Source organism: Daldinia loculata (genome assembly GCF_022478755.1).
Source record: "Daldinia loculata strain CBS 113971 unplaced genomic scaffold F4817scaffold_23, whole genome shotgun sequence".
Taxonomy (NCBI): domain Eukaryota; kingdom Fungi; phylum Ascomycota; class Sordariomycetes; order Xylariales; family Hypoxylaceae; genus Daldinia; species Daldinia loculata.
The window spans coordinates 238,191-371,928 of record NW_026054877.1 but is presented as its reverse complement, the minus strand read 5'-3'; the positions used below and the strand labels follow the sequence as shown (position 1 = coordinate 371,928).

Genomic DNA, 133,738 nt, shown 5'->3' with positions numbered 1-133,738 from the left:
TACCATGAATTATCGGGCCCAAGTCCTTCCTAATTCAGTCAACAAGACATTTAGACCGACTAAACTCCAGCAACAACAGCAAGCACCGGAATCTCACACAAATTCTTAACAATCTACCAATTAGCGATACTCAAACAGCACCACGTATAAAACATAACCATTCCCAATCCCAACCCTCGTATTCCCAAGCCCAGACTCACGGCAAATCCCTTCCATCCAGGACGTTTCAGGTCGCTAATACCATCCCACCTCGTCTCCAAGTCCCACCCAATATATATACAAACCCAAAACAAGTAGCCCAACCTAGTCCATTCCTAACTCACCAGCTTCCAGAACAAGCCATTCCCTCAGCTTCCCATGGTCTCGGATAACCCGCGCCGCAGGAATGGATCTAGACGCTAATTCGTCATCGCCAAGCCATCGCGAAGTGTACATACCTCTTAACCTATATATAGCCCTCGTCGTAAACAAAAGACCCGCACAAGGAATTCTGCCAGCATGGGTACCCAGGGGAAGTTCGGCCGGGATTATCTACAGTAAGTTAGGTAGTTAATCAATGTTTCTAGAACATAGAAGCCTTACCTCACCTAATGTTTCCGAGAAGCGCCGAGATGACTAACCGGGTTACTCATCTTGCCGATTTACGGCGTTGATGACTGTGTCTAAGACTTTGATGTTGAATACCAACTGACATACCTTATCTACATTATCTAATTCCGTGAACCAATCCAAGTAACACTACACTATCATAACAGATCACTACAACTAGCAAAAGCCTTTTCATAAACATGCGTGTCGGAAATGATTTCTCGCTCTAGTAGACACCAAATCAGGATACAGACGTGACAGTAAACAGTAACGTAGTAACAAACACATTAGAAGACAAAAGATTCACAGCACAATTATCCAAGTCACCTAGAAAGTCAACAGTTTGCGAAGCTATATACGTATGATCTATTACTATTACAATAATATATACTAGTTAATACTAACACTAATCGTACAAACCTTCCAACGTCCCCAGGTACCCAAGGACGAAGTATCACACCTAGATAGTCACTAAGACAAATCACCAAGACCAAGCCGGCCAAATAATTGAGTGGGTAACTTCTGGTATTCTTCAATAATCTGGAGATATCTAATACCTAGAGAGCGAGTTGACGCTAGATCAATCCACCGGGAAGCTCTGCTGCGTGAATAGGGGAGTGCGTGTGTCTAAGTCGTTGCTTGCTTGCTGCTGCCGAACATGAAATTTTGTTGTTGCCAAACTGCGAAAAATAATCATGATTGATTCCATGATCCCAACCAAGAACCAAAACAAAAAAGCCAACATATTTTTTTTTTCTCGTCCTCCCCTCCCGTACCTTGTCTGTTGGGAGGGAAAAAGCAAAAGCCGTCGTCCTTTTCAACCTCCTCGTCTCCTCTGCTCGGAGGCGACCACCAAACTTAATTATCAAGAACAACACGCGGCGGGCAGAGAATACAACGAAAGAAAACAGCAAGCAGGGCGACATCCCGAGTCAGACAAGAAAACATCCCGTGTGGTGGTGGAAAGATGAGCACAACTACAAGTGGCGACACCGGCTAGGAGTTTAAAAAGAAGAAAAATGCTCTAATGAGCCTCCTGCCAGTGGCCAACCCACTCGACGTCACCGAAATCGTGGCGTCTCTCCTTACGCCAGTTCCAGTCTCGACCCTTGTTCCATGGGCATTCGCGTGATGCCGAGCGATGATCTCGATTCCATTTGTGGTTTTGCTGATTGGCCTGGTCCCAAATTCCTATTCCTCCTCCTGGTAAAGTATTAAATCCGATACCGAACTGGCGTCGGGATTTCGTTGAAAAATCCGGCGACTTGGGCTCCGGTGCTCCTGCGTATGCTCGGCGGCGTTCCCCTAGGACCGCCCACTTGTCGACGCCGCTACGCTTCGACGGAGGCGAGTACCGAATAGAGAAGTGCTCAGGCTGTACAACAGCAACAGGCTCGTGAAAGAAAAATCCATCCGCAACTAGGTCCCCATCAATGTCATTTGAAATGGTATCGTTCACAGGCGAAGCCTCTGGCTTCTCATTATCAGACGCTGGCGCCTGGCGCAAGGATACCTGATCCTGCCGCGGAGTCCTAGTAGCCTCCTTGCTCTCCTGACTCCAGGTCCTAGAGTTTAGCTCCTTGAGCGCTTGTAGTTGACGGGCGCGCTCCTCTTCGTCCTCCTCTACATCCTCATCCCACATGTCGCTCCAGCTCTTAGACACGGCATCCTTCTGGCGACCAAACACCATCGACATGGCACTAAGAGTAGGCCTGGGCCTCGACATGGTAATGGGCAATGAGCTAGTCATCGGAGACGCCCTGGCAACAGTGCGGGCGGGCATATCCATAGGTCGCGACACGTTGAGCGAGTTCATGGATGCCGCAAGATTGGAGGTAAGCACAGACGAGATCGAAGGCGTCAGAGCAGAACCGGACATCCAATCCGTAGTAGCCGCGGACTTGGAGAACAGATCCTCCGTGTAACTCTCGTCGTCGGGGATAGCACTGAGTTGACGGATAGCCTGAGGCTGGGTGGCGTGCAGGGCCTTGGCCCACGGGAAGACACCTTGGTCCAGCTGGGGGCTCTGGATCGAAGGAGTCCGGAGCGGCTCGCGGTTGGCGGTGGCGACAGTCGAACGCTCAGTCGTGCAGAAGTCATCCAGTGCCTCCTCGAGGGTAGTGAAGCTGACAACGCGGCGGAGGGCGCTCTTAGCACCGACCAAGGATCGCTTCTTAGGATCTAGATTCATGCACTGGACGATGACTTCGTACGTATCTTGGGACATGGTAGGGAAGACATCGAAAAGAGATTGCTTGTCACGCGAGAAGTCCAGAAACAAGGGATCAGCCTCGGTTGGAGTAGTGAAGGGGTTTCGAGAAAAGAGAATGTTCAGGAGGCAGATACCGATCGCCCAGATGTCAGCCTGGGCCGGCGAGTATCCAGCCCCGGCCGAATCGTATTGCTCAGGTGACATGTATCTGTCGCTCCCGACCGTATTCTCGTAGCTCCATCGGTCCGTGGTAGCCAACCCAAAATCGCCAAGCTTCATCGAACCCGACTCGGTGAGGAAGATGTTCTCGGGCTTGATGTCTCGGTGGTAAATCCCTTTCGAGTGCATGTACGAAACAGCGTCGACTAGCTCGATCATGAACTGGCGGACGTGTTCCGTCTCCAGGGGGCCAAGTCCAGTGCGAATGGCCTCGTAGAGATCACCACGCGAGCAGTATTCGAGGACAAGGTACATGTGGGAATCGGTCTCGAACGAGTGGATTAGGTTAACGATGTTGGGATGGGCACCTAGTAGGCGGTGGGAAAGTAGCTCCTCGGAGTTCTCGTCGACCGCAAATTCGATCCCGGCTCCGTCGGCAGCTGCCTTCTTAGTTAAGCACTTGATGGCAACGAGCTCATTGGTTTGCAAGTCCCTTGCCATAAAGACCATTCCAAAAGATCCATGATTAAGAGGGGAGAGTGTTTGAAATCTCCCGTCGAGCAAAACGCCATTTTGAAACTTGTTTCTCAAGCATTCCATGACCGTTGTCTCGACGTGAGACAAATAATCGAGGTGAGATGAAGTAAACCAGATGTAACCACGAATGATCGTACAAGCTGTATAATATTCTTTCCCCCCTTACCTGATGTCTATTTGGAAAGGGAGAAAAGGGGTATCGGAATGCTTCTTGAAGAAATTGATGAGAAACCTTTTGAGTGCTTGTACAGAGAGCTAGAGCTGCCAGGAGCGAGGAAGGTAGTAGTAGTTGATAAAGTAAATGTTGCCAATCCAAGAAGAGTTGGGTAAGTCGAGATAGTAGGAAGCGATATACAAGATGCCGGTTATGGGAAAAAGAAAGCAAAGAACTCCAGGTCGTCAACAGGTCAGAGGCTCATCCAGGGTATGTGAAAATTTGTCGGACAAATGAAAGCAATCGAAATAATCGTGAATAGTAGTTGGACCTTTGGTCCTGAAAGAGTGAAAGGAAAAGTTCGTTATAAGGACATCGATACGATGGTCTCAATCTGAAAGAGTGTGGTTTGAGTTTGTTGTCACAAGCCTCGGGTTGGAGGAGCTTAGGAAGGATTTATTTATCTTGCGTTGCTGTTCGCTACTGTTGATGTTCTCGTTGTTGTAAGTGGTAGAGCCAATGAGTCAACAATCGATCGATGCAACTTGTGTCCGAAGGCAGCGTGCGTCCTAGGGATTTATTGAGCAGTTGAACTACTCCTCGGCTCTAAATATCATCTAAGCTGGATGGTAATTCGAGATGAGAGACTCGTGAGAAGGATACGGCGGGATGATAGATATTTACGAAAGTGGCTCTTGATGACCAAGCCTTTCGATGACTGGTCGGCCACGAGATCGGAGCTGGCAGAACGGGACGTTGGTGGTTATGTAGGGCGTACCAAAATATGAGCTTCACGGCAGTCGACTCCCGCTAACTCGGCTCGATAGTTTGCTAATTAGGGAGCGAAGTTATGACTCCTCGTGACCTTGTTTAACAAATGTGGATTGGCAATGGTCGTTGTTCCAAGGTGGACCTGGTTCGGTGCGGATCCAGGCAATCAAATTACGAGTCAAGACGGGTGTGACGTGGTGAAGGCGCTATGAAGTCTAGTATCCGGACTTGATGGTTGGGATAGTAGTTGAGAAGAGCGCGGCGCTGGGTTATTGTTCGTCGGGGTTTTTTGTCAGTGGTTTTTATTAACTGGCTCGACTGGACAAAGACCGCTGGCCGGGTTTGAATGGATCAGATCAGGTATGCGGAGAGAGATGTCGTGACCGATTTTAGGGGGGTCAAGTGGAAAGGAGGAGCAGGAGTTGTTAAAAGAGACCAATGGTCACCCTCAAAGGAAGGAGAGCTTTCTATTAATTAGGATAATGGGGATAGGAAGCTAAGATCCAGATCCCTTTCTCTCGTTACGTTGGTTGGCACTTTTTGGGAAAACGGAAGCAGGGAATCAACAGCTAGGTGGATAAGAGAGAAGGGGACAGAGAGCGACGGAACGAAGATTAAGATAGAGAGATGAGTAAGTAAGATGTTGAGGACGATCGGTAAAAGAAGAAGCGGTAGGAAATGGACGGATGAATTGGGAGAGAATAGTGAGAAAGAGAATGATAGCAAAAGCCTTGGTATGACCCGAAGGGGGAGATTGAACAACGAACTTGGCTGTGTGGAGGTGGATTTGGCTCGACCTCACTGGGTCCACTAGAACCAATTGTGGCTCTACTGGCTACTGGGCTACTGGGCTACTGGGCTGCTGGGCTACTGGGCTGCTGGGCTGGGACATTTTGGGTGGTGGGACGACCATGGAGCGATGCAGGCAGTCAATGGATGGCGTGAATGGATAGTGGAAGGAGAGAACTTGGTGCTGCGCCTAAGTGGAGCTTCATGTACGTATGTACGTAGTTCGTGACCGGGGGAAGAGGAAGGAACAAGGAAAGGACAAGGGGGACTAAAAGGGACCCAAGGGGAACACAAGGACAGAAACAGCAGCAAGGAACAACAACTGCTGCTGGGGTCTTTGTTCTAGTACCGTTGTGTACCTATGTAGTTAGCTCTGGACCTCTACTAGTATGTACATATATGAGGTATATATGTATAGGTATCTACATGTAAGTAGCTTGAGTAACAGTGTTTATACGGTAGATAGAGTAATCAATAGAAGGCGATGACGATAGAAGGACTAGATTAATTTTAACAGAATGCCACGCCATCTGATAGCAAGGTACGTTCCTGAATGAGACCTGAATGGTGGAACTCCCGTGTAAACGCTTGGGGTGCATAAGGTACCGAGATAGCTGTTTCGTCAGACGCGACGTTGAAATTTGGCTCGGCCGTAAACTGATTCACAGTATAAACAGTACGGGTTAAACACTGAGTAGGAACCGAAGAGATTCGATCGGGATTGTCATGTAATCTCCCAATGCTCCCCAATCAATCTCCCAAGCTCTGTATGTACATTAGGTACATACATAGTAGCGGCAGGCCAACTGGAAGCTTATCGAATCATGGACCACGCGGACAAGCACGGACTCCAGTAGGAATGTCGCTAGGGGATGCACCGTATACAATAGTTCTAATAAGACTACTACCTTGAGGCACAAGCTAGTCCAGGATCGCCACACCGCCATCTACCTAATGAGAGAGTACCCCGATAACAGATTCTCACTGCAGAAAAGCTGACAGCAAGGGGTTGAGAGACCAGAGATTCATGTATTCCTCCTTCCCAGTTAGAGGGATCTACATGTACACTCTATATCCTCGACAAGGTATTACATTAACAAGCCATTGAACAGCATTGAACGTCTGCTGGTGATTTCCAGGCAGGCATACATAAAAGTACATAGAAAAGGGAGACTTGGACACGTTGCTACAAGACCCCACGATCATCTCTTGATGACAGCCAATGATTCGCGTCTCGATTCTTCCAGCATATTCGGTTTCACTTAGAAGACAGGCTGCTTACTTATTGGTTTAAAGGTTATGCACTCCTTTTTACCTGCATCAGTACATTTATCAGTACATCTTTACGTACATCATGTCTTTACATAACATTTTAACTTCTAAACTTTGCCTAGCTAGACTTGTAGCTTGACTTATACATACATAGTTGAATGCTTTTTTGCTCCAAGTTGACCGCCTTTGTGTATAATTTCAATTGCTGCAGGACACCGGACACCATCTTTCATAGTCGGGTCAGCGCATTTACATAGGAAGGCCAACGAGTTTAAACATGTACCCGATACTTGCCAACTTTCAAGTCGGCCAAAGCGTCACACATAGGAGATTATTATGTAAAAGAAGTCGATTCATATTAAAAGGGTGAATCACAGCTAGCTTAAGGTTGGACGAGCGCGAAAACTCGAGCACCTGTAAACAATATGTAGAACAACATTGAACGACAGAGAATTGCGAATTGAAAGTTACCCGACATTGGATGGCACCCTACGGCGTATCGCGACCCCTGAATTGTTGGGTCCTCTTGGTCCCTCTTGGTCTTGGTATTTGCCGGCTGAGTCTGGGGCAATCCTAGTCGGACTCTAATTGATACGTCTGATGCGAGTTGGCATCATCTTTCCTTAAAAGGCGACAATGTGCATACATAGTAGTGTAAATTCAATCCTACGCGAAGCAGATCTCACGATGGGGAAGCGGAAGACTACCGAGTTACATACAAGCTTCAATTGAGCATGATGCAATAACGAGGACAAGATGACTGATCGTTTCGCCCCCTTTTCGGCAAGCATGGAAGAAGACATTCCACAGTAGTGTGTGCTCCGTAGAACAGTAGAACAGTAGAACAGTAGAACAGTAGAACAGTAGAACAGTAGAACAGTAGAACAGTAGAACAGTAGAACAGTAGAACAGTAGAACAAATGGACACAGTTGTGTCCCAAGACTTGGGACGGATCTCTGTCGTGTGACCTAAAAACGGCAGTGTCTTAGTATTTCCCCCACCGCATTCCAGTAGGAGCAATACTTTTTCGTACACGTTCGTACACTTTAGTGTAAATCCGATAAGCTCATAATAGACCGGAAACAGTAGCGTCTTCCTACCCTTTCCGACACGGCCGAGATGCCGTCGTCATACATAACTGACAACGCAAAGAAACGCGTTCGACGGTTTCAAGCCCAAAATATTTTGGATCTCGTCCGAAAAAGCAATCCCCCCAAACAACACGCGAGCGAGTCAGACTCTTGCCGCAAACGGCTTCAAAGGTAATGCGTTACGGAACCCACTTATTGAATCGAACGCTTTGGAGATCGATGGATTGCGTGAGGGGGAACGACCCCACGCGGGCTCGGGCAACGTCGAAATAACTAGCGACACGCTGCCCGAAACACATTTGATCTGTTACAGCAAGCGAGACGTGGTTCATTAACAGAACACAGATATAGAGCCGATCCGGCGGTGAAGACGGAGATGGACAGACGATGGGCAGATTCGCAGCGCTATATCGCTAGGCCGAAGACTTATCAAGTTTCTAATCATTTATGATTGCGCTAAGTTGACGGAACTTGGCGTTGAATGACACGATATCATCATATTAGATATCGTATTGTAGTGTAGTGTAGTGTAGTGTAGCTGTCCGCAGTTAGAGGTGGACCGTAACTACAAACGCCGTGGCTGATAGCTGAGGATGGCTGAGATGCATCGTGCAGTTAGCCTCTCGGCGTTGTCTAGAAGTAAGTGCCCTTCGTGCTCCAAGCATGAATAATAAGGCGCCAATACTAGTAAGTCAGCATATAGGTACTGGCCGGATAATACCAAATTGGCGATAGACTTTCCTAGCTAGACGATAGTCATCCCGTTAACGAAGACACATGATAGCTAAAAAGAGTCGAGTCGACTTACTGTCTTAGACTTGTTTATTGATATTACTACACTACGACACCATACATTGCCGTGGAACCAACCGTACCAGTTATCCAGTTGGATGGACACACGTCGTACCACAGCCTTCCCATAATACCAATCAAGTGATTTGTTTACTTGGTTTATTTGGTTTATTTGGAGGTTAGCAAGTTGGAAAGGTGGGTTGGCCGGGACTCCAATGTTTTCCGGCTAAGTAGCCGATATGCAGAAACGATGCAAAGAGGATGCAAGAAGACGCAACCACGCAAACCCACGATGTACAAGATGCACAAGATGCAGTAGTCTCTTCGATCTTGAGTGGTCTATTCTGTTTTTAGCCTTATCGATTTAGTCCACTGACCCACTAAGTCGTTTAAGACCCGCTAAGTACGTATCTGTACCCGCTTAGCACGTTGTCCTTTCCGGTTTCTTAAGATCTTAAGATTTGTTATCGAAGTTTATCGTTATCTGCCCTGTCAGCCTACCCCCCCTCCCCCTCCATCTTGATATTTCCCTTGTCTCTACTTTTCCCATCTTGGAGTTCGTCAATCATCTATCCTCCGCTTGGAACACTTGGGGGCTGCTACTACTAACTTTGGTGCATCAAACTCTACCAAGACCTTGTTGGTGCAGTAGCGCGATACAGAGTGCGTTCCTGGGGGACAAGGCTAGGGATCCATTTGACTTTTACTACCTTACCATTCGAGCATTTTTATTTCTTGACCGCCTTCTCGACGACACGCATCAAGACGCAGTGTGCCGTACGGCTGTTTTTCCTTCCCTTAAACATTACTATCCTATTCGGTGTTATCCTCGGTCGGAGCTGAACCGCAGAAGCAAGAAGGAAGAGAGAAAAATTTTCCTCCTGCACGTCAAATTATTATTTCATGCTCTCATCACCACGTTTTTTTTTTTACCTTCGCCTTCACCGCTCTGCACCGACGGGTAGACTAGTGTTGGTTTCCGCCCCCAGCCCGATAGAAATTTTCGCTGAGATCTTAAGATCTTGAAGACGCGATATTCCAAGAGAACGGAAGACCCACGGTCCCAGTTGCCGTCATGACCCCATCCAGCCCTGTGAAAGTGGTGCTTTTAGACATTGGTAAGGACAGCTTCTGAGCCTGACCTTGCTTGCCCTTGCTTCATATCATTATCATCGTCTAGTAGTTTAGACCTCTGGACGCATTAGCCTGGGCGTGCTGGCTAATACGTATCCTTCTAGAGGGCACAGTTTGTCCAATCTCCTTTGTCAAAGATGTCCTGGTAAGACATTCCGTTGGAAACCTCGTGTCTCCAACTCTCAAATCCCCCAACCCTACCACCCTTGTAGTATAACCCTGTATACCAGTACGTATGGCGATCGACCGCTCAGATAGTGGATGTAATGCGCCGTCCGTCTACAGCAGTTTCGGACCACTAGACTGTTATGTAACCTGGGGTTAAGTTGTCCAGGATAGTTATATCCCGGCTATGACGAATTACGTCGCTTGGTATCTCAGCATCTAGCAACGTTGCTATGCTGGATTACTTTCGTTGGCTTATTGGAATGTCGATAAAGGAGTCCACGTTGACTAATACGTGGTTCTAGTTCCCCTACGCACTAAGTGTTCTACCGGAGACATTGAAAACCCAATGGGATAGTCCAGACTTTGCAAAGTATAGAGACGCGTTTCCATCAGAATATTCCTCGTCTAAGGATGCGCTAGAAGCACATGCCAGGGACCTTATGGAAAAGGATGTAAAAATCTCCTATCTCAAAAACCTCCAGGGCTACCTATGGGCGGAGGGCTACGCTTCAGGTGACTTGAAAGCCCCCCTATTCCCGGATGTTGCCGCAAAGCTATCAGAATGGCAACGCAAGGGCCTAAAGATAATGATCTATTCGTCTGGATCTGTGGCGGCACAGAAGCTGTTCTTCGGACATACAGACGCCTCCCCGTCCGATCTGACACCGCAGATCTCAGACTGGTTTGACACCGTCAACGCCGGGCTCAAGACGGAGACAGATAGCTACAAGAAAATTGCCAATCAACACCCCGAGTTTTCGTCCGGGGAGTGGCTATTCCTAAGTGATAACGTTAAGGAGGTGGAGGCTGCTATCCAAGCTGGCATGCAGAGCGTGGTCGTTCAGCGTCCTGGAAATGCACCTTTATCGTCCGAGGTATCACAGCGGTTACGAGTCATAGAGACCTTTAATTCCCTCGACGATGATCTAAACGTGCGCACGAAGTAACTGGCCGCCCGGGAAGGGCCACCAAGGCTAGCCAACGAGCAGAATACCGCCCCCGTATCGGGGGCGCTTACTATAAGTCGAGAGGATGACAAGCAAATCGGACTAAAAGGAAATGGTTGAGTGCAACTTGGCTAGCCCGGCGGGCCAATCCGAGCTGGTCGCTCCGGTTGATAGTATCTAAAGGACTTGCAAATCGGCCGGCACTCAACTCGACGTGGGGGAGCTCACGGTTTGTAGGCTAGTTAGCAGACCGATCGTTTCCTAGAGGATCCAAGTGTTCCCTATATCCCGAGCGTGATGATTAAAGGCCAGCCACCCGTAGCTTCGTGCAGAACGGGCCTAGATAGTCAAGCGACTATTGCTCTAGTAGGCTGAGAAACTGTGCCCTTTTAGAATCATCCATTGTTCCAGTATGAGAGCCGAAACAGAGGAATTGGTGTCTCTTCGAATCGATCAGAGACAGGTACACTTGCGTAGCATCTCGTTTCACCGGTTGTTGATGTCTCGGAATCGTCGACGGGTTTCTCCAACGATAGGTATCGCTGGTGACCCCTTACAGCTGGCAATTATCCTCATCCTCCAAGCAATTTTCCGCATCACTCGGGAGGCGAGTAACGCTCGACGTAAACTAGCATCTAGCCCATCAAAAAGTCCCGGCAATAACGCATGATTACACTACACGCATTGATTCCGCGAAGCTGAGGTAGCTAGCCTGTTTCTAACGGGTCTATTCAGTCTCCGACCCCGCAGCGCCCCCCGGCGATCTCCAACGCAGGCGCACGCGTGATGATAAACTAGTGGATAGTTTCACGACGGCCCCCGGCTACCTAGGTCTATGTAATTAAAAAGAAGGTCGGCGATCGTGGCTGGGACATCGTTTCCGTGCTACAGGATGGATGAAATCCGGGGTAAACGAACTACGTAGGTATGGACATAGTGTACTGCATGCATGACTCGTAAGTAAGGAGTATCCGCCAAGGGAGTTGTCTATCAGTCTATACATGTACATTTATGTTAGGTAACGAACTGCGTAGTTGATTTGATTGCTTGATCGTCCGTCCGTCATCTGACCAAAGCGGGGGGTCTGGTCTTCATCAACTGGAGCCAAGCCCCCATCTTCATATGTGCCGTGTGTAGGTATGCATGTACGTCTTTGTGTGCATAGGCAAGTAAAGAAAGGCACCAGCTTTCGCCGTTGCCGCTGGCAACTCTAGTTCTTGAAACGTAATATCGTGGCATCGTGACTAGATTCCCGGTTGGAGTGACGCCGCCTCAACGTACGCAGGGCCTACTCCCTCCCACGAGGGCTTGTCGTCAACCTAGGGGTCTAGAACACATTCCAGGAACGCCATCTTGACAAATAGGAGGCGTGACTAGCCAATTAGGCGTCTAGCAGATGTCGATATTATGTAGCTAAGGAAGTAATGACACTCAGACGCCCTTGAACTCATTATCGTTTCGAATCGCATTGGTCCATTGCTGGTTAACAACTTGCCCCTGGTTGGAGCTGGCCTGACTAAGGCGAGTCGGGAGATAGCCTTATCTATGCCCAAGGAACAGACACGCGCTCGTCCGGCCTAATATCGTCGTCGCTATGGCATTCCCATAAACAATAGTCCCAGTAACGAAGCGTGGCCGCAACGAATACCCCGGGTAAAGTTGCCGCGTAGAACGCTAGCAACTACAGGAGAAACAGTAGTATACGTTTCAAGTAGGATCGCCAATATATTCCCCAATATCACACTAGCTCAGGTAATCACATACGACCGAGGGAGTTGCTGCATATTTGTGAACTTTAGCAATTGATCCTTGCGGTGGGTGAGATATACGTCTCCATCACCAATCATCAGATAAATATATCGTCAGATATTTCGACTGTTCCCCTTAGACGGGAACCCGGAGTGCCCCAAAAGCCGTTTAATCGGTTCCCATACAAATGGCTCGGACGTCGCCTGACCCGAATTTCGATCCAAGCCTATCGGGTAGATAGACGATTGACTGCGGGGTAGACCTAGCACCACACGAGTCCACTGACTGGCGATCTCGATAGATAGATGGAAAGGTGCCCTCCCTACTAACCCAGCTGTCAGAAGCGCATCCAGTGGGATACACACCGGGCAGAATAAAGTAAGGGGTAGGGCGGAAAGATGACTGACACTAACCTGAGGTGGTAGCGCACGCAGACTGCAACCCCTTCCCAAGAATAAGCGACGAGAGCGTTATCAGATTAGCGCGGCGACGGTACCCACCATCGCAAGTTCTGTCGACATGTTCGAATCGATTAGGTGGCTATGCGTCTCATTTGCTCGCCTTGTGGGTGTGAACGGCACTTAGAGTTAGTTAATTGAAAAACCGGCTGTCACCCTGATGAGCCGCGAATCACGATGGCGAAGTTGTTTCTCGAGTGGCCAGATCGAAGTTCCAACTTCTTGAACGTCGTAAGAGGCGATTGGAGCGGCGATTTCCTGACCCAAAGGTAGTAGACAAGCTTCTGAGTGGTCTTGCTCTGGGCTTTTACGTAACCCAATGCTCTCATGATAGATTCTATATGAGCCTCGTTCATGTATCTTGAGTTGGTGATGCACTATAATAATATTCATTGGTTAGCAATATCTGTTGTAGTAGTAGTAAGTAAACGTATAGGAAATTACTTGCATGTATCACATGCAGATACTAATAACTACGCGCCTAGAAGACGGCGAGACCCGAAAAGATAGGAGACAGATGTGATACTGAGAAGCGACTTACTGGAGCTGGTAGAACCATGAACAAACTTGGAAATATATCACGTAGCTGAGATGAGCTGTCTGCATCAGGCTCCTTTAGAAATTCCAAAGTTCTGAGAAGCATTTCACCTCGTCCCATAGCATCAGGGACGAAATTCAGGACCAATGAAAGACTAATTATGTCGAACCGTTCAGAATCATCTTTAGGTAGCGGTCTTTTCATAAAGTCCTGTTGTAAAATGCCATCGCTTTGACTGTTTAAGTCTATCCTTTCCATATCGAAGACACCACTCTTCGAGCATACATTCGTAGTACTCAACGCACCCACCTCAAGCATCCTCAGTCGAGTTCCCGTAGAAGAAGTGAGGCTCGGGTCCATCGACTTAAGCCATTCCATAAGTACACGGGAGCTGTCTCCCCCGCGGTCAAGGCGCTGACCTTGAAGGCTGGCTTGCTGGTACTTCTCGAGGCCGCCCAGGACAGCAATCTCGGCCTCAACTGCAGCCTGCGTAGCTATATCGCCTTTAGCTACGGCTTGAGCTTTCTTCTTCTCTAAGACATGGTGAGAATTAATTAATGTCCTAGTGGCTTTTCTTGATATCGACTTCGGTTTCAAGACGGTTGGAGGCCGCCCTGCAGTCAAGTTCTTCACCCGGCCTCTCTTATTTACCCCCATCACGCCGGCCACTCTCAAGTTAGATGATGTAGTGGCCTAGTCGCTGTTGTGTCGTATAAATCGTAGTAGTTATGTTTAAAGGTTGTGGTAAGGAAGGTTCTGGTTGCCTGGTATTGGAAAAGGATAAAGACAGTGTTGAATGTCTACGAAGCACTGTATTACCAAGTACAAATTAATAGACAAACACAGTGTATGAAGTTCCAGGAAGTCCATATATGTCACGTGCTAAACGCATGAATTTTTGGCACTGGCTAACTAGTTCAAATCTTCCGAAGTTTTACAGAAGTTTACCCAGAGACTTCGCAGTGGGTCCACAACGCAAAAATACCCTAAGCGAATTTTGCAAAATCTACCTCCAGCTAATTTTCGGCCACTCGAACTTCGCTCGAACTTTTCAACCTCCTCGAGACGACAATCGCGAAGTCATACTAACAGCCAACATCCGCCAGCACAATCACAATGGGTCCCAAGGTTCCTGCGAAGAAAGGTACATCATCATCACCACCACTACCACCATAAATAAAGTCTCCAGTCGTCTTCGACAAAAATTTCCCACACGATGATTATTCGTCGGAATTGGCGCTGCTTCCGCGCGCGTCTTCCTGGCCGATGCATCGAGCAGAGCAGATTTTGCGAGTTCTGATTCAAGAGCGATTGCTGATGCGTTTTTTTCTCTACACAGGCGGTGCCTCCAAGGCGCCGAAGGGTCTGAAGCAAGCCAATGCTGCTGCTAAGGCTGCCCTCCGAGGCGTAAGTTAACAATGAAAATGTCGATATCGATATGTGATGATCGACTCCCATAAAAACTTCCACCTCTCGGAATTCTAATGGTCGGCGCAGGACAACTCGCACAAGAAGCGCAAGGTTCGCACCTCGACGACCTTCCACCGCCCCAAGACCCTCCGGCTCTCGCGCTCGCCCAAGTACCTCCGCAAGTCGGTTCCCCATGAGCCCCGTCTGGATGAGCACAAGATCATCATCCACCCGCTCAACACCGAGAGCGCCATGAAGAAGATCGAGGAGAACAACACCCTCGTCTTCATCGTCGATGTCAAGTCCAACAAGGCCCAGATCAAGCAGTCCCTCAAGAAGCTCTACGACATCGACACCGTCAAGATCAACACTCTTATCCGGTAGGTTTCCGGCCACTATCAAATTATGGTCTTGGTGGTATTTTGGTTTGGTACGGTTTTACTGACTACGTGATACAGACCTAATGGCTCCAAGAAGGCTTACTGCCGTCTGACCGCTGACGTGGACGCCCTCGACATTGCGGCTACCAAGCTCGCCCTTGTTTAAATTAGCAGCTACGAGAGGGGGATACCTGATTCGCGCGGTGGTTCGGCAATGATTTGGCAAGTGATGACATGGCAGATTGTGCTGATTAGATGCACATTCTCGAGTCCGGGTGGACTATATGCATAAAGGCCGGCGTTGCGTTGCCTATGGATGGCTAGGCTTATGAGATCAACGGAAAAGAATTGATTTCTCAGACACGAATTATTGAACTTTTTAAATGTGATTTGATTGTTTATGTGTTTTTGCTTCCCAAGTGATCTATTAGTGGTGGTGATTTTATGGCTACAAGTTTTATACGTCCATCTGGCGCCTTTAACCCGGTCCCCGGATACCGCGTTTAAGACAGTTCGTTCCACGCTGTGCGCTTCTAACCCCCCAGCCCTTAATTCTCGTAGCTATTCGTACAATTCCTCATCGTACCTAACGTATTCTCTCATGGCCGGCGCATGTCGATCGTAAAATCTCATACCATCGATTTACATCTCTCTAAGTTTCCAGGCAATATCTAACCCTGGCGCAAACTCTGCAGGTGCTTGACGGTCAACTGGCTCACGTCAATAAAGCGGTTCGCGCAGTTGACCATGCAGCCCTCCTCGCTCTTGTCCAGCTTGCCGCTGCGGATCGTGCTCGTCATGCACTTCCGGAAGCACATGTCGGTTAGGGAGTGAACGGCTACAGGGGGGATATGTGTTAGTACCTAGTTAAGCGATACTTCCAATTTTCCAATTTTGTGGCTTTTGCGCGCGCGGAGGCGGGGTGAGATGATGGGTGGGTGGATTGGGCAGATAGGTAGGTATGTAGTAATTTGTACAAGGACGAAGGGTCAGGGTTCGGGAGAGAAACTACGTTGACGTACTGGTCTGGATACGAGCCTTCTGGCCCTCGTTCGCGAAGAACTGGCGCAGCTCGGCCTTGTCGTTCTCGTTCAGCTTGCTGAGGTCGAAGTCGTTGAGGTTGATGTTGCCGTCGGCCATTTTTGCGGTGTGGATCTTGCGTACCTAGGTATGCCACCTAACTTTGAGAGGACAAGGGTCGCGGCGTTTATGTAAGGGCGAGTCTGGGGCGGGGGGTGGGGTGGTCTTGTACTGCGAGGTTGGTGAGGGCAATGACGATGTCTAGGTATGTACTCGAGGACGAAGTAAATTTCCTGGAGGAGCTCTTTTTTGTCTTGTCAAATTCGAAGTGTATTGCTTATCGATAAGACTTATACCCACTCATATACCTACCATATGGCATACTCTACTTCTGAATATTGAGATTTCATAAAGATTTGAGACTTTTTACATGGGATACACTAAAGGAAGTAGGCGTATATATTCGTAAATTCTTTTTATATTTTTATATATATAGCATTACAAGTTTCCATGTAGAGCTAGGCGTGTTCTTTACCCTATGTAACTATAGAAGAACCTTAGGTAGTTAGTTTACCTATATGCCTTTACAAGTTGCTCACGGGATATCCTTTTCATTTCCAACCTCCTTTTGAGCCCAAATTTACAATGACCGGCCGTAAAATAACCTGAATTCATCTGTTGAAGAAGCTATACGTTATACAAGGGTATAATTCATCTCTATATGTACTTGTAGGGATTCATAATGCCATTCTAGAAGTTATGTTAGTATAGTCTAAAGACACAAAGAATTGGAGTGAGGGGATACTAACCGGATCGTAGAGGTTCTTAATTTGCTTCATCAACCCTATCGTCGTCTCGTTTCGACTATACCCGATGTACTTCTTTTTGGCAATACCTAAGCCGTGCTCGGCACTGATGCTGCCGTTCCTCTTGCTGATCCACTCGTAAACAAACGGCTCGAGAGCCTCCTCTACCTTCTTGTCGTATCTTCGCACTGCAATATTTAGGTGCAAGTTGCAGTCTCCCATATGACCGTAACCAACGACGTCGACGACAGGAGACTCTTCGGTGCCATCCTTTAGCCCTGCGTCTTCTAGCCTCTTCCTGGTATCTTCCACAAGCTGGTACATTTCTTTTATGGGAATCGACACGTCGTATTTGTATACTCCACCCCAGTGCCCTAGGGTCTCCGTGATGCCTTCTCTTTGGCTCCATAGCGACCTGAATTGGGTCTCATCTTGTGCCATAACACCATCGCTAACAATCTCCTTGGTCATGAGATCTTCGAGGAAGCTTTCCAACTTCTCGCTATCGTGTTCCGAGTTTGAACCGCTTGTCTCTATTAGACAGTAGAAAGGGTGTTCGCCATCGAGCGGCCGCTTGTTCCCCTTGACCTTGTGGAAAATGTTCTGACTCTGGGAATCCATCAACTCGAAGGCAGATAAGATTTCACCAAGTTGCGTCTTAGCTTCCCTGAAAGCTTGCAGGAGCTTATCGTAAGATTCAACACCGAGGAACGCAACATTGACAGCCTTAGATCGTTGGGGGCAGTGTATCGATACCGCAGTAATCATTCCAATAGTTCCTTCTGCGCCGATGAAGAGCTGCTTCAAGTCGTAGCCCGTGTTGTTCTTCCGCAGCCTGCTCAAGTCATTCAAGATTGTCCCGTCGGGAAGAACAGCCTCGACGCCTAGGACAGTTCCGTGTAAACTTCCGTAACGCAACAACCGCAGTCCGCCAGCGTTGGTCGAGACATTGCCGCCGATGTGGCAGGAACCCTTAGCACCAAGATCTAAGGGGAAGATATAACCCTTCTCGGCAAGGAACTGGTCGGCTACTTCTAGTACGACACCTGAATCCGCAACTAGGACACCGGTTACTTCATCAAAGAATCGGATCTGGTTCATTCGGCTAGTGCTGACGACGATCTCATCGAATACAGGTACGGAGCCGCCGACAAGACCGGTATTACCTCCTTGAGGGACGACAGCCAACATGTTTTCATTACAATACTTCAGGATCTTACTGACTTCCTCGGTAGATGCCGGTTTCAGCACCAATTTGCAATGGCCCTTGTACTTCCGCATCCAGTCCATATTGAATGGCTCCATCTCATCTTCCCCAGCATTGCCGGTTACACCGTCGACGATAGCCGATTCCTTGCCGAGAAGATTCTTGAAATAATCCACGTGCTCATTTGTTATCTGAGCAAAACGGCCATCCCGCTTGATTTCGGGGTAGGAATCGGTTGTGAATCCGGCGCATCTTACACTAGATTCTCGGAGCCTCTTCGGAGCGGTGCTTGAGATACATCGCACAGCAGATATGGCCGGGTTGATAACCGCTACGGATCTTCTCAAACTCGGTATCGCTACCCGGTTCAAAGCGGGAGCGAGTCTTGACCTGCAAGCCATGTTCTAAGATGATCAAACCGCTGTCACGGACGACGGTTATAAAAGTAAAAACATTCAATTGAGTTTTAAGCTTATTAAACTACTGGGATGACGCAGCAAAAATAATTAATTCTATGGAATTAGCCGATTCTATTATGACGGCGAAACTCTATTCCCGGGCAGCCGCTTTTTGTGTACGCAGCAGGCCGGTGGAGAGATACATTATGTACGTACCTCTTTATGTACCGTAGATCTTACGAGGGACCTCAGCCCACAGGTCCACTTCCAATTTAGGTTAGGAGTCACTCTAAAGCCGAGACCCTGTGTTTATCTCCTTATCGATAATTATTAAGACCCCGTACTGCCCGTAGCGGGGCTGGGAGAATAAGGGGGATCCCCTTAGCAACCAATTATGGACGTTGAAAGAGGCAGGAAGAAGTACACAAAAGTACAAAGTACACAATCACCAAAGCAAAGCAAAGCATTCCCAACTCGGCAGCTCAATGCAACGTTAGCAACACCACGAGAAGAGAAGAGAAACACGGATTATGCAGAGTTAATCTGTATTTACTATTATATCTCCAGCCTCTTAATTGTTCCACAACTTTTAAGCCACTAGTATTTCAACCCGATCCCGCGCCGCGCCTTGTATCCCGCTACAACATTTCAACAAAGCCGAGATCCCGCAATAAAGGAGCAAAGGAGACCTTCAACCGAATAAATTCTACCCAACCGATCGCAGCCCGAATTTCAAGTGTTCGCGATCCCACGCTCACCCGCGTCCCTCGCCGCATCCCAATATCTAGTCTTCGACTTCTTCGGAAAGCGATAAATAGTCGAAGGCGAAAAAGGTCGCAGAAATACGACTTCGAATTGCATCGCGACCGCTCGTTCTACCTAAGCTGCCCCTGAGCGGCCGGGGGGCCTCGCCTCATCCAAGATGGCTCACCAATGGATCAACGTCCAACAGAAGACGTTTACAAAATGGTTAGCCAGCAAATCTCGATACTTCCTTTATTTATGACGAGAGATATTGTTTCTCTATTACTAGTAGCAGGAACTGACATGACTGGAATGTTAGGATGAATAACAAGATTTTGCCGAGGGGTTTAGTGGTTAAGGATCTCGTTACCGACCTCAGCGATGCTGTAGGTATATCCGCTGCCAGACCAATAGATCTTTTAACTGACTATCTTGATTTGTAGGTACTTCTAATACACTTGCTCGAATGCTTGTCTAGCGAATCGTTGGGGCGATATGCGGCGAAACCGAAGTTGCGAGTACAAAAGTTCGAGAATGCCAACACGGCGCTCAACTTTATTAAGTCGAGGGGGATTCAGATGACCAATATCGGTGCAGAAGATGTAGTCGACGGAAATCGCAAAATTATTTTAGGTCTTATTTGGACTCTTATTCTGCGATTTACCATTAGCGATATTAACGAGGAGGGTATGACAGCCAAGGAGGGTCTTCTCTTGTGGTGTCAACGTAAAACAGCCTGTTATGACGAAGTCGACGTTCGGGATTTCAGTAGTAGCTGGAATGATGGACTCGCCTTCTGCGCGCTGTTAGACATCCATCGACCCGATCTTATCGACTACGACGCTTTAGACAAATCCGACCACCGAGGTAATATGCAACTAGCATTCGATATCGCTAGTAAGGAGATCGGTATCCCCGACTTGCTAGATGTCGAAGATGTTTGCGATGTTGCTAAGCCCGATGAGAGGAGTTTGATGACATATATCGCCTACTGGTTCCACGCGTTTTCGCAGATGGAGAAGGTTGAGAATGCTGGCCGACGAGTAGAGAAGTTCGTTAACAACATGCAAGGAGCATGGGAGATGCAGAGTGCCTACGAGAAGCGGATGACAGAGTTGTTGAGACAGATGAGGGAGCAAATAGAACAATGGCAGCAAGCAACTTTCGAAGGAACGTACGTCGACGCGAAGAGGCAAGCAACCGAGTTCGCATCTTATAAGAGGGGCAAGAAGAGAGAATGGGTCGCCGAGAAGAGTGACCTAGCTACGTTATTAGGAAACATTAAGACTAAGCTTGGCACCTACCGACTTAGAGCCTATGAGCCCCCTCCGGAGCTGTCGTTGGAGACAACGGATAGGGAATGGGCTAAACTAACCGAGGCTGAGATGATGCGCGCCCAACTGATTAACGAGACTATTAGAGAGTAAGTTATTCAGGTATAGTTGATTATCATTCGCTGACCATTATCGTAGTATCAAGAACGCTCTACGTAAATCGTTTGCCGACAAGGCCAACGACTTTGCGCTGGCTCTTAATACGATGCAAATCGCCATCTCGGGTCTCGAAGGAGACGTGGAAGATCAACTTCTGCACGTGCGAAAATTAAGTGATAATCTGCCGCCGCTGGATGCTTACCTAGAGAAGATCGCAGCCGTCGACGCCAAGTGTCAGGAAGCTAACATCGAAGAAAACGACTTCACAACTTACACGTACGACGAGCTGCTATACGAATTAGGACTCATCAAGTCGTCGGTGCAGAAGAAGCTCGCCTTCCTAGAGAACCAGATGGTGGCGCGCAGCATGACGAACCTGACGCCGATCCAACTAGAGGAGTTCGAATCCGTGTTCCGATACTTCGACCGGGACGACACAAACTCGCTGGCGGAGCTGGAGTTCTCGGCGGCACTGGCGTCCTTGGGTCTGGTGTTTAGCGAGGACGAGATGCACGACTACTTCGTGGAGACGTCGCGGGGTCGTGACAGAGTCACATTTGAGCAGTTCATCCGATTCATGGTGGACGTGACGGAGGACCAGAATACCGCCGAGCAGGTGTTCCAGAGCTTCCGCGAGGTGGCCGACGGAAAACCGTACGTCACCGAGATGGACCTGCGCCACTCCCTCGTCCCCGACGATGTTATCGAGAAGCTCTGCGAGATCGTGCCTCACCACAACGGCCCCGACATGGCGCAGGACCGCGGCGTCGCCCAGTTCGATTATATCAGCTTCATGGAGAAGCTGATTTCCGGCCCTGAGCGCCGCGGTAGCGATAGCGGCGGTACTGCTCCTAGTGCTGCGGGGGCGGGGGCGGCGCTTCAGGATATTACGAATGGCAGGGCTAGTCCGACGAAGAAGGCTAATGGGTATCATTAATCTCCCAGTCGAGTCGAGGCGAGTCGAGGCAAGTCGAGCGTGGCCGGACTTATAAGAGTGCCAGGGCTACTACAAACACACACACACATACAGACATACGTAGGTATTTAATAACAAGTAAGGCGGGCAAGGGAGCTCTGGGCTCGAAAGCAATCAGCTGCGTTAGACTGCATTTATACTTTTTTTCATGTTGCAGACTACCCCCCCTTGTATGCGCTGGGAGGCCGGAGGAGAAGGAGGAGAAGGTGGAATTGTGGTCGGATTAAAAAAAAAGAACCTTCGCAGGGACGAGACAGTGGCTATCTAGGCGAGGCTATCTATGTCGCTACGGAAGCAAGTTAATACAGAGAAGGGAAGACGTGAGAGGCATGCATGGAGGGGAAATATGAGGATGAGGAGGAAAAAGCTGACATGACTCGCTAGCTGCGGCTATGAGATACCTGTGCTATGCTATGCTATGCTATGCTATGCTATGCTATGCTAGGAGGTCTGAGCTTGAAGAGAGAGAGAGAGAGATTAGGTTAGGCTACTTTTTAGGGAACCGCATCGATTGGGCTGCGATGTGTGCGTGTGTGTAGCCAGCCAGCCCGTTTCACTACTTACTAACTAGGTAACTAACTAGTGTTTCCGTTTCTCGAAAGTTGGCGTTTTGCTTTGCTTTACGAGTTCGAGTTCGAGTCAAGTCAAGTTGAAGAAGTCAGGGTCCTGTTGATAGTTTATATATCTCATCCCCCTTGATTAATACAATACGAAGATAATAGTTGCACATCATCATCCTTGTTTTGTTTGTTTTCTTTTAAGTATCTGTCTGTTTGTTATTTGATTTCATTTTATTGGATGATTTGTAGTTGAGACGTGAGTGCGGTGTGAGTGTGTGAGTTACCATCAGCGTCTCACTTAGATTCTCTCCCGGTCAACTCCCATTGCCTTCCTCTATATAAGACCAACAAACCAAAAACCCTCCTCCATCTTAATTGCGACGTCCCGTCGAAAGAAAAAACTCCAAAGCCATGCAAAATGCGCTATAGATAGGATCTCACGAACCGCACGCGTGTGTACGTTTCCAGCAATCGCTGTTAGCAAAGTTTACCTATATAAAGAACGAACCAGTCGCCTATTCCTTGAAAGCATCCATATCCTTAAGAGCACCAGCCAGCCGGCGGTAGTCTCGCAGCAGCTCTAAGACATCGCCAATCCTTAGGTCAGTAGGGTTCTGCAGTTCCATAAACTTCTTCTTGGGCGGATCGATTTTCGGGATATCTTTCGGCGGTAGCGCCGTGGCGATATCTGGAAATGCCTAGGCGAATATGTCAGTATGATATACTCCGTGTGAACATTCGTAAAATTCTCACCGTAGCCAAGTCTCCTCCGTCTGTCGTCTTAGCCGTACCATCCTTCGTAGGTGTCACGGGAATCGTCGCCGCGCGTCCAAACCCACGCATCATGCTCATTCCTGAGAAGCGGTTCATGGGGTTTAGAGAATTGCCTAGATTCCGCATCGATTCGACCAAAGCCGGGTTGGAGGATGCAGGCGACGATGTTGCGGTTGGAGTAGGAGTTCTCTCCTTATTATCCTCCGTGAACAGTACCTTTTTAGAGCTGGTTGCACTCTGGGCACTCCTTGTACTGTCCGTGCTTCGATCCCTTGCCGGCTTTTTACCACCAACAAGGGATAGTAATTTATCATCCTTTCTAGGTGTCGGCCGATCGGGATCCTCGGGTCCCTGTGCAGAATTCCCATCAACGGAAGTATCATCTTCTGGAGGTGGGGTGCCTATGAGTTTCCGTGCCTCGTCTAGGGTTCGCGGGACAACTAGTTCCCGTCCGCTAGCGGAACTGTCTCGAAGTTTACCAAGTAAGAACTTATAGCTATCGCCTAGACTGGTTCCGATGTTCTTGAAACCTTGGTCGGCTGTGCTAAACAGCGAGTCGCTTGCATTCCCAAAAGCCTGGGCTGGACTTTGAATAAGGTCGCTCAACCTGCGGCGTTGGATAGCAGCCCGCAAGCTGTCGGATGACGGTGAAGGTTTTGCACTCTTAATATTGTCAGGAGTTGCGGCAACCGGACTTGGTGTGGTTGCGGATAGGCCTGCCGTGTAAGCAGGCGGGAAGGTCTCCGTCCTTTGCATCTCAGGCCGGCTCTCCGATTTTAAGGGGCCCGACGACGCCTCATCCGCTCTAAGACTAGCAAGATCTACTGTTTGTAGGAAGGTGATTGCGGCCTCGAGGTTTGTTAAGCAATATGCGGCTTCTCCCTCTAGTTTCTCTTCCCATCGGAATCTTTGTATGAAATTGGAATCGCTAATTACACCGAGCTTTTCAGGCGGCATAGTTATCAGCGTATAGATGAGCATCGGCATAATCTCGTCGGCTGACGAAGAAGGGTGAAAGTGAGACAACGTGTCAACGATGCTCTTATGAGCAGCCTTGAGATGATTGAGCTTGCCTAAGGGGTACCTCTTCTCATGCATCAACATCAAGTCTTTCCGGGCTTGGTCTAAGTATTCTCGAATCTGCTCTTGCTTCTTCATGCGGGCTTCAGGAGTGTCCTCGGAAACTTCTCCGAGGTCGACGCCTAAATCTGCAGGCCCAATACCAACAAGAGCCAATGCAGCTGTCTTGGATCTAAGCTTGTCGTCCTGCGCCTCATCTTGGGTAGTGCGATGCCGATATATGCGGTCATAAATCCCTTCGCAAAGCCGTCTTTCAACCGCCTCCTCCAGTAGGATCCTCTTCTGCTCCAGCGCCTTTTTAGCTCGCTTTCTATCAGCAAACTCCTCGGCCGTGAGCATTTGTTGCTCTCCCTTGACTAGCGTTTCTTTAGCTTTCTCCTTGTTGGTAAAGGAAGCCGCTTTGGCTCTTAATAAGCTGGCTGGTGAGCTTTTGGAATAACTCGACGGAGTTGGCGAAGTTTCTCGCATCTGTCGTGTAGCAAGGCTATCTATATGGGTTCGGATATGCGAGGCAGCAACGTGATAGAAATCCTGAAATAGCCTAGACAGATGATCGATATTCGGTGGTGAGGGGTGAACCTTAGCGGAAAGCGAGTCGATGAAGCTGAGGTAAAGGTATTAGTCGTGTCCAGGCCAGACCAAGATTCGTCTGAACTCAACTTGTCCGCCTTGCTAATCAGCTCAATCGGTATATCGTCCATGTCCACCGAAGCGCGGGGGGCTTCAACTACATCATCAGTAGTCTCTGACTCAAATGTATCGATCCTCTCTTTCTGCCTCTCTGGTGGAGTTTCCTGGGTAATTGTAACGGGCGGGATGGCACCATTCTCTGTGGTATTTGCGCGTTGAGGGGTGGGTCGAGGTTCTTTCGTTTGCGAAGGAGAGTGACGAGGGAAAGTACTCGAGGTTGCAAGCGACCCGGGTTTCGGCTCGGGGCCTTTGGAGGGGGTAGTAGGCGCCATGAAGAAGTGTGAGAAGCTGGATGTAATGTTAGTTAAAGAGCCAATAGAGCAATGTGGAAGAGCATGAAGTATTTAACAAAGGTATGAAACATGTTGCAGGGACATCATACCTCTCCACTATAGACACGGAAGACGCGAGTTGGCTCGGGGTATATCAAGACGACTATTATATGTAGTATTATCTCTATCCGATTATGATAGATAAAAGGAGAGCCATTAAGGCTAGGCAGGACAAATCATGGATATAGTGTGCATCAAGGCCAGACACAATGAGTAATAGCAAAGATTATGAGAGACGGGAACGAATGTGTTATGTTTAGTAGTTGTGTAGTTGTGTAGGTGTGCAGGTGTGCAGATGTGTAAGAGGGAGTTTGGCTATTCCGGGAAGCTCTCTGCATTTGCATGTACAAGTTACCACCCACTTAGAAGCTACCTAAGCTCCACATCGATACATGATAAATGATAACGGTCTAATAATGGAAGTACCTATAGAAGTTAGTCTAGTTAATTAGTGTAAGTACCTACATAGCTTAACCTTGCGTCAGGGGTAGAACTTAAATTATCTCAGTTTCTCAGACCAGTGACGCGAACTTCGTTGTACCCCTCCCGCCACACCTTTTTTTAACCAATCACATCCCCAACCTACCCCCCCCACGAACTTCGCATCTCTGGTCTGAGGCAACTCGGGCGATTTTTACCACAACTAATTGTTTAATATTAAGATTACAATATTAAAATAACATCAAAAATAATAGTATTGATGCGTTTAAAGTAAGTTTTAATTAATTTGAAACATTTACTAACTTTATTAATAGTAAATATACGCGTTTTAAGCCTTTCGGGGTGATGATTAGCCGCAATATCGGTTACAATACCGGTCGCAACACCGGTCGCAACACCGGTCGCAACGTTTTTGGGAATATACCATGTTAAAGCTTATAACATTATAACGCAATGCCGTATGGGCATGCAAAAAAGATAGAAAAATAGAGAAAAAATAATACTTGCCTTAAGTTATAAAAATAAAAGCTATTTTGTACGTGGTTATAGGTGCAAGCGCGTAAATGTAAATGTTGGTATAACATTTTTGGTATTATTACGTATTTTTAAACGTTAAAGCTTACAATATTATAACGCAATGCCGTATAAGTATGCAAAAAAGATAAAAAAGTAAAAAAAGCAAAATATTAACCTTAAGTCATAAAAATAAAAACTATTTCGTACATTATTATTAAATATTAAATTATTATAAATATAAGGTTTAATTTTTAAAAAGACTATTTTAATTGTGGCTAAATACGCCAGATATATTTTAAATTAAAATTCGTTAAAACTCTAGCTTTATGTTACCCTTTTGGGCCTTGGACCCACAGATACAATAACATGGACCAGGCGTTTTATAGCGCTTGTGGCGCAATCGGGCGTAAGCCCGATTTCAACGAATTCTAGTCTGAGTTTACTGAGATAAAACTTAAACTCAAATACTTTTATAACAAATACATATATTTTACATATGTACCTACCTAACTTAGACATGTTATTTGTTTGTCTTGGATGCCATTCTGGGTTCTATCATCCTACTATGTCTATCTCATTGATTTCGGACACTTCACCTTGGACGTAAACCTTCTTACTGTTCCTAATTAGCACATGATAAGGAGCCACCAACTTATCCTTGTAAGCCTCGCATGTAAGCTGGTAGGTACCTGCTTATGTACATAGGACCAACGTTCATGCAAGCATTAAGATACGGTTACAATAGATTGTGTAGGATAGATGTCTACATGTGTACAGCCTGCGAGGTAGATCAGCGTAACAGACGATAATATTAGATGACACCTATGTAAAATCCCCCTATGTATTTAGACTTTTGCGACGGGATATTTTTGTACCAAGTATAGATGTTGGTATGATAAGGTATAGGTGGTGGTGTACACCAAATAAAGAAATAAAACATAATACGAAATGAGGTTATTATAATAATTGTTATTAACTTAATGATAAATTGTATATGTAAGTATTACCTAGAAAAAATTGCCTTTTATATGCAAATAAATTACGTATTACCACATAATTATTTTTACGTAATAATATTTTAATATAATAATTAATTAATATTTAATATTGGTAATTTTTTTTTTTTTTTTTTTTTTTTATATAATATAATTATAAATTTAATATTAATAATTTTTTTTTTTGTTTTTAATCCGTTTTTTTTATATTATAACGTAATTATTAATAAATTTTATAATAATATATAATAAATTTAAATTAATTTAAACAAATTAAATTAAATTAAAACGGTTAAAATAAAAGTAGTTAAATTTTTTATATATAATTAAATTTTTTATTAAATTTTTTATTAAATTAATTAAAATAAATTAAAGTTAATTAATTAAAACGGTTAAAGTAAAAGTTTTATTTAATTGAAAATAAAGTTATTTTCGTATTATAAATTATTTGGTTAAAAATAAAGTTATTTTAATTAAATTATTTAATTTTATATAATTGTTTTAAATTAATTATTTTTTTTAAATATAAATTGTTTTACGAAATAAACGTGTTTAATAATTTTAAAGCTTTTTTAAAAGTTATTTTATTAAAAAAATAAAATTATTTTAAATTATTTAAAATTTTAATTAAAATGTTAATATAAATATAACTTTTAAAATATAATTTATAATTATATAAATATTAAATTATAAATTAATAAAATAATTTTATTAATAAAATAAAATATTTAATTATTTAATTATTAAAATTATATTTAAATTAATTTTATAATTTTTTATTATATATATAAATGTTTTTGTTTAAATTTAAATCTTTAATAAAATTTATATTTTTATATATATTAAAATTTTTAATAACGTATATATTTAAGAAATTTTAATTTTACAATTTATTTAATAAGTTATAATTTTAATTTAAAAAAATCGGGTTAATAAAATCGTTTTATGTTTTTATTTTTTTTATTATAAAAATTATTAAAATTTATAATAATTATAAAAATTATTAATTTATTTAAGTAAATAAAAATAATTATACGTAATAAAATATAAATATATTATTATTAAATTATATAATAAATATTATTTTATTAACGCATGTTAAAATTTATTTATTTTAAATTATCCCGAAAATATTAAATTAATATAAGATTTTATTATATTTATAATATTATAAAAAACGTATAAATTATAAAAAATTTATCTTTTTTTATTAAAAAATTTAAAATATTATAATAATAATAATTATTTAAATTTATTATATTTTTTTTAACAATATTTTATCAATTTATAATATTATTAATTAATATTAATATAATAAAATATAAGTAATAATATATATTAAATAAAAAAATAAAATATAATATAAAATGAAATTATTACAATGATTATTATTAATTTAATGATAAATTATATATATAAATGTTATTTAAAAAAAATTACTTTTTATATACGGATAAATTACATATTATTATGTAATTATTTTTATGTAATAATATTTTAATATAATGATTAATTAATATTTAATATTAATAATTTTTTATTTTTCTTTTTTTTTTATATAATGTAATTATAAATTTAATATTAATAATTTTTTTTTTTTTTTTTAATCTGTTTTTTTTATATTATAATATAATTATTAATAAATTTTATAATAATATATAATAATGTTGGTAAATATGTATGTATGGTAAAGTAATAAATAAAGTAATTGAAATAATAATGGTGTTAAAATTGGTGTATTAATGATATTTAAAAAAAAAAATTTATTTATAAAGTTATGTTAAAAGTATGGTTTATTTATATATATATGTTTTTTTTTTATTATAAAAAAAAGGCTTTTTTTTTTAGTTATTATGTAATTATTATTTATTTTATTTTCTTTTTGTAATTAATTAATTGTAAATTTTTTTATTAATTAATTTGTTTTATTATTTTGTAATTTTTTTTTTATTTATTTTTTTAATTTTAAGTTAATTTAATTATTTTTTATTAATGTTTGTATAGTTTTATTTAATAAAGTTTTTGTTATTATATTAATTAAATTATATTTGTTATAAATTTAATAAATATTATTAATTTTTTGATTTTTATATAATTGTTATAAAGTTATAAAATTAATTATTAATTTTTTTTTATTAATGTTATTTATTTAAATAAAGTATTAATATAATAAAAAAAAGTTGGTATATAAAACGAAAAAAATTTTAAGAAAATTTATTTAGTTAAAAATTATGTTAATTATATTATAAATAATATAATTTATATTAAACTTTTATATTATATTATAAATTTTATTTATAAATATGTTACAAATAATTTATTTATATTTAATAAATAATTAATAAACGATATTATTTGTAACGCGTATTTTATTGTTATAATTTATAAGTTTTTTATTATTAAATATAATAATATAATTAATTTAAAAATTTATATTTTAATTATTAATAAATAATTTATTTATGAAAATATATAAGCGTAAATTTTATAAGTTTAATTTAATAAAGTTAAGATTTTGGTTTTTATATTTTATTTATTATTTAATTTACGTGTTTAATATTTTTGTTTTTTTTAAATTAAATTTTATATGTTATATTGTTATAAAATAATTAAAGGTTATTTTAAATTAATAAATGGATGTAATATAAACATTTTTTACTTATTATTTTATATAACGTTTTATTATATTAAATATTTTTAAATTTAATAGTTTTAACTTTTTGGCTTATTTTTTTTAAATAATAATAATTATTTTTTTATAAATTATAATATATAATTTATTAAAATTTTTAATTATTTCCAATTTTAATATTTTTTATAATTTTATTTTAATATTTACTTTTACAAAAGTTTTATTTTTTTTGGTTAAAAAATTTATAATATTAACGTTTAATATATTATTTATTTAAAAATTTATAATATTAAACGGTTAATTAAAATTTATAATTAATAAATATAAGTTAAAAATTAATAAAATTATATTTAACTTTTTTTAATAATGTTTAAAATAAATTTTAAATTAATATATATTTAATTTTATTAATTTATATAAAAATTTAACTATTTATAATAGTATTTTTTTAAGGTATTTTTTTTTAATTTTTAAAAAAAATATATATATATTATTTTTTACATAAAAGTTTTAAATTATATATATATTATAATAATATTTTAAATTATTATTTTTATATTTTATTATTTTAAAATAAATATTAATGTAAATATTAAATATTAATTAATGCATTAAATTATAAAAGTGTATGTTATAATAGATTTTTTATTAAAATTTTTATATTTTTATATTATAAATTAAGATTTTTCGTATAATATTAATATATTTTTATTTTTAATTTTTTAAATTATATGAAATTTAAAAATGGTTACGTTTTAATAAATTATTTTATTATATATTTTAGGTTATAAAATGTTATTAATAAATAAAATATTTAATTTTTTTATATTAAAAGTTTTATATGGTTTTTTTAAAGTAATTATTTTTTTATTTAATTTTAATTTTAAAGTAAAAATATAATTATTTTTTTTTATGTTAATATATATTATATTTATAAAAAATATATTTAAGTTTTTATTAAAAATAATTTTATAATTAACCGGATTAAATTATGGTAATAATAATAATAATTTAATTTTAAAGTTTACTTTTATTTATATATATAGTTTAACGTGCGTGTTATAAAATATAAAAGTATTAAATAAAAGGTAAAAACTTTTGTAAAATATGGTTTATTATTTTAATAACTTAATTTTTGTAAAAGGCTTTAAGCTGTTAATAATGGCATTATATTTTAATTTATAAATATAAATTTAATTAATTAATAATCAAAAAATAAAAGGTAATAAAATAAAATCAATATAAATTAAAAGTTAAAATAATTATTAATTAAAAAATAATTTAAAATAAAGATATATATATTTTTAATTAAAGAAATAAAATAATTTTAAAACTTTTATATAATTTATAAAGTTAAAATTACATAATAAAATATCTTATAACCGGGTTTAATAATATTATATTTGTTTAATATTTTTTAAAATTAATAATATTAATAATAACAAGATAATTTTAATAAAAAAATAAATAAACGCAAAAATTTTTAATTAAATTACTTTAATAATAATGTAATAGTTAATAATCGAAATTATCTATATTTTTATTTTTTAATTTAATAACTTTTACCCGTTTTTTAACTTTAACTTTAACCCGTTTTATACAGTTTTTTACTTAATTAATAACCTTTTTAAACTTTAATTTTATTTATTTAAACTATAATTTAAATTTATTTTAACCTAACCATTTTATCAGAAAATTAAATTGTGGTTAATTAATAGCAGTTTTGTATATATCGGTGGTTTATTAGTATAATATAAATTTTTTATATTTATATTAATTAACTTTATATAAACCAAGGTTATAAAAATGACGTTTATTTAAATTTATTATAAATAAAAAATTTTCAATAAAAATATTACTATTATTAGCAGCGGTTTCGATTAAACGTTTTAAAATTTTAAATGCGTTTAAAAATTTAATTATTTATTTTTTAAATATAAAAAGTTTAAAAAGTTTAATTTAAATAACAAAGGTTTTAAATCAAAACTTATTTTTAATTATTAAACTTTTACTTTTTTAAAAAAATATTAATAATAATAAATTAACAAATAAACTATTAATTACCTTAATATTAATATACGTTAAAATAAAAACGATATATTTATTTAATAATATATACAAATTTATTTTATATTTAATTATATTAAAAAAAACTTTTAAACATTACATAATTAAATATAAAATAAATTTATACCAATATTTACATAACCATCCGTTTCGTTAATCAATTATATTAAACGTAATTATTTTTTTAAATTTAAAAATAAGATTTTAATTTTTTAAAATTAATATTAATTATTTTTTAATATAATTAATTTATTATTTTAATTTATTATTAATCGTATTAAAAATATAAATACATTATTATTTAAATATATAAATTATAAAAAAATAATAATATAAATTACTAGTTATTTTTTTTGTTTTTTTAAAGTTGGTTAAATTAATATATATTAAAAATATTATTATTTTAAATTATTTTTTAAAAACCGTTTTTATTTTAATATTAAATTTTTTAATAATATTATAATTAAACGTTTAACTTAACGTTTATTTATAATTCTTTATATAATTAAAAGTATTTATTATCGTTAATTTTTATAAAGTTATAACTTATTTAATATAAAATAACTTTTTTTTTTTATATAATTAAAAAATATAAATAAATTTAAAAAATAATTTATACTTTTATTTAATTTTATCGATTTTTAAAGGTAATATTTATATATTAAATAAATTAATAAATTTAATATTTAAAAATATAATTTTATTAATTATAATTGTATAAAAAAAATTAATATTAATATAATTTTTTTAATTTAGTATAATAATACCATAAATAATATTTTTAAATATATAAATTATATTATATACATTTTATTACTTGCCAGTTATTTTAACTTTAATAAAAAAAAAACTAAATATTTTAATAATTAAATAAAAAAAAATATTATTAATAATAATATAATATAATAATATATTATAATAAAAAAGATTTAAATTAATTTTAAAATAAAAAATAATTTAATTAAAATAATAAAATATTTTAAATAATATTAAAAGAAAAAAAATTAAATAAATAAAAAATAATATAATAATTAATCTTTTTATATTATATTTTAAAAAATTGTTATTAAAAATTAAATTATTATAATTGGCTAAAAAAATCAATTAAAAAATAATATATATATTTACACATATTAATAATTTTTTAATATAAAGTAACCACTTTAATACGTATGACTTATATAAATTGCCTTTTTTTTTTTTTTTTTTTTATATAATTTTTTTTCTTTTTTTTTTTAATAATTTAATTTTAATTTTTATAATTATTTTAATTTAAATTAATATTATTTAACTAATTTATTTTATTTTTTTATTAATATATTAATAATATTATATTATTTTACAATAATATAATATATATTATAATTATTTAAAATTTCCGTATTTACTTATATTATAATATTATCCTTTTTTATTCCCATTAATAATGTAATATTTAAAAAACTTATTATTATTTTATTATTTTATTGGATTTTTTTTTTAAATTTTAACACTTTTATTAACTTAACTAATAATAATAATAATAATAATAATAACATTAATAATCTTATTTTTAAATCTTTTTTCTATTTTAAAACTTTTAAACAATTTAATTAAAAATTTAATAAATTTTAAATAATAAAATATTAATAAATAATTAATATAATAAAAAAATCGCATTTTTCACTTTATTAACTTATAAATAGTTTAAATATTAATATTATATTATATTTTTAATAATTAAAACTTATAACTATTTAAACAATTTATTATCCACTTTTTTAACAATATAACGTTTAATTAATATATTCGTTAAATAATTATTAATAAAAAGTTTTAAATATTATTTAAACCAATAATACCATATGTCAATTATATTTAAAATTAAAATAAAAATAATTCGTTTTTTATTTATATAAATATTTATTAAAATAATCCGATTAAACAAATCATATTTTATTTATAAAATCTTTAACATATTAAAAAATTAATTATTAAACTTTTTGGTTACTTAAATAAAATTTTATATTATATTTACAAAAAATATTTTAAATTTTTAAAATCTTTATTTTACGTTAATATATAACCGTTTTTTAATTATTAATTAATTTTAAGTTAATTTGGTAATAATTATAACAATTATTTATTTGCAGTAAAATAATATTTATTCCAAAAGCTTTATTTTTATTATTTAAAAATTAAAAATAATAAAAAACCTCCAATTATTAAAAACGTTAAACCAAAAAATTTGCTATATTTAAAAAAATATAATGGTAAAATTTTACTAAAAAAAATCTTAAAAATATAAAATAAATAATAATAATTAATAAATAAATATTAATAATATAAATAAATAAGCATAATTTTTTAATTAAATTTTGTTTTATATATATAATATCTTTTAAAAACAATTTAATTAAATAATAATTATAAAAAATTAATTAAACTACGTTTTTTTATATATTAAATAATAATATAATTTTTTTCTTATTTTTTTTAGTTTAATTTTATTAAATTTAATATTAAAATAATTTTTATATTTTTTTTTTATTTTTATTAAAATATTAACTTTAATTTAGATTTTTAATTGTTAAATCTTTTTATAATTATTTTTTTTAAGTTTAAAAATAATTATTTTTACTAATATTAAGCTTTTTTAATTAATATTTTTTATAATTAATCCAATAGTTTATTTATTATTTTTAAGGTTTATAAATTTTTAATAATTTTGGTAATTTTATATAAATAATTTTAATTTATTTCCAATTATACTCTTTTATATTTTATTTTTTTTAAAATATTTTATAATATATTTGTTAATATTAAAAATTTTATTAATTAAATAAAATCTTTACCAACTATATTATAATTAGCGTTTTTGAAATATATTAATATATTTGGGAATATTATATAAAAATATAAAATCATTAATTTTTAAAAGCTTTTTTTTTATTTTATATATATTTTGTTAATTATTTTTTTATATTATTATTTAATATTTTTTGGCAATAATTTATATAATATAATTTATATTAATTAATTGGCGTTTAATTATTTAAATATATATAATAAACAAATCTTTTTTTATATTAACTTTTTTTTAATTTAATATTTTTTATAATAAAATAACTATTTTAATTAAAAAAATAAAGTAACAATTATAAATAATTTTATAAAAATTAAATTTATTAAATTTAATCGTAATTTTATTGGCTTATATTATTATATTTAAATATTAAATCCACTTTTTATTAATATTATTAGTTATTTTTATAAATTTAAATTTAATCGGTTTATAATTAACTTCCATTTATCTTTAAACTTGTAAAAAATAAAATAATTTAATAATTTTTTTAATTTTAAATTTAATATAAACCTTTGTAATTTAATTTTTAAATTTTAAACTTTTGTTTATTTTAATCTTTAACGGTTAATTATATTATAAAATTATCCTTTTTTTTATAAATTTAATTATATTAACTAAATTTATTATTTTTAAAAATATTACTTTTAAATAATTTAATAATTATTTTTGTATTTTAATAATTGTTTTATATTTATAATTATTAAGTATATATTATATATTAAAAATTTAATAAATTAAAACAATATTAAAGTTAAAATAATTTATTTTATTAAACGGTATTTTTTAATTAACTTTTTAATATTAAATATAAATTTTTATTACGTTTACCATATATTTATATATCTTTTTTTAATAATATATATTAAAAATACGTTAATAAATTAAATTTTAACCTTTATATTTATATTAAATATATAAATTAACAATAAATCTTCGTTTTATAAGTTTATAATTAATAATTTAACGATTTAATTGGTTTTTTTTATTTTTTTTCTAAAGGATTCTTTTAAATATAATATATTTTATAACCTTATTTTTAAATTTGGTTTAAGTTTTTTAACCTTTTTTTATTTAATTAATTAATAGTTGTTTTAGCAATTTTAATATTATAAAATATTAAATAATTTTTTAAAATTTAACATTTTATTTATTTATTAAAAATAATATAGTTAATTATAGTTTATTTTATAAATTATTATTATTTAATTAAGTTTTAAAATTAATTGGAAATAATGTGATTATATTAAACTAAATATTAATAAAATTATTAAAATTTTTTTCTTATTTTTTATTTTTTTAATTAAATAAACTGTTTAATTTTCTTAATAAAGTATTTACTATTATATTACGTTTTTTTAAAATATATTTTATTTTAAAATCGAATATCTTAATATAAATAATTTATTATAATAATATAACACCAAGTAAATTAAAGAAATTATTATTTAATTAAAAAATTAAGATTTTTATATTAATTTTAAATAAAAATTAAATTTTATAAAAATAATTTTTAAATTATTTTAATATTTTTATAATTATAAAATATTTTTATTTTATAATATTATATTTTAATTTGGTTTTTTTCTATATTTTTAATTTATAATAAAAAGGTTTAAAATTTTTTTAATTATTAAATTATCTTATTATTATTTTTTATTTTTAACCAAATATATTTATTTTAAATATTATTTAACGATTAAATTTATAGTTAATTATAATAAAACAAAGTAAATTTATAAATGCTTTTTTTAATTTAATTATAACTTAAATTTAAAGTTTATTTTATATAAATGGTTTTTTTTTACATAATAATTTTATTAAAGGTAACGTTTTAATGGCATAATTTTCGATCCATATATAAAAATATACAGTTAACTTTAAAAATAATTGGATTTTTAATATATTTTTATACATGTTTTATTTAAAAATCTTTAAAATTTTAACTTTTTTAAATAAATAACCATTTAATTTATAAATATAACTTATAATTTTAATTATAAATTTATAAAATTTTAACTTTTCCAGATTTACAATAATTTTAATTAACTTAAAATTTAATAATATTTTTACTAAATTTTTAATATATTTAAATATAAATTATTAAATTTTTAAATAAATTTTTTAATTATTATATTTAATATTTAACCCTTTAATATTAATATTATTAAAAAACGGTTTATAAATATATAAAATTAAATTAAATAATATACAGTTTATAATCTTTAAAAAATATGTAATTAAATTTATTATTTTTATTAAAATTGTTATAAATTTAAGCAGTTTAAATAAAATAATAAATATTATTATATTTTAACTATAAATAAATAAATTTAAATAATTATATCTTAAAAATAAGTTTACGTATAAAAATATTATATAAATAATAAATTCTTTGGTAAATGTATTATAATTTTTAAATAAAAACGCGTTTTTAATTATTTAAACGTTTAATTTAATAATTAAATTAATTAATTATAATTTACCATTTTTTTTTAATAATAAACCAAATGTTTTAATAAAAATTATAACTTTTTTTAAAAATTTTTACTTTAATTTTATTTTATAAAATCTTAATTATATAATTTTTTAATGGTGTTAAAATTAGAATATTTTTAATTTACCAAGCTTTATATTATTATGTTTTAATAATATAAAAAAGTGCAATTTTTTTTTTAATTTTCCCGAATTTATTAAATTTCCATACTAATATTTTTTCTTAATAAAATAAAATTTCGATAAATATTTCTTTTTTTTAATTAATAAACTTTATATTTTTTAATTTAATATTTAAAGTTTTAAATTGTTTAAATATTAAATATATTTTTTAAAGTTTTTTAGTAAATTTAAAAGTAATATTTTGGTATAAATCGTTTATTTTAAATAAATTAAAACTTTCGATATTTTTTAAAACTTTTTTTAATATATTTTCCTTTTAATTTAATGATCCAGATAAAATTAATCCATTAAATAAAATATTATTTATAAATTAAACCTTTTAAGATTTATTTTTATATATCGTATTAATTTAAATTATTTAATCTTTTTTATAACGTTAAACTTTTTATTTTTCTTTTTTATAATATTTAAAAACGTTCCGTAAAACTTTTATTATAAATATAAAAAATTTATCGTTTAATAATATAGCTTTAATTTTTTCGTTTTTTTTTAAATTAAATAAATAACCGTCTTTTATATTTTAATTTTTTTAATTAATATTTATAAATTTTATATTAAAAATAATAAATATATTAAATTAATTATAAAAATTTAAATCGTATTTTTTAATATTAATAACTTTTAAATTAAATTAATTTAAGTTTATTTCTTTATTTATATTTATTAAAGTTAAACCGATTTTAATAAATATTTTATAAGAAAAATTATTAATTAATTATTAATTATATAAATTAAGTTTTATTACGCCATTAATTAAACTTTAATTATTAACAATTTTTATTTTTTTTATATATAATATAAATTAATAAAGTTTTTAAAAAATTAATTATTTAAATTTTTTAATAATAATAAAATTTTAATTTATATTAATTTAAACGTTATAATTTTTATTAATATTTTATTATTTTTAATTAATAATTTAATTTATAATTAAAAAATAAAATTTAAGTTTATAATAAATTTATTTATACAATATTTATCTTTAATAATATAAATTAATAACGGTAAATTTTAATTTATTAACCACATTAATCCTTTAATATATTTTAATATTAAGATTTAAATCAAGTTATTAAACCTTTTATAAATAAGATTATTTTATTATATAAATAAATTATAATTTTAAATATATAACTATATTATAATTAATAATTTAATTTTAATATTAATTATTTTAATAATTAAACTTTTATTTTTATATAATTTAACTTTAATAATCAATTTAAAATATAATTTAAAATATATTTTTAAATTATTTAACAATAAAAGTCTTAATTTTTTTTTTTATTATTTATTTATAAAACGTTTAATTTTTTTAAATAAAAGCGCATATAATTTAATTTAAAGTTTAAAAATATTAACATAATTAACGTTAATATTTATATCTTTTTAAACTTATTTTCTTAAAATTTTAATAATTAAAATTGGTATAATTTTCCGATTTAAAGATTTTTTAACTAATTTTTAACAAACTAAATTATTAAATTTAAATATAAATTTAATTATCTTATCCCATATTATATTAAATCGTTTTTTAACGTTTTTAATAATTTTTTTTTTTTAAAATTTAACAGCTTTATTAATATACATATTTAAGATTTTTATTAAAATAAATTTATTAAATTTAAATTAATTAATATTTTTATCCTTTTTAAACTTAATTATATTTAAATATTCGATTTTAATTATTTTATTATTTAAACCTTTTTTTTATTTAATTGCATTAATATTAAACGTTATTTTATTAAATTAATTATTAATTTCCTTTTTAATAATTCCTTTAATCCATATAATATTATCCTTACTTATTACTTTAAAAAACCAACCATATTTAATTAAAAATATATTATTAATAACGTCTTTTAATTTATTTTTAATTATAATAACGTTAACATTTATTACGTTAACTATATTAAATTAAATTAAATTTATAACAGTTTAATTTATAACAAAAATATTTATAACAATTACCATATTTTTATATTATTATATTACATTTTAAGTTTTAATATTATATTATAAAATTATAAGGTTTTTTATTTTTAAAATAATTGTTTTTAAATAATATTTAGCTTTTTTTTTTACAAAAAAAACTATTAATATTTTAATTAATAATATACTTATAAATAATAATATTAATAAATTAACCGTTTCGTTTAACTATTTATTATATTTAGTTTAAAATATTTAAATTTTAAATTAATTTTTATTTATTTAATTAATTTATAATATAAATATTGCAATTTTTATTATAATATAAAAAATTATTTATATATATAACATAAAATATAAAACATTTAAATATTATATATTTTATATATACGTTTTTTTAAATACTATAAAATTAATAAATATTAAATAAATAATTAAATATAAATGGTAATAATAATTTAATTAAATTATAATTTTTTATATAAAGATTAAAAAGTTAAAGTTATTTATAAAATATAATTTAATTAATTTTTAAAAGATAATTTAAAAATTAAATACGGTTATTTTATAATATAACGTAAAATAATACCATTAATATGTTTTTTATAATAGTTAATTTTTATTTAATTTAATCCAAAATAATCTTTTATATATTAATTTATATATTATTAAAATATTTTATTAAACTATTAATTGTTAATAATTTAAGTTTATTAAAAATTTTTAAATATAAAAAACTATTAAAACTACCTTTTTAAATATGTTTAAATTATATTTATGGTAAAATATTATTATTATTTTAATCTTTAAACTTAAATAACTTTTTTTAACTATAATAGTAATAAAATAGTTTAATTTTTTAATTAACTTAATTATAAATTATATCTTTAATTTAAACAAAAAAAGTAATTTAAATATTTATAAAAAATATATTAATATAATAAATAATATTTTTTAAAATATTATCTTAAATTTAATTTAAAATTGCTTTAATATAATCGTTTAAAATAATAACTTAAGTTATATTCGTTTTAATATTTTAAAAAATAATTAAATAATTTTTAATTAAATTTATTAATTTAACTAAATTTTTAATTGAATATTTTTTATTAAAATCTTTAAACTTAAACTTATATAATTTATATTAATTTAAATTATATATAACAAACTCCGTTTTTAATAAAACTTAAACTTTATTTTAAATAATAATATTAAAAATAGTTATTTTAACCTTTTTACACATATTTTTATCCATAATTTATAATAAAATTTCTTTAATACAATTTTAATTAATTATTTTATATTAATAAAAAATTTTATTAATATTTTTTAACCATTATATAACTTTTATACCATTAAATAATTTATCCTTATAATTTTAAAAATTAAATAATACAATTTAATAAAAATAAACTAACAATTTAAAATTAATTAATAATATTTAAAAAACTAATTAAATTTAATTAATAAAATTTATTATCAAATTATTATTTAAACTATTTTTAAAATTAAATAGTTAAATTTATTAAATAATAAATTAAACATTAATTAATTTTTTTTATAATTAAAATATAACTTTAATAACTTTTTAATTAATAAATTAACAAAATTAAACAATAAATCTAATTATTTTAACTTATTTTAAACTTAAAAATTATTTAAAAAATAAATTTTTTCGATTATTTTCGTTTTTAAATAATATATTTAAAATATTCTTATATTTAATAAATTTGAATTAATTAATACAAATAAAACTAATAACCAATAATATTTATAATAAAATAAACAATATTAATATAGTTTTTTTAAAAAATATTAAACTTAATTATATTTTAAATTAAATTACTTTTTTTTAATATAATAATTATAATTTAAATTTATTATTATTAATTTATTTTTAATTAAAGTTAATTTTTACAATTTAATTAATACTTTAATAAACTAAAAATATAAATAATATTTGGTTTATTAAATAATATCGGTAATACTTTTGCCTTTTATTTTTAATATAAAAGAAAAAATAATATTTATTTTTATTTATTAAAATTTAATCAAATATTTAACCATTTTTTAATATTTTTATTTTATAAAATTTATTTTAAAAATAAGTAACTATTAATTTAACCTTTAATTAAATCGTTTTAAAATATAATAAAATAAATAATAACAAAATTACCATAATAACTTTAATAATTTTTTATTTTTCTTATATTAATAATTTAATTAATAATTCTTTTAATATAATAATAATAATAAATAAATAAATTTTTTAATTATAAATCTTATCATTAACTATTATTAAACTATTTATTATAATAATATAACTATAAAGTTAAACTTAAATTTAATTTTTTTTTATATTAATATTTAATTATATTATATTTATCGTTTTTAACAACCGTTTTATTATATTTTATACGTTATTTTTTATATTATATTTTTAATTATAATTTATCTTTTATATTACTAATCTTTATAATATTTTAATAATCTTAATAATCCATATTACATAATATTAATTATTTTATTTATTTTATAATTTCGTTAATATCATTTTATTATATAAATATTTTAATAATATTTTAATATATTTAATTATATTATTAATATATTAATAAAAAATTTTCTAATTAAATAATATTAATTAATAAAAAAATCTAAATAAGATTTTAATATTTAACTTATTATTAATATTTAATAATTTCAAGGTTTTTTATAATTTTTTTATTTTTTTTTAAATTATAACTATAAGTATTTAAAATTAAATCTATGGTTATAAAACCATTTTTATTAATTAACTTTTAACAATCCTTTTAAAATTAAAGTTACAAATTTAAATCCCGTAATAATTACTATTAAATAAAAAGTAAAGATTTTTATAAAATATAACTTATTATTTTAATAACTTAATCTTTATAAAAAACTTTAAACTATTAATAATAACGTTATATTTTAATTTATAAATATAAATTTAATTAATTAATAATTAAAAAATAAAAAGTAATAAAATAAAATTAATATAAACTAAAAACTAAAATAATTATTAATTAAAAAATAATTTAAAATAAAGATATATATATCTTTAATTAAAGAAATAAAATAATTTTAAAACTTTTATATAATTTATAAAACTAAAATTATGTAATAAAATACTTTATAACCGGGTTTAATAACATTATACTTGTTTAATATTTTTTAATATATTTAAAGTAATTGTTATGTTTTTGTTTATAATTATAATAATTTTATATAGTTTTTTTTATTTGTTTTTTTTACGGTAAATTAATATGTTATTGTTAATTAATAATGATATAAGTAACGTTTTTAACGTGTTAAGTTTGTTTTATGTATTTAAAGCGTTACAAATAATTTTTTACATTTTAACCTTTTTTATTTTAATTATAACTTTTTATATTGTTTAAATTTTTTGTAATTATAATAATGTAAAAGGTAAATTTATGTTAATTTTAAAGTAAGTGTTAAATATTAATAATATAAGTATAAAATTATTAAAATTTATTATATTGTTAATAACTTTAATTATTATTTAAAAACGGGTTTTTTTTAATTTTTATACTTTTTTAAAAATAATTTTATATATCTTTTAAATTAAATTATAGTATTTTTTAACTTTATTAATAAATTAATGTATTTTAATTAATATTTAATTATAAATAATGTTTATAAAACGGGTTTTATTATAAAACTTAACGTTATTAAAATTAATGTTTATATTATAATTAATAATATTAAATGGATTAAAATAAATATTAATTTAATATTATTTTAACATTTTTTAAATTTTTTTTATAAAAATGTTATACATAAATTAAACCGTTTAAAATCTTATTATTACGTTAATTACATAAAAAATTAGTTTTTTATTTAAATATATAATATTAATAATTATTTTATAATTAAAGTTTATATTAAAGTTTTTTAAATTAAATTTAAAATATTATAATATTTTATTTTTAATTTAATAATAATGGTAAAATTTATTAATTTTTTTAAAGTTTTTAAAGTTTATTTTATATTTTATTTTATTAAAAAAATTATAAAACTTATTAACAAATAAATGATTAAAACACATATATAAATAATATAGTTTTATTTTTATAAAATAAATAATATTATTAAATTAAAACTATAAATATTTTTATTTTTATATAATTTAAATTATTATACCATTTTTATTAATTAATTGGTTAATAATATTATTAAAGTATATTTTCAAACGGTTTATATTTTTAATAAAAAAAAAAAAAATATTAATTTTTATTATATAAAAGTTTATTTTATTAAATGGAATATTAATAATTATAATTTTTAATAATTTAATAAATAAGTTATTTTTAAAGTATATATTTATTTTATTAACGCAGTTAATGTTTAAGTTATTATAATATTTTAAGTTTTTATTAATAAAAACTTAATATTATTTTTTATTTATTATTAATATATACGTTGTTTTTATGTTTAATATAATTTTTTAAAATATATTTTTTACGTATTAATTAAAAATAAAAATAATATTAATATTAAAGTTTTTATTACGTTTTTTATTAAATAATAATTATAAATTAAATTAATATTGAAATAATTAATTGTAAAAATAAACTATAATTATATATTATTTATTTAACTTTTTTTTTTTTTAATAAATTTTTTAAATTTTTCTAAGTTAAATTTATTAATATTTTTATAACCGGTTAAAAATATTAAATAATTTTCTTTTGCTTAACTTTTTTTAATTTTTTATTATATTTTAACCTTTTTACGTTTTTTTAAAAAATATTTAATAAATTAATATTTTTCTTTTTTATATATTTAATAATAACGTTTTTAATATTTAATCAATTTTTAATAAAAATTATATTTATTTTTTTTATTATTATAATAATATTTACGATTAATATAATATTAATTAATATTATATTTATTATTGTTATTATTTTTGTTATCAATATTAATTATATATTAACACGTTTTTTTAAAATTTTCGAAAATATTAATTAATATTTAAAGTTTATTTATTAAATTTTTAAATTGGTATAATAAAATAAATAAAATATATTATAATTGCAAAATATTGTAATATATTTTATAAATAATTGTAATAAATTATTATTTTTTTTTAAAATTTGGTTTAAAGATGCGTTAATATAATAATAATTTATTAAATATAATTTCTAATATTTTTAAATTTAATTTACTTTTATTTTATTTTTTTTTTTAATATTAAAAAAAATAATAATTATTTAATTTTAATAATATTATATTTTGTTTTATTTTATATTAAAATGTTACTTTATAGTTATATATATATTTATAAAATATTAATATTAAAATATATTATAAAAGAAATAAATTACTATTTTCTTTTTAAAAATAATAAAAAATATAACATAGAATTAAATTTATTAGATTTTCATTGTATAATATACGTTTAAAAAAAATCGAAACTTATTTTTTAAAATATTATATATTTTATTTATATAATTATTTTTATTATTTTAAACTTTTTTAAAATAATTTATAATAATTAAAAAATATATTTTATTAAAGATTTATATTAAAGAAATATTATAATAAATTTAACTATTTTAATTAATAATAAATATAAAAACTTATTTTAATAAATTATTTACCAATAAAAATAATAAAATTATTTAAAAAAAAAACCGTAACCTTTTATTAATTAATTTTTTTTATTTGATTTAATATTTAATAAAACTGTTAATATTATATATAAATTATCCGGTAATAATTTAAAAAGTTTATATATATTTTTTAAAACTGATTAATTAAATTATCTTTTTTATATTAAACCATTATTATATTTAAAATTATATTTTAAATTATACCTTTATTAACTTACACTTAAAAAAATATAAAAATAAACATTATTTAAAATAACTTAAAAAAGTATAATTATCTTTTATAAAATTAAAGGAAAAGAAAAATTAATTAATATTTAAAAGTTATTTTAATTATTTTATTAAAAAGGAAAAAAGGAAATTTGGTAAAATTTAAACGTTTATTAAAAAAAAAATTATATAATAAATTTTTATAATTAAATAAATAATAAAATATAAAATATTAATAATAAATTATTAAAAATAAAAGAAAAAAATAATATTATTTATAAAATAAATAACATATATTATAAATAAAATAATAATACTTTAATAAAAATAATAAATAAAAATAAGTTTTATTTTATATATGTTATTATATATATTAACGTTTATAAATTAAAAATTACCAATTATTATTATTATAACATAATATATATATGCGTAAATATTTATACATTAAAATAAATTAATCTTTTTTTAATATTATATATTAACATTTTTTATATTAATATATTAAACTATTTTTTTATAATAATTTTTAATTTATTAAAATTTTATATTAATAATTTACTTAATATTATAAAATTAATAAATATTTTTAAATAATTAACGTTATATTTTCTTATATAAATATCTTTTTATATTAACACATTTTATAATATTAATTATAATTATTTTAATATAATTTTAAAATTATTTACCGTAAAATTTTTAAAACGTTTTTAATATTTATTTATTACCTTTTTAATTATATAAATATGTAATTTATTTTTATTAATAATTTTAAAGTTTATTAATATTATTAATACTTAAATTATTTTTTATTTAAAAATAATTATTTAAAAGTTAATTAATTTTTATTTTATAATTATATAATTAAATTATTATATAAAAAATATGTATTAATTAAAAATAAAAAATAATAAATTTTTTAACTTATTTATATTTTTTACTTTAATTAAATTAATTATTATAACGTAAATTTACGTTTATATTAAACTTTTTAATTATAATATTATAAAATATATAAGTTATATAAAGGATAAAAATATAAAAAATAATAAATTTAAATTGTAATATAATAATAAAAATTTAAAAAAGTTATATAATAGTATAAAATAATAATTTATTATAAATAAAACGAAAATATTTTAATAAAAAATTAAATATTATTATTATATATATTATTATAATAAAATCTTTTAAATTATTATAATAATAATTTTTTTAACTTTATTAATTTATATTATTATTATTTAATAATATTAATTAATATTAATAAGTATATACGTATAATAAAACAATAAATAAAATAATTAAAATAATAATAATATTAAAACTAATATATTAATAATATTTAAAAAAAAAAATTATTTATAAAATTATATTAAAAATATAACTTATTTATATACGTATGCTTTTTTTTTATTGTAAAAAAAAGGCTTTTTTTTTAATTATTATATAATTATTAAATAAATTTAAATTAATTTAAATAAATTAAATTAAATTAAAACGGTTAAAATAAAAATGGTTAAATCTTTTATATATAATTAAATTTTTTATTAAATTTTTTGTTAAATTAATTAAAATAAGTTAAAATTAATTGGTTAAAACGGTTAAAGTAAAAGTTTTATTTAATTAAAAATAAAATTATTTTTATATTATAAATTATTTAATTAAAAATAAAATTATTTTAATTAAATTATTTAATTTTATATAATTGTTTTAAATTAATTATTTTTTTTAAATATAAATTATTTTATAAAATAAATATATTTAATAATTTTAAAACTTTTTTAAAAATTATTTTATTAAAGAAATAAAGTTATTTTAAATTATTTAAAATTTTAATTAAAATATTAATATAAATATAATTTTTAAAATATAATTTATAATTATATAAATATTAAATTATAAATTAATAAAATAGTTTTATTAATAAAGTAAAATATTTAATTATTTAATTATTAAAATTATATTTAAATTAATTTTATAATTTTTTATTATATATGTAAATATTTTTATTTAAGTTTAAATTTTTAATAAAATTTATATTTTTATATATGTTAAAATTTTTAACGGCGTATATATTTAAAAAGCTTTAATTTTACGGTTTATTTAATAAATTATAATTTTAGCTTAAAAAAATTAAGTTAATAAAATTATTTTATATTTTTATTTTTTTTATTATAAAAATTATTAAAATTTATAATAATTGTAAAAATTATTGGTTTATTTAAGTAAATAAAAACGATTATATGTAATAAAATGTAAATATATTATTATTAAATTATATAATAAACGTTGTTTTATTAATATATATTAAAATTTATTTATTTTAAATTGTTTTAAAAACGTTAAATTAATATAAAATTTTATTATATTTATAATATTATAAAAAATGTATAAATTATAAAAGGTTTATTTTTTTTTATTAAAAAATTTAAAATATTATAATAATAACGGTTATTTAAATTTATTGTATTTTTTTTTAATAATATTTTATTAATTTATAATATTATTAATTAATATTAATATAATAAAATATAAATAATGATATATATTAAATAAAAAAATAAAATATAATATAAAATAAAGTTATTATAATAATTATTATTAATTTAATAATAAATTATATATGTAAATGTTATTTAAAAAAAATTACTTTTTATATATAAATAAATTATATATTATTATGTAATTATTTTTATATAATAACATTTTAATATAATAATTAATTAACATTTAATAATAAAAAAATCGTAAAAATGTTAACAAATTTAAACATGTTGTTAAAAGATTTTATTCTTTTACATAAATTTATAAACCATCATTAATACATATATATATCCGTATATATACAATAATCGAACTTTACTTGTGACAGATTAAGTAAATATTAAATTTCAAGGTTACCTTGTACTCTTAATCGAGGACTGGGTACCGAGTACATGTCCAACCTAAATAGCAAGGTTAAGGTAAGGCTCGGTGGTCGGAACTTTCATAGCCAGCAGCCTATGTATATAGGTTATGCAACTGATATACGCTAGGCTGCCAGGCTGGACCAATGTTGTCATAGGGAGATAACCCGATAGGCAGCACCACTGTCCACGCGATAACGGCCCCAGGTTCGTGTGGGGACTCCAGGTGCCGTGACCACTGGACATACACCTACCTTACCTTTATCCCATCATTCAACCTTTTGATCCTCACCTCCTATCGAGACTTCTTTTCTTTTTTTCATCTACTTGTTATCTAATCTATCCATCAATAACCTTCTTCCAAAACTTTACACATTCCTTTCTCCTATTGCCCTAACTCCGGTATAAAAGCAGCCATGGGTTCGAGGCGGAAACGCCAGGCTTCAACTTGTCACTCCGCTGGCAGAGTGACAGCTCAACTGCTCTTGTCGTTCCTCGCAATATCCGCCTCTCCAACGGCTGCTAGCCTCCAGAACCAGGAGGCGACATTCCCAGACACACCGTTACTTACGCCTTTAATACCAGAACCGCCGCAACCGGCCGAGCATACCTTCACACTACGTCACATATACCATCACGGGACGTACCGCCATCCTGGGCTTCACCGAAGGAAAGACATTCTTGAGCCAGAGGCCGAGGTATGGTTGGCCGGAGAAGATGGACATGCTGCGGAACGGATAATGCCTTTGAAGGCAAAGAGTCAACCTCGGAAGATTGAGCGTCTAGTTGATCGACGGCCGAGCACTATAGATCCGTTGGTCGCTGAGGCCCGCCAACGCGGTTATGTCATCGCGAGCAGCCCATCCGCATGGGCTGTCGAAGACGTCTTGGGCCCCGATGTCACCGATAAAGAGACCGTCTTGACCATGGCGTTGGTCGCGTCCGATGCATATGTAGAGAAACCCGGTATGCCGGACTGGGAAGAAGTTGGAGAGCCGTTCAACAGGAGTGCTGATTTCGGCTGGGAGACCGATGGACTCAGGGGGCATATCTGGGGCGACGAAAATAATTCCACCATCATTATCGGTCTCAAGGGAACGTCACCGGCTGTTTTTGATGGAGAGGGTACAACCACCAATGACAAGATCAACGATAACCTCTTCTTCAGCTGCTGCTGTGCCCAGCAAGGCCAATGGTCATGGCACCAAGTCTGCGACTGTGCAACTAGCACTTACAGCTGCAACAACACGTGCGTGAAGACCGCTCTACGTGATGAAAATCGATACTATCAGGCAGTAAGGGAATTGTACGCAAATGTTACCGAGATTTATCCAGAATCAGATATCTGGGTTGCCGGACATTCACTGGGTGGAGCAGTTAGCTCTCTACTTGGTTTGACATACGGACTTCCTGTTGTGACCTTCGAGGCCGTCCCTGAGGCGTTGGCAGCCGGAAGATTGGGTCTTCCCGTTCCACCACACGCAGACCCCAACTTTCCTCAGACGCGGCAGTACACTGGAACGTACCACTTTGGACATACGGCCGATCCTATTTACATAGGAACATGCAATGGCGCAACCGCCTCGTGTTCTTTCGCAGGATACGCGATGGAGTCGGCATGCCATACCGGCTACGAGTGCACTTACGACACGGTTGCCGATCATGGCTGGCGAGTGGGTATCGGAACTCACAAGATACGATCTGTGATCAACGATGTCATTCGAAAGTATGACGATGTTCCAGAGTGCAAGTTTACCCCAGACTGCAGAGACTGCGCGAACTGGAAAATGTACGAGAGCAATAGTACGGATGAGACAACAACTTCGAGTAGCTCCACCACGACTAAGACGCGCACTCGAACGGCTACCTGCCAGACGCCCGGATGGTAAGTAGATTTAACGGCCCTTTCTAAGATTAGCATAACTAACGACTTATAGGTGGGGTTGTCTTGACGAAACTACAACGACGGGAACTCCTAGCATTACTACTACAAGCAGCTCGACTTCGACCTGCAAGACCCCAGGATGGTTCGGTTGCAAAGACGAGACTACTACTACTACTACTACTACCACGAGTACTACGTCTACCTCTACCCCTGTCACCACAACCTCGACTACCACCTGCTTAACACCAGGCTGGTGGGGATGTAAAGATAAGACGACTTCAACCGTCAATACCACCACCACAACCTCCCCGGCCCATGTAATCACCTCGCCCCCGCCCACGCCAACTCCTACATCCGCCGCCCCTAAGCCGGAACCCACGACATCTCACTGCGTCAAGAGGAATTGGGTCGGTATGTGCCAGGAATGGGAGAAATGCGCAAAAGACGCCGCCGGCGCCGTCGTGTGCGAGGAGTGGGTCAACGACGAGATATAGGTGTATGCATATGTAAGTTGAGGCATTCGCAGCCTAAATTGTGTTGATAAGCAGCATAGATCGAATTACTTCATTGTTTATTCAGTTGGACTAGATTGGGATACATTGCTCACGAGCTTGTTGGCGCTTACTTGTTTGTTTACTTGGATCGCATTGTTCGAGTTTTCTTTCTTTTCTTTTTCCAACTCGAACTACGACTACGGTTACGGTTACGGTTGAGGCGCAGATGTGGATTTATTTATTATCATCATCGTTATTATTATTATTATTGTCGTCATGGTTGATATGACCGACCGACTGACATGAGCATGAGCATATCATATCATCATATCATATCATATCGTTTTATACATATACACAAATATACAAATATACACACACATATACATACATCGTCTTATTGGTTTTGTTGTCACCAGCGTGGTATATAAAGTAGCTAGCTACAGGGCTAGGCTATATGTCTTTTTATATAGGTGTGTATGAAGTCTAGTTAATCGGCGAGATGCAACTGAATCAAAGACGTTCGCGAATTTTAGTATAAATCCCTGCCTACCTCCCTCCTTACCGACCATATCCCATCAGCTCATCTTCCTTGAGCTAGACCTTACCCCTTTTTTCGTTTTTAGTTGCCCCAGCCTAACCTAACTCCAAGAATCCAGATTCTTCAGCACACAACCCGGCGCTCCCTCCGCTCTAGCCGTTAACTTGCCAATAGTATACACCGTCTCCCCGTTCTCCCGGAACTTCTGCGCAACAGCCTCCGCGTCGCCGGGACTAACCACAGCAACCATACCCACGCCGGTATTAAACGTCCGAGCCATCTCTGTAGGCGCGACGTTGCCCGCGGCGCGCAGCCAGCGGAATACGGGAGGGAGCTGCCACGTGCTTACGTCGATCTCGGCAGCGAGACGGGAGGGTAGCATGCGCGGCACGTTTTCGGTGAGGCCGCCGCCGGTGATGTGTGCAAGACCCTTGAGTTGTGGTAGCGAGGCCAGGACGGAGCGGACGTAGATGCGGGTTGGTGTTAGGAGGGCCTCGCCTACGTTCTTGGCAGAAGAGTCCCAGGGGGCGGGGCTTGCGTAGTCGAGCTTCTCGCGCGCGAGGATGCGGCGGACGAGGGAGAATCCGTTGGAATGAACACCGGATGAGGCAAGACCCAGAAGTACGTCGCCGTCGGCCATGGCGTCTAAACGCGGGAGCCGGCTGCTTGCACGCATGACGCCAATGGCAGCACCAGCAGCATCGTAGTCGTCCTCCTTGTACATACCCGGCATCTCAGCGGTCTCACCACCGACTAGAGCACATCCGGCATCACGGCACCCAGCAGCAACGCTCTCGACGAATACGGCGGCGACTTCGGGATCGAGGCGGCTGCAGCCGAAGTAGTCGAGGAACATGACGGGTTCGGCACCCTGGACGACGAGGTCGTTGACATTCATGGCAACCAAATCTATACCCACGGTGCTGTGGTTCTTAGTGGCTTGCGCGATCATGAGTTTAGTACCGACGCCGTCGATGGCGCCGACCATGATGGGCGCATCGCTCGAAAAACCAGCCTTGGACAAGTCAACTTCACCTCCGAAGCCACCGATTTCGGCGTCGGCACCGGCGCGCCTGGTTGATCGGACGGCAGTTCGTATCCGCTCGACGAGCTGGTTTCCGGCGTCGATGCTGACGCCTGCCTCTGCGTATGTCAGGGCTTCTTTGGTATCGGCCGTCGGCTTGAAGGCACGATGTGCGATGTCTCTGCGGTAGTACATCTTGTTGAACTGAATGAGCTTTACTCCTTCATAGGCCTTGTCTACGGCGGCCCGGAGACTCTCTGCAGCAGTAGCGCTGGCGGCTATTACTCGGCCACCCGCTGTTTGCAACTTGTCATTTGCTAGTTTTGTGCCAGCGTGGAAGATGTTGATGTCTTTAGGAGGGGTCTGTACGGTTATCTCGTCGCCTTTTGCGTAAGACTCGGGATAACCACCAGCAGCAACGACGACGGTTGCGCTGAATTTGGGCTCGACGTTAATAAGGACGCTGTCTAGGTAGCGCTCTGAACAGGCCACCATGATCTTAGCCAGATCTGTGTCTTGCGATAATAAAGGCAGGACAGTCTGAGTCTCTGGGTCACCAAATCGGACGTTGTACTCAAGAACCTTGGGACCAGTCGAAGTGATCATAAGCCCGGTGAAAAGGACACCGACAAAAGGCATCTCATCCTTGCGCATGCCATCGATAGTTGGCTGGATAATATCTCGGTCGATTTGCGCCACAAGGTCCGGGGTAGCAATATTAGTCGGCGCATAGCATCCCATACCACCCGTATTCAAACCTGTGTCTCCCTCCCCTATTCTCTTGTGGTCTTGCGCAGGGGGTAGAGATTTTATTGTGTAACCATCGCTGAAAGTCAGGATGCTTAGCTCGTCACCAGTTAAGAACTCTTCAATAACGACTTCATCTCCCGCAGACCCGAATTCCTTATTCTGCATAATATCCTTGAGAGCTTGATGCGCCTCCTCCTTCGACGTGGGTATGATAACGCCCTTTCCAGCAGCCAGTCCGCTCGCCTTGATCACTACGTCGTGTTGCACGCGGTCGAGGTATTCCCGGGCCTTGTCGTAGTCGGAGAAGTTTTCGTAGGCGGCTGTTGGTATATTATGCTTCTTCATGAAGTCCTTAGAGAAGGTCTTACTACCCTCCATCTGCGCAGCCTTCTTTGAAGGGCCGAAACTCTTAATACCCGCATTTTCGAAGAAGTCAACAGCTCCTGCGACAAGAGGGGCCTCGGGACCAGGGATCACGTAGTTGAGGTTATTTGCTTTTGCGAGTTCGAGTAAAGCTGGGAAGTCTTCGGCTGACACTGAAGTGTTGTTGGTGACTTTGGGACATGTCGCTGTGCCTCCGTTTCCTGGAACAGCTATAATTGACTCTACCAGAGGCGACTGGCTGAGCTTCCACGCAATTGCGTGTTCTCTCCCGCCATTGCCAATGAGAAGAACACGGAGTGGGTATTCGATCCCCATGGCTAAAATGTATAATTTGTCAAGATGGGATCAATTGTTGATTATAGGGACTATAACCTAGCCCGGCCCTGGGTTTTAAGGGAAGTGACAATTATGTGTGTACATGTTGTAACTTCTTCCAAAATTTTCTGGCTGTAAAAATAAATGCCCCTCACCTGAGAAGTTACCCCTCCCCCGCAATCTAGCGGGGCTGCTACCTGCATCACAGCCTGCTTAATGCACTTACATACCTCTTAGACATGTATGTATAATATAGTGCCTACCTTTGATAGGTACCTATGCAAGTGATTGCCGGAAGAACAGTTTCATACATGTAGGTAGTTAACTTAGAAACGCAACCTTCCATCGAAATGGGTTGTCTGCATGTTCGAGGCACCAGCAAGTTTATACATGTAGGTACATATGATACAAGTATAACTACTAACTAGCTTAAAGAGGATAACTAAAGGTAATAACTAAGGTTAGGCTAAATAGGGTTTACTAAGATCTATACCAAAATTTAAATCGTCTATCATATATAGAGTCTTATTAGAAAGCCTTGACATTTCCTAGAATCTGCATCGTACGAAACCTGCATGCATTATTTAAGATTTAATAGAACACATGATACATATACATGTGGTACTCTACGGAATACTCTCCAATGAGGTATTCTCCAAGTTTCCCAAACAAGCAACTGAGTGATCAAACACTAGCGTAGATTAGATAAGGCGCGCTTAGCCTAGATGAGACAAGAAGTGTGCGGCTCATCGGCTCATCTATCTGCAGGGCAGGAGGGGTGACCCCTTGGTCCATTGTCCAACTATATCGAGACAACTTCTATCGATGCGGTCCCTATGTTTTGATTGACTGACCACCTACATACAAGATAATCCACGCCGGAACCGTTAACTATCAGTTAGCCATCATCATCACTATGCTCTTCATTGGTTTGACAGGTTCGATTGCCACTGGCAAATCAACCGTGTCTTCCATCCTTTCCTCGCCGCCTCACTCACTACCAATCATCGATGCAGATATACTAGCGCGCAAAGTTGTAGAGCCTGGAACCAGTGGCTATAAAGCCATCGTGAAGCACTTCGGCCCTACGACGCCGGACTTGCTAGTTCCTGTCTCCGAGTCTATGCCTGCCGATGGCCCAGACGGCAAAGGCAGACCACTGAACAGACCGGCGCTGGGTAGACGTGTCTTCGGCAACAGCGAAGAGCGCAAGAAAGACCGAGATGTTCTAAATCACATTGTGCACCCAGCTGTGAGAAAGGAGGTGTACAGGTCCATCTTTCTAAATTACGTGAAAGGTCATTGGGCCGTCGTCTTGGACGTACCATTACTCTTCGAAAGCGGCTGGGATAGGCTGTCCGGCGTGGTGATGGTAGTAGCTGTCAGAGACCCCGAGGTGCAAATGAAAAGACTTAGACAACGTGACCGCCATCTAAGCCGAGAAGACGCGCAGAATCGCGTTCTAAGCCAGACGGACGTGAGGTTGAAAGCGAAGAGATGCGAGGCAAGGGGGAAGGGGAAGGGAGTAGTTATATGGAACGACGGTTCGAAGGAAGAACTAAAAACTAATATAGATGCCGCTCTCGCAGAAATTAGAAAGAGCAGTCCTCCGTGGTGGAATTGGATATGTCTCCTCGTTCCCCCGGTTGGTGTTGCTGCAGGCGCGTGGGTGTACTGGCAAAATATTCGCGCCAACAAGAAGTGGAAAGAGATGGAGTTGGATGAGAAGTCAAAGTTATAATTATGAGTCTCACATGGCGATTTTTTAAGTATACGCGAATTTGATTACTTTATTGGAATACTACAGGTGTTGCGCTTATACACATTACATGTACATGCAATATCATATCGGATATACATAATGCATGCATGTTGTTGTTGCCGTGGATAATCGATAATCGAGTGGAAAGGGCGACGCGACGTGAGGAAACACTCTTCATTCACCACCAGGGAAACAGGGACTTGCCCAAATCATTCGCGATTCCCTTTTTTATCTTAGGCAGTCTACGTACCCAGATATGGCTAACTTCCAAAATCCCACTTCAGTTTCTAGGTTAGACAATCATATTTGTCCATTGATAAGCAAACCCAACCTCATCACACAGTTTTGACTATATTCAACAACAACCTCCTGACTCAACTTTGGAAGTTTTCTGATTCTTCCGCCCAATCCTGTCAATCCTGTCAATCCTAATACTATCCTTCTTTTTCATATTTTACTACGAGATTGAATATTTATCATACGATTAATTATACCTATTCGGTGCTCGATACCGCCTTCGAGTCCCCTCCTTTATTACCATATTGAGGAGTTACTCGACACAATTTAGGATTTGATAGGTCTAGTCGGATAATTTAAGTCGACTTGGTAATATGCCACCCAATTCATTTTATGAGTGGGTGGCCGGCCAAAACGCACCTCATAGTTCGACGCCTAAGAAACCTCGTCCAGTTTTGGCACTCCAAATCGAGACTGACGATGAATACGAATCCGACATTTTGAAGCTTACATATCCTAGAACGGGACGAACTAGGCTGCCCCGTGGAAAGAAAGTTCGATTCACAGACAACGCCCATAAGGTTGAAGCCAAGGAACCACCTCTCCAGTCTTCACTTGACGTGGACACAGATGCTAGCAGTACAGCGGTTGAAGTTAATAGCAGCGATGATGAAGCGGCTACAGACGAAGATCTAATCCTAGATTGTCCCTGTACAAACTGCATTGCAGCGCGGAGGAGATTGAAGAAGACAAATCAGACTAAAGGAAAGAGCAAGAAGCAGCAAAACGTCTCGACCGCGGATGGAAGCAACAATGCAGCTGCTGTACACGCCAGACACAAAGCGAAGAAAGCTAAGGAAGCAGAAGCACTGAAGTCCAAAGGAGGAAGTAGCAAACGAAGAGCTAAGCAAAAGTCCAAACATGTCAATAAGAAATCCGACAGTGAAGTGGAGACGACTGAAACTGAGACTGATACCGAGGCTGGGACTGGCGAAGAAATTGGAAGTGAAAGCGAATCCGAAAGCGAGTCTAAGTCCGAGAAAGAGCCTCCCAAGGAAAGGGGGAAGAATAAGGACAGGCAGAAGAAGCGGAATAGCCAAAGTAAGAAAACGAAGCAGGGAAAGCAGAACAAGAAAAAGAATAAGCAAGACAACCAGAAGACCAAGGAAGGAATATCAGACAGCGAGGACAAGAATGAAAAACAATACAAGCAAAAGGACAGTCGTAAGCAGGATACCAAGGAGAAAGAAGCAGCATCCAAGCAAGACAATTTAGCTGAGGATAAGATTCTTCAAGAGGCCGACGCAATCAAAAGGAAGCGAGCAGAAGCGAATCAATATCCACCCCAGAATCCTACATATGCACCCCAGCAAGCAAACTTCCTTATGCCACCTCATGCTCGGATGTTGCAGGTTGAGCACGCTGTCGAATTACCCAACGATCCTCGGCCCAATGCTTTCTTTGACGGGGTACACGGAATCATGCGCGTATATCATGGGCCGCATTACGGCAACGCATATGGACAACTCTACCCCAATGCGCCATATGTAAACCAGAACCCAACCGTTAACGTGTCATACCCAGTACAGAATCCGTGGCAAGCTGCTGGGTTCCAGCCCTTCCCTGGGGGACAGCCTCCGCTACCTGCACCACCACAACCACCACCTTATCCCCCCCAGCAAGAGCCCCCCCAACATCCTCCAGCCGCAACTCGGAGAGCGCCTGCAGATAATTCCTGGTTCCAAGGATACGGTAGCGTGACGATTGGTAAGCCTCCTGAAGAGGCCCAGGGAGCCAAGGGCTCTAATTTTACACCAGACCCCAGCCGAAAGAATAACGAAGCGTGGTCTGAACAACACAGTACACCTACCAAGAAGCCGACGAAGCAGGCTGAAACAAATTCAAGGAGTGATCGTGGTGGAAAATCGAACGTCATTCCGAGTATCGAGATTACCGATCCCGAGAAACCTCAGGGGAGCGAAGGGGCTAGGGGCAAGTCATGGGGCACTCAGAGTGATCATGGTTCGCAAAAGGCCTCGGAATCCAAAGAGGAGGGAAAGAATGATAGCAAGGATACCGACAAAGCTGAGCAGTCTGGAGGAGGCGGGTCCTTTGATGATGTGATTGCAAGGGCGGAAGAATTATATAAGACCAACTCGGAACGCTTCAGTCCTGCACCCCAAAATGACAGTAACCAAACCGGTAATGGAAGTTTTGGTGATAACAACGGTGGAGACTGGGGAGGTGGTGCCAGCTGGGGTGACGGCAATAATGACGCTACTGTTGGTGATAATTCATGGGGTGAGAAGGATGCGCAAGAAACCACTACAGGGGTTACAGATCAATCCAAGCCGGCCGAAGATAATAGCAATGGCAATTCTTCCGAACCGGCTGGGGGCAATGCTAGTATTGATAATGTGGCGGTGCATGGTGATGCGAGCGACAAAAAGGATGGCGACAATAGCAGTAATAATGGTAGGAATAATGGCGGCAAGAGATCTAAAGCTAGCTCTAAGCGCAGTACTCCGCCTAAGGGACCGCCTGGGTGCTGGGTCAGTAATCCACCATCAGAGAACGAGGACTCGAAACCTCGCGCCAGTCCGGACAACGTCGGACCCCCTGCTGGTGGAAATGGTAATGGCAAAAAAGGGAAGGGGAAGGGGAAGCAAAAGGGAAATGGTAAATCTGAGAACAACCAGGCTTCCGAGAGTGGTAGTGGTAACGGTAACGGCGGCTGGGGCGCCAACACGGGCTGGGGAGATCCGGACGTGGCTCAGAGCTCCGGCGGCGCCTTCGACGACGACGATAAGAACAAGGATGGCAAGGAGCAGCAGGGCGTCGAATGGTAGAGCTTATACGATTACGCCCGCTCTTCTTTCAAACTGTGGAAATAGTCGTTCCATGGTCGTCCTTCATCCCTTTTCACAACGAATCAATTTCCTGAACGAAATCCCGGGGAAGCTTATGGTCTGGCACTATTCTCGTTTGGGGTAGAGCTGTTATAAAGTTGCTTGTATTATGTATTTCTCCTTGCTGTTACTATGTACATGTACTCGGACAGGCGTTTTGGTCGGCTAGGGAAGGGACATAGGTATCGAGGCCGTTATATGGAATCAGGGGTTAGGGGTTAGGGGAATCAAGAACCAAGAATTAAGGAAAAGCCAGCTAGCTACATAGCAGCCGGTTATGGGCATAAGTAGAGCAATACAATACAATTAGGCCCTCTGCACATGAGTTATACGTGGTTATACCTATGTAGGTAAATATAAGGCTCAAGTATAGAAATACGAGTCGTCTTTCTGCTATGTACATCTCACCCTGCCTGCCGTAACGAGACTTATTATCCCTTTGAAGTGCTAACTTATGTACCTACAGAGTAATAATCTGGCTAATGAAAATTAAACTGAGGATTGATATATATGTACTCTGCGAGAATAGCTCTTCTGTAATTAAGCCAATTGGATTTTTTAGAGTATAGGGGGAAATACGGGGAAATAGGGGGGGGATATCTAGGGGTAGTTGGCACTCCGGAAGATGGTAAGCCCCTTTGGAATAGATACCTGATACGACGATGTTATTGCACTTGAAATATATCATTATGCTTGGGATTAGAGATGCCGACATACCCGTCCGATATAAAAATATCTTGAGGTATCAGAACGCAGTAGATGTTTCGTACCAATGAAGCACCCCCCCCCCCCCCGAGATTTCACCAAGCCCTAGTCGAATTCACATATCACAAGATGCCTACAATAAAAAATATAGCAAAAACCATTTTTAGAGTGGAATAGTTGCTATTAATTCAGCTCAGTAGACTCAAAACCAACAACAACTTATCTCGGCGTCCAAGCAGAGTAGAAAGATACAATATCCGTTTTGCTGGTCGAAACCGCTGTAGTTTTCTCTACGCATAGAAGCCTAGAGAATTATTTTTACTACTAGCGCACAACTTTTTGGAAGCCAATAATGACAAAAGGAGAACCTCAGAGGCACATCACAGAGAAGAACTAAGCATGAAAATCAAAATCGACAATCTACCAATGATATCCATCGAACCACAGCTAATACGTGCAATTTAAGTCCATTACTTACTCCTCGTCGGAATCTTCTTCAGCCTCGTCCAGCCACTTCATGAAGGGCTCGGCAGCCCGGCGGATCTTCTTGGAAGTAGAAAGATCCACATATTTCTTGCTCGCCTTGGATCCCCATTTCTTGATCATGTCCTCACTGCCGAGGAGGTCCTTGTCGTAGAGCTGGTGAAGGATCTTGACGATCTTATCACTGGTTAGCAGCTCGGGGTGCTCCTTGCCCTGAGCGGCAAGGAGACGTTCGAGACCGCCCAGCAGGGCCTTCTCATGACGTTCCGACGTTATGATCTAATAAATGTTAGTATATAATCGACGTAATTAGTATAGCGTTCATCTAAGACATACCTGTTTGAGCATTGCAGCGCGCTTAGGAATCTGAGTGAGGATGTTCTCATCAAACAAAGTCTGGACCAAAACCAAGACAGTCTTGTGCTTGGTCTCGATTCCAAGCTCCTTGGCCTTCACATAAATTTGAATATCATCAACCTTGTTAATGCTACCAGCCTTGGTAGCTTCCTCCTGGATCCAGTCACCCAGGGTGTCGTAGACGGTGTGACCACCGCTCTCTCCCTCATCGTCATCATCCTCAGCACCGCCGAGAACGAGTTTCTGACGGAACTCGCTGGGGAGCTGGCTCTGACGGGCCTTGACGGCCTTCTCGGACATATCGACGGCCCAGTCGTCATCTCTGACGACGGCAGGGGCGTCAATAACTTGGGCGTCAGCATTGATCTTGCGAGTGAACTCATCGTCGCTACCAGCATCGTCCTCGTCTTCAATCTTGTCACCGCTCCCGTTGGAACCGTTCTCGGAATTCTCGCCGCCGCTTCCCTGGCCGTTCTCTTTGTTGCCGTTCTGCAGAGCTTGCTGCTTGGCCTTGCGAGCGGCCTTGCGTTCAGCTTTGTCTTTCTTGCCGCCTTTCCTAGGCTGGTTCTTCAGAATGAAGCCACTAAGTTTTAGACGAAGATCAACGTCGGTGCGTTGGCCACAGGCCTTGCAGTCAAGTACGATGTGGCCATCCTTGATGACAACGTCTGTCTCAGGGTTCTTGCACTTCTTGCAGAGGACAAACTTGTTGATAAAGCCGTCAAGATGGTCCTGAAGCTTAGAAGCCTCGTGAGCACCGTTGATGATCCAGCGGTCATCCGGAGGGTCAATATTGGTCTGAGCGCCAAGCTCAAATCCGAAGTACTTGATGACATATGACCCAGGGCGGGCAAGAGACTGAGCAACGCTGCTCAGATTGACGACGACAGTCTTGATACCATTGCCTTTGCCTTCAATCTTTGTCTGAATTCTTTCCATCTTGTAACGATAGAAGGCATCGGTGACATCACGACGAACGTTGACGAGCGCCATTTTTGCGGTATTGTGTTAGATAGGCTGTCGAGGTAGAGACACGGTAGTAATTTTTGTCGGTCGGGAGGATCGAATTCCTTGAATATAGGGAGGAAGGGGACTAGATAGTCATTCGCAGGTGACGATGACGGGTGAAGCAGGAGGGGATTGAGTGAGCCAGGATCTCAGTAGAGAGGACTGTTCCTAGTGGACATAGGGAAGACTGGATTATAGTTGCCAGCGTTGGAAGGCATTAACTCGGGCGATTCGTAGTCGATAGTTTTCAACCGACGGAGCTGATATTAGGGCTACAAGGTTTTCGCGGTATGCGAAACGACTGCAGCGTGAGAGGGGGAAGGTGTCTAAACACAGCGGGCTTGTCGTGCTGATACATAAACAACAGTGTATCCTGTTACCCTTTTATGTGTAGGGTGTATTTGGTCGAGGTATTGAGGTAACAAGCAGAAGCAGACCTTGAATGCCGAAAGGTTGTTCACAAGGCCTCTTGTATCGGTGCGCCTGAAGCGTAGATGTGCAAAGCGTAGGTGGTTATTAGGAATAGAGTAGGTGGTGGTTTATGTGAAAGCTGGCGTAAGATGCCCAAATGCAGAACAGGAGACGGCAGCGATTGCCGCAGATTTAAATCCCGTTGTAAAAGTACCTAATGAGCAGAGCTGAAAACACAGCCGTGGTCTGGCGCGAGTTGTGCTACTTTGGTTGCTGTGATGGGTGGTTGTGGTTGTAGTTAGAAGGATTAAAAAGAAAAAAGAGGGAAGTTTGTTGGGAAATGTGGAAGAAATGGAAGTGGGAGACTAGAAAAAGAGGAGGGCAGTCAAAGAAATGGCCCTGAAGGAAATCGCGGCGGTGGTGGATGAATAATGAAAAAAAAAACTGTGCAAAGCACCGCCCGGCGCCCGCAGTTTAGGTACATAGGAACACATCCCACCAAAAGTGCAAACTCTAGCACGAAAAAGCCTTCCCGCAGGTGGGGCTTAAGGCGCCTAGAATTGCATCTTGTCCATTAGCGTTGCCTATGTCGGTACCTAGCCCTTGGGCCCGTGCTTTTAACATTTAGCGGGTACATTTGAAACATTACTCGCGAGAGCCTTTACATCAAGTACCCTCTCTGCCTCTTTAGGCACGGATTGCATGCAGTGGCGATTGGAAGACCTAAGAAACATTCACGGGCTGCTATGGGAAACGGAGAAGCCGAGGGAAAGGAAAAACCGAGACGGCTCTCGGAGCTAAGCTAAACCGCTTAGCCATTGCAATGCCAATGTTAATGCCAATGTTAATGTTGCATGACGGCTTTATTGGCTAGGTCCGCAAGAGCGAGGCGAGGTATTTAAGGCTTCAGCCGGTAGAAAATATCCAGGACTGCTAAATACATACATACCGTAGATGCATATAAGTATGCACGAGTCTATCAAAGTTAAACCTATCGAAGTTACCAAACACAGTCATATCCAAGACTTTAAATCCGAGGGGATTTACGGATTATGAGAAGGGATAATTATTGCATACATGTACCTATTACTTGACTAATCATTTCCTAGCGTCCGTTTCTGTAACCATTCCATGTCATCACAAGCATCACTATTTACATAGATGATATATATTAAGTAGCACACTTGGGAGGGACCAAAGAAACACTCCGTACTAATATGGATATATCGATTTTTAAGGACGTCACTATGACTTCTGAATAGGATCATTCCGCTACAAATATTGACACATCTCATTTCTCAAGTTGCGAGCAGTGCAGCGCCGGATGCATACAAACTCCTTTTCCGGACTTTATCTACATAATAGCCGGAAGCTGACGTTAGTACCTATTACCTATTACCTAGGTATTTACGCAACACTTCGCGACGTACCTTGCCGAGGCATCTATCTATCTGTAAAGCCTTACTCATGTCGGGCATGTATTCCCCAAGTAATACATAACGTATGGCAATCTGCGCCTTACATACCGTCTGCAGCCTATGCAGCTGTCTTGCATTATATTTGTACATCTGGCACCAATCACTCACACCGTGGTCTGCTAAGTGCGTTTGATTAGTCTGTTCTGCCTAGATTTCTGCCTAGGTCTCCCTTGACCGGGATGCACGATCCCAGATTTTCTATCCGTACGTCTCTTGGCAACCTGGGGGGGACGCATCTACAGTATTTGAGATAGCTTGGTAGTATTAATCTCGAGCTGAGCAACAAGAAACTTGCGGAATGTACATGCATTAAAAGTAGGCATCCGTTGTGGTCCTCTTATTCATAGGCTAGAGGACGTCTTTCCTGAGATCCCACCCCCTTGCTCCAGCTCCTGTGTTCCCCAGTCCTGTATTATCGTCAAGGTCTTAAAGACCGATTTCTTCCGACTTGCAAGAACCCGTGGCAGCTCGCATATGCACAATGCAACATGTAGATGCATGGTACACCTTGCCAAGACGTCAGTGTTCGAATTCCCGCACAAATAAATATAATTCACAATTGGCCCAAGGCTTGTATTCTTGGGGGAAACCCTCTAGTTGGTATCCGTACCAAGGGGCGAAGTAAACAAGTTTTCCACCAACGCCGATGCCTCAAGACTCATTCCGACCAGTTGCCAACCAAAATCCCCGAGCCCGACATCTAGCACTACTTGACATTGCGAATGTGGCGACTTAAACATAAACAGTGCTGACTTGTGTGCTGGCTATAGCCAATCCTGCGCGGAGCACTAATATTCTCACACACGATTGCTGATATAGCAATCGGAGAAGCATTAATGCCGCGATAGAACAAAAGTCGTCGGGGGTATAGAAGGGATAACGCCAAGTAATAAAGACTATCGAGTCTGCCCATAGCCAAGCTAACATCATGAAGAAGCTTCATCCTTAGACTGGGGGGGCTGAAGTCCTGCGTTCTGTGCCACTTGTTTCCACATGGCCAGCTCTCGGTAAGCTCTCTCACACTCCTGTTTGAGCTTATCGTTTGAGGCACTGAGCTCCTGGATTGCCTGCTCGGTTAATAGCTTCTCTAAAGTCCACTTTTCTAAGTTCTGTGCTTCGTTCTCTTTGAGCTGAGTGATGAACATGACTGCGCGTTGCAAGATTGAACCCTTGTTTTTCTCACACCCAGGAACAATCTTAGCAAGCTCGTTGATACCCTCATTAATGGTTTCGCGACGTCGGCGCTCAACTGAAGCCGAAATTAGCATGATACTTCTGGCATCGCGCGGGAAATGTAACTCACCCTCTTTATGGTTATCCTTTCGCAACTTGTGCCACTCCTCTGAACCTACAGCCGGTTTAGAGGCAGACGAGGAGGTAGCATAGGATGGCTGAGTGGATCTGACGCCATTCTGCGGCTGTCCGAGGCCGTTAGTAGACGTGTCGGGAAGGCCGTCCGCATGAAGCATGTCGTTATGGCCAAACGACGAATCTTGGTGATGTTCTGCCTCTGCCGCAGCCTGCGCGGCAAAGGTCTCTTCTGTAGACTGAGGGACGTGGATGGTAGGGTATAGGGTTCCTAAAGCGGCAGCAGCGGTGCTGGATGCGTTGGCATGGTCCGAAGTGTCATGGTGATCCGCTGTAGCCTGCTGTAGAGCCGTGAAATCTGCATTAGTTGCTGCCTGTGCGGCTGCCTGCGCAGCTTCGACAGCACTCTCAACATATGCCGCGTCAGGAGTGCTTGAAATGTTCGGAGGCACACGCTTAGCGCGTCGCAATTCCGGAGAGGAGTCTGGCGCGCCACGCTTTCTCTTCTGACTAGGACTAGACGGAGACGACGCGTTAAAGTCGTTCTGGTCCGCAACAGCCGCGTCCGCCATGGCAACTAGATGCTCTCGATTGATATGAGTTAGAGGTTCGAGGAGTGCCTCTGTATGAGCGTAACCGTTTGACTCCATAGTCGCTTAGCTGAAGGAAGTGTTGTGGTCGATTGACGACACCTACAGTAGGCCCTAGCACCTATGCGATCTCTACACGTAAGGTCCGTGACGGACTTTAAGGTTGTCACGAGAGGTCTGCCGATGTCAGTATATGCGTGGTACTATATGTATGAAATATGAATGACTAAATTGCATTGCTGCCATCACTTGTGCATTTTGTATATAATAGTTTAATGAGCCTTGTCACGTTTTCATGAAATTGCCCGATACAAACAGTGACGGGGGGCGCAAGGTGTGCCTCGATACATCAGTGACTAAATAGAAAATACCGCCTTGGAAGGTCTACGAGGTCGGTTTGACATAGGTAGATGATAAGAGATGATCAGATGATCAGATGAAGATAACGCTTCTGAAACTTGGAGACTCCTCCTTAGAACAACTGGCTCAATTGTAGATGAACGAGGTGGCCTCGAAAGCCGCGATAGAGATAGGCGTCGGGCTATTCATAGACGGGATCTGCAAGCGAAACCGTTCTTCGTATTTGGGTATACGGTAGAACAGGTCGCGAATAGATGGTGGACGCGAAAATTTTCGCATTGATGAGGGTGAGGCTATTGTTGCGCGCGCAGAGAAATTGTCCGTCGCGTTTGGGGAATGATGACGAGGATGACGATGGCGGCGATGCGATGCGAAAGTAACGGGAAATGAATGACATACCGTAAATCATGTGCCAGGTCTCGTGCAGTGCTATGCTGGAAACTGGCGCAAGTGCTTGGATCTTCCAGCGTCAAGTGACTTAACTTCACGTGCTTTCGAAAGAAATAGCCTCGAATATGTGGATAGGCAAAGCCGCCGAATCAACACCTGTTAACCTCAACGAGGCAAAAAAAAAAAAAAAAAGGAAAGGGGTTTCGAGTCTTGAAAAAAGGTTCGCCGCGGCGCAGACAGATTTCTTCGATCGAAGAAGTTAAAACTTGCGCTTCACAGAGAAATTGATAATAAGAAAAGAAGAAGATTGAAGGTGGCATAACTAGACCACCTGATATTGACCCCCCCAGACGCAAGCACGGGCCCACAATTGCGTCCCTCTCAATTCCTTTCCACCCCGTCGTTCCTGCCACTTTGATGACCGGGACCTCTTTCTGTTGCTCTTGTCGGAGCACTAACAAAAGACCTGAAAGTTCTTAATTGTCACCCCCACCCTCGCCCGGCCTCTCAAGGTTCTTAAACTAGTGTACTAGTGTACTCGAGCCTTGTTGGTTGGTGCTTCTTTTTATTTTTATTTTTATTTTTGTATTTGTATTTGTATTTATTCATACCTATCTATTAGAGAGCAAATATGTAATTGAAACCAACTGTTTACACAACTCAGCTCTATATATTTGAAACTCAACAAACTTGGATACGACGCAGGAATTACTATTGCCAAGTTATAATACCCTTAATAAGTATTGGAGGTATTAGTCCCCTTAGCGACTTAATGGCAACTTTAAGTTGTCTTAGAGCGAAATGTGTTTCTTGCTAACGTTCGTATGATACATACCATGGATCTCCAATACCTGCACAATACCTGCAGATGGATAGTCTGATTTCGGGGGCTCGGCAAATCATTTCGTTCTGCGTATCTCCTATCTCTCTTAAGTACCTGACAGGTCTAGACTATAACGAAGAGACGGTATAAAGTCTCAGACACAACAAGTCAAGTGACCTCCTTAAGCTCGACCTACCTTCTCCTTCTCTGTTAGATGCAGTTCTACCAACCCCTATCATGATGATTTTGGTGTTAGCTTCCGAGTCCCGTGAGTCCCCGGCCGACTGCTACTTGTTCCTGTGACCAACGGCGGATGTGTGTGACTGCATAAGTCGCACTAGGCAATTTGCGAGCATCAAGGAAACCACTCGGGAGTATCCGCCTCCACAGAAGCACGGAGGAGGATAGGCGCCATAGCGATGTGGTATTAATATATTAGCATAAACAGGAACAGGGGATAATTTACAAGGTAGGTACGCGCTTAGATGATGCGTGGTATCCATATCACCAGGACGTATTTATAGAATCAATGAGGCATGTATGAAGTAAGCAGGCAAAAGGGGAGAGAATGAGGTCGTGTCTCTTCATTGCTACACGATGAGCCGCTTACTGGTGACCATGGTTCACCACGATGCAATGTTAACAACATACATATATAAACAAATATATTCTAATTATAAAGCAAAGTGTATATATATCTCGGTACTTGTGATGTGACCTGTAAGAATTTCATGCTAACTAGTATATACATATGTAGTAGAAAACAAGGAATTGAAATATCACTTTTACCAGGGTGCGAAAGTAGCGTTGGTAAGAAAATATATAAGTAACAGGTTGCGTCAATAAAGCCTTACTTACCTAATACATATATAAATGACAAGCCCAAGGCTTGGGTCACTTAACCACCGAGCACCAGAAGGGAAGGAAAGAGAGCTGGGAGGGGTTATGTCCCCCTGCCTAACCCTTCTGAACTCTGGGGAAGTCGGCCCGTTGTGGAGCTGCTCCACCTCCTAGGAAGTTCGCTCTCACTTCGTACATACAAATCCTCGCTTAAACTGTCCGACTAAAAAGTATAACATCTGATACTGATACCACACCACCCCTTACATCGAAAATCGAGATTTTATCTGGAAAGATGGGCGACATTGCAGCAACCAAGTTAGATCACGAGAATCACCTTCTCCTCGTGAGTAACACCCCCCCTTCTCTTCTTTTTTTTATCTCGTAATGTTAGGTAAAAGATGATGATGAGATGCTACGTACGCCGGGCGTTCATTGGGTTACATCATAGCTCGTCCTGTCCTTACGCCCCGAGTCAACCCATGAAACAACCAACCAACCAACTAACCAACCAGGCAAGAAAACAAGCACGCGAGCTAACACATAACCTTTTCCACTTCGTAGGACCAACCTCTCCTCCGCCTTCCTATTGAGCTTCTACGGAAGAACTTCCGGTCCGCACACTTCGAAGTCGAGAAAGATGGCACGTACATCAAGAACACGCTGAAGGAGACGGCAACGGCATGCGTGAACGGGGGCGCCTCGCAGGCCGATGTGCTCAAGAACCTCGACACGATGATCGCCCGGGTGCGCGGCGTCAAGCGGAAACTAACCGCCTTCGCTGACGAGGAGCAGCGGCTACACCGCCACGAAGAGGCCCGCGTCCGTCACCTCAACGAGCTTTACGCCATGTACGGCGTCGACGACGTCAAGTACGAGGCCTGGAGCCGCACCCGGCTCGACCGTCTTCTTGTCGATTACCTCTTGCGTCACGGCTATAACCAGAGCGCGAGGGCACTCGCTCAGGAGAAGGGCATCGAGCCGCTCGTAGACCTCGATACTTTCGAGCAGATGAGCCGGATCCGGAAGTGCATTCTGAACCGGAGCGTCACGGAGGCGTTGGCGTGGTGTACGGCGGGAGACACGAAGAAGGAACTTCGAAAGATGGACGTGAGTTGCCTATACTATCCTAACTATTACCACTCATTCCTCAGATAATATAATCCATCAATCTTATTCTATCCAACTACTAACCCTCACCGCCAGAGCAACCTAGAATTCATGCTCCGCTTCCAGCAATACATCGAGCTAGTCCGGGACCACTCCACCAAACCCACCGATATCCTCTCCTACGCGCGCAAGTTCCTGCTCCCCTACCAGCACACCTACAAGAAAGAAGTCATGCAAGCCTGCGGCATGCTAGCCGTGCGTCCCAGCGCCGAAACCAACGTCTACGCGGAGCTGTATTCTCCCGACCGGTGGGAAATGCTCGCCAACCTATTCACATCGACGCACAACGCCCTACTCTCCTTACCGTCCGTCCCGCTCCTCCACGTCGCGCTGAGCTCCGGGCTCTCCGCCCTAAAGACACCAGCCTGCCACTCCTCGCACCCCTCCTCCGCCGCCGGCCCCTCCCACTCGACCTCTCTGTCCCTAGCCTCCAGCGTCTGCCCCATCTGCAGCACCGAGCTAAACGAGCTCGCCCGCAGCGTGCCCTACGCCTTCCATAGCAAGAGCCACGTCGAGCCCGATCTGCTCCTGCTGCCCAACGGCCGCGCCTACGGCAAAGCCCGCCTCGACGAGTACGCCCGCAAGGCCGGGTTGCTCGAGGGCCAGGTGAAAGATCTGCGCACCGGAGAGGTGTTTGGGAACGAGCGCTTGAAGAAGGTGTATATTACGTGATTGGCGGGTTTACTAGTTGGTTAGTTGGCTAGCTAGCTGGCTGGGCTAGCCGGCTACCTAAAGGGAATGCTTTACGTACGACGTTTAAGATACGATATAGAATGGTTATAATGTTAATGACGCGGCGGACCGTATATTCTTACCCCCTACCCTCTTACCACCTACCCTACTTTTACCTAGGCGCTTGTTCTAGTGGTGGTGGTTCTACTTCTACGTATTTACCTATATACGTAGGCGGTTTTTTATGGTCTACGAGACGGTGCCCGGTGGCAGGTACTCGTCGTTGTTATCATCGGCATCGTCACTTGGGGGGAAACGGCGTAATTCATACATATATGGAGCTTGGGAATTTTATTTTATGAGTATTGATGAAATTGTTGATATATATATATACGTGATATGACATGTATTTATTGTACTAGATTTGCCCCGATTTGACGGTTTCCTAAATGTAAGATGAAATATCAATTACGAACTAGTATACGGTTTTTTAAAATGTGAAACTCACCTCAGGTAGATTTAAAGGGGTCCAATAGCATGTACGAACAGATTTCAAATACCAACCCTTTGTTAACAGTCTGAGAAAAGGGGCCCTTACTACGTCCCAGTCCCGACATAATACCCTACAGCTCTGACAGCAGAGCAATTTTTAGATGGCAACTCAAATCACTCGCAGCAAAATGTAAAAAAGACCGCGAAAAATACAGGGTAACCTCGGCGGAATCAACTAACGTGTGATCCTCACCGAGTATATGTATTGGCAGCAACAATTCCGTATCCGACCAGCCAAGCTAACCCCTAAAGATTTGCCTCCCCCCGACCACTAGTAGTACATCCGTATGCAGAGATCAAACGCCTCGCGAGAAAAAGAAAAGAAAACCATTCGCATGCTCCTTATTTCAGATAGTCGCCTCCGGCTCAAATCTTCGGCTAGGGGAAAATCGACCTTGCCGATAGGAGATAATGCTGACCAGACACACTTGGTCATTAGAAGGTACAAAGAATCGTCCGTGATTTCATGATCGCAAGACGTGAAAACTAGAGCGCAAACGCAAAGAAGAAAGAGAACCGCATGGTGCCATGATCGTCGTGAAAAAATTAATGCCACCATTCCACTGTGAATTGGATATGAAAATTTTGTTGCCATTTCCGCCTAGTAATGGTGCTTGTCGCCATACCGGGAACAGTAAATTGTCGAAGCCCCAAATACTATTCCGGTCCGAAGGACTGACTGAAGGACTGACTGAATTATAGACTGTTTTCGTGGAGACGTGAAAATTCGTGCACGTGCCCTCAGCACTCAAATGGTAAGAAAACCTGTAGCTTTCTCTAACACTTCCAGATCTCTTGAGGTTGGAGAGGGGTTAGGAGAAGGATCACGTTGTGCCGGTGGTGTCTTGGGAGCTTCTTGAATCATAGGTGCTTGAGAAGTCGTAACCGTTCGAGTCTTAGGGGAAGATGCTTCAGAGGCATCCGGTGTCGGTGGTCTATTTGACGGCTGCTGGGGAACCAAACGAGTTGACCGTGAACTTGAACGCCCTCGGACAGATCCAGTTCGGTATTGGTTAGCCGCCCTAGTGGCATGACGTCGAGAATAACCGCCACCTCCACGTCCACGCACATGTCCTTGGGCCAGCAAAGGTTGTGGCATAGGAGGCTGTGGTAGCATAGCAAAAGGTACCGGGAATGGATAATTCGGTAGATGCATCATCGGTCCAAATGGCATCATCGGTCCAATAGGTAGATGTGGTCCCATCGCCGATCGTGTTTGAGTCGCCGATCGTGTTTGAGTCGCCGATTGTTGTTGAGTCGCCGACTGCTGTTGGGTCGCCGACTGCTGTTGGATCGCCGACCATGATCCGGGGGGCAAAAGTGGCCCAGGGACCGGGAAGCTCCAAGGATGAGGAATTAATTGCGGGAAGAATGGCGGAATAGAGACAGGGGAGTTATAGTTAGGTAAAAGACCAAGGGGAGCGGGTAAGGCGTAATCTAATTCTATCGGCATACCAAAGCAATTTCCGAAATTCGGATTCTATCTAGGATTCCCCGGAAAGTTGAAGGCTCCAAAGACACCTCCTCCGCCACCTGGGGTCATAGGTCCCATTCCTATTCCATTCGCGTTGTGCGCCTGCGCAGCCGGCGTGCTAGCGAGTCCAGCGCTCACCGTGCTAGGTGTGGTAGGACCACCGTTAACGTTCCCATTACCGTTACCGTTACCGTTGCCAGGCGAAGCATTGCCTGCATTGTTAGTCTGGTTCTGTGCCATCGTAGGCATCTCCATTCCTGAGAATCCAAGACCCCAGACTTTGCCGATGTGGTCGTCCGAAATCTCACCGTTGTAGATTCTCTCGCGTAGCTGGAAGAAGACTCTTCCTGTCAAGAGACTGTCCGAACCAGCTTGATGAGCGGCGCCGACTCTCTTAATCTTCAGCGCATCCGCAATGCTCTCCAAGCCTGACTTCTGCTCAAACTTCTGCATGATCTCGGCAGTAGCGGGATCTGAGGGGGTGAGATGACCAGTACTATGGAGCTTCACAGCGTACTTCATGAGGTGCTTAACATCATAGGTTGTCGGGAACCACTTCTTCATGATCTTGTCGAACTCGCTCTCATCGTTGGCTAGCTTTTCGTTGGAGAGAAGCTTGGTAAGGTAACCGAAGTCATAACCACCGTGGAACGAGATCCATTTGACATTGTCGAAGCAAACGAAGCCGGAAGGTATGAAGAGGGCGGCAAACTTTTGCGGGTCGATTCCGTCACGTTCCAGTTGGTTGAAGTCGATGCCAGCTTGCTGCAGGGACTCGATGGAGGTTTGGTTGTACATGTCCTCCTTGAGAGAGAAGTTGAAGTTGAACTGCCACGCGAGAGGCATTTGCGCCTGGTTTCCTCGGCCTCGAGCATTCGGGCCAACCTCATTCGACGCATTAGCGCGGTCGGCCGGTGTCTCGCCCTTCTCGTTGAATAAGCTGAGTCCTATCTGGATCACCTTAAGCAAGTCGACATTAACCCGTAGGCATTGGTAATGATAGTCGCTCTTTCCTCGAAAGTTACCCATGGGGCGACCCACAATGCCGGGGAATTCGGTGTCCTATTTCTAAGAGGTTAGTAGGTGCGATGCTTTCACCGTGAACACTCTTAGCAAGAACGAACCATAGCAACGTAAGGGTAGTCATCGACTAGATCCATTAGGATGGTCATCTCCTCGTTGAAGTTGTGTTTCCAGACCTCGCGTACACGGGGCCTACCTGCGCCGCCAGATCGCGCCTGACGGTCACCTCCCATAGCGTGGGCTTGGTGCGAGTGTTGCTGCTGCTGCTGCTGTTGTTGTTGCAGTTGCGCAGCGTGCTGGAAGCCCGATCGGGCTGCGTGACTAGCAAACCCTGTTTGATCTCCGACGCCAAAGCCGGCGGCAGCGTTGATACCGCCACCGAGTCCTAATCCGCTAGCCGCAAAAGGGCCAATCTGTGCGTTGCCTAGGTAAGCAGAGTTTCCCAGCGCGGGGGGTTGGTGGCCGGTCGCATGGCCTTGGGACGGGTGAGAGGGGAACTGGTGTTGATAAGGCGGCATGTTTGGAGGGCCACCCCCGAATCTTGAGGGGGGAGCCATTGGGTGAATGTTCGTGTGTCGCGGAGGTATTCAGTTGCGTTTTCTGGTCGTTGGTATGAAGGGAGGAGTAGAATCGGTCGGCATTAGGGAGCTTTGACGACACGGGACAGCCTTGGCCAAAGGTAGCTGTTGACGCGTACAGAAGCTTGGTGTTCTGTTCGTGTCAGTTTGTCAACTACTAAATTAATTAAGTAGGACCTCGTGGCTGACTATCCGGTGTAAGTAGATAGTTTAAGGTTCACTGGCGGAGGAGAGACCTATGTAATAAAAAGATGGGATGAGGTTGTGGATTTGATCGAGCCTTCCGAAAACCCTAAAGTGAATCTGTCACTGAAAAGCGGCAGGTGCAACCGTTAGGTAGATCGGCGCGGAGTAGGCAGGTACTCTCGAGGCGTTATTGAATTACAAGGAATAGAAGTGGCCTAAGCGCAATGATATGAAGTTACCCCTCTTGGGGAACCCTGCTCTTTCCCTAAGGATTCAATTAAGAAGGTACCTCTCAAAGTACCTTAGGTAATGCAAGGAACCACCTGAACGACGACCGGTGATTGAGCTTTCGTCGTCTTACTTCGAGAGCTCTTGCAAGCCTTCCTCCCACACCAACATACACACATTTACTCACAATGTATCCCTCAAGGTAAGCCCTCCATCCCCGGTATTTTAAAGGTGAATAAGATGAGCAATTGCTAACTAAGCCTACCGCAAAAAGGATACTCCGAGCGCAGCACGGCGAGAAGCCGAACATCACCGGCTTCGACATCAGGAAGTTTGCGCACTCGGCCGGGCAGCCGAGATACGATCCCTGGGAGCGAGCGTCAGTCCCCCTTTTCCCACTTTCCCTCTGGCCCAACTACCAACTACCAACAATCCAGGACAAGCTAGGATAGATCCCCAGAATAGTCTGCTGACATAGGTCTTCGCGCACACAGGGAAGCATGGCGATACACAGGCCAATTCACGCGCTGGAACCGCTTCAAGAACGCCTTCCCCGGCCTAGGAATTGCCACCGTAGCATTCGTCGCATACCTCGGCTTCGAGAAGCTGTTCCTTAAGGACGAGCACCACGGGGACGAACACGGGGAGGGCCATCATTGAGCGGACGCAAAAGTAACTAGATGGAATTAAATGCTATGGAGGTTTCGAACACGGCATTGTACATATATGCGCATCCGACCCGTCCGCGGCGAAGATCGGATGGGAGTAGCTCTCAATGAATGAATGTACTTGGTCACGATCGAGGGACTTTCTGATAAATATACATATCATGACGTGTTTAGCTGCTGGATGATGGTAGATTCGTTAATTTGCAGTGGGCATGCCGAGACTATCTACTTAAACGCCTATATCTTTTTACGCTTAAACATGTCTATGGTGTATAGGACGACTAGAGTATCGTAGCTAAGCCAGTGTATCGCCTGCCGAGAGAACTTTGGCTACAGGATATATATAAGGTATATATATATGCGATGCTGATATTGAACATAGAGAAGATCTCATTTAACTTTTTAAATATTTACATAGAAAATAGAAATGCCAAGTTTCCTCCAAGCCATAGTAGCCTAGATGCGTTATGCCTAATATCTGCAAATGCTAATCGATCTATCTTTCCACCATACTATAATTCAACGATGTTGATGTTGATGTTGATGAGCACGAGCATGATATGTGCCTAGGTAGGTATGTACCCAAATGCATGCAAGTATGCAAACTCCCAACCGACATAGCCATGCCAGGTAATGCCACCATGCCGTATCCCCAGCCTAACCTACACACCTATCTTCCACTTCCATAATCCAAACGTACACACATCTACAAACCGAGGTAGACATCCCATCCATTTCGTCAATCTCTTCCCCTAAAGCCTTATAGCAAGCACACCTACTCCCCTACACCCCAATCCCATTAACAACATCCAACGCGCCCTCAACCACAACCTCGAGCTGCGCAACACGGTGCTTCAAGCTCTTATTCTCGTCGCGCAGAAGACTAACCGTATCCCACGCCACACTAGCCTCCCGCCCCTGGCAATTACTACACCCATCCACCATCTCCCCTCCTCCTCCTCCTCCTCCTCCTCCTCCCGAGATCCCCTTGACCAGCTTCTGGAACGTGGTCAACTGCTGCTGCTGCTTGGGCTTGGGAGATAGATTGGGCGTGTGGGGAGACCGGATCGCGAGGAGCTCGTGCTGAGGCGTGGGCGGAACCTCGTTTTCCGTGATGGTGGTTGTTACCGTGGCCGTTGGGCTGCGGCTCCGACTAAATATGCTTTCGGCCTCGACGCTTTCGCCGTCCGTCACGCTGGTCCCCGCGGACGTATCGATGCTGAGATCCGAGCGCACCGTGCCGTCGCTGTTGCGCCAGCGTTTGCGCTTGTCGTCCGCATCATCACCGTCGCCATCAACATCATCCACACAGAGATCCTCCGTAATCAGCGGTGACTCAACCAACGCCCTCCCGCGACTAGCCCGGTCCTCCGCCTCGCGCCGCGCCCCCCTTTCCGCCTGTAATTCCGCAACGAGCTGCTGCATAGCTTTCTCCTGCTCGACCGCCTTCGCCGCCATGCTCTCGAGCTGGCTTTTGAAACTGCGGATGCGCAGCTCCGTCTCCGCCATCTCCTCGCCGTGGGCCTCGCGCTCGGCGCGCATCTCCTGGATCGTGGCTGCGCGCTGCCGGTACGCGTCTTGCATCTTGCGCAGCAGCCCCGCCGCGTTGGTCTGCAGGTTCTTGTAGGCCGCGGGCGAGAAGGTGTCGCGGTCTGTCGCGGACGGGTACAGCGCTGCTTCGATGTCCATGTTGATTATTTCGGCGTCGACTTCTTGGGGGGTCTGCGCTGCTGGGCTGGATAGCCGCGTGGTGAGCGACGCGAAGAAGCCGAAGCGGGATTGCGTCGCGCTCTTTGGTGTGGTGTCGGATGTTGCGATGCTGCGTTTGGGTTTGGGTGTGGTGTTTGGAGAGACGGCCTCGTCTGCGGATGAGGATGACGGTGTAGCGCTCAGCCAGGTGCCGTATCTTCCTGAGGAGTTATCCGGGCGCCGGCCGGCTCGCCCGTCGCCGGTAAGTGGCATGTCTTGAGACTGATGCCTGACGTGACCTGGTTTAGGGGATGGAGACGGCGAATCCGCGTTGGAATAATAAACGTTCGGAGCCGACTGCTGCCGTTGGTGCCGTATATTCGACAGCAAGGTATTATTTCTATCGGCGAGCGGTGTAATAAGACCAGGTGGTTTTAATGAGGTGGAAGAGTACTCCAGAGGTTCGAAGGTCATGGTTGGTTCGTGATACCCTATTGTTCTCCCCAGTTCGTCGACTGCCGCGTACGCCTCAGTATCCATGTTTGTTTCTTAAACGGGTGGTCTTGGAACGGCGGTACTCCTTAGCATAATGGGATATTGTTTCGGGGTGTGGGACGACACAGGGAACCGTCGGGGAGGAGAGGGTCCTTTTCTGGCTCAGGGAGCGGAACCCTGGTATTTGTGCTGGGGTCTCAGTAGTGTAGTGTATGTAGTGTAAATTCGACCTTTTGGAGTTTTGGTCTCTGTTCGAGTTGGTTCGAAACTTTCCTAATTTGCTCTATTGAAAAATAAAGATGGCATCTAAGAACCTATCCTCGTCTTTATTTCTTAAAACCCGATAAGCGAGTAAGAAAGGAAAAGATGACAAGATGACATATGTCGTCTATCTACCAGCCACGAGCCTGATGATCAGCAAAACAACAATACTGGAGACAACCACTGGAGACAGCAAAACAGGTCTACCAACTACGGATTACTTCTGCAACAATAGGTACCTACCATATGGTAGGCCGCACATAGTTGGTGGGTCGTCCGGTACGCCGGGATTCCAGATTTAGGTGTAAGACGGGTGGTTGGCAAGGGTGATTAAACAGGATCAGGGCCAATCATTTCGACATCTCTGCTCAATACGGTATGTAGTACTGTAGAGAGGCACAGTGTTTAAAGCACACTTCCTCGCCCACTTCCTCCCGAAGATCCACCAAGCCAAGCTTTGAACTTGAAGTCTTTTCTTTCAAGACCAGGGGGAGTACACGGGAGATCATCTAGACGGGTTTGAAAAGACAAAGAACGGCAGAATACTTGTGGTCTCGTTTCGAGTTTATTAACTCCTCAGCCTTATGTAGGACGGACAAGTTTTGGATCACTTATTAATTCAAGATTTTGAAAGTAATAAATGGAGAGAGACAGTTTTGTAAAAGGTGGTTTAGGATGAGCATACTATGTACATACATACACTACATACATACATACATAGCTCCATTACCAGCCATCGACCAGCATGTGAGCGTGGGTCTTGTATCCTCGAATCTCTGGCTTGTGATAGGTAAAATATCCAGCAGACTCGCATTAACTGAACTCTTCAACAAGACTTTCGTACATAGTTGTTTCCAGCTCTAGACCCTCGAACAGGAACATAGCCACTGATATTCATCCAACTGGAACGCTGTACCGCTCATCATTCATCAACACATGTAGTGTAATACATACTAGCTTAATACATAGCTCGCGTAACGTCTCTGCGTCTGTACCGAGCCTGTTCAATTTCCCACCGATCTTGTGTTTCTGGCTCTCTGTCAGATATTTATGGATTTCTACCTTTTCTTACGATCTTAATACATACTACTACATATGTATGTAGGTATGTTAAAGATTTCGATATGTGGATACGATGCTTCCAACTTCGAAGTTAAGTGGTTACCATCGCACCAAGTCGACGCACAGTCGACGCACGTGGCACATCTAACCGCATACCGCTCCGTTTCGGTTAGGTATTTGGATAATCCGTAGATATGTAGGTACATATCTAGCCGGGTGGATATTAGATACCTAATGTATGATTTCAAATACGAGGAGACTCTTTCGTGTAGAGACCAATGCTTCACTAAAGCAGAGTAGACTTAAGTTCTAACAATCGAACACGGCACCATTAGTTGAAAGAGCATATAGAATAGTTAGCCATTGACTTTAGTAGTACACCCGTAAACTTCAACAAATACAGACGACTGTAGCACATAAGTCTTGCTATTGCTATTGTTTTAGTAACCTCACTACTCTGGCCGGAGGCTCCTTGTAGACATCATAGTACGTTAAGACCAGTTTCACCAATACGTATCCAGCCGACACTAAAAAGAATCAATGTTTTAGTTAATAGGTCACCTCGATGTATACTGTCTTAATGTTTTAACTCGCTTCCCACATTTCACATGATGCAGAGTTCCACTGACGTTAACACCAACCATGTATATCTTGGAATACTCCTCAGCTACAGGTAGTCGGAATGCTTCATTGAATAACTAATTGCCATGCCCTTGTCCCGGCATAACAACCATAAAGCTGATATTCAGCTGTCCGTTATACTAGTTGGGCGGCTGGTATATTCATCCGCAATAAGACGGCAAGCCGTTTCCATCCGAGGAAACTCGCATTCATCAAGGTAGGCTCGGGATTTCACGAACCCCAATACCAATTTGAAGCCAGGTCCTGACCAACCACAAAATTGGTTCTTCAGTAGAAACTCTCCACCATGGTGTCCTTCAGTTTGCCACCGACATTGCCCGGCGCAGCGCCCTCGCCTAGTCTGAAGACACTCTCGATGACACTAAGCTCCGTCGCCGTCGTATCCAACCCCGTCACCGCCAACCAGTCGTTGACCACCATACCAGCGCCAACCACATTGCTGCCTCGGTTCACACTGCCCGCAACGAGCGGTACTTGCAGAAGACTGCTCAGCTCGTCCTGGTCTTGGATGCTGGTCTTGGGGTGCACTAATCCGCCCTGATTACTCAAGCTCATATAGCTTCCGACAAGCACGTTGTCCGCAACAGTCTGCCGGAAAACCTCGACACCTAGAACATCTGAAATAATCTCCTCCGTCTCGCGCTCCAGATCCGGATGGACTAGAGCTATGTGATCGTTTGAGACGATAACATTGCCTAAGGCGGATAGACGTTCCTCTATTCTTTGGATCTTGATCTCGTCAGGTAAGGAATTGCGCAGATGTTGCAGTTCTTGATCGGTAGTAGAAGTGGGTACGAGAAGACCCTTCCGGTTTCTAAGGACAAGAAAGTAATTAGCCTCACACCAGCATATAAACACATACAATAGCTTCAGGCCATCGCATCAGAAAACGCAGTTATTTCTTACCCCGCTGTTAACCGGCCGATGATGCGCGTGCCGGCGATTGTAGTTCGGCAGATGGGAATGACATCTTGCAGTTCAGCCTCGAAGACGCTGTAAAAGTTTTCGCTCGCGCCGACGGCGGTCAGAGCGTAAGAATTGGTGAGTGTCGCGAAGACGCCGACCCTAGATTGTAGAATCGCATCATTAGCACTTATCGTCTACCACACAAATTTGCTTTCGCGGGGTCCCTAAAACTAGAATGGCGGGGCTTACTCGTTGGAGTTCTCGAATTGTGCGCGCACAGCCATGATTTGTCCGCTACCAAGTTGTATTGCTAGACACTGTATCGGCCGTAATTTTGAACGGGAGGGTATTCGAGTTTTTGAAGAGGTAAAGTAAAGTAGATGCTGAAAGAAGAAGAAATCGGTTGTTCTGCTATGTAAGAATATGTAAGTAGAGGCACTAAGGCATGGGATAATGCTGCGTATTTTAATCTAAAATATTCATGTGGGGCTATAGGTACAAGTAATACTAATACTTCTTATTTTGTACCAAGAGGCTCTGGAACTAAGAGCCTGTAGTCAAGTTTCCCGGGTGTGACTCAATCTGGATGACTCTAAGCAAGGGTAGTTGTACCAAGTACTTCTCCCACAAGCTTAACTGTACCTAATCTAAAGTGCCAAATACATTTATGGTGCATGCTTAGCCACGATGATTCATCCTGAACTCAACTCAATTACCTCTGCTTTATTCTACGTTTTATCTCGCATTGGGTAACAAGTCTCAAGTAAGCCTATTAGCGCAATGAGGTGCCTGTATAAACCTATAGGAATTTCAGAATCTTAGGCCTATAAGAGCACTATCAAGCAACTAACATGAAAGATCACAACTAAAACAACAAGTAGCATCAATGATCATATTGGGTATGAAGTCAATTCCATACACGCGCATTTCAGCGGGAGCCAGTGAAGCTATTTCATAACTAAATCTGTTTCTATAATGGACTATTCCTCCTCTAGGAATGCCGCCATTAACGCCCCTAAATTCGTCCCCGTCACCTTAACTCCACCGATGGGAAATATCTCGGTCCTGCAAACCCTTTGGCGATGACTGCCTGTATGTCGATATTTTCGCTCGGATCCCGATGCGGGCTCCACATCTTCAACAATATATACCGTCCAGAAACCGGAGGATCAAACTTAATAGTACATTTGCTTTTGTTCCTCTCAATAAAGAACCGCGCGTAAGGAACCATCATCTCCCCGCCCACGGCACGGACAGCCTCCTGCGTAGCCACCTGTGCAGCTTCCACCGCCTCTTCCAGCGCAGTACTCGGTCGATTACGATGCCGCCGGAATCTTTGATATGCTTCGCTGAACGAATAATCATTCGTATTGCCCTCATCATCGCTTGTTTCACTCTCGAATGGCAAGGACCCAATCCTATTGGGCGGCCCCAAATCTCCCCTCGGAGTCGGGTCATCCGTCTCGTCGTCGCTACATTCCGTAGTGACCCTAAACGGGGGTGGTGCTACATTAAATTCAGAGGGAATCTGAGCAACTCGGACGTTGTTGTCTTCATCGTCCATGCCGATATTATATAGCCGCCTCGCTCTAATCTGCGCGTGCGTCATGGTGCTTCCATCTTCATTGTGCCTAACGGACAAAATAGGTGTCAGGGATTGGCTATCCCGCTCCCCGCGCCTAGGTGAATTTCTAGAAGCCGAGTACTGAATTTGGTACTGGGCCGTCCGTGTCAGGAGATGGTCACCCGTCATCGAAACGAAGACCATGCCTTCCTGCACACTATGAAATCAATTAGTAAGAGTGTAGACAGGGGAGAATATTACTCACGGGGAGGTAAAATTAGACCTAGGAGCTTTTATAATTAACTCCTTTAGAGTAAAGACGGTGGCCCCTTGATGTCTCAGTATGATATTGCATCTCGGTCCTTCGGTGCAGTAGACGGTTTGGTCATTTTTTAGAATATTCTCAGCTGCATATCTCTGGCCATCGTCAGAAAAGATGCCTCCATCGCAGCTCATCAACTCCATGGTCAGCTGACCCGGTTCCACTTGTCCATATTTCCCATATCGAAAACCTTGAAAACTGCTAGACAGACGGTCAGAGTCTAGTTTACGCCTCTTGACTCGTCGATTATCCTCTACTGGATCCTGTGGCGGCGGCGGCGGCGGCGGTAACGTTGAAAATGTAAGGTCTGACAAAGGGTGGCCGGGAGGATGAGTAAAATCCAAAAGCGCCCGTAGTTCAGAATTGGTGTCTTCCCGTAAACGTTCCTCGTCTAAGGAAGATTGCGAATCGGCTATCTGGCCCGTGGCGGAGCGTCGGGTACCACGCGAACCTCTGTCAAAGGGTTCTAGTCGCTCCCAGAACTCGCCCGCTTCGTCATTGGTCTCGCTCCGATTCCTCTGCGCAGTCCGCATCCTTGCCGCGTACATGCGGTCTGCCGCGCGTGCTCGTGAACCTGATAGACCGGATGAAGGCATTGCCGAAGGTCGTCGGGTACTTGTTAGAGATCGCAGCGGCGGCAGGTAAGGAGCAGAGGAGAGTAAGTTATAGCGTGGTGATGCGTCAGAACTTTGCGGCTCTCTCGAGAATCTTCGTTGCGCTTCCGAGCTGAGCTCGAACGGCATACTGTTCCGCGACGACGAGCGCTGACCCAAACGGGTTAAATGGTTCCGGACGAGGTCTGGTCGTGGGCGATTAGGCGGCCGGGAATAAGGGTAATACCTCTCTATAGCCCGATATAACTCTCCAGAAGGGCTGATATCAGAAGGCGAAGCATCACCATCGAGTATGGAACGTACTATCTCGTCGGCAGTGCGAAAAGGTCCTGGATTTGGCGGAGGCTGTTCGGAAGGATCGTCCGACTATTGGGTGACGATATAATTAGTATAATAATAGTAGAGCACCCAGAAGCATATATGGGCGGGGACGCAAGTTGATATTTCGGTGCAGACCAAAGGTGGAAGCCGACCCCGGAGGAAACGTGGTAATACATGGCAGTATATGCTGGGTGAAGCTGGGACTTACCATTAAGAGACTAGGGACCTGTAAGTATTCGTCAAGATGTGCGTCAGCGGATCAGACCGCAGCTGATGTGTACCTGATTAAGCCAAGAACAGTCAAGTGGTGATATAATGATGAATTGGTATTATCAGGGGTTTCGACTGGTATATGTTAAGATGATCAAGTTGATGGGTTCGACAGGTTGGCAGACAGGGAGAGAGATGAATGGGAGTAATCAATGGAGTGTAGTTGGAAGTTGAAATGGGAAATCCCTTGGGAATAAGGAATGGACATGCAGGCGTGGGATGTTGTGTGAAAGGGCATTGGTGAGATGGAGCAGGTAGGCCGGTTGGTTGGGTTTTAGGCGGGGTTTTTTACTTATAAAGTTGTATATATGTAGTGATCTAATGGGCGAAATTGATAAAATGTACAATGACGCTACATAATGATTACCCGATAATTAGGGTACCTCTTAAACATGCACAGGTAGGAGGTAGTCATGCTCACGCAACCCCCCCTTCCGCCCAATTACTTTAATCTTATGTATCTTAGTGGAAGGTACCTACACATACATAAGGTTCCGTAAACACATGCATGTAGACAGCAGGGTTATCTAGGTACACATATCTACCTTTTGTTTTGTACCTCAGCTTTATTCGGACCTTGTTGCACTCTTTGTGTAGCCATTCAATTTCTTTCAGGCAGCGATACCAATCATGATTGAGTAAGAAAATCAACTTCTAATGCCATCTGCCTGTTACCTTCTCCTTTCTTGTAAGCCTCCTTGTAAGCCACGAGTTAGATATTATTGAGCCTGGTGCACCTATATATTAGGTACTTATAACATGTTGTATTACCTACCTAACCTAGTACATAAAGAATCATACATGTATCAATTGGCTGCTTCTGTGACTTCATGCTGTGACTTCATACATCCATGTACTATGTACTATGCTTATAGCAGGTTGTTATGATCTTCAATTCAGTCTTAGCTCTCCAAATAACGAGACTTATTCTCTTATCCTGGCTTATCCACATTGATTTACCTAATGCAAGTTACACCTGTAGTGTTACCTAAAAGGGTGACCTAAAAGAAGGCGAGGCTAGCTCATCGCATCTTGCCTTAATAAAGGTACATATGTGATTTACATACATTATTATATTCATCACATCATTAACAAACGAACGAATCCAACATTCAGTACCGAAACTGAGGACCAGTCCACCATATCGACAAGCCCCCGTAACTCCTTCTTACATATTCCCAATATTTATGGAATAGGAAAGAGAGGCTTGTTAGTCAGCATCTAAGTACAAGCAAGTCGCGCCGCGCATTTGCTCTCGTCTCATCTTCACGCATGTCTTCACGCATCTCACTTTGAGCCGTTCATCTCAGTTGCCAGACTTGACGAACCAACAACATTTTATAACGTTAGCTCTTATCAAGACAACCCTCCCTATCCCATCCCGTAATTAAATTTCATACTTCTCATACATCTTTACAACCTGGCATTTACGACTCGTCAAAAAATGGAGACTCAAGACCAAACAGCTCCCGCGAATCAGCAAACAATCCCGAGTAAAGCTCCTATTCCGGAGCCGAACCAGCCAGTTCAGGATGGCAGGATATCCGGACAAGATCCACTACCGTTACCAACCTCCGGTATATCTCTACCACCCGAGAACTCGGTTCCAGGAAATGGCGTCCCGGTATTTTCTAATGCAGATGATACCTTTGCCACCCTCCAGCAAACAGTCTTCAACAACGGCAACTTTACTAATCCAGGCATGATAATACCTCCTCCGACTCAATCACATATTGTACCTAATTTCAACAACCCCATCATACCTCAGCCAACCAATGGAAATGTCTTAAGTGCAGGTAAGATAACACTTCACTTTATTACTTAGGTTCTCATCTAATACAGCTATCAGATGACATCGCCCTATATGACCGCCAGCTGCGGTTATGGGGCATGGAGGCGCAACAAAAGATACAGAACACCAACGTTGTTCTGATCACTATGAAGGCTCTCGCGAATGAGATTGCCAAGAACCTAGTGTTAGCTGGCATTGGTTCCTTGACCGTTGTCGATGACCAAATAGTCACGGAAGCCGATCTGGGGGCACAATTCTTTCTCACCGAGGAGAATATTGGCCAAAGCCGTGCTGAAGCGGCTGTTGGTAGGATTCAAAAGCTGAATCCTAGAGTCAAGGTCATTGCTGACTCCGGAAGCATAATGACCAAAGGCGCGTCGTTTTTCGGCAACTTCGATATCGTCATCGCCACGGACCTTAGTCCCACCGTCTTCGCATTCATCAACACCGCTACTCGCCTTCATAACCGCCAGTTCTACGCGGCCGGCACCTACGGCTTTTATGGTTACATATTCTGTGACCTGATCGAGCACGATTACGTTTTGCAGCGAGACAAGCCCAATGTACCAACAGCCGTAGGCCCAGAGACCCGGACTCGCAGCATAATTAAGGTGGAGAGTGAGAAGGAAGGCGGTAAGACCATTGAGAAAGTACAGAAGCGCGAACTATACTCTACCTGGGACCTCGCTTCCGAAACAAGTCTTCTGCCCCCTGAGTACCTCAAATCCAGGCGCCGTCTCAAAGCCGTCTCCCCTGCTCTCTCATGTCTACGTGCTCTCTGGGCCTTCCAACAAACGCACAACGACCGGTTCCCCGAACACAACAAGCAGGACCTCGAAGCGTTCACCCGCTCCGCCACGCACAACCACCAATTGCTGTCTCTCCCCGCCGAGACTCTGCGCTCCGAATTCCTACGCAGCTTCCTGCAGAACGTGGGAAGCGAAATTGCGCCGGTTACCGCGATCCTCGGTGGTCAGCTCGCGCAGGACGTCATCAACGTTCGCGGCCAGCGCCAGCAGCCCATTCAGAATATGGTCGTCTTCGACGGCGATAAGATGGAGGCCGAGATGTATCCGCTGCACCCGGAGGGGAAGCTTGGTAGGGCGCAGTTGGAGCTGTCGACGGCACCGGGCATGATGCCGCTTGGTGGGGTTGACGCCTCGCAGATGCTGCCTATGGACCAGGCTGCTATGATGATGGCGCCTGTTTCTGGTGTGTGATGGGAGAGGTGGTATGCGCAGGTAGTTTATGCAGGACAGGCAAGGTTTCCTTGCGTTTGGACACGGTGGGAGCCGAGTCTCGGGCGTTTTTCAGAGTTGGCATAGCAGATTCCAGATTACTCAGATTCCAGTGATATTCCTGATCGGTTATTTCCATATTTCCAGGGATTAGCAGGCGGATTTCGGATAAGAGATTTTTCTTTTTCTTTGCGAGAGTTCCAAAAAGGAAGAAGAGGGGTGGATATGTTCGATCATCGCTCAGAGATTCTTTCTTTCTTCGGTTTGGTGGCAAAAGAAAACTACCTGGCTAGGTAGGTTAGGAGGTAGTAAGAGACTAGGAAGGTAGTGGAAAGAAAGAGAAAGAGAAAGAGAGATGAAAAGAAAGAAACATGGAATGCAGGTGGTGCTGCGCTGTATGATAGGATAGGTACCTAAGGTAGCCGGATACTTTATTAATCTACAAGTCGGTGTCTTTTAAATATCGAAGCCAAAATACTGTGAATGTTAGTACTCGGGTATATATATCTCTTATATAGGTATATACCAATCTCACCTATAGTAAGTTGAGGATACTCGAGCCTACGGCTTTACTAAAGCTTAATATGGAAATGTGCTAATATGCGATGTTATGACTTATAAGACTACTTTCAAAGAAAATAGATTTGTGCACATACGCGATGAAAGAAAGGCTGGCAAAGTGACGCTTACGCCAAGCATGGGAAATAATAGGCGAAAACTACTCTTTATTCTGGTTGGGATTTATACCGCATAATTATAGTCTAGTTGTTAAAAAAGGGGTAGTTATAGGTATTTTCACCCATGTCTTCGCTGGTATACTATTGCTTAGTTTACGTAAAGAACAGACATCCGTAAAGTCCACAGACAAGTATCATTGCCATTCATCTACGAGAATCACCAAGACAAGCCACGCTACCAAGGAAGACACCAAGAGGTCTTAGGTGTATGTGCAAACAACATTCATTGATTCCCTCTATACAAGGTCGCTACGCTTAGACACGACCGGCCACAACCCGTGGCTCTATTTTCGGCGCTCCCACCTCCCTCCCGCGCGCCCTCCCTCCCTCTCTATATTCCATCCGCTGTCCTCCCTTCTCCAAGGGGGAAATCATACCAACGACCAACTGATTATAATGCAAACCCTCTCCTGTCCTGTCCTGTCCTGTCCTCTATCGCGGCTCGTGCCAGATACACAAGATGCTTGCTCAAATAGAGAGAAAAAAAAACCAAAAACCAAAAAGACAAGACGTTGAAAAAAATCCCTTATCCCTAAACTCCGAATTTTTATGCAATGATGATGATGACGATGATGAATTTTTTGGGGCGCGCCTAGCGTAGGGAAGACCCCGATATGCGAATCCCCTGTCCAATGCAGCCTGCCTGCCCGGCGCCATGCTGTGGGTACCAAGTGTGTCGTGACACGATGACGAGAAAATACAAGTTTGTAGTAGTAATGGCAAAAACGAGGCTCAACGCCGAATGTGCGAGAGAAAAGTAAGAGTGTTGGTATCCACGGGGCGGTAGTAGTCGTAAAATGATATCGTGTAGTAATCAATGAAGTATTCAATTATTTTCTCGTGTCCGATGTTCTATCATGCGGATTTTTCATTTCCTAGCTTTGTAGGAATCGATTCGTGAATCAGTTCGGTCGGTATATATGGTATAGACCGAGAATTCGGGACTTTAGTTTCGCTCGGAGGCGTTCCATTTGCTGATGTATGGTTGTATCATGCTGTGAAACGGCAATGGTCAACACGATAGTCTTAGGGTAGTTGTCTTCTGTTGAGACCTACTTTGGAGATTCCTTCTCCTCGGAGTCCTCCTTCTTCACATTCTTGTTTCGACTCTTGGAAACGTTGTTTACGTTCCATCCTCTAATAGTTGTAGGTCCGGTTCGCGGGGGCGGCTCGTTGGCTCGGTAGTCTTTGATCGCTTCCTTGTGATCATAATGCGCGAGTCTCAATTCGGTGCCACCGTTGGAAGGCCAAGGGCGGTTGTGGGGAATAGGTGCAGCAGCAATCTTGCGGTATTTTCCAGCGTTGTTGCCGTTCGATGATGTAGATCCCCTACTGCGGGGTGTATGGGCGGGCGACGAAGGAGATGTCAATGGTGGGCCAGTCGGTGATGTCGAAGGCGCGGGAACTTCCATCTGTGTGGATAGAGGGGCCAAGTACGGCTGGCTCTGTACGGGAGGGGACATTTCAAGAGGATAAGCAGACATGTGAGGAGGTATGTGAGGTTGGTTTAGCAACATGCCAGAGCCGGACATAGGCGGGCCTTGCTGAACAGACATGGGCATCAGAGTTGACTCGTGATGAAAAGTAAGACCCTGGTGAAAGGGTCGTGACGGTGCAGGTGCAAAGAAAGTCCCCGAATTCGAGCGAACTAGTCCACGGGGAGAATCAAACTCCTGCTGTCTGTGAGTAGATTGAGTTAAAGGAAGTTGTGCTATGTTCAAACTCTTTCCTAGACCATCCGCTCTGTTAGGCCGCAGGGGAGGTAGAATCGGACTCTCCTTCACGCTGCTCTGGCTCGAGAATGGGATCCTAGGGGGCGCAGGTTGCTGCGGTACTTCCATCATTGCGGTAGGAGCTGGTGCGATATGTGTGAAAGCCGAGGCAGGGTTCAACGCGGTTTGTAAGAATGCATTGGGGAGAGCCGGGGGCTGAGTAGGTGGACCGAGAAGACGAGGGTCGATCATAGAAGAATCGCTCATGAGCGCAATGTCTGCTTGTTGCTGTTGCTGCTGCTGCTGTAGCTGCTGCTGCTGCTGTAGCTGTTGGTATTGGGACAGCTCCAAGGCAGCGTCCGCAAAGATAGAAAGTACATTGACACCCGCTTCCGAATGGCGTTCTGGGCGGCTAGGAGCCGGCTCTGCGCTCGTAAAAACGTCTCTCACCGCATCATAAGGGCGAGATGGCCGTGTAGTAGGAGACGGTTGAGTAGGCTTGTCAGCGTCCGAGATCTCGGCAGCCTGGAGAAGAAGAGACATATTGTCTCTGTAGATAGAGCCATCAGTTTCTGCTGACTGGGCATGGGTTGCTGCCTCCAAAGAAGAGGTGTCATCGGAGGACATGGTCAGTCTCTCACGAACTCTGCGCTCGCGATCTCGCATTTCATCGGTGACAATTTCTTCGGGGTCGACGTCTTCCTCTTGGCAAAAGCTCTGAAGCATTCCTGCCACAGCACACTTGATTCTATCCTCCTTCAGCATCATGTCCATCTTCATAGGTCGAGTCGATCGGGATGCATGAATGGTAGTATTCTTGTCGGGTACGACAACAACAGGTCGGGTCCCGTCGACACGCTCATGGCCATATTCCGACTCGTTAGTAGAGTTGGGGAGGAACATGCCATACTTCGGATGTAATCCGTGCTTCTTTATAACCTCTGGGTCTAGGGTATCATCCTTATAGTCTCGGGCGTCGTAGTCCTTGACTGTGTGGTCCCAATGCCAGGTATTGGAGTTGGGCGTGTCGAGGAACATGCCTCTAACCGCGCGGGTGGCCTTGCGGGTTGAGTCGTTGGTGGAATCTCGGAATCCTATTTCCTTGTCGTCGAATTGGAATAAGGGCGGGACAATAAACCTATTGCGTGGGCTCTTTGCCCGCTTATTGACGCTGCGAACGCCATACTCGTCAGGATCGCCTGCGCCGGCGGGAAGGTCCGGGAAGTTTTTGCCGGAAACAACAAATTCCTGCTCATCAGGTGGCGTCGGTGTCGCGACATTAGATTCTGGTACACCATCGGGCTGTTGCTCTGAGGCAAGCAGGCCACCGGTATGTCGAGGCTTCTTGGAATCGGCTTGCCCATCAAGTTGATCATCCGCTTTCCGCTTACCAACGGCCTTTCCTTTACGGCCTTTGCCTGAAGTGACAATATCATCCGATTGACCGGTAAATGAGACGTAAGGTATATGGTCAACGTAATGATAAGTCAGGTCAAGCGTCTGGGTGGGCTTGTTAATTCAGTTAGGATTGGAACAGAGATGGGGGCGAAGAGAGAATGACAAATTTACTTACATCGATAGCTTGACCTTCACGGTGGAGCTCTGCTAGAATGCTGGCGCGGTTCTCAGCGCCGTCGTAAAGTTCTTCGGTTTGGTACTCGAATGAGTCCTAATACGATTGTAAGTAAGATAAGATTGATAAGGGAGCGAGATTGAGGTTGAGATGTGCATATTGAAGAGGGTTAGTACATACCACGAATTTCTTCTGGGTATATATGCAATCAAGCTCGTATGAGCGCTGCGAAATCATGTCTCTTGTGTGTCGTTCTCGGTCAGCAGTCTCAATAACATGCTGGAGTTGTTTGTCTAGCTGTTCTTGAACGGTGTAGTACTCTGCCACTCCCTTGTGGCCATCCATGGATTCCGTCAGCTTCTTGAGGGTCTGATCGGCAATCTCCTCAAGAGCCGGCTTGACAGCTAAGGCAACTTGTGAGTAAAGGTCTCTTAGTTCCCTCTGGCGTTCATAAGCAGCTTGGACGCGTGGATCACTGTAAACTTTCTTCTGGCCTCGTCCCTTACCACGACCAGCGCCTTTCTTGGCGGCGGACTTGCGTCCGAGTCGCTTGGTAACACCATTTGCGGGAGGTTTCTTGGTGGTAGTGGTGGTAGTGGTGGCGGCAAGGGCAGCAGCTTTACCCTTTGCAGGGCTCGCCGCTACGGACGGGGTGATTTTGGGAGTGCTACCCATTGTGATAGAAAGTGTAGAAATTGTAGAAAGCGTATGGTGACGGTTGGATTAGGTAGATTGTGGATTAGAAGGGTGTGAGACGTGTAAGAGTTGAAGGATGCGTGAAATTCGTTAGGGGTTGAATTACACGGAAATTTAGAAGTAAAAGCAGGCTGCTTCGTGGATAGAAATGAAGAATAAAAAGAGAGTGAAGGCAAGAGAAAAAACCTGTTTCCTGTGTTCTGATGTACAGTTGTAGAGGCTGCAGGTGAATGAATTTTTTGGCTTGAGAAAGTAGGTAATGTTGTAATATGTTTTGCGTGTCAGTGAAATGTGTCGTGTTGATGGTAGAAAAAAAGAAGGCAGAAAGGTTTAGTCTTGTAGCAGCAGCAGCAGCATTGACCAAAACAATTAACTAAGTTGCGGGTAGTAGGGAAAAAAAAGAAGTAGAGTTAAAGAATTGAGAATAGGATTCGTTGAACCAGCCCATCCGGTATCCGAGTTATTCTCCAAGGTGATGAGGTCGTGGCAATAGGAACAAATCCGAAAAGCTCACTTTCATATCACCATGAGATTTTCTCCCAGCACAATTAAACAGCAAGACACCCTTGGACTTCCCGATGCAGTCAAGTCCCTGCGCTGTCTATTGCGCTTGGCCCTCTGCGGCGAGCTAAATCATTTCTTATTGGTCCGGAGAAACCCCTGACCCGCTTCCGTTTCCGGCTCAGTTGAGTTAGGTACCTACAAATCTACAAAACCAGCCACTTCTATCGGTCTTTTACTTGTTGAGCATATTTATTTTTCATGGCATTTACAGATGATTATGTTTAACCAGACTTATTTCGAAGTATAGTGGCTTTAGGTTAATATAAGAGCGATGCGGCGAATCGCTAGCCGGTTATCCGTAGGTACCTGGGTACTCCTAAAATGCCAGCTCGTTTTATCTGCCACTTATATTCACCAACCGTACCCTGTCTTCTTCACCGCCAGCCAGCACAGAAATATACGTGTATACGATTGATCTATGGGAATATTGCTATAGTGACTAAGCTAGGAAATTCTTTGAGCTACATCAGGAATTATCTGACGGTTTCTAGAGACTAGATGAGGGTTTATACGCGTAGTCATTAAGTTACCATAGCCCTCTTTGAATCAGTAATATGGTAGAAGGTTTTACAGGCTTTAGCTAGTTAACTAGTTTATTTTCTTGTGTATCTACAAGTCAGGACGACCTCTGTATAAACGTAAAGTAAGATACTGGGTTCATACCCCAACAACTTAGATCGGAGGACTCTCAGACCCCGTTCGCTATGATGCTCCTAACTATCTTTAATCTAAAGACAGGCGTGCTGATCTTTCATATATACACATGGTACACATAGCACATAGCACATAGCACATAGCGCACAGCTAACTTAAATACTCTCAGGACCGTTTACTAAACTATCAGCTTCATGGCATCACACAACATACTCACCTTAGCTACATTAATAGTGTACCTAATACATTGATATACATTTATCGTGGGTGTAATATCTGAGTCATCATATTACCTGTGTAGTCTAATCAGTTAGTTTTCCATTATAGCCATATATTGTATCTGATGTAAGGCACTATCATCATTCTTGTTATCCAAACATATACGTCTTGGTGTAAGACGGGAATGGCCAAATCTGCAGCTACCTGGATTAGGTAGAATTAGGTACATATGTACGTGTAGCCGTAGTGACGTACCTTATGTACCTAGATATGCCAATAATATGACGTCTCATTGGCCAAAAATAACCCCCATCCACCTTAAATCCCCGGAATTACTATATTAAGACTAGCTGGTTCCATGCTTCGTCCCGCAACCTAGCCGCAGAAAGTGGGATGCGGTTTGCGAGCCACTAATTTTTCTTCCCTTCCTCGGAGCTACACCACTACCGACATCACCTCACCTCAACCTCAACCTCACCTTACCTTACCTTGCCTTACCTCTTCCACCCGGCGTCCCCCATTCCAATACACGACGAAGCCCGTTTAATCCTCGGCCTCGGCACGTTGCATACAACCATTGCGGCAGGTCCGTGTCTGTTGTCCGTAATACGCGACACTATGCGCTACTAGCAGCTTACAGCAGGAGAACATGGGGAAGCGGCGGAAAGTCACGCATAATGCTCGACCGGCGCAGAAGTCCAATGCTAGCGGTCAAAAGCCGCAGGGGGTAACAAAACCTCAACCTCAAAAGCAGAAGCAGAAGCAACCACAGCCGCAACACGACGAGCCCACGATACCCTTCGCACCCGAAGACAAAATCCTATTAGTCGGCGATGGCGACCTTAGCTTCGCGGCCTCCCTGGTTGAGCACCACTACTGTGCCGACGTGACCGCCACGGTCCTTGAGAAGAATCTTGAGGAGCTGGTAGAAAAGTATCCCCACGTGCCGGAGAACATCGCCAAGGTCGAGGCCGAAGATAGCAAGGTGCTCTACGGCGTGGACGCCACCAAGATGGCGCCGTTCGTAGACAAGAAAGGAAAGGACGGCACGGGAGTCATGGACCGGATTATCTTCAACTTCCCGCATGTCGGCGGGAAGAGCACCGATGTCAACCGACAAGTCCGGTATAACCAGGAGCTGCTAGTAGAATTCTTCAAGCACGCGATGCCGTCCCTAGCACCCGGGGGCTCGATCGTCGTTACGTTATTCGAGGGCGAGCCGTACACGCTGTGGAACATTCGAGACCTCGCTAGGCACACTGGTCTCCAAGTTGAGCGCAGCTTCAAGTTCCAAGCAAGCGCATATCCGGGCTATCACCACGCGAGGACGCTCGGCGTGGTGAAGAGCAAAAGCGGAGAAGCGGGCGGCGGTTGGAAGGGTGAGGATAGGGCTGCGAGAAGCTATATATTCGTTCGGAAAGACGACGAAGCTCGGCCGCGTCCGGGAAGTAGTAAGAAGCGCTCGAGGGCTCGGGATGATGAGTCTTCGGACGATGATTGATGTGCAAATTGCATATATAATACCCCTGTGAATTTCCCTCGATGAAGTATTTATAGACGAAGATATGACTCTTAGATATAAGGTCTTACGCATTTAATCCCTAGAGCTATATGAATTCGACTTTGAATAAGATTACAATTAAGTATAATATTGAAGAGTATCCCAGTATAATATAACACCGGTTACCGTACGTGTTTCGGGATATTATTCGTTTAGATGTCACCGCAATGTCTTGGGTTTAAGCGTTCGCTCGCGGCTCGGCATAGTAACCGGTTTGGAAACTTGACCAGCCTAAGTATTCTTAGAAATATCAAGGAAGAGTTTACTAGTTTCTATAGATAGTATTATATATATTAAGCACCTCTGTTCTAACTATTGCACTGTTGATGTATTGAGCTTGTATGTGACCGTTGGTCTCCTGCTTGGTAGTAGTATTGGACGATATATAGGTGAGACCTTGGTTAGGTCCTTTGCGAAATGATAATTTTAAGAATAGCTCTCAGTCCGCTACTAGGAGTTAACAGCATACCACTTACATAATTTATTCTTATCGAACAATTGGTATGAAGGATATAATACGGTTTACCTACCCAGGCACCTACGCTCTGCTTATACCATCCAGGTGCTTATTCTAATTAGCACAACTTGGAGTATATCTTGAATATATCTTGTAATATATTTAGTCTAAACTTTAAGATCTATAGGTGATTATCCGTTCATATTCTAGGACATACTCTACGAATGATGCAATACGTCTCCCTCTACCCTAGACAGACATGGCTAATTAAACATCGCTATGCAGCACTTCGCATTAGCTATACATATCTTCATACACGAGCGACCCTGAAAGCCCATGGTCACGGCAACTAACCATCTCGTATCCTCCAAGATTTATAGTACCAAGCAATAACACCAAGTGCTTCTTAATAATCCCATCCCACAGCAATAGTTGTAAAGCCCTTGTCAAATAACCAGTGGCGCCAAAAAAATAAATATAAATTACTCTACACCCCAGAGCCAAGCTCCGCCAGACGTATATTAATCCCCGTAGCTCTTATCCAATACAAGCGGCTGCTAATTTCTGACCTATCACGGCGTCCGGGTTATGTCTTGCAGGTTGACGTTTGATATTATCCTATTGGCTGGTTGCCTATTCCGACATACTACATGCTATATAGGACTTGTGAAACCAGCCCTCATCGCCCGTGTAGCATTACCCGTGCTGCAATATGCCAGGCCAAGGCTGTCTAGAAAGCTGTTAGTGTAATGTCTTAATAATGGAAGACTTCAAAGTTACATTGCACGATGCTGGATCATGTCAGATATATGAACGTCGAAGTCATACGGTGTTTTATATGAATGCACATCTGGAAGAATTAACTGGTATTGGCAGGAATACATGAACTGAATAGACTCAAGAATCTACTGTCTTATGAAGGTCCTGAGAATATCTACGAGTATAACTACAGTCCACATTTTTTTTCGAAGAGTCGTATCTTCAATATTCTTTTTGATGGTGTAGTTTTCGTTACTTTTTGCATTTGCCCGTAAACCTACACTTAGCCATACGCACATACATGCCGTATGTATCATCACTACCCTCCACCATACCCCCCTACGTAACCAAGAACGCCCCGGAGAATCGTACACGAATAAAACGGCATTTGCCAACCGCCAGGAGTAGAATTCTTAATCCTATACCTCCGGCAACGGAACTGCGCCAGTAAATGCTATAAAAAAAGGCCAACCAAATCCCAGTTGTCCATCTGGCCAGGTATCGTTAGAATAAAGTATCGAGCTGGGTTGGTGTTGGCGAAACCTGTTCTCTCGCCAAAAGTGGAGAAGGAGAGAAAACATAATGTAGATAGCCGCCGTCCAGCAGTAGAACAGAAACAAGAAGCCGTATGGGTATATCATGAAGCAGTATCCGATCCTTCTCGAAGACGTGAAGTGCCTAGAACATACAGGGAAATTTGTTAATCCCTCGAAGCTTTGAAGAAAAAAAAGGAGCAAATATGCCTCCCAACCAGAAACCTTCCTCTATAAACCCAAACCACCCGAAATGGATTGTGACACCGTATGACCATATTGGTCGTCTAATATACTACACTCTTCTTTAACTCTGATTCGATACCGTGGTTACCGGGGGGTGGGCGTCTTTTAGTGGTTCTGGGATATTTCTCGACCTGTCTCTATTCGGGAATATGGGATCAATGCCCCGATGCGATTCATACGTGTGTGAAGTTCGTGGAGATGGCGGGAAAGGAGGCGGATGCGGGGGCTGAGTTCGAGGTTGTAGGGGAGGCAGTCCTTGTGATGAGTCCTGTTGTTGCATATGTGGAAGGAGTGGTGGTGATCGTGAATCCAACGCAAGTGGCCCTCGGTCCCGAGGCGACAAGTTAGCTCTCTCCACTTGGTCGATAGGTTCCGGGAGAGCACGGGGCGTGTCCGTGGTCGAAGCTGGCGATGTTAATGGGAAGGGGAGATTCGCTTGCTGAGGACTGTCGACTGCACCGAAGCCTCGCTTCCTCGCCCTCTGATCGTTCAGATTGCTTGAGATCTCATATCCAGGAGAAGATGCGTATTCGCGTTGGGGCTGAACTGCGATTGGGGCCAGAGGGGCGGGTGTGATTGGCGCGTACTCTGTCAGCCGCGAATAGACTGCACGAGCCTGAGCTTCCTTGTCGGCCTTAGAAGGACGGCCGCGCTTTTTGCCCGTCGAGGTTACAGGTGAACTGATGCTGACCGGTACGGCGGGCGGATAGCCATTTGGAGGGGGCCGCGGCTGAATGATGCGTGCTGAAGCCAAATGAGGCTCGATAGGGGCCATCATCGCTTGTCTCTTCGCGGGGTGTTCGACCAGATCGCTTAGGGACTTGCGCTTGAAGCTTGTTAAGTTCGGTGGCGGATATTTAGTTTGGAACATATTCTCGACTGCACCAAAACACTGGTTCATATTACGGCCTGCTGTTATTAGGGAGAGGTCTGTCTTATGGAGGCGGGCCCAGAATACATACCACCGGGGAGTTGCATCGACATCCAGTTCGGCTCGACCTGGTGAGCCTTGATGAAGTCGACAAGGGTGGAGACATCTATGGTGCTGACTTTAATTATTTCACCCAAGACGAACCGCTATAACATGCGGAAATTATTAGTTAAGTAACATCATGGTGGCCAGACGATATTACCTTCTCGTCGTCCGAAAACGTAGTATCCATGGCGAGCGACTAAGTCTGACACGGGCAAAGACGATTTATGGGGGGGAGGGGGAAAGAAGACAAGGGATATGCCAGCAGAGCTGCGAGCAAGTCATTTGAAAATAAAAATGGTCGAATATATCACACTTAGGAGGCAACTGGTCGTAAGGCAGATGCTGAGGCGGCGTAGTGTATGAATTGCGATAGACGCCTATCGTGCCCGAAGTTCTAGGCCATCAGGTGGCAGTGATGGGCTGGGTAAACTTCAGATAGCAGGGAGGGTGGTGTACGGCGCCGGGATCCCAGGAGGGTAAGGGAGGGCGCGGGAGTATCGCAAGAGGGTAGAGAGACGCGCGCAAAAATTGAGTACGACGCAAGCGCGCGTCTTAGACGAACAGTAGAACCTAGGAGTAAAGCGAGCGTGTCTCGGTTGAGTAAGTTGACTAACCGTTAAGTTGTACAAACGAGGGAGTATGAGCCGTGGTCGTTAAGAATGCGTGGCGATCTCCTAGGTTGCGTTGCGTCTATGTACAAGGGTAGCGCGGTGGAACAGGGCGGTCTTCTGTTAACCAGGGCCTCCTTGGTACTCCGTACATCTGAGGGCAAAAAGGTAATAATAAATTGTTAAGATGGACTTGGATTTCCCCTAGTCTGCCTTTGTCAAAAAAACCCAAAAAAAGAGTCCCGAGCTTTTTCACGCCATCAAGCGAGCGCCCTCTTGCAGAACCCAACAAGTAGTAATAAAACCAACCCGGGAAAAAAACCCTTAGCGATAAGGCGCTGGTGCCGAATTTCTTTTCCCTCTCTAATGTCCCTCTCTCTATCTCTCTGCGTCTGACACCGGCATATAATTCCAGCCAAGTCCACCAGCTTCGCATGAGTCGCGAACTGCGGCGTTAGATCGAGATAGACAAGTGATCGGTATAATTGCTAGCTCTAGAGCTGGCCGTCCCATTCTCCCCCAGATCTGTGTTCGGAGGCTTTCCTGGCTCACCTTAACCCATGCAAGAGCACGAGCAGAGAGATGTGAGCTTGCGAGACGCGCAGATTTGGTGTAGTGCTGCCGCTACTAGCCAGCAGGTCATATGCTGAAATTATATGCCATTAGGGAAGTATCGTGCATAACCACTGCAACCATCACGATTTTGGCTCGATAGTTGACTGGACTGTCGATATGCAGCTCTCTCCTTCTTGCAGATGGGCAAATACATCCATGTCGTTGGCTGTAAGCCAATCCCGCTGACCACTTAGACAAATCGGGTCGCCTGACTAGGCTCTTCTTGCATTGGGCTGGTAAGAATCGAGAAACATTTTGAATCTCGTCCTCCCTCATAGAGGCTAATTCCCACACCACCATTATTTAGAGATCTTTTGCTAGCAGTGCAGTGTCCTACACCGCCAAAGTGCAAATAGCAAAGAGACCAACAAATTAATGGTGAGAGATGTAATGTGATCGAAAAGACAACGAAATAGCATAAGCCATAAGCACGGAACTGAGAATCCCATTAGCTCCCGTGCAACTAAGAGCGTTTCCTAGGTGGATTTGAATCTCATTGGTCATCCTTCCCTGCCTCCGCTCGCTCGTTTTTGTAGTAGCTCTCGAAGTCATCTCCGCTCTCGGTAGCGAACCTCGTTGGGGGTCGCTTGACTGGCTGAGAGTCACTGAAATCTCTCCAATCGCAGCGTTGGGGAAGTACTCCTAGAGCACTCGCACGTTTAGCGACAAGCACAGATCAAGAGTTCGTTACCTCATATGACGAGCAGCCCAGCCGCCAATCGCGAAGCCGCATAGGTTTTGGGTTGATCCATCCTGGACTATAAAAGATGCTAGATGCCCTTGAGCATAGATATTTCTCGATCTGAAGAATTGAAGTGCATCATTTTGCGGAGCTCCACGTTTTACGACCTGGGATTGCGTAGCTCCGGACACCAGCCCTTTATATATATATGTATGCTGCTCCGACACCCATACCGCCTTTTCCTACCTCAACTTCAGGCTCTGTTCTATGCATAATGAGTTGGCAATTCCTCATAGGGGACCCACCCACTCAGGTATAACCCGTCATTGTTCGCATATCAAAGATCCTAGACGTTGATCTTGACACGATGCAAGACAGATCGATAAGAACGATGATATTTCCCTAGCGTCCTGTCCGGATCCATGATATAAGTGTTGAACGCTATTACGTATGTCAAGGTCGAGGGACACGACAGTTGTCCCTTCGATCCCCTTGTTGCAACCATCACCGCGGCTTCGCGGGCCTTGATAGTGCTTGTACAACGTTCCATGTCGATTGGTCCGGTTCTAAAGATTTGAATCTAAATAGACCGGACTTGCTGTATTCGAGAATGGTGTGGTTCCATGATTCACATCTTGCGCCCTCTGGATCCTCGTGGGTGTCCAGACCTTTGTTACTCACAGTTCTTAGACGTGGGGGGCAGTGGTGACAACTGGTGGTGTTCTTGGTATTAAAATAGGATGCCGAGTATACAACTAAGTAACGAGAGCAGCACAACACATTCTGCTTCTTTTTTATATGTAGAGTGTTGCTGAAGTCTTGGATGTCTTGGAACGCCGTTTCTCTTATTACCACATATGCCTTCAAAGAGCATTTTGCAATACTGCATGTGGTAAGCATCTACATAGCTGCTATTGGGAACTTTACCTCATATCACGCATTGTACATTATCTCATATACCCAAGGTTAGACCTAAGGTAATAACAAGAGCCTTGAAGAAAGGAAATGAGATTAACTTAAAATATTGTCAAGGTTCACTAAAGGTTCACCAAAGGTTTGTAGGTACATAATTAGATACGTACCTAAACTACCTAAAGTTTATTCTACAATCGTGCTGCTGCGACGCCAACCCACATAACTGCATAGCTCCAAACTGGTACAGAGCATGTACATACGGGATATGTACGGGGCTAAGGACCAATGCTTATGTAGTGCGATTAGTGCGAAATAGTGGGACGAGGCCATAAACCGTAGGCGTCGGATAATTGAATTCTGCCCCCGAATTTACAAAGGTTGGCGCGCCACGCTTTCACGTACAGTGCAGCGCTTTGCAGGCTGGAGTGGGTGTATTGAGTACTTCCAGCACCTCTCATTTGAGATTTGGGATTTGGGGGAAAGACGCAACCTGCAAGCAACTCTTTTTTTTTTCGGCCATGACAGCGCCGTCACGACATTTTCATCCTCACAACAACTTTAACAAACTAACTACCTTGGACACTAAGGCTTGTTGCTTCTACCTGTTCGGCGCATGTTCACGGCCTTCTTGATAAGAAAGTAAATTGGCGAATTATCCGCTTGCAATGTCACAGACGCCGTACACGAGATAGCACCGACCTTCCGCCCTCTCACCTAAGTTTCGCTCTCATCTTTCGCCCTAATCTACTTCTCTCCCTCCTACCTTCTCGCCTTTCTCTACATGTTCGCAAACGAGACATTGGAGTCGCGTAACCTTGATAGCCTCGACAGCCTATCAAATCCGATCTATCTCTTCCAGCCGCGTCTCCAGCCAGCCAATTGCACCATCTTTCAACACAATTCTATTCATCCGCTACCTGGTGCATTGTGACAATAGAACAGGAGAGCCTCTTTTGGCTTTTTCGCCATCATGGAAGATGAGGAACGTATCAAGGATGGCTTAGAAAGTCTCGTCGTCAACACTGCGCCCGCCTCGCAGCAGATTATCGTGAAGAAGGAGAGCGATAGTACTGCTTCGTCGCCAAATGCTAGCAAAGATTCCCAATCAGGGAGCTTATCCCCCGACGATTTGAAAGACCGCAGTGACAGTGCATCTACTCCTGACGGGCACCCGCCCAAACTTGCTCGCAAAGCATCTCGCAAAATGGCGGCTCCACCTGCTCAACTTTTCAACGACCTACCTGACGTTACGTCAGAGTCTTGTAGCCATTTCCAGTTGATCCCGGACTGTCTATACGGCTCTAAATCTCTTGGGTCGACAGATCACGACGCGCTGGATTGTGACTGCAGCGAAGAATGGCGTACGTACTTACATATCTTAACTCATTGGTAATGTCTACAGAGCACTGACAGGGATTATTCAGGGGATGGCATGAACCATGCCTGCGGCGACGATTCAGACTGCATCAATCGAGCCACCAAAATGGAATGTGTCGATGGTGACTGCAACTGTGGCGAAGGGTGCCAGAACCAACGTTTCCAGCGCAAGCAGTATGCTGACGTCTCAGTAATTCGAACCGACAAGAAAGGTTTTGGTCTCCGAGCAAACGCATCTCTTGAAGCTAACGACTTTATTTTCGAGTACATCGGAGAAGTCATCAACGAGCCGACCTTCCGAAGGCGAATGCTCCAATACGACAAGGAAGGCATTCGCCATTTTTACTTTATGTCACTAACCAAAAATGAATTTGTAGACGCGACAAAAAAGGGAAATCTAGGCCGCTTCTGCAACCACTCGTGCAATCCAAACTGCTATGTAGATAAATGGGTTGTTGGTAGCAAGCTTCGCATGGGCATATTTGCCTCTAGGAGGATCCAGCCCGGCGAAGAACTCGTTTTCAACTACAACGTGGACAGGTACGGAGCCGACCCTCAACCCTGCTATTGCGGGGAACCCAACTGTATTGGTTTCATCGGTGGCAAGACACAAACCGAGCGGGCAACGAAATTGTCCGACGCGACCATCGAAGCTCTCGGGATTGATGATGCCGATGGCTGGGATACTACGGTCGCGAAGAAGCCCCGCAAGAAGAAGATCACGGAGGACGATGAGGAGTACGTTAATAGCGTACAAGCTCGCGGACTGGATGAAAAGGATGTCACCAAGGTCATGGCTACGCTCATGCAGTGCAAGGAGAAGTGGATTGCAGTCAAATTGCTCGAGCGTATCCAACGCTCTGATGATGACCGGGTGCGCAATCGAGTTGTGCAGATGCACGGATATCAGATTCTCAAGACCGCGCTAAACACATTCATGGATGACAACAACGTGGTCCTTCAGGTCCTTGATATCCTCTACAAGTTCCCTCGCCTGACTAAAAATAAGATATCCGACTCCAAGATCGAGTCGACTATTCAGCCGCTAACAAGCTCGGAGCATGAAGATGTCTCCGCAGAAGCTACGCGGCTACTAGACGAATGGAGCAAGTTGGAGGTTGCATACAGGATTCCTCGAAAAAAGCTAGACCCTAATGCTCAATCAACAGCTAACGCACAGTCTGTCAACTCTTTTGAGGAACGTCGCGCAAATCGCCCCGAAGAGCCGCTTATCAAGACTGTTTTCACCCTTCCTGAGAATATTCCCAAGGGTCCACGAAGTAATATTCCTCAACGAAATCCCAATTTTTTTAATAACCAGCGTTTTCGGCGTCCTCAGGCCCAGAACCTCCCTCCTGGTTGGTTTACCGCCACCGATAAGCGTGGCAACTTGTACTACTACACTCGGACTGGTATTACAACATGGCAAAAGCCGACAGCGCCACCCGAGTCAGGCCCCTCGCAGCAGCCCAAGGGACCGTCCAAGGCAGCACAGGAGCAGAAAACGTTGCAAGACATCATCGATTCTGTCACCAGACCCGAAAATGTGCCCAGGCGGTCAGCGTCGCAAACTCCGCAGACCAGCACTCCAACCCAAGAGCCCAAGAAGGAGAAGTGGCGTTCTCTACCAATTGAAAAGCAAATGAAGATCTATGAGAATACGGTAAGCATTGTGTTGCACGGCAGTATTGCGCCACTAGACTGCTAACTATACACAGCTTTTTCCTCACGTGAAATCCGTCGTAGACAGGTTCCATAAGAAGCTTCCCAAGGATGACCTGAAGAAGTTTAGCAAAGAGATCAATAAGAAGCTCGTTGCATCGGATTATAAGAATAACCGTGTGGATGACCCGACCTCAATTTCTGAAAAACAACAGAGGAAAGTCAAAGAATATGTCAAAGATTTTTTCAACCGTGCAGTCGAGAAGTATAGAGCTCGCGAGCAGAAGAAGACCGAGCGAGCTAATGATGAGCACCACGACTCGCAAGCAAGTCAAGATGCCGATTCTGCCACAACGCCGACAGCCAAAGATGAAGATATCGTAATGACGGATGATGAAGGAATGGGCTCGACCCCCGACAGTCTCGATCGTAAACGAAAACGCGAGGATGATGCGTGCGGCTCACCTAGCTTAACCCCTTCTGAGACTCCTTCGATGAAGCGCGTTAAAGAGGACGAGAGTGATGTTCCAAGCCCACCCCCTCCGCCTCCTCCGCCACTTGACGGTGAAGCTGTGTTGGACGTAGCGAGTGAGCCGGATAAGATGTTTGGAGAACAGGACGCCGGCTTACTAGAGGAGAAGGAGGAAGCGCAACGTGTAGCTGCCGAGGCGGAACGACAGAAGCTTCGAGAAGAAGAAGCGGCACTTGAGCGAGAGAATGAGTTTAATATGCTCGCTTTCGAAAGGGAGCAACACGATAAGTTGGCAAACGGCAATAGCCATATCACCCCAGAAGGGCCCCCCCAAGCCCACGAAAACGCAAACGGTGGATTAGACTCAGCCGGCGAAGACGGAGCTGCGATACAGCACAGTGCCAGGAAGCATGAGGTGATGAGCCACTGATGCGCCTGCAACTGCATCTAGATGCATGTCTTGCATTGATGACCCAGCACGTCTAGGTCGTCTATTGTCAACTTCTAGTCAGCCCTATCGATCAGGGTGTTTGGCGGAGTGGCTATCTACAGGAAACCCCTCACCCCTTAATATACCTACCTATATAAACCTCAGCGATCGTCCTAAGCACGATATGTATCACCGACCATTCATGTTCATTACCTCGCACACTGGTATTCAGATTCAATTCGATTCTATGGAAGGGCGTCATATGTTTCCTTCGAGTTTTTATTTATTATGCTATACAGAGGTGTTTATGATTGCATTTTCCCGGTAAAAAGTACGCGGTTTAGGGGTTCAGGTTTCATCGGTGGCGTTCGGTAAAGGACCAGCTGTATTTGATTGCATTCAACCATCCACCATCGTCAGGTCGCGGAGCAACGCACAAATAAAGGAGTGTTTTAACTTCGGAGAGGCAGCATATCACGCAGTCGACTAATAGGGGCACAGCCCCGGAGAGCAAAGGAAGGATGAGGCTCGGTCTTCGAGGAGACATCATTTGTCGTGGCTACTTAGGATAACAGGTGGGGGGGGATGTCGCACTAATATGCGGACTTCTCAAAGTCTTCATTCAGCATGGCCAAGTTGGGAGCGACGAGTAACGGTGACGGGCGATAGTCGGGCCAGGTCTTTGTGCCATAATAGAGAAGGGAGGCGAAGGCCGGATTTCGTGGTCCAGTATATACCTCCGGTGATCCATACCATCATCCATCCTGTCAATAAAAGGGACAAAGGGGTTTTTCTTCGCGAGAAAGCCTCGGTTCGCAATTTCTTGTGCAGGCGAGTCTTCGATGTATGAGTGAGACTAGTGATTTTGTTATGCGTCTATCTGATGTGGCAAGTCTCTACTTCGCTGAAGACCTACGAATACACGTTGTGCTTTGTATCTAGCAGAGCTTCGATAGTAAAGCATATTGCCGGTCTCGTAAGAAGTCCAAGTTTCTTAACGACCTCATGCCTTTTGAATTCGATTACCAGCGAAGCCGGAACGTAGGTGGTAATCTTTGAGTTTATACTATTTCTAAAGAACACACAATGTGCAATCTATAATAACCATTATTACCTCTCTCTGACTGCCATGACGGGACGAGCTGACAACCGAACTCGGTATCGATTCAATTCAAAGCGCTTTCATATTTCATCCCCCACGCAAACTTGAGTAATCCTCTCGCGTGTAACAACATTCGTCTCGAATATCCGTTTCATTAATAGCGAAGCTGACAAGCACCTACGTAACGCGTAGGTACACCAAACCAAGTCAGATATAAGCGAAATAGGTAAGGTAAGGTAAGGTAAGGTAAGCAGGTATAGTAGTACCCGGATCAATATAACCACATTTTCCCGAGAGACGGGATGACCTCCATCCATCCATCCACCCATTTCACTGTTCCTTTCCCCTCTCTCGCATTCCCTTCGTAAATTCATACGCGTCCGAATCACGCAAGCAATCCATATTCCCAGCCATATTATCCCCCCCCCCCTCTGGTTTATCGTGTAGTTCAGAGACCGTCTAAGGAAACCCATCGCATCGGTTCAACAAGCCAACAGCCCACAACCCAATCAGCTCGAGACAACCTTTTCTAGCGCCTCGACCAGGATATCAGCATGCTGCTTTTCAAAGATCAACATAGGCCTCAAGCGGACCGCAGTAGCGCCACTGCCGCCGATATTCACGCCGAATTTCTTGGCCTTCGTGAGGAACTCGTCGCGGTTCGGGTTGTCGAAGGCGATGAAGGTGCCCTGGCCCTTGCCGCGTAGGTTGTCGAACTGGCCCGGGTACTTCTTAGCTAGCCCTTCCAGCTTGCCGAAGAGGTAGTCGCCGACGCGCGCCGTGTTGCTGACTAGGTCGTGCTGCTGGATCTCCTCGATGATAGCGCGGAAGAGCAGCGCACGTGCCGGGTCACCCATCCACGTGTTGAATTGCCGGTACGGCTTGTTGGGGCGCAGGGTCGGGTCCCCGTAGTAGAAGCCGGCTGTCTGGGCTTTCTTGCTGAAGGTCACCATGTCTGGGGGGTCGGGGAGGTCCCAGTGCTCGTGAGCCCAGAACTTGCCGGTGGCGCCGACACCTGTCTGAACTTCATCTACGATTAGCAGGACCCCGTGCTTCTTGGTTAGCGCGCGTAGGCCTCGGAAGAAAGCCGGCGAGGCGTGGTTGTCACCACCCTCGGATTGGATAGGCTCTACGATTACGGCGGCAGGTGGTACGTGGTAGTTCTTGATGAGATGTTCGACTTCAGCGAGAGAGTCAGCTTCGGCCTTGGCGTTCTCTTCGGCGTGCTCCTCAAGGGGGTACTTGAGCTGAGGGAAGGTAGCGTGGGGCCAGTCAAAGGCAGGGATGTCAAGTTTGTGGATAGGCTTCGACCTGGTTGTCGAGAGGGTGCCGAACAGGCGGCCGTGGAAGGCAGTCTTGAAGGACAAGATAGAAAGTTCAGATGCGCCGGGAGATTTATTCAGCATAGACGACTCCATCTCCTCTTTGGTGAACTCGACGGCAGGGCCACCACGCTCGCGTTGACGACGCCACATGAAGGCTGCTTTGTACGCCGTTTCGTTCGCATCCGATCCAGCCATACCCGTGAAGACCTGGTTAAGTCCCTTAGGTGCTACCTTCAGGATACCAGTCTCCAAGACGTCCGCCCAGTCATGCGAGGGGAAGTTACCTAGAGCCGGTCGGTTAATTAGTGCGGTGACCATCTCCGGGCTCTCGGCGGCTTTCCTCAAAACCGGGTTGTTGTACCCGACAGGTATCGAGGCAATTTGAGCGTAGCTTGATAATCAATGGTTAGCTTCTACCGAGTGAGATAAATGATAATTATTTTATGAAGACTTACACATCTAGCAAGGCGTTTCCATCCGGATCGACAATGTAGTTACCAACGCTCTTGGTGTAGTCGGCGAGCATGTTCAAACTCCGGGTGTCGAAGACCTGAGTCAATTTGGCAATGTACTCTTTAGATACCGGACCGGGAATATCCGTCTTCACGACGGGGCGCTCTGGCTCGCCGGGAAGATAACTCGAAGCCATCCTAGTGCTAGACACGGAGAATTGACGGCTTAGAGTCCGAGAGAAAGATTGTCTCGATATCGACGCAGCGGACATAGATCTCGAAACAGTAGTGAGGGGTCGTAAGGCGACTCCGTGGCGAAGAACACCCATCTTTTTATATATATATATATATCCGGACTGGGCTCTCACTAAGCCCAGATCACAAGAGAGATAAGCAACAAAGGGGTATAACTAATTGGTCTTCTATTCCACTTCCACGGGAATTTCTCTACCCTCAACAACAAAGAAAGAGAAGCTCGAGGGACTAACGGGGTTTCAAAGGAAGGGACTCGATGAGCATAATAAAGCTTGCAGCTATCAAGCTTTCTTATCGTTTCGCAGCGGCCGAATCCCAGCAAACCAAGCTTTGCGGGGTCCTCTACAACGCTCTGTGATTGGACAATGAGTCGTTGGCGAATTACGTCAGCGATATCCGGTCTATACTTCGTACTTATTTACGTAATGATGCCCCTTCTCGTCCTATCGTTGGTTCCTGGCCCCGCAACGCGAACGAACAGATCCGGGTCCGTGCCGAGCGCCAGCGTCCCGGCTCCTGGAGAAGCTGAGAAAGCTCGAATTAGCAATTGCAGAATCCGGAAGGTCCATGCGATATCAATTCGATACCCTTAAGCGCGTATCCACTAATCAGCTTCCCGACATCGCTGCTGGAAGCCGATGTTTTAATGTTAGGATGAGGGAATGGGAATGTTATCTTTACGAATTGAGGTAGATATTTGTAAGTATTTCTGTTTTCTGGAGAGGGGCAGGTTTTTTCTGGGGGTTTTTTTTTTGGAGAAGTGATAGAAAGATAAAGGTGCATATAACTCGTGCCAGTGCGCATTATCTATGTCACTAACAGCAAGCACGATATATAAGTAAGCTGCATTTCCGGGTTGTCGGTGGTGTTGTGCTTATGCGGCTGTTATATGCATGCAACATACTCAGTGTCAGGATTCTAGATGAGACATCTAGAACAAAGGAACTGTTCAGTATGTATAGACGATAGATCTTCATAGGTAGTTTAGAGTTCCTTGCGGAACAACGAAGTTGTTTCCATACTGTTTCGTTCCACCTCGTGACACTCAGCGAATTGATTGCATTTAGTATGCAGTTTGGACTGGGTGGGCTATGTTATAATAAAGGAGAGGTTAATATGCTTGCTTCTATTATATCTATTTCAACAACACACCTCTTAAGCTTGTTTGATAAATCTTCTTGATTAATACGCAAGAACCTCTAGGTTATTTTTAATGGAGATTCTACTATACCTCAGATTATGTCTATAAAAGACTATTATAGCAAGTGCTTGTTATTACTTTTCTCTCTTGTCATAAAGTAACTATTTAAATAGAAATAGCCACTTTCTATTAACACTATTGCTCGTCTTGCCTGGGGATTGTAGCTGCGGCTTTATCTTAAAACATTACTCAACTACTATAGTATTTGCCTAAGTGTTAGCTACTAAAGTCATGTAGTTGGTCTAGTTGATACTAATACATAAGTACAACCAGCATCGGGAGAGACGACTGCTGAAAGAATTGGATTATTTTGAAACAACGAGCCAATAAGTTATAACGCCCAAGGTAGATCTTAAACATCGTAATCCGTGATTCATATTTTAAGTCCCTCGGCAAACCTTTAAGCTTTATCATACGAGTTAGAGTTTAAATAAAGGGCAGTTTCGTGTACCACTTAGTAGCTAGCTCACTGTCAGAGATCACCCTTGGTATGTTATACCATCCACAGAGTGACAGGTGGTTGGCTAGTATATAGCCCAAGCCTGCATTATATTGAAAGATATCTTAACGCCTGCCTCTTTACAAACCAAAAGGAAACGTCAGCTCCCTATATATATACTTTTATCCTGTGACTGGCCGGTAGGTAGCAAGGTTTAGTGTAATCTCTTACTACGTTACTTAACTATCTTTCATCCCTGTAACCTGACACTCACTTTCATAGCTACGCCATAACAACTTAGAAATATTGTCTAGCGAATTAATACGTCTTAGGTGTAATTTGATGACTTGAAGGTGCTTTATGAATCGGTTCAATAGCACTATACAGAATACATAACAGCCTCAGACGTTACGTAGCTTATGAAATTACATAGTTAAGTACCTAACATATAAGTTCAACCGCAAGGAGCTCTTAAAGACGCAAACCGATATAGCCGATGGATAGATCATTCATTCATATTAACTAGTAGAAAGGAAAGGGGAAGGGGGGGAGACAACCAAGTCTACTTAAATATTAAAACCCAACATATATAAAGATATCACGGTAGACGTTCGAATAATTGTCAAGGCAGAAGTTAAGGTGAAGAGGCAGTAGGTGATTTGGCATAGCCGATATAGTCAAGCAACCAATAGCTACCTCCTAAGATAGAGCTGCAAGCACATGTGATATCCAAGATGCATCCAGTCACCATATGCTTGCGTTATACGAGGACCAGTTGGTCAAGGATAAATTGTAGATATAGATATATACCTGACATGGAAACGTGACAGTTATAAGTCGTAATGAAATGTAAATATTCATACTTCAACTGGTGGCTAAGTGGTTTGGGTAGTAATTGCTAAAATTACTTATAAGTCCTTCATTTACTATTAAGCTATCAACTATTAAGTTGGAGTTCTAGGTATTTTCTTATTGTGTTCTTGCTTTTTTTTCGAGGCTGTGTGCCTGGTGTGACATATTATTCAACAACAAGCAGTCTCCCACAAACTACCTAGGTAACCTAGTCAAGTAGTGTAAACGATGAGATTACTTCTGAACCCTTTATCCACTATTAAAACCTCTTAACAATTCCTAGTTCTGCTTCTTAACCTATACCAGACATGTGAGATGAAGATTATATATCTTAATAAACTAGAAGCTGATATGAACTGAGTCAAGTGGTAGAGGTAGGAGTTCATCTCTGTCCAAATTACTTGTCAGCCCGGTTCTGTTCTTTTTCTTTTCGTCTTGTTATTGTCCTCCCTAGGTTTAATTGTGCCCACGTACCTGATGTGTAGTAAATATAACTTTTATTTCAACAACACCCAAATCGTGGTAAAAGCCGTGGCACTCTCGGCGTATTTCATTACTACTGGAATTACTTGTTCGTTCCAGTTCACTTCTTCTTCTTTTCCCTTGTACATTCCTCTAGTGCATCTGTATGAATGATATCAAACTATTGATATCATCTTCCTCCCATGTTACCATATCTCCTGGCCCTATCCTCTTCTCTATCTCTTCTCATTTAGGGATGATAATAACCTGTAAAATTCCAAAGCGAAGTGGCTTTGTGCCATTAGGTGTAATAAGGAATCTGATTGTATGCGAATAGATCCGGATGTACTGGCATTAAAAATCTATTATTGAATTTTCTAAGGTTCCTCCCTAGATATTTAAACTGATTCTCTGATAATACCACTTTATTAAAGGCGACTACTGAAAGAACTAGAGATATCACATGCCAGAGGGAAGAAAGGGACCAAACTGATGCAAGAGACTTACCATATATCCTTAGCTACCCCAGTCCAAGAGGCGTGCTGTTGGCCGAGCAGAAACAAACCCTCGGTACCGAAATGAGATAGGTATATCAGCTCCAGCCTCACAGCCTAACCCCGCCATCTTCTTTGCATACAAGTACGTAATGTATTTCGTACAACGTTCAATACCTACACTGTGAGTAGGTCCATGCTTTACGAAGCACGACATCGCCCACATGAAACAGCCCTCGCGAACGCACTCGATTCCTGCCGCTGCAAGGTACCACCGCAGCGCATTTTGATCTATCAGATTTTCTGCCGTCGCACAGCAGTAGTATGTAGTTTGATGGTGCGATGGCGGGATTCCTCCCGTAGTACCTAGCAGAAAAGTCCTAGCTGATATATACATGCCTACACTTAACCTCATAGTAAGTAAATTGCAACCAACTGTCCCATGCGAAGCCAATCAAAGCGCAGCTGTGCTTTTTTCTTTCTTCAACGGCACAGTAATATGTCAGGTAGAAGGATTCCCGCCGGAAGGATCGTATGCTAGGCTAGAATCTGATTAGCACCGACGGAGCGTTCGGAAATTTGACTCGACGCGACGACACAGCGACGATGGGGAAATGCGAAACGTGGCCGCGAAGAACATCCCGCGGCCCCGGGGAAATTTGTCCTGGGCTGGTGAGATTCGAATGGGCAGCATTGACTGCTAAATTACCTTTTGTTAAGCTTGGGCCGAATTCGCTGGGTTTTCCTGGCTTATATGAAACCGCTGCTATGAGTATTTGTTTACTTTCCCACTATATTGGGAAGACTGTTTACACATACATTAGGTACACATACACATACAAATACAGATAAATACATGGGTATGGATATACACTAGGGAGACTCGAGAGAGGTATTTTCGAATATCAATGACAATTACATACCTGCCCTACATCCTACAATCATCTAGCGCACATAGCATCTTTGCACTGCCGCAGCCCTAACTAACGCACAACGTCGGTGAAAAAGAAAAAAGACACAACCTAGCCCATCTTTACATAGAGAAGCTTATGCAGGTGCATTTAGTCCAGACCGACGAAACCCTTAGCGCTGCGGAGGACATGGCAAAGCGAAATGACGGTGGGCCTAGGTAGGGCTGCTAGCCCGCGAGGCCTGGGGAGGGCTGGGGGGCTCGTGTTCGAAGTCTTTGACGTATGTACCCAACATATGTTAGGTATGTATGTATATATGTGTTCCTGGTTTGAGGCTCAGATCATCTCGCGATCTTGGATCAAGAAGTGAAACCCGGAGCGCCGGATGCGGTTTAGTGTGGCGAGAAACCGCACTGCATTACACACGTGCTGTAGATAATATGTCTTAGAAATTTGGCACCAAGGGGGGCGGGTTTAAGAGACATGGTGTATAGGGCATGCAAACCCCACGAGGTCTTCCTCGGTGATGGGGCTTGCTAGCGAAACATACATACATGCATACATACATACATACATACATACATACATACATCGACTTGTGGCGCCGTCGACATCCTGCATGGCGTTGACCGTCTGTCGGCGGTGGACCTACTGCGGCCTTTACCCCTCCGGCTAGAGCTGTTGAGCGTGAAGATCTCGAGAACCAGACCGTAGTATGTCGTCATTCGGGATTTGCTTGGTAATAGGAATCACCGTACTGGGTTTGCAGCATCAAAAATTGCGTCCTCCTCAGGTGGTGGATACATCCTTTCATCATGTTCCGTAATTTCCCCATATCTTGGAGAAATAACTAGATCTTAGATATGCGTGATACGGTATGCGTCCTGATTTTTCGTATGTAGATGCCCCTCGTCGGCATACCTTGGTATAATACTAACTAGTTATGTAAAATATGCCGCGTTAGTTTAGCATCCCGAGACGATGCTGCCGGCATGCCGATGAGCGAAGGGCTATATAAGAGGGGACGTCGGGTTCCGCATGGATGATCCTTGGTCCCGTAGCATCGAGTTAGCTATTACACCGGCTTATACCCATTGTCCAATGAAGGCATTCAGAGAAATAGTTGTGGGTTAAGACCTCGGAATGTGATTAAACAGGCAGCCAGGTTGACGACGGTATCTTCTTGAGGTAGTTATCAAGTCAAGATAATAGTTAGGGCAGATTCGGCGGTCAGAAATCTGGGTCAACCAAGGCAAGCCAAGCTAGGCGGACCTTTGCCAGCCGTGGCTCTGGGCTCGAATAGTCTAGAAGCTCATTGGCGTAATTTGTCGCATCGGAGATTATTCTTTTGTTTTTCCTTGTCGGGCTAAGATGGTGTAGCAACGCTGATCGTCAGGATCCTCAGCAACCCCCCAGTTCTTCCCTCCCTTGCATTTTGCATATGCAAAGTATTTTCGTATGCTCTATTAATAAGTCGAATTTATCACCGCCATCATTCTGATGTCGCCATGCCGTGGTACCAATGGAATATTCGGTGCCCATATTCAGTTCGTTCATGATTTTGTTGAGGATTATGTCGTCTTTTCTTTTTTTCACGAACTGTCTTCTATTATTATTGTCATGATAAGTTAGGTACCTTAGGTAGGTAGGTAGGTAGTTATCACGAACCCAGTATCCCACCGGTACATATGAAACAGCCATGGGGCGGGGAACTGTATATTTCTTACCGGGGAAGCGGGAACACAGCTAGGGAAACGCCAGTATTCTTGCTTCTGTTTTGTATGAGCTCGTAACAGCTTGAGGAATTATCCAAGCGTCATATCACCAGTCTGATATGATAACCCTAGTTTGTTGGGCTTGTCCCTATTACGAGTTCTTTAGGAATGGATACGAAGTTGGGAAAAAATGTGGCTGGTATGAGAATACGTAGTAGACAGTTAATGGACGAAGCCAAAGCAAACAACCATGTCCCTGGCATGAAACGACAATCCATCGTGATCAGTGACTGGATCACGATCGGAATACCAACTAGATGCGCAAGAAGGTGGAGAAGCACGATCTTAGGGCTTGCTGCCAGCTTTCAAAGAGGCTCCGTAGTGTACCGTTAATTAAGGTGGAAAAGGACCGCGAGGCCACGCCAGCGTGTGGATTTCTCACGGACCCATATCATCAAACCGATGTTACCGGGGCTTTTCCTAGCCAAGTTGAAGAAAACCACGAACTTTTCTGTAGCTATTAGTCACTAAGCAACAGTATGTATTAATAACAATAACAATAATACCTACTAATAAGACGAAGCTATATCCGCTCAACGTTGTTCGCCTTGAAAACTTTTATTATTATTCTTTTACTCCTTTTTTCTTTCTTTCTTTCTCTTGGCTTCAGGTCGAAGGTCAGACAAGCTTACTTTTTCATATTCCTTCGCTGCCATTCTTACGATCCTTCCGTATTGGGTAAGCAGGCTGAGTAGATCACTCACAAGCTTCATTCCATTCGTCCTTGAATACGGAATACGGCAGTACCTGCATTCTTTTTCTACTGCCGCGGCGATTGACGAAAAGTCCGGTACCTCGGACAAATTTCGCCTGTCTGGTGTCAACCTACTCAACTATCAAACCCGGAACACGAACTAAGGTCGTTAGAAGGCTTGTCAGGAAAGACGTGGTTTCTAATTGAAACGACCATAGCGCCATCGATATTTGAGGGGGAATTGAGGCTTGAGATTCAAAGGGTCGAAGGCGGAAAGAAGCCAAAAGAAGCAACGTTTACGAGAGAAGGCAAAAAAAAAGAGGGTGGGGGCTGAATAAAACAGGGACTAAGATCGATCCACACCAGGGAAACCCTTTCTCTCCCAGTATCATACCTACACTAGAAGTTCGGAGCTGCAAATCATATTGGTTAATTCAGCCCAACGGAGTGAGCTAGTCACGAATCCTGTCAGCCTATCCGTGGTCTTGTCCAACGGTAGATTCCTACCTGCCACTCAGTCCTACCTGCTGAGTGGCATTAGCCATCTTAAGGAGGGGCAGATACGGGATCGTCTCCCGGCTGTCTCGCGTTCGTGATAGGTTGCTATACCTGCATATACCTGCATACCCCTGCCAACAACTCCAAGGAGGAAAGAGAAAAAAAAGGGTTCCCAAAAGGACGGGAATATACAAGGGTCATATATACCTATGTATGTGTTGTGTGCATTCAATACTACCTACACCAACATACGCGACAATTCCTCAGGACGCGTCCAACCGGCTCTCTGCTTTTATTCTGACTGGTCCGTCGTATAGCGAACAAGCCCCTCTCGACTCCGGCCTCTCTATCATCTCGTCCTGTCCTATCCTTAAACTCAGACCGGACGAACCTACAACTGATATTTTATTTTCTTCCTCTTCCTCGCTAGATCCTGGACTAGGTCGACCGGTATTACCGGCCTCCACCTGGTTCCGTCATCTCTATTCCTTCCCGTTTATTCCCTCGCTTATACATACACTACATATCAACGGCTTTACGCCCGTCACTCGTTTGCCCTAAACTTGCTTGGGTCTTTGCTTTGCTTTTACTAGCCCGGCGAATAGACCCTCTCCTTTTCCCATCAAAGAGGTTCTGCATCTTTCCGGGACACATCGCCTCATGTATATCCCGGTTGGTCTGCTGCATCTACTATATACTAACGACGTGCGGACACGGCTATCGACTGCCCTGACCGCCAATTCTTTTGTCTTGGAACATCCTGCTCCTACACACGCAGCGGCCCGGTCCCTTTACCGTTATATCGGTATTCAACCTGGGGAATCATCATCCGGAGTATTCTGCTAGCCTCCAGTTCGAACCTCATCGACGAGAGGCTCAATCTACTGAGGCCTTAACTTTGCATCTCTCGCTCAACCTTAACTAGTAGGATTGAGGACAAGCCTAGCTTGTGTTGACTTCGCTGCTGGCCTTTTGGACGGTAGTGGGCCTCGCTGCCCCTAACCGATACATCGACCTTTAGTGCGTCTACGTGCATAATTCGACTTGTCTTAGACGATCTAGAGGTGTTGGACTATTGAACTATTTCGATACAACAGGCTTGAACTTCTATGTGTTAGCCTACGCTTGATTCTATCCACGACATTCGCTTCAATATGGCAAGAGCTGTTCTTGTCAGCGCTTCTCTGGGTGCCGTTGCTCTATTGGCAACGGCATCTATCCTGGCTCTTCAAGTAATCGTAGCTCAAGGGCTTTGGGGATCATCCTCCCCAGCTAAATTCGCTGCAATTGTCGCCTCAGCGTTCGAAATAATAATATTGATATTGCTAATTATCCTTTTTGCTAAATGTGTTGGACGGGGAATGGAGTTTGGTAGAAGAAAGTCTAATGGGATCTGGTTCGCATCGGGGGTTATTGCAAGTGTATTGGCATCGGCTGCGTCAGTTGTGACGCTGGTTACGTTGGGAAGACCAGTGGGATTACCTCAAACGATATTACAAACGCCATTGACGAACTGGCGTATCGGAACTTCAATCGCACTTGTTAGTGCTTTCGTGGGACAGCTCGCTTTTATCGTCGTCTATTTTGTCGTCCACCGGCTACCCGACTCGGAGCAGGCGCTATCACTTCACACTAATGAAGATAGCTCTCGACAGCTGCCGAGGCATGTAAAATCTATTCCTTACAGTCGAACGGTGCCTGCTACGAGTCAGACTACGATAGGCAAGCGGACACTGACGGACTATCCAACGCCACCGGGCTCGAGCGCTGGCAAGTCGATGGCTGAGACTATAAGTTCAATCCGTACCTCTGTTTCTCAGGCCGTACGTCCGATTGGAGCTCATACTAGGTTGCTTTCCTCGGGTTCAAGAACTGGGCGCCGCCCTGCTTCTATTGACTCAAACGGTTATCGAGAGCGAATGAGCGTGACTGTTTCGGAGGATGGCTTTGATTCTTGGGATACGTCCTCAGTCGATACCCAGAACCGGCAATTAATCGTGGAGACAAGCCCGCCCATCCGGTCAGGTAGATTTCTGGAAACCATTCCTGCGAGCCCGACAACCAGTCGAAGCCCGAGCCCTGGAAACGCTCTGGACTTCGAGCCTCCAAATATAAACCGCAATCGCAGGAGCCGGAGCTATAGCCCGCTCCCCAGGCCGCCACAACACGAGCGTAGCATGACGCCTCAATCCATATCGGGCGAGCTACATATTCATCCGCTCTTCCGATCTGATTCTCCAGCACCACCAGCGGTTACTCCTGGAACGGTGGTTATTGCAGCGCCCAATGCAGGACAGACTATATCAGAGAAGTCTCTCACTCAAATGCGTAGTAGCAGTCTAATAGCGGGCTCCGGGCCCCTTAGCCGGCAAGGCAGTTATGACAGCTTCCGGAAGACACCGAGCCATAATACGGATCTCCTTCGTGTAGAGGATCTAGCTGTAGAGAGGAAAATGACGCCGCCGATTCCTGACTGGATTCTGAATGCCGGATCAACGACAAGCTTGACCGATTATCAGGTCAAGAAATAGCGGGAGCGTGAGGTTTTAGAAGAGACCTCAAGCACCCACTGATGGCATCCATGACTACTACTGATGATGATGAATATGACTCAGGACTCTTTATTCGAGAGCCCTTGGAACGTGGAATTGGGTTTGGGGGACTTAGAAGATACCATTGTCTTTTTTTTAGCGCGGCGTTGAACCAACTACGTTCTCAACCTTGGAAAGGGCTTTATCAGTATCTCCTTATGAATGCGAGGAGATAGAAGATAGATCTTGAAGTGAGAAATAAGTAAAAATAATAAATAAACTAGTGTGAAACTATCTGATACGAGTAGAACAACTGTGAATGTGCTTTAGATGGTCTTATTCAAATGATATATGATATATGATATATTGAGCTCATTGAGAACTTGGAAAAGACAAGACAATATAAAATAGAGTTGATAATAGAGACGTGTGTTCACAACTCAACTTGACTTGTAATCAAATAAGTCAATATGAATAAACTACGTCTCGTACTGTTTTGGTTTTGGTTTTGGCAGTGTTCTGCTTTCTAATAAGAAATAAGAAACTTCGTGATTCTTTGCACTGGGTTGAGGATTGTTTAGGTAGCATCTGCCATCAGGCCTAGTATTTAAGCTAGCCCCACCAATTGGACCCCGCATATTTAGCGGGTAACACATCCATGGCAGGTACGTTTATGTACGTAAGCAGGCATTACCTAAAATTCCAGTGTGCACACATGTGGTAAGCATGACCAGCCGGCGGGCCCAGCAGCGCTAGCCGCCGCCACTGCCCGCCGCGACACATCATAAACTGCTACCTGAAATTCAAGACTCAAATCAGACTTTCTACTCCCGTTGCTTTCCACCGAAAACCAGTTTCTTTTTTTTTTCTCTGGTTAAACCACAAAACTTCCGAAACTCCCCAGGTTTTTAGCCACATTCCGCACCATACTAGAGGATCGCCCAGGATATTTTTTTCTTCGGCCAGCTCAGCCTTCCTACCCCTCTTTGCCTCCCACTACTGTTATCGTAAATCCTAGTCGCAGCTATTTTGAAGCTGCCTGCCGCCGCCACCATGAAGGTCACCTTCAAGGTAAGCATCGCATATTAATGCCAGGACGTGTTCACGCCTGGCTTTAACTGCTATCTATCCCAAGCCTTATTTGTAATTGAACATGCTAACACTTTTTACTCTCTCTACAGGAGCTCTCGAACCAAAAGTTCACGCTTGACATAGAGCCTACTGATCTTGTATGTCGTCATGTTATCGCCGACCATCACTCCCCCCAACCTAAACTCCGTGATTCACCACGACATATCGTATTCTAACTGGGATCAAGATTTCTACCTTGAAGCAGAGAGTTGCTGAAGAGAAAGGATGGGATGCCAAGGCTCTGAAGCTCATCTATTCCGGTACGTTCTCGCTTTCCTGTTGCATCTGTGCTACAATCGGATATATGCCCTAGCTACCTGAATGCTAACCTGGGTACAGGCAAGATCCTCAAGGACGAAGATACAGTCGCGGCCCACAAGATTGAGGAGAAGGGCTATGTTGTTTGCATGGTGAGCAAGGTATGTTGTCGCATCCGTGCTAGCTTAGGTCTATGAGGTCTTGCTAATAATCAATAGCCCAAGGCCGCCCCCGCTGCCTCTGCCTCTGCCGCAGCCTCTTCATCTGGCGCTCCACCCGAGACGCCCGCCCGATCCGTCGCTGCAACTCCTGCTGCCCCGGCCGCACCTACCCACTCATCTACCGCCGCCGCTGCGGTGCCGGCCACGCCGTCGCCTGCACCTGCTACTGCTGCTGGTGGTAACGATGACAACTCCATGGCTATGGGCGAGGCCCGAGCTGGCGTGATCGCTAATATGGAGGCCATGGGATTCGAGCGCTCTCAAATCGAGGCTGCTTTGCGTGCCGCTTTCTACAACCCAGATCGCGCCGTCGAGTACCTCTTGAACGTAAGTGCAGTGATCGACTACGGGTTTCCCATCTGACGTGATATAGGGTATTCCGGAAACTGCTCGTCAACCAGAGCCCCAGCATGAGGCAGCTCCCGCTCAAGCTGCAACCGGCGCTGCTGCTGCCGTCGCCGCCAGCCAGCCGGCCCAAGGTGAGGGCGAGGGAGGTGATGTCAACCTTTTTGATCTAGCTGCGCAACAGGGCCGAGGAGGTAGCCGTGGAGGAGCTGGTGGTTCTTCCCAAGCTGCAGCTGCAGCCGCCGCCGCCGCCGCAGCCGGAGCCGGAGCCGGAGCCGGTGGCCAAACTCTAGGTAACCTGGACTGGCTGCGTAACAACGCTCAGTTCCAGCAGCTTAGACAGGTGGTTCAACAGCAACCCCAGATGCTCGAGCCCATCTTGCAGCAACTCGGTGCCGGAAACCCTCAGCTTGCGCAGCTGATCTCTTCGAACCCCGAACAGTTCCTGAACCTGTTGGGTGAAGCTGGCGATGATGATGCACCTCTGCCTCCTGGTGCCCAGACCATTTCCGTCACGGAAGAAGAGCGCGATGCCATTGAGAGAGTATGTAGTTACCCTACGAGTGTACATGTCATGTGGAAAGCTAATTTAAGTCCAGCTATGCCGATTGGGTTTCGACCGAGACGCAGCGATCCAGGCTTATTTCGCCTGTGATAAGAACGAGGAGCTGGCCGCAAATTTCTTGTTCGACCAGCCTGAAGACGATGAACCTCCTCAGAATTGATCGACATACTCGCCTTACTATGTCATCTTCGTCTCACGCTCTTACGCCCCCTCACGATATCCGGTGTGGCGCCTCACCCTTGCGCCATCACACCATCCCCTCTGTTAATGGCTATTATTCACTCTCCATAATGCTTTGTTCTGTCGGGAGGAGGCACTCTGAAAGACTCCATTAACGTACACGGCCATGGGTCTCACGAATTTTCCCACCCCCGAACTACCCAATCCTGAAACCCGTACTTTAGGGCCGAGGCATCCCAGTTTGGTGGACGGCGAGTTCGTTCCGCGAGGAATATGAAGAGGAAAACGATGGTTAGACGAACCGAGTCCGTAGCTTAGTTCCGAATTCTACATACTGATTTCCCAAAATTTGCCTCTTTGCGTTTGCGTTTGCGCTGTATGGCTAGTTTTTCTACTTTGACGAAGTGATACGACACAATGCATTTGCGACGTAATTAAGATGTAATATGAATTCCTCATTGTGCAACTAATCGCAATGGATGCTTCATGCTAGCGATCGCTGCCTTCAAATCTGCTATGTGATCATAAACATATCTAAACTAACTAGCCCTAAAGAGGCCGTAGTAAACGCAAGTGTAGAAGTGAAAGAGAAAAACACAAGCCAAGCTAAAGCCGTAGAATATGTCTTCGCCAATGCTACCAATACCATCGGAGACCGCCTTGCTCCTTCCCCCCCCCTTTTTTTTTGTAGTCCGTTACGCCGATAATCTGTAAATCACCCTTTGACCTTTGATCTTTTGATCTTTCAACAAGATCGTGTGTCTTGTCTGCCTGGCTCGTGTAAGCAAGCAACCAAGCAAGCTAAGGAAATGGGGTATCAAAAACAAGCTTGCGAGTGTTGCTGCTCGGGCCAGTTACTCATCCATACACACACCCCCTTTTAACCCTCAACTACCACTTCCTCCGTGACTGCATATGGGTTATTTCCCCCTGCGCTCCCCTGAACCCCTTGGCCGTTATCTTGCTGCTTCTCTCCACTCTGCTGCTGTCCCTGTCCCTGTCCCTCGACCTCATCATCATCAATCAACCCTGCCGCACGCCTCTCCTCTCTCAGGCGTCTAATATCCTCATCGTGCTCGCGGACGAGTTCAGCGTGTTCGGCAAGAATAGCGTCGCTCTCGCGCCACTCGGGCTGGTGGGCCTTGTACTCTTCTAGATCAATGCCGACGCGCTTCTCGCCGCGGACCATGACCGCGGCGTTGATGCGGCGCGGGCGCTGGGTCTCTTCGCGGTTGAACTTGAGCTTGACGGCGCGTCTGGTTTTGCCCGGGAACATGCTTGCGATTGTCTCGAAGTCAGTACCGAACATGCTGAGGAGGCGGTAGAAGCGTTCCTGGGAAGGCGTTAGTGCTATCCCTTTTTCTTGCATAGAAGAAAAGGGGAAGTGGCTTACGGTATCCTCATCAGTCCAATGATTCGCGCCTGTTCTGCGGCTCTCACGTCTAAATGAGGCCGAGGTAGTCAAGTGGGAAAACTCGTCTTCTTCAACGGTCTCGAGGGACGACATGTCTCGGTGCGCTGCATGTCGATCTACCACAAGTGATTCTTGGTTGATAATAATTTGACCGTCTACAACTTCGTAGCCGACAGACTGTGCGCCTGCATCGACTGAGGCACCCAAATTCCTAGCTCGCGCAATTGCTGACTCTCTTCCGTTTTCTTCGCCTTCCGCGGGAGTGCTAGCACGAGAGGCCTCTTCTCCGTCGGGAGGAATTCCCATAATCTGTCTCTGCTTTGCTAGTCTCTTCTGGCGAAATTTTTCACGTGCTTGTCGCGCGCGCTCCTCTATAGCTTCTGCATGCTTGAACCTTTTGCCAATTCCCAGATCCTTGGTCAAATCTGCCATTTTCATCATACTGTGATTAACTACTTGACTTTCGGGGTCCTCGGGAGTAGATGAACGTCTGCGACGTCTATATGCCCTTTTGACTGGGGGTGCCCCCTCCGCTCCTTCCGCTCCTTCCGCTGTCGTTGCTTCATTGCCCTCGGCGGGGGGGTTCTTGCGAGGACGTCTCTTCTTTGGCGCAGGACCCTCTGCGGCAGTATCATCACCCGTAGCAGTCTTGCGCTTGCGATACACCCTTTTCTGCTTCGGGGCAGCAGTGACAGGTTCATCAGTCGGGGCAGAGACAGCAATCGTGTCGGGAACGGGGGCAGGAGATGGAGGCGCGGTGGGCGGTGCAAGTCGACTCTGTATGGAAGCGGATGGGTGTGGTATTGATGTGCGTGTCGTAACAGCGGGTCCCGAGCTAACAGAAGCTGATGTATCAGGCGTAGGTTTGTCTAGACCAGTAGCCGCTAGAGTTCCTGACGCTGAGGTTTCTGGTGCTGGCGTCGGTTGTGCTGGTCGGTCGGTAGGAGGCGAGATCGAAATCGAAGGCGACTGTTGTGGGGACTCATCTGCGGTCGGGGCTGGCGCCGCTACCGTTGCTCTGGCAGTAACTCTCTCAGTAGGTGCTGGCGTTGGTGCTGATGGTATTTCGACATCTGCGGAAGAAGCTGTTGAGGGCGGAGTTGGCCTAGACGTGGTAGATACTACAGGATCCTGTCGAGTTGGAGGGGTTGACTGCTCCGATTCAACTTGCGGCGTCTCTCTAGGAGTTTCTTTCGGATTTTCCTTTGGTGGTTCTGCTTGACCAGATGACTCAACCGAGGGAGTGGGAAGAACGGTAGGCGCGGGAGTTGATGCTTGAGAGGGAACCTCGGTAGTAGGAGCTCTCGTAGTGCTAGCCGATGAGGGTGCGGGAGGTGCTTGCGATGACGAGGGAGCACCACCTGGTCGACGAGGAGCGATCTTTGGCTTGAAGGACAAGCCTCCGGTCTTCTTCAGCATAGAACTCATGGCTGCTGATGCCTACGGTTACTATGCCTGATATATTATCTTGCGCATTGCCTTGTCGATAATTTTCAAACCCTCCTCCTTGATGACAGAATTGGCAATTCTAATTGGTGACTCGGATATGTGTGTGCCTTGTCGAAGTTGTTCAGATGCAAAAAGGAATCGAGTTGTATTTGGTTAAGTGATTTGAGAAAGAGAAATACTTGGGTGGGGTTGGTGGGTACCTTCTTTTTAGTGGATATAGGTACGTTCAACTGGAAGGAAAGAGACGCGCATGCACACGGGCCACCGCTTTACCGGTAGGCGTTCTAAATCTGTAGGCCTGTTTGACTGTTATCAAGACCTAGCAACTATTGACTGTGTTTTGACTGGGAAGGCACGCTTCTTGCCTGTCCCAATTCAGATTAGTGGGCCTTTCTGTGGCTTTTCTCGATTTCGACTTCGATTTTTCGTTCTACAACTCCTGGAGCCCAGGCTCATTCTTCCTCCCATTACTTTTCCACCCATTTCCTTGACGACAGTTTGCATCTATCGGCGCGAAAGGCACGCTTTTCTCTAGCTACCTCTGGGTCAGCATACAAATTTTCACCCGGGGAGGCACTTGTACTATTTATTTTTTTGAGCACTCTCAAGCCTACTTCGCCTTCCATTTTATTGCAACTCCTCCTTTTCGCCGATCCGTTCGCTTTCCCGGTTCTCGTTTCCCGTTTCCCGCCTCTCGTTTGTTCTACGCCTTCTATAACTAGATTTTTCTATCCCATTCAATTTATTCATTCTGATGCCTCTGTCCACTTCGCCTACAACTGCGCCTCTATCGACTCGCATCAAGATGGAGGACCGTAAGCGTCCTGCTATGAGCAGCGCTGATGACATGGCCCCTCCTAGCAAACGACAGGCCGTTAACGGCAGTGGTAAATCTAAAGATGATACCGACGCGAAGGATGAAGCCTGGATCGAGGTAAGTCTCGCCGTCGCGACTTCTTCCCCTTGAAACAATACCGCCTACCGAAACACGGCTTCCAACTTCTTATCGTCGCTGTTATCAGGCGATTTCACCCTAGCACGAGACCTTCGTAGCCTTTGTTTCAAGTCGTCATCAGAATATTCTACTCACCATTTCAGTACTGATGCGCGGCTCTGCTGTCATCAGCATTCAATCCTACCACCATCCCATGCTCTAATATCCTCTCGCTCCTTATTATGCAACCTGATCCGAGTTGCCTCGTCATCACGTATACTCGCGCCACCCAACATGATACATATAAGGGAAATGGAGTCGCTGACAGATATGGATTGGCTAGGACTATCAAAAAGATGCTATCTACCGACAGATGCTCGAGTATAAGCGCGAAAAGAATACCCTTGAGACTCAGCTGGGCGAGGTCAAGAAGCGATCAGCACACCATGACGACCACATCCGAATTGTCGACAACTGGTGGATACAGGTATGTCTGATTCATCGAAGGCGAGTTTGATAATAAAATACTAAGCCCAATGACAGTTACTCCAGGAGATAGAGTTGCTAGTTGAAGGAAACGTGCCTTTCCAACAAGGATCTGATAGTGAGAAAGCCCTCCTTTACCTTGATGTTCTGAATTCGCGATGCTAAGACCATATGTAGGCCAACCGTTTCCTACACATACCCAATTCAAAGATCTGGAAGAGTTCGAGTCGCACTTAAGCGAGAAGACTTCAACTATCAAGAAGATGGTTGAGGCGATACTTGGCCGTCTTAATGGGACTCGTGGCAAGGTAGTTCCTGACATCACAGACCTCGAGAAGAAGCTCAATGCGCTCCTATCCCAGCAGAAAGAGTTTCTCGTTAAACTCGATCGTCTCTCCGCCGACAAAGAAAGCCTTTCTGAGCAACTGAACATCGCGACACTCCGATATATGAAGGCGGAGAGAAGGCTCGACCGGGCTAAAAGTGCCCAGGTACAGAAGCTTGAGCAGCAGGCATTAAATCATGTGTCAACTCGACCCGTGGGTGTGGACCAAGAGAATGGTGTGTCTTCCGATGAGAGTAGTACGAACAGCGAGGCATTGCAGTTAGCCCTCCGCGAAGCCAAAGCTGTTGCAGAGCGGCAAAAGGAGCAGCTAGAGTCCGCGTTGGCTCAAAATAAGAGCCTGCAAGAAGAGCTTACTTCTGTACAGACCCGGCTAACGAACTTAACCGATGAGGACTACTCTCGCACCGAAGTCTTCAAGGTGTTCAAGAGCCAAATGGAAGATCTTCTCCGCAAGGTTAACAGTTTGGAAGCAGATAACAAGAGTCTCAGAGCGGCGGCCGAAAAATTGGAAGCCGAGCGCGAGTCTAGCCGCCGAAAGGTCGAGAGCGAAGCGCAGGCACTAATTGCAGAACTCGAGGATCAGCTTCAGCAAGCAGACACCACCCTCGCACGAGTGAGATCTGCGCGAGACGAGCTTCACGCGGACGTTACGATGCTCAGGGCGAGTAAGGAGCAAGATAGAACGGCCTTGGAGCATATGAAGGAACTTGTTAGTGCTGAAGAGGACCGAATTGCCACCCTCGAGTCGGAATTGCAAAGACTACAACCTAGCGAGGACGTAGACATGACACAACGGCCGGAAATAGACGCGCTCTCACCCGAGGAACTACGAGAGAAGTACAAGAAGCTATTGAAGGACTATAATTCGATCGAGAGCGAGTTACCAGGCATGACGCACGCAGTTAAAAAGTTCCAGGCTCTTGCTCATAAAAAGGTTATGGATCAAGCGGCTATGGAAGAGCGGGTAGCTTTGGCTATCGCTGAGAAGAGTAAAGCGGATCAAAAGTACTTCACGGCGCGAAAGGATGGCGACCTGAAGTTCGAAGCGATCCAGAAGCTACGCACCCAGAACGGCAAGAGTACGGAAATCATCTCGCAACTGAAAGAGGTAGAGGCCCATAACCGAACACTCGTAACGAACCTAGATAAACAACTTGCCGATCTGAAGCAGACGAATGCTTCGGTCATGGCCGAAAATAGGAAGCTTGAGACGTCGAGCACCGAGATGTCGCGACGCTTCGACGCACTGAAGCAGCAAGTTACCGAGCTGGCGAATTTGGCAAAGTCAAAAGACTCAACTACTGCGGTCGCTAAAGAGCGAGCTGCCACTTTGGAATCCGACGTAGAGAAGCTGAAGGTGCGCCTCGAGTCTGTATCGAAGGATCGCGACAAGTGGAAGGTCAAGTGCTTGAGTAACTCTTCAGAGGAAGAGGAAATGCTAAGAGTGAGTACAATGTCCTATGATCAAACGTATCTCCGGTTTCTAACGATTTCACCAGAGCATGGCAACGTGTTCAATCTGCAAAAAGGATTTCAAGAACACAGTTTTACGAACTTGCGGACACATTTTTTGCAGAGGATGCATTGACGATAGAATCTCTAACCGAATGCGAAAGTGCCCCGCATGTAGTAAAGCCTTCGACAAGTCAGACGCGATGACCGTCCACCTATAGTAGAAGCTGGTGGAAGCTCCGGGACCATGAACGGGGGCGCATTGTAAAGTATCATTAAGAGGAAACGGCGTTGTTACGTGTAAGAGTTGATGTACATACTACTATTATTTGCAGACGTGAGTTCTGCCTTGAGAGAGCTGAAGAGAGCAGTCTCGGTTTCAGTTCCGCAGAGGTTTATTAGGTGTTTCGAGGATTCGAACCCAACCTGTTTTGCCAATGAAAGATGAGGCTTTAGTTTGCGTCTGCACAAGGGGTTGGTGGCTCATCGAGTGAATAGCTTCACCTCTCACGTTTCGTGACGAGCTACAGCACAGGATAGCGAGTGCAAGCAAATAGAAGACTTAATAAGTTACTTGATAATGAGTAAAGCCCCTATCTGATATATGATCTTGTGACTGGTCGCGTCCTTCGTCTACTACCTTCGGCTTGTTGAACCAAATCCTGTACCTTCATATCTAGCCGAGGATGTCGACTGTGACGACGAGCTAGATGGACCTGCCCTTGACTCGTAACTAGAACTGTGTCTATCCTGTCCAGGCCGTCGACTGCCAGCCGCATATCCTGCTGCAGCCCCAGTTGCAGCACCGGTCCAGAACCCAGGCCGCCATCCTTGGTTCCCTGTCGTAGAAGAATACTTAGGCCCCGGATAAGGCGGCGGCGGGTCATTCCAGTCGTCACCACCCCCGCCGGGTCCGAAGCCAGGATCAAATCCGCCTCCCCAACGGTTATCCCTCGGTCTCCGCGGCGCATTGGGAGCATTCCTAGCGTTCACGCAAGCGGAATAAATTATAACCATACAGACAAGGGCAAACACGACGCCAAACAGGGCAGCAGCGACCTTCTCCGACGTCGTCTTCTTCTCCGCTGCTCCCGTCTTGGCGATATCCGGAAACTTGGCCTCGCCGGTCTCGGTCAGAAGCAACCGGTATTCGACGCCGCAGCTTCCCTTTAACACATACGGGTCGTCGGGAGACGAGTACCCCTCGCAGACGACGTCGGTGCTGCCGAGCTTGAGCTCGGGCGGCAGCGAGGCCGTGCACGACCATTGGATGTCTTGGGCGTCGTAGCCGGAGCCCTGGTTCGCGCAGCGCATCACGTCGATCTCGTGTAGACGGCATATGGGCGGGGACGAGACGCAGCGTAGCTGCGGGATGGCGGACACGCGCCTGTGTTTGGTCTGGGCGCCGGCGCCGCGGAGCGTGAGGGATTGCACGTCTGAGAGGAGGATGGCGTTTTGGGGCTTGGCTGCGGCGGCGGCGGGGGGGTGGAGGGATAGAGAGGTCCAGAGGAGGAGGAGGAGGGATGGGGGGAGGGAAGGGGTGAGATGCATTGTGGCTGGCTAGCTGGCTAGCTGGCTGGTCGATATGTATGCGTGTGTGTGTATGAATATGACGATTTAATTCATATATTTAATATTGAATTATGACCGAAGCAGCTAGCTGGAGATACCGATTCGATGACGAGGTTGCATGGGGTGGAATTACCCGTTTGAACTCAGACCATGGGTATTTCGATCAGGTAATAGAAGCTGTATGTTTCACCGTGAAACTAGAAAAATCTCAAAGTGGCTGATTATTGATCCTTGACAAAGGCTATCTTTTTATCGTTAGGTGTATTCGTCGATCAACTCGAAAGGACACCTGGCCGCTCAATATCAACTCATTTTAGTGTTAGGTATTCGATGTTGGTGTTGGTTTGCAAGGCTGAAATGACGGAAGCGGGGCGCTTGGGGCAATATTAGGCGTTCATAATGTTATACTTACCTAATGCACATACATACCTAATAATGCTATAGATGATACATGTATTTCTAGGTAGTTCCATGTCGTCTCGTGTTACTTGCCTCGGGTAGCCTAACGACTATTAAATCTTCAGCCGCACTACATGCAACTCTACGAGTTACATAACCTTTTTTGTTTATTAAACATTCAACTTAAAGCGGCCTGACGCCCGTTCAGAGTCAATTGGTTCCATATCTCGTGTGCCAACCGTCTCTTGTCACGTTTTCGGTTTGCTTTCTTGCCTCAATAGAATAATGCATAAAGAAAGTCCGGTTCGTCATGTTATTAATTACGTGACGCGTTATGTATTTGTCTCATGGAGGAATATCGTCGGTAAGTCCTCGAATCATGAAAATCTCTATGTAATGGAATCCGGACTCTGGGTGTGCCGACGCCGATGGCATAAAGCGTCCCAGGCTCGCTTACGACACATGGCTATGGGCTGTATGGGTCCTAGCAACGCAAGCTTCTGTCCCTTGTGTTATATATTCGGCGCATCTCGGCGATGATCCACAAGAGGAATACGATCGGATACATCATACGGCTTGGTTGGTTGGTATTTATGTATGATGAGATGGGAAGACTAACGAGATCAAGGAAGCGAGGAGTCCCTTCTTATCTCGGTGTATATATACTAGCTGCGGGCCCGGGCAGCCGTCTTTAATAATAAATAAGCTTCTAGACCGCCAAAGCGAATCCAAAGCGCACCTAATCGTCCACTAGTCGCATGCGCAAAATGCCTCTAAACTAGGTACCGAAGTCAGTATTATGTACTACATGATCGGGTACCGGGATTCCTTAGAAATCCGAGCTCCGAGCATAATTTTTTTTTTGCTGAACCGAGATCATCTTGGCCATCTGATATTCTTATAGGTTATCGATCCTCGCTTTCTAGTGTAAAGGAAAAAGCGGACTCGTTGGCTAGTGGCGTATCTTATTCTTGCTCATGCGGGTGCAGTACAAGTAAGCAGTCGTAATAGTCATATCATCATAGTATTGCAGGAGATCGTAGGCACTATCAACGAACGGTGTGACTCTTCGGTATGACTCTGCCGGCAATGCAATTGGTATCTACAGCCGATAATACAGCTGCTTTAGGTAGGTATAGTAACTTTTTGTGCAAGATCTTAAATATGCACATCTTATTTAATGATATGCCTTTTCAAATACTTGTCATCCCGGATCGCATACCTACACTAGATGTGCTATCAATTAGATCTATGCAACTAGTTAGTCGACCTTCAGCTTGAAAGTTTAGTCAAGTCACTGGGATGGATGTTGGAAAGCCCTGCCGCTAGTAGCTAGTGTACAATTAGCGGCTATCCTGTAATATACGGAATTGAAAAGCCCAACATAAGATGGAAATCTCATGCAACGGCGGACTGGAGCCGTTATATTCGAACCAGGATTTCTGAGATGATAGGCACGACATCTTTCGTTGGCCCCATCCAAATTTCAACGTACCTAGTTTCATATTCGAATCCCGTTATTAGATCAGATAATAATAATAGCAGGAAGTCGAATAGTCGGTTTACGACCCCTTTAGCTTAGGTACGCGACAAAGCTTCGCATCACTAGCCTTTTATAGTAGCTCCTTAGTCCGGTATACTAATTTTCGCATAAATCATAACTAGATGTAAACTGTTTGTATGTAGAGAAAGTTATAATACAATGAATCAATCGAAAGCTTAAAAGGGACAGATCGATAAAGCTAACAAAATAATCTCAGTCAGGAGCATAGGTATGGTATAAATTTTGCAGATGTGGTATGTAGCATATTTCGTATATTTCGTATGCTGGTTTCCAGAACCCACGCTGGCACCGTACATAGTATGTACATAGCACGCACCCAACTTCGAATTAACTCCATGCGGTACCCCACTCGGTACATACCCCAAGTATTGCCTGACTGCGTAACAGTTACCGGTTGCGAGTCTAGCGTCAACGTTGTGCTCGGAATTCTTGTATTCCGCGCCCGGCCTGTATAATTCTGTCCCGTCCCATCGATTAGAATCTTCTACACCTACCCAAGTTAGCATTGCATGCACCATCGGACCATCCGTACCTTATTCCTTTTTTGCCATTCGAAAGTTACGTAGAAAAAGGATAGTTTCGGCCCCGGAATTCGCATGTCAATCCCGTGCGGTGAATCATTAAGAGTCATTCAGTGGGAAATTATAATACACCCCCGTCATGTTTATACGTACAACATCTAAATAAGAAGCGAACATCGCATCTTTTAACTAGAATGCGCTAAAAACCCAACTAAGCAAACGACAACTTTTTTTTTAAAAAAAAAAAAAAAAAAAAACAAGGTCTGGGCACACCGCAGCAACGATCTACCGGTCGAGAACCGCCCCTTTTGTCTTCCCGACGTAAATATATCTCGTCCGGCGCGCGAGAACCCTCAACATCACCGGTTCTCCAATCTCATCCAAAGCGCAGCCATGGCCAACGAGATCTCGGAGAAACCTCAGATGGCCGCCGCGGAAGGTCCCTCAAGTCGCAACTCTAGTCAACGCGATTCGGAGAAGGGACGAAATTCTACTGGATCCGGAGCGGCATTGGAGAAGGCCGATTCGAAAGTTGTGAAGGCGGCCAAAGATTCCAATGATGATCCTTTTCGTCATCTTCCCGCCGACGAGGCGGAGATCCTCAAGAGGCAAGTCATAACGCCTGAAGTAAGGACCGGCGTCCTCACTTTATACCGGTACTCTTCTCGGAATGATCTTATAATCATGGCCGTCAGCGCTGTATGCGCTATCGCGGGCGGCGCCGCTATGCCGCTAATGACGGTCATCTTCGGTAACCTCCAAAACACGTTCCAGGGGTTCTTTCTCGGCACTGTCACGTACGACGCTTTCATGGACGAGATGACTACTCTCGTCTTGTACTTCGTGTACTTGGCCATCGGCGAGTTCGTAACCATCTATATTGCAACCGTCGGCTTCATCTATACCGGAGAACACATAAGTGCCAAGATTCGCGAGCACTACCTGGAGAGCTGCATGCGCCAGAACATCGGTTTTTTCGACAAGCTCGGTGCTGGTGAGGTTACTACTCGTATTACCGCCGACACGAATCTGATCCAGGAAGGTATTTCCGAGAAGATTGGGTTGACATTGACGGCAGCGGCAACATTCGTGTCCGCCTTCGTCATTGGCTTCGTCTTCTACTGGAAATTGACGTTGATTCTATGTTCTTCGCTCTTCGCTTTGATTATGGTCATGGGAACTGGATCTCGCTTCGTCGTCAAGTATACCAAGGACTCCATCCAGGCGTATGCGGCAGGAGGCAGCGTCGCCGAGGAGGTTATTAGCTCAATTCGCAATGCTATTGCTTTTGGTACCCAGGGCACCCTCTCGAAGCAATATGACGCCCACCTCATCCGAGCCGAATACTTTGGGTTCAGAAAGTCGGCCTCGGTCGCGTGCATGGTCGCCGGCATGTTCTGGATTATATACTTGAACTACGGTCTGAGTTTCTGGATGGGCAGCAAATACCTTGTCGACGGTATTATCCCGCTATCGAGTGTCCTTATTATCATGATGTCGATTATCATTGGCGCTTTTAATCTGGGTAACGTCGCCCCCAATCTCCAGGCTTTCGGTACCGCACTTGCGGCTGCAGCCAAGATCTTCAACACCATTGATCGTGCATCCCCGTTAGACCCCACTTCCGAGGATGGTGAGAAGCTGGAGAAGGTTGTTGGTACAATCCGTCTGGAGAATATCAAGCACATATATCCGTCGAGGCCTGAGGTTGTTGTTATGAAGGATGTAACACTGGAGATCCCGGCGGGTAAGACGACAGCATTGGTCGGAACTTCTGGGTCCGGAAAGAGTACTATCGTTGGACTTGTGGAACGATTTTACGATCCCGTGGCGGGCAGAGTATTGCTAGATGGACACGATATTAGCACATTGAATCTCCGATGGTTACGCCAACAGATGTCTCTAGTCAGCCAGGAACCTACCCTATTCGGTACTACGATTTATCAAAACATCAAACATGGTCTCATCGGCACCAGGCACGAAAATGACAGCGAAGAAAAACAGAGAGAGATGGTTTTTGAAGCAGCCAAGAAGGCTAATGCTCACGATTTCATCACGTCTTTACCGGAAGGATACGAAACAAACGTTGGCGAGCGTGGGTTCTTACTGTCCGGCGGTCAGAAGCAACGTATTGCTATCGCCAGAGCCGTTGTTTCGGACCCTAAGAGTAAGTCATAGCGCGCTAGGAAACACGTAATTTTATCTAACTTTAATTCCAGTTCTTCTACTCGACGAGGCGACAAGCGCGTTAGATACCAAGTCAGAAGGCGTCGTGCAGGCTGCGTTAGAGGCTGCTGCGGCGGGTCGAACCACCATTACCATTGCTCATCGTCTTTCTACCATCAGGGATGCCCACAACATTGTATGCATGTCGCAAGGAACTATTGTCGAGCAGGGAACACATGACGAGCTTTTGGAACTTAACGGCGCATATGCAAAGCTTGTCAACGCACAGAACATCGCTGTTGTAAATGATCTAACCGCGGAAGAGCAAGAGGCAATTGACGCTAAGGAGGAGAGTCTCATTCGTACGGCTTCCAAAGTGGGCGATGCTTACGTCGAGGACCCCGATGACAACATCCGCGATAAACTGAACCGATCGACAACCCAGGGATCCGCATCCAGCAGGGCTCTTCAAGGTCGCAAGCCCGAGGAAAGGAAACAGTACTCATTATGGACTCTGATTAAGCTGATTGCGTCGTTTAACAAGGAGGAATGGAAACTAATGCTCTACGGCTTGTTCTGGTCTATCATCTGCGGAGGTGGTAACCCAACTCAAGCCTTCTTCTTTGCCAAGCAAATCCTCGTAAGTTTCTCGGATATTAGTCAAATCTTCATCATGTTATTGTGGCTAACTAACTCGGCATAGACATTGGCTGTACCTATTACTCCTGCGAACAGTCACCAGATCAAGAAGGATAGCGACTTCTGGAGCGCCATGTTTCTCATGCTAGCATTTGTCATGCTCATCGCTCAAATATCCCAGGGTGTTGCTTTTGCCAAATGCTCCGAGCGCTTAATCCACCGTGTCAGAGATAGGGCTTTCCGAACTATGTTACGCCAGGACGTTGCCTTCTTTGATCGAGATGAGAACACTGCCGGTGCCCTCACGTCGTTCCTATCCACCGAAACTACTCACGTGGCTGGTCTCAGTGGTGTTACTCTTGGTACTTTGCTTATGGTTACCACGACGCTTATCTCAGCAATGATCGTTGCTCTCGCATTCAACTGGAAATTGTCTCTTGTCTGTATCGCCACTGTCCCGCTCTTACTAGGTTGCGGCTTCTTCCGCTTCTACATGCTAGCGCACTTCCAACGTCGCTCCAGAAAGGCTTACGAGCAGAGTGCTACATATGCATCTGAAGCCATCTCGGCCATCCGTACCGTCGCATCTCTGACTAGGGAGGATGATGTTATGTCTCAATACAGGAGGTCTCTTGCTATTCAGCAGAGAGCCAGTCTGATTTCCGTCTTGAAGTCGTCGATACTCTACGCCACTTCTCAGTCCCTTAATTTCCTGATATTTGCCCTTGGTTTCTGGTACGGCGGCACCTTGATCGCTAAGGGCGAGATTAATCTCTTCCAATTTTTTGTTTCTTTTATGTCAGTAATCTTTGGGGCTCAGTCTGCGGGTACTATCTTCTCTTTCGCTCCCGATATGGGCAAGGCGCACGGAGCCGCTGAGGAGCTCAAGACGCTGTTTGATCGAAAGCCGAATATCGACACCTGGTCCGGGGACGGTACCCCTGTTGAAATCGTTGAAGGTAACATCGAGTTCCGAGATGTCCACTTCCGATACCCGACGCGACCCGAGCAGCCCGTGCTTCGTGGTCTGAACTTGACGATCCGTCCCGGTCAATATGTTGCCTTGGTCGGTGCTTCGGGTTGCGGAAAGAGTACTACGATTGCTTTATTGGAACGATTCTATGACCCTCTTGTCGGTGGCGTATTTGTTGATGGAAAGGAGATAAGTACCCTAAACGTCAATCAGTACCGATCCTTCATCGCTCTCGTATCCCAAGAGCCGACGCTATACCAGGGCACAATTAAGGAGAACATTCTCCTTGGTTCCTCTTCCGAGGCCGTTACAGACGAAATCATCGAGTTCGCCTGCAGAGAAGCCAACATCTACGAGTTTATCCTGTCCTTGCCGGATGGCTTCAACACAGTTGTCGGTAGCAAGGGTGCCCTGCTGTCTGGTGGACAGAAGCAGCGTATTGCCATCGCGCGTGCGCTTATCCGCGACCCGAAGATTCTACTCTTGGATGAAGCTACTAGTGCGTTGGATTCGGAGTCGGAGCATGTTGTCCAAGCGGCTCTTGACAAGGCTGCGAAGGGCCGAACCACGATTGCCGTGGCGCACCGTCTTAGCACCATCCAGAAGGCTGATGTTATCTACGTGTTTGACCAGGGTCGCATTGTTGAAGAGGGCACGCATGTCGAGCTCATGCGGAAGAACGGCCGGTATGCCGAGTTGGTCAACCTGCAGAGTCTGGAGAAGACTCGGTAGGGGAGTTAAATTGGATTTAGACGCACACGTTGGCCGCGATATTTTGATGATTTTCCCTCTCATTTTGATACATAAAGATTCCCCCCCACTGCTCAGCGCAGTTGGCAGACGAGTTAGAGAATGAGGTCGCGCCGTCGTATGAGTGGGAGACCGGGGCGCGGGCCGATTTATAGCATCGTATTGGCGTTTTAGGGTCTAGATATGCCTATACTTATGAGGTAGATGGCTAGATGTTGGTATGATATGGGCAGCACGCATATGGGCTGAAGGGAGGAAAGAAAAACTCCTGTCACTTATTTAATTTTAAAATGTAATGAACTACTCGAACATATTTGGGTTTTGGTGACCGTGTGTGTGTGTGTGTATACTTGTGTGATTTGATTTGATTTGATTTGATTTGAAAGTATTTTATACGGTATACTATTATCAACCTTTGTCAATATTTATAGTAAATGCCTATCCATTTAGGTTATAGAGGATTTACCTTCGTCTCGCACAAATACCTTAAATTACGTATATCATAATGACTTGTTGAATATGATAATATTCATTATTCTGAACTGGGGCTAATACTTTAGTCGTAGCATATTACAGTAAGTATTCATGTGACAATCTATGTACGAAAAGTGTCAGATAGGGCAATAAACGAGGTATATCGCCTGTTACTTCCCCTTACGGCCTCCAAGCTCCAAGCTACAACATCTGATGACCCTCGTGACGTGCGGAGATATACGAGGAAGCCCGCCCTGAAACTGAAACAGAAGCAGGCGAGACGAGATACATATGTATTGGTGGCTGAGACCTGATGTCGTCGTTAGGAGGAGCTCGCAGCAGCTGAGAATCGTGTGACTAGGTACCCCCGACGAGCACAGACGGAATAGGCGTGTCTTGGATTGGTAGGCTGGAGCGGGTAGATACGTCTTTTGTCTCACGGCTGCCACGAGGAGGGGAGGTTGTTTGTGTGGTGCATGCGTCTTGCCTACGCACATGTGTGTGTGGATATGTAGGAGGTTAGAGGTTGGGTGGGTATTGTACGGTGGAGGGAGGGAATGGGTTGATGAAGTCGTATGCGGATAGATACTGTTTTGTCCGTCGGAAGGAAATGGGAGAGCTGA

The 133,738-nt window shown here is 42.0% G+C and overlaps 34 protein-coding genes across 34 annotated transcripts; 15 read left to right on the top strand and 19 right to left on the bottom strand.

Moving 5' to 3' along the window:
• Positions 1-1,585: 1,585 nt before the first annotated feature.
• Positions 1,586-4,224, bottom strand: F4817DRAFT_103157 (kinase-like protein). Its single transcript, XM_049297364.1, has one exon. The coding sequence runs from the start codon at positions 3,557-3,559 to the stop codon at positions 1,613-1,615; it is 1,947 nt and encodes a 648-aa protein (XP_049159304.1). The 5' UTR covers positions 3,560-4,224; the 3' UTR covers positions 1,586-1,612.
• A 4,984-nt stretch (positions 4,225-9,208) lies between these two features.
• On the top strand, positions 9,209-10,821 carry F4817DRAFT_102906 (enolase-phosphatase E1). Its single transcript, XM_049297362.1, has 3 exons — positions 9,209-9,484; positions 9,605-9,645; positions 9,971-10,821. The coding sequence occupies exons 1-3, from the start codon at positions 9,442-9,444 to the stop codon at positions 10,613-10,615; spliced, it is 729 nt and encodes a 242-aa protein (XP_049159303.1). The 5' UTR covers positions 9,209-9,441; the 3' UTR covers positions 10,616-10,821.
• Positions 10,822-12,368: 1,547 nt separating this feature from the next.
• Positions 12,369-14,270, bottom strand: F4817DRAFT_103007 (putative methyltransferase-domain-containing protein). Its single transcript, XM_049297363.1, has 3 exons — positions 13,364-14,270; positions 12,778-13,199; positions 12,369-12,686 (listed from the first exon to the last, which is right to left on the bottom strand). Exons 1-2 carry the CDS (start codon positions 14,015-14,017, stop codon positions 12,975-12,977), a joined length of 879 nt encoding a protein of 292 aa, XP_049159302.1. The 5' UTR covers positions 14,018-14,270; the 3' UTR covers positions 12,369-12,686; positions 12,778-12,974.
• Positions 14,122-15,517, top strand: F4817DRAFT_337038 (60S ribosomal protein L25). Its single transcript, XM_049303247.1, has 5 exons — positions 14,122-14,207; positions 14,293-14,504; positions 14,700-14,767; positions 14,858-15,150; positions 15,229-15,517. The coding sequence occupies exons 2-5, from the start codon at positions 14,477-14,479 to the stop codon at positions 15,314-15,316; spliced, it is 477 nt and encodes a 158-aa protein (XP_049159301.1). The 5' UTR covers positions 14,122-14,207; positions 14,293-14,476; the 3' UTR covers positions 15,317-15,517.
• A 304-nt stretch (positions 15,518-15,821) lies between these two features.
• F4817DRAFT_315743 (Tim10/DDP family zinc finger-domain-containing protein) lies at positions 15,822-16,290 on the bottom strand (the record flags this gene model as incomplete). Its single annotated transcript, XM_049300581.1, has 2 exons — positions 15,822-15,988; positions 16,173-16,290. 2 exons carry the CDS (start codon positions 16,288-16,290, stop codon positions 15,822-15,824), a joined length of 285 nt encoding a protein of 94 aa, XP_049159300.1.
• A 342-nt stretch (positions 16,291-16,632) lies between these two features.
• Positions 16,633-18,699, bottom strand: F4817DRAFT_337031 (uncharacterized protein). Its single transcript, XM_049303246.1, has 2 exons — positions 16,980-18,699; positions 16,633-16,920 (listed from the first exon to the last, which is right to left on the bottom strand). The coding sequence occupies exons 1-2, from the start codon at positions 18,582-18,584 to the stop codon at positions 16,888-16,890; spliced, it is 1,638 nt and encodes a 545-aa protein (XP_049159299.1). The 5' UTR covers positions 18,585-18,699; the 3' UTR covers positions 16,633-16,887.
• Positions 18,700-19,503: 804 nt separating this feature from the next.
• F4817DRAFT_315741 (calponin homology domain-containing protein) lies at positions 19,504-21,695 on the top strand (the record flags this gene model as incomplete). Its single annotated transcript, XM_049300580.1, has 4 exons — positions 19,504-19,550; positions 19,645-19,711; positions 19,769-20,748; positions 20,798-21,695. The coding sequence occupies 4 exons, from the start codon at positions 19,504-19,506 to the stop codon at positions 21,693-21,695; spliced, it is 1,992 nt and encodes a 663-aa protein (XP_049159298.1).
• Positions 21,696-22,469: 774 nt separating this feature from the next.
• F4817DRAFT_337028 (uncharacterized protein) lies at positions 22,470-25,632 on the bottom strand. The gene is made up of 4 exons (XM_049303245.1): positions 25,221-25,632; positions 24,809-25,126; positions 23,048-24,752; positions 22,470-22,992 (listed from the first exon to the last, which is right to left on the bottom strand). Exons 2-4 carry the CDS (start codon positions 25,108-25,110, stop codon positions 22,810-22,812), a joined length of 2,190 nt encoding a protein of 729 aa, XP_049159297.1. The 5' UTR covers positions 25,111-25,126; positions 25,221-25,632; the 3' UTR covers positions 22,470-22,809.
• Positions 25,633-48,262: 22,630 nt separating this feature from the next.
• On the top strand, positions 48,263-50,826 carry F4817DRAFT_337026 (alpha/beta-hydrolase). Its single transcript, XM_049303244.1, has 2 exons — positions 48,263-49,941; positions 49,994-50,826. The coding sequence occupies exons 1-2, from the start codon at positions 48,473-48,475 to the stop codon at positions 50,433-50,435; spliced, it is 1,911 nt and encodes a 636-aa protein (XP_049159296.1). The 5' UTR covers positions 48,263-48,472; the 3' UTR covers positions 50,436-50,826.
• F4817DRAFT_337025 (phosphoribosylamine--glycine ligase) lies at positions 50,827-53,599 on the bottom strand. The gene has a single exon (XM_049303243.1). It carries the CDS (start codon positions 53,447-53,449, stop codon positions 51,077-51,079), a length of 2,373 nt encoding a protein of 790 aa, XP_049159295.1. The 5' UTR covers positions 53,450-53,599; the 3' UTR covers positions 50,827-51,076.
• Positions 53,600-54,249: 650 nt separating this feature from the next.
• On the top strand, positions 54,250-55,506 carry F4817DRAFT_102755 (dephospho-CoA kinase). The gene has a single exon (XM_049297360.1). The coding sequence runs from the start codon at positions 54,366-54,368 to the stop codon at positions 55,188-55,190; it is 825 nt and encodes a 274-aa protein (XP_049159294.1). The 5' UTR covers positions 54,250-54,365; the 3' UTR covers positions 55,191-55,506.
• On the top strand, positions 55,507-58,639 carry F4817DRAFT_102756 (uncharacterized protein). The gene has a single exon (XM_049297361.1). The coding sequence runs from the start codon at positions 55,823-55,825 to the stop codon at positions 58,295-58,297; it is 2,475 nt and encodes an 824-aa protein (XP_049159293.1). The 5' UTR covers positions 55,507-55,822; the 3' UTR covers positions 58,298-58,639.
• Positions 58,640-59,536: 897 nt separating this feature from the next.
• On the bottom strand, positions 59,537-60,895 carry F4817DRAFT_315734 (domain found in IF2B/IF5-domain-containing protein; the record flags this gene model as incomplete). Its single annotated transcript, XM_049300579.1, has 2 exons — positions 59,537-59,824; positions 59,882-60,895. 2 exons carry the CDS (start codon positions 60,893-60,895, stop codon positions 59,537-59,539), a joined length of 1,302 nt encoding a protein of 433 aa, XP_049159292.1.
• A 2,719-nt stretch (positions 60,896-63,614) lies between these two features.
• Positions 63,615-64,870, bottom strand: F4817DRAFT_102635 (uncharacterized protein). Its single transcript, XM_049297359.1, has 3 exons — positions 64,800-64,870; positions 64,103-64,751; positions 63,615-64,048 (listed from the first exon to the last, which is right to left on the bottom strand). Exons 2-3 carry the CDS (start codon positions 64,677-64,679, stop codon positions 63,726-63,728), a joined length of 900 nt encoding a protein of 299 aa, XP_049159291.1. The 5' UTR covers positions 64,680-64,751; positions 64,800-64,870; the 3' UTR covers positions 63,615-63,725.
• Positions 64,871-67,037: 2,167 nt separating this feature from the next.
• On the top strand, positions 67,038-69,480 carry F4817DRAFT_337013 (protein FYV10). Its single transcript, XM_049303242.1, has 3 exons — positions 67,038-67,456; positions 67,675-68,220; positions 68,317-69,480. The coding sequence occupies exons 1-3, from the start codon at positions 67,406-67,408 to the stop codon at positions 68,950-68,952; spliced, it is 1,233 nt and encodes a 410-aa protein (XP_049159290.1). The 5' UTR covers positions 67,038-67,405; the 3' UTR covers positions 68,953-69,480.
• Positions 69,481-70,252: 772 nt separating this feature from the next.
• F4817DRAFT_315731 (uncharacterized protein) lies at positions 70,253-70,808 on the bottom strand (the record flags this gene model as incomplete). The annotated part of the gene is made up of 2 exons (XM_049300578.1): positions 70,253-70,491; positions 70,574-70,808. The coding sequence occupies 2 exons, from the start codon at positions 70,806-70,808 to the stop codon at positions 70,253-70,255; spliced, it is 474 nt and encodes a 157-aa protein (XP_049159289.1).
• Positions 70,809-70,896: 88 nt separating this feature from the next.
• On the bottom strand, positions 70,897-72,855 carry F4817DRAFT_102578 (CAF1-domain-containing protein). The gene is made up of 3 exons (XM_049297358.1): positions 72,769-72,855; positions 72,103-72,712; positions 70,897-72,040 (listed from the first exon to the last, which is right to left on the bottom strand). Exons 2-3 carry the CDS (start codon positions 72,556-72,558, stop codon positions 70,985-70,987), a joined length of 1,512 nt encoding a protein of 503 aa, XP_049159288.1. The 5' UTR covers positions 72,559-72,712; positions 72,769-72,855; the 3' UTR covers positions 70,897-70,984.
• Positions 72,856-73,181: 326 nt separating this feature from the next.
• Positions 73,182-73,653, top strand: F4817DRAFT_315729 (NADH-ubiquinone oxidoreductase B12 subunit family-domain-containing protein; the record flags this gene model as incomplete). Its single annotated transcript, XM_049300577.1, has 3 exons — positions 73,182-73,195; positions 73,268-73,372; positions 73,488-73,653. The coding sequence occupies 3 exons, from the start codon at positions 73,182-73,184 to the stop codon at positions 73,651-73,653; spliced, it is 285 nt and encodes a 94-aa protein (XP_049159287.1).
• Positions 73,654-74,337: 684 nt separating this feature from the next.
• Positions 74,338-76,054, bottom strand: F4817DRAFT_102505 (uncharacterized protein). Its single transcript, XM_049297357.1, has one exon. The coding sequence runs from the start codon at positions 75,888-75,890 to the stop codon at positions 74,445-74,447; it is 1,446 nt and encodes a 481-aa protein (XP_049159286.1). The 5' UTR covers positions 75,891-76,054; the 3' UTR covers positions 74,338-74,444.
• A 1,536-nt stretch (positions 76,055-77,590) lies between these two features.
• On the bottom strand, positions 77,591-79,222 carry F4817DRAFT_337005 (eukaryotic translation initiation factor 6). The gene is made up of 3 exons (XM_049303241.1): positions 78,966-79,222; positions 78,717-78,875; positions 77,591-78,624 (listed from the first exon to the last, which is right to left on the bottom strand). Exons 1-3 carry the CDS (start codon positions 78,998-79,000, stop codon positions 78,078-78,080), a joined length of 741 nt encoding a protein of 246 aa, XP_049159285.1. The 5' UTR covers positions 79,001-79,222; the 3' UTR covers positions 77,591-78,077.
• Positions 79,223-79,552: 330 nt separating this feature from the next.
• On the bottom strand, positions 79,553-82,052 carry F4817DRAFT_337003 (uncharacterized protein). The gene is made up of 3 exons (XM_049303240.1): positions 81,746-82,052; positions 80,546-81,582; positions 79,553-80,497 (listed from the first exon to the last, which is right to left on the bottom strand). Exons 1-3 carry the CDS (start codon positions 81,746-81,748, stop codon positions 79,747-79,749), a joined length of 1,791 nt encoding a protein of 596 aa, XP_049159284.1. The 5' UTR covers positions 81,749-82,052; the 3' UTR covers positions 79,553-79,746.
• Positions 82,053-82,782: 730 nt separating this feature from the next.
• On the top strand, positions 82,783-85,298 carry F4817DRAFT_337002 (uncharacterized protein). Its single transcript, XM_049303239.1, has 2 exons — positions 82,783-83,603; positions 83,657-85,298. The coding sequence occupies exons 1-2, from the start codon at positions 83,252-83,254 to the stop codon at positions 84,817-84,819; spliced, it is 1,515 nt and encodes a 504-aa protein (XP_049159283.1). The 5' UTR covers positions 82,783-83,251; the 3' UTR covers positions 84,820-85,298.
• Positions 85,299-86,626: 1,328 nt separating this feature from the next.
• On the bottom strand, positions 86,627-89,534 carry F4817DRAFT_315724 (uncharacterized protein; the record flags this gene model as incomplete). Its single annotated transcript, XM_049300576.1, has 3 exons — positions 86,627-88,795; positions 88,860-88,955; positions 89,040-89,534. The coding sequence occupies 3 exons, from the start codon at positions 89,532-89,534 to the stop codon at positions 86,627-86,629; spliced, it is 2,760 nt and encodes a 919-aa protein (XP_049159282.1).
• A 1,833-nt stretch (positions 89,535-91,367) lies between these two features.
• On the top strand, positions 91,368-92,641 carry F4817DRAFT_102423 (uncharacterized protein). The gene has a single exon (XM_049297356.1). The coding sequence runs from the start codon at positions 91,642-91,644 to the stop codon at positions 92,491-92,493; it is 852 nt and encodes a 283-aa protein (XP_049159281.1). The 5' UTR covers positions 91,368-91,641; the 3' UTR covers positions 92,494-92,641.
• A 1,222-nt stretch (positions 92,642-93,863) lies between these two features.
• On the bottom strand, positions 93,864-95,532 carry F4817DRAFT_336995 (uncharacterized protein). The gene has a single exon (XM_049303238.1). It carries the CDS (start codon positions 95,447-95,449, stop codon positions 94,610-94,612), a length of 840 nt encoding a protein of 279 aa, XP_049159280.1. The 5' UTR covers positions 95,450-95,532; the 3' UTR covers positions 93,864-94,609.
• Positions 95,533-99,145: 3,613 nt separating this feature from the next.
• Positions 99,146-102,584, top strand: F4817DRAFT_102341 (uncharacterized protein). Its single transcript, XM_049297354.1, has 3 exons — positions 99,146-99,705; positions 99,769-101,384; positions 101,440-102,584. The coding sequence occupies exons 1-3, from the start codon at positions 99,315-99,317 to the stop codon at positions 102,283-102,285; spliced, it is 2,853 nt and encodes a 950-aa protein (XP_049159279.1). The 5' UTR covers positions 99,146-99,314; the 3' UTR covers positions 102,286-102,584.
• A 717-nt stretch (positions 102,585-103,301) lies between these two features.
• F4817DRAFT_102336 (uncharacterized protein) lies at positions 103,302-103,991 on the bottom strand. The gene has a single exon (XM_049297353.1). It carries the CDS (start codon positions 103,858-103,860, stop codon positions 103,468-103,470), a length of 393 nt encoding a protein of 130 aa, XP_049159278.1. The 5' UTR covers positions 103,861-103,991; the 3' UTR covers positions 103,302-103,467.
• Positions 103,516-105,726, bottom strand: F4817DRAFT_102367 (4-aminobutyrate aminotransferase). Its single transcript, XM_049297355.1, has 2 exons — positions 105,168-105,726; positions 103,516-105,103 (listed from the first exon to the last, which is right to left on the bottom strand). The coding sequence occupies exons 1-2, from the start codon at positions 105,491-105,493 to the stop codon at positions 103,897-103,899; spliced, it is 1,533 nt and encodes a 510-aa protein (XP_049159277.1). The 5' UTR covers positions 105,494-105,726; the 3' UTR covers positions 103,516-103,896.
• Positions 105,727-113,602: 7,876 nt separating this feature from the next.
• Positions 113,603-115,508, top strand: F4817DRAFT_102092 (uncharacterized protein). The gene has a single exon (XM_049297351.1). The coding sequence runs from the start codon at positions 113,900-113,902 to the stop codon at positions 115,274-115,276; it is 1,377 nt and encodes a 458-aa protein (XP_049159276.1). The 5' UTR covers positions 113,603-113,899; the 3' UTR covers positions 115,277-115,508.
• A 523-nt stretch (positions 115,509-116,031) lies between these two features.
• F4817DRAFT_336969 (UV excision repair protein Rad23) lies at positions 116,032-118,408 on the top strand. Its single transcript, XM_049303237.1, has 7 exons — positions 116,032-116,347; positions 116,458-116,505; positions 116,595-116,667; positions 116,747-116,826; positions 116,884-117,213; positions 117,260-117,775; positions 117,831-118,408. The coding sequence occupies exons 1-7, from the start codon at positions 116,330-116,332 to the stop codon at positions 117,954-117,956; spliced, it is 1,191 nt and encodes a 396-aa protein (XP_049159275.1). The 5' UTR covers positions 116,032-116,329; the 3' UTR covers positions 117,957-118,408.
• F4817DRAFT_336967 (uncharacterized protein) lies at positions 118,409-121,132 on the bottom strand. The gene is made up of 2 exons (XM_049303236.1): positions 119,370-121,132; positions 118,409-119,309 (listed from the first exon to the last, which is right to left on the bottom strand). The coding sequence occupies exons 1-2, from the start codon at positions 120,816-120,818 to the stop codon at positions 118,857-118,859; spliced, it is 1,902 nt and encodes a 633-aa protein (XP_049159274.1). The 5' UTR covers positions 120,819-121,132; the 3' UTR covers positions 118,409-118,856.
• Positions 121,119-124,617, top strand: F4817DRAFT_336966 (E3 ubiquitin-protein ligase BRE1). The gene is made up of 5 exons (XM_049303235.1): positions 121,119-121,773; positions 122,117-122,260; positions 122,317-122,377; positions 122,437-124,049; positions 124,105-124,617. Exons 1-5 carry the CDS (start codon positions 121,594-121,596, stop codon positions 124,276-124,278), a joined length of 2,172 nt encoding a protein of 723 aa, XP_049159273.1. The 5' UTR covers positions 121,119-121,593; the 3' UTR covers positions 124,279-124,617.
• On the bottom strand, positions 124,384-125,961 carry F4817DRAFT_101923 (uncharacterized protein). The gene has a single exon (XM_049297349.1). It carries the CDS (start codon positions 125,606-125,608, stop codon positions 124,694-124,696), a length of 915 nt encoding a protein of 304 aa, XP_049159272.1. The 5' UTR covers positions 125,609-125,961; the 3' UTR covers positions 124,384-124,693.
• A 2,335-nt stretch (positions 125,962-128,296) lies between these two features.
• F4817DRAFT_336960 (P-loop containing nucleoside triphosphate hydrolase protein) lies at positions 128,297-132,954 on the top strand. The gene is made up of 3 exons (XM_049303234.1): positions 128,297-130,280; positions 130,333-130,919; positions 130,983-132,954. Exons 1-3 carry the CDS (start codon positions 128,507-128,509, stop codon positions 132,621-132,623), a joined length of 4,002 nt encoding a protein of 1,333 aa, XP_049159271.1. The 5' UTR covers positions 128,297-128,506; the 3' UTR covers positions 132,624-132,954.
• The last annotated feature ends 784 nt before the right edge of the window (positions 132,955-133,738 follow it).

Bases quoted from the DNA above. Each gene is read 5' to 3' on its own strand.
- F4817DRAFT_103157 (XM_049297364.1), bottom strand. From the start codon at position 3,559: ATGGAATGCTTGAGAAACAAGTTTCAAAATGGCGTTTTGCTCGACGGG.
- F4817DRAFT_102906 (XM_049297362.1), top strand. From the start codon at position 9,442: ATGACCCCATCCAGCCCTGTGAAAGTGGTGCTTTTAGACATTG. The intron at 9,485-9,604 runs GTAAGGACAGCT...GTATCCTTCTAG, and splicing joins AGTGGTGCTTTTAGACATTG to AGGGCACAGTTTGTCCAATC. The intron at 9,646-9,970 runs GTAAGACATTCC...ACGTGGTTCTAG, and splicing joins CCTTTGTCAAAGATGTCCTG to TTCCCCTACGCACTAAGTGT.
- F4817DRAFT_103007 (XM_049297363.1), bottom strand. From the start codon at position 14,017: ATGGGGGTAAATAAGAGAGGCCGGGTGAAGAACTTGACTGCAGGGCGG. The intron at 13,200-13,363 runs GTAAGTCGCTTC...ATATTATTATAG, and splicing joins TCATGGTTCTACCAGCTCCA to TGCATCACCAACTCAAGATA.
- F4817DRAFT_337038 (XM_049303247.1), top strand. From the start codon at position 14,477: ATGGGTCCCAAGGTTCCTGCGAAGAAAG. The intron at 14,505-14,699 runs GTACATCATCAT...TTCTCTACACAG, and splicing joins CAAGGTTCCTGCGAAGAAAG to GCGGTGCCTCCAAGGCGCCG. The intron at 14,768-14,857 runs GTAAGTTAACAA...TGGTCGGCGCAG, and splicing joins CTAAGGCTGCCCTCCGAGGC to GACAACTCGCACAAGAAGCG.
- F4817DRAFT_337031 (XM_049303246.1), bottom strand. From the start codon at position 18,584: ATGGCTTGCAGGTCAAGACTCGCTCCCGCTTTGAACCGGGTAGCGATA. The intron at 16,921-16,979 runs GTTAGTATCCCC...CATAACTTCTAG, and splicing joins TTAAGAACCTCTACGATCCG to AATGGCATTATGAATCCCTA.
- F4817DRAFT_337028 (XM_049303245.1), bottom strand. From the start codon at position 25,110: ATGGCGCCTACTACCCCCTCCAAAGGCCCCGAGCCGAAACCCGGGTCG. The intron at 24,753-24,808 runs GTTGAGTTCAGA...CCTTTACCTCAG, and splicing joins CTGATTAGCAAGGCGGACAA to CTTCATCGACTCGCTTTCCG. The intron at 22,993-23,047 runs GTGAGAATTTTA...ATATTCGCCTAG, and splicing joins ACGGAGGAGACTTGGCTACG to GCATTTCCAGATATCGCCAC.
- F4817DRAFT_337026 (XM_049303244.1), top strand. From the start codon at position 48,473: ATGGGTTCGAGGCGGAAACGCCAGGCTTCAACTTGTCACTCCGCTGGC. The intron at 49,942-49,993 runs GTAAGTAGATTT...AACGACTTATAG, and splicing joins ACCTGCCAGACGCCCGGATG to GTGGGGTTGTCTTGACGAAA.
- F4817DRAFT_337025 (XM_049303243.1), bottom strand. From the start codon at position 53,449: ATGGGGATCGAATACCCACTCCGTGTTCTTCTCATTGGCAATGGCGGG.
- F4817DRAFT_102755 (XM_049297360.1), top strand. From the start codon at position 54,366: ATGCTCTTCATTGGTTTGACAGGTTCGATTGCCACTGGCAAATCAACC.
- F4817DRAFT_102756 (XM_049297361.1), top strand. From the start codon at position 55,823: ATGCCACCCAATTCATTTTATGAGTGGGTGGCCGGCCAAAACGCACCT.
- F4817DRAFT_102635 (XM_049297359.1), bottom strand. From the start codon at position 64,679: ATGGCGGACGCGGCTGTTGCGGACCAGAACGACTTTAACGCGTCGTCT. The intron at 64,049-64,102 runs GTGAGTTACATT...TTTCGGCTTCAG, and splicing joins AAAGGATAACCATAAAGAGG to TTGAGCGCCGACGTCGCGAA.
- F4817DRAFT_337013 (XM_049303242.1), top strand. From the start codon at position 67,406: ATGGGCGACATTGCAGCAACCAAGTTAGATCACGAGAATCACCTTCTC. The intron at 67,457-67,674 runs GTGAGTAACACC...TCCACTTCGTAG, and splicing joins ACGAGAATCACCTTCTCCTC to GACCAACCTCTCCTCCGCCT. The intron at 68,221-68,316 runs GTGAGTTGCCTA...CCTCACCGCCAG, and splicing joins AGGAACTTCGAAAGATGGAC to AGCAACCTAGAATTCATGCT.
- F4817DRAFT_102578 (XM_049297358.1), bottom strand. From the start codon at position 72,558: ATGGCTCCCCCCTCAAGATTCGGGGGTGGCCCTCCAAACATGCCGCCT. The intron at 72,041-72,102 runs GTTCGTTCTTGC...TCTTAGAAATAG, and splicing joins ACTACCCTTACGTTGCTATG to GACACCGAATTCCCCGGCAT.
- F4817DRAFT_102505 (XM_049297357.1), bottom strand. From the start codon at position 75,890: ATGGATACTGAGGCGTACGCGGCAGTCGACGAACTGGGGAGAACAATA.
- F4817DRAFT_337005 (XM_049303241.1), bottom strand. From the start codon at position 79,000: ATGGCTGTGCGCGCACAATTCGAGAACTCCAACGA. The intron at 78,876-78,965 runs GTAAGCCCCGCC...TCTACAATCTAG, and splicing joins CAATTCGAGAACTCCAACGA to GGTCGGCGTCTTCGCGACAC. The intron at 78,625-78,716 runs GTAAGAAATAAC...TCTTGTCCTTAG, and splicing joins ATCGGCCGGTTAACAGCGGG to AAACCGGAAGGGTCTTCTCG.
- F4817DRAFT_337003 (XM_049303240.1), bottom strand. The intron at 80,498-80,545 runs GTGAGTAATATT...TTGATTTCATAG, and splicing joins AGGTCTAATTTTACCTCCCC to TGTGCAGGAAGGCATGGTCT.
- F4817DRAFT_337002 (XM_049303239.1), top strand. From the start codon at position 83,252: ATGGAGACTCAAGACCAAACAGCTCCCGCGAATCAGCAAACAATCCCG. The intron at 83,604-83,656 runs GTAAGATAACAC...TACAGCTATCAG, and splicing joins TGGAAATGTCTTAAGTGCAG to ATGACATCGCCCTATATGAC.
- F4817DRAFT_102423 (XM_049297356.1), top strand. From the start codon at position 91,642: ATGGGGAAGCGGCGGAAAGTCACGCATAATGCTCGACCGGCGCAGAAG.
- F4817DRAFT_336995 (XM_049303238.1), bottom strand. From the start codon at position 95,449: ATGAACCAGTGTTTTGGTGCAGTCGAGAATATGTTCCAAACTAAATAT.
- F4817DRAFT_102341 (XM_049297354.1), top strand. From the start codon at position 99,315: ATGGAAGATGAGGAACGTATCAAGGATGGCTTAGAAAGTCTCGTCGTC. The intron at 99,706-99,768 runs GTACGTACTTAC...GGGATTATTCAG, and splicing joins TGACTGCAGCGAAGAATGGC to GGGATGGCATGAACCATGCC. The intron at 101,385-101,439 runs GTAAGCATTGTG...AACTATACACAG, and splicing joins TGAAGATCTATGAGAATACG to CTTTTTCCTCACGTGAAATC.
- F4817DRAFT_102336 (XM_049297353.1), bottom strand. From the start codon at position 103,860: ATGGGTTTCCTTAGACGGTCTCTGAACTACACGATAAACCAGAGGGGG.
- F4817DRAFT_102367 (XM_049297355.1), bottom strand. From the start codon at position 105,493: ATGGGTGTTCTTCGCCACGGAGTCGCCTTACGACCCCTCACTACTGTT. The intron at 105,104-105,167 runs GTAAGTCTTCAT...TTGATTATCAAG, and splicing joins GGAAACGCCTTGCTAGATGT to CTACGCTCAAATTGCCTCGA.
- F4817DRAFT_102092 (XM_049297351.1), top strand. From the start codon at position 113,900: ATGGCAAGAGCTGTTCTTGTCAGCGCTTCTCTGGGTGCCGTTGCTCTA.
- F4817DRAFT_336969 (XM_049303237.1), top strand. The intron at 116,827-116,883 runs GTATGTTGTCGC...AATAATCAATAG, and splicing joins TTGTTTGCATGGTGAGCAAG to CCCAAGGCCGCCCCCGCTGC. The intron at 117,214-117,259 runs GTAAGTGCAGTG...GACGTGATATAG, and splicing joins CCGTCGAGTACCTCTTGAAC to GGTATTCCGGAAACTGCTCG.
- F4817DRAFT_336967 (XM_049303236.1), bottom strand. From the start codon at position 120,818: ATGAGTTCTATGCTGAAGAAGACCGGAGGCTTGTCCTTCAAGCCAAAG. The intron at 119,310-119,369 runs GTAAGCCACTTC...ACGCCTTCCCAG, and splicing joins ATTGGACTGATGAGGATACC to GAACGCTTCTACCGCCTCCT.
- F4817DRAFT_336966 (XM_049303235.1), top strand. From the start codon at position 121,594: ATGCCTCTGTCCACTTCGCCTACAACTGCGCCTCTATCGACTCGCATC. The intron at 122,261-122,316 runs GTATGTCTGATT...GCCCAATGACAG, and splicing joins TCGACAACTGGTGGATACAG to TTACTCCAGGAGATAGAGTT. The intron at 124,050-124,104 runs GTGAGTACAATG...CGATTTCACCAG, and splicing joins AGGAAGAGGAAATGCTAAGA to AGCATGGCAACGTGTTCAAT.
- F4817DRAFT_101923 (XM_049297349.1), bottom strand. From the start codon at position 125,608: ATGCATCTCACCCCTTCCCTCCCCCCATCCCTCCTCCTCCTCCTCTGG.
- F4817DRAFT_336960 (XM_049303234.1), top strand. From the start codon at position 128,507: ATGGCCAACGAGATCTCGGAGAAACCTCAGATGGCCGCCGCGGAAGGT. The intron at 130,281-130,332 runs GTAAGTCATAGC...CTTTAATTCCAG, and splicing joins CGTTGTTTCGGACCCTAAGA to TTCTTCTACTCGACGAGGCG. The intron at 130,920-130,982 runs GTAAGTTTCTCG...AACTCGGCATAG, and splicing joins TCTTTGCCAAGCAAATCCTC to ACATTGGCTGTACCTATTAC.